This window comes from Podarcis vaucheri, assembly GCF_965113315.1.
Source record: "Podarcis vaucheri genome assembly, chromosome: 1".
NCBI lineage: Eukaryota > Metazoa > Chordata > Lepidosauria > Squamata > Lacertidae > Podarcis > Podarcis vaucheri.
Window position 1 is genome coordinate 77,497,326 of NC_138759.1, and position 108,458 is coordinate 77,605,783.

A 108,458-nucleotide genomic window follows, 5' to 3' on the forward strand; every position below is an offset into this window, starting at 1 on the left:
TTACAGAATTGTCGGACTCCAACTCCCATCAGCCCCAGCCCCAACGGCCAATGGGCAGGAACGACGGGAACTGCAGTCCGCCACCATCCACATGGGGCACCCCTGGCGCGTGGGAACAGCAGCCGCAACGTGGGAAAATCAAGACTCGGGTCGATAAGAAAGCGCAGTATCGCATGAGCCTCGCAGATTCCCAGCGGCCGCCGCCGCAGCTTCAGCCTTCCTGCTCTTTTTTAACCCTCCTCCCTCTCTCTCTTTCCGCACCCAGAAGAAACTCTCCCTTCTCCGTTCCCGTTCAGAGGTTCTGTTCCCTCGGAGTTTGCGCCGGGACTCCATTTCCCATCGTCCCTCGGGAAGGCGGTCGCTTCCGGGTTGCTGTGCCGGGCGCGCGTGTGGCGGGGGAGAGAGGGGCGGGGAGAAAATGTTGGAGGAAAGGCAGTGTGTTTACTTCCGGCCACCCTAAGCGCGAGAGCGAAGGAGAGGGAGAGAGCGCTTGTGTGTCTCTCGCCCGCCGAGGCTGGTTGGCTGAGGGGACCCGGCGGGCGCTGCCTTGGGGGCGGGAACCCAGCGGAGCCGCCCGGAGCAGCAGCCGGAGGAAGACGAGGCGGCGGCGGCGGCGAAGAAAGAAGAAGAAGAAGAAGTAGCAGCCGAAGTAGCAGCCGCCGCCTCCTCCTCCGCCTGAGGGAGGAGAGAACGGGGCGCCAGGCGGGAGAAGGTCCGGTGCGGGACAGGCGCCACCCATGAGCCGCCTCAGAGGCCGGAGCGGGCGGTGAGGAGAGGAGCTCAGGGGACGCAGCCGGAGCCGCCTGCTTGCTCGCCCGGCCCAGCACCGCGGCGGCGCAAGGCAGCAGGCGGCGTCATGGACTGGCTCATGGGGTGAGTAGCCTTGGCTGGGCGAAGCGGGGGGGGGGGAGCTGGGCTGGGCTGAGTTGGGGTTTTGTGCTTCGTTCCAGCTTCCTCGTGGGGTAAGAAGGTCAGAAGGAAAGGTGTTTCCGGGCTTGCTGGCGGCTGCTCCCACCTCCTTTCCTCTCCCCCCCCCCCCAGGCCGCGGGGGTCGGTTTTGGCACGGCGCTGGCAGGGTCAGGTGTAAATTGTTCCTGAGTTGTAGTCAAGATTGGATTAACTTGGATTAAATTAGCGCCCAGCATACTTTAATCCCAGCCGCCACCTTTCTACTGATTCTCAGTCGGGGCAAGGTAAAGAATGGGAGAAGATGAATTTCATGCTGCCTGCCCGAACATGCATAATGTGTGTGTGCGCGCGAGCGCGCACGTGTTATGCACACATGCAGATTTGGACAGTGCATCCTTATGCATGGAGTGGAGGTTACAATCTTTGATTTGCCTTCTAGAATCAGGGTGGTAGTTACTCCAGGTAAGCAAGTCCTGATATTTTTTTATTTTTTTTAAAAAAGATGCAATCTGTCGGCGTATTTTGGAACTACTTTACTGTCCTATGCAGTTGTGTAAGAACCAGAGACTATAATGCAGGGGGTGTCCTGGATTTCGGGGGTGGGGGGAGGGCAGCAGATCAGGCTTGAATAAGATGCAGTTGCTATAGAAACCTTAACCCTGACACAGCACCAGGATGTCAAGGAGGAATTTCCAGTGGTGGGAGACTTGGCATGGGGCACAAAAGGGAGTGGTGTGTGAGTGAAATGCAAAGTGCTCACTTTGATGGAAGTAGTACATTGGCCTCATGTGGGTATGTGGTGGTCAGTGTATTGAGGTTCTGCTGAGTGACAGAGATGCTGGATCACATGTCCGTAAATGGCATTTTCTAATTGCAAAATATGGAGCATCACAACAGCTGGCTTGGGATCCTGTGCTGTTGGAAAGCAAGGAATACAAAATGGTTGGTAATACCTGGTTGGGATTGAAGTGCTTTGTAATGGTGGGGGCTTGACAAGGGAGTTTCCAAAAAATCATAACTTGTTCAGGCGGAGGGGCAGAGAGGTAATGTGCAATAATGTTAGGAGTGTGATTTAAAAAAGAAATAAAAAAAATGGGCTGATGCTTTTATACTTGTCAGCTGTCCAGGACATGAATATTGCTTAATTGGGTTAAGAGAGAGGAGAAATGCAGCATACATATATTACTGTAACCCATCAATTTAGTAATAATTTGGATTCAGGAACAGCAAGTTGCAGCACATTTCTGTCAACTTAGACTTCTGTTTTTGCAATATCACTTCAGGTCACACCTTAAAACTTTTCCAACAGTTTGTTTGCTAGAATGTAAAAGAGGAGACCTTGGCGGAGGTTAAAACCAAATCATTGCCACGCCAGGGGGCTTGGAGAGCTTGGGATTAATAGTACTAATTACCCAGAGAGACAGAAGGTAGAAAGCTATTTGCTGTTGGTTTTAGGGTTGAAAATCTCAGGCAGCTGAGGGATGCTAGCTATGATTAAATGCAAACGCTTGAATACTGACTGCACAACTATTCTTGACTTGGGTGAACTATGAATAACGGTGATGCGAAATTCATTGGTGAGTAAGATGTGTTCCATAAATGTGCACTCAAGTTATTTATCTTTATGTAACAATTTGATCTTATGCCAAAGGATAATAGTTTGATAGGATATCATAGAGTTTTAGTAGAGGGATCACAAGCCTTGTGCAATTTTAGATGTAGGTGGGGAAGGTGTCTTATGCTTATGGTGACTGAAATCAAATCAGTTTTGGGTAATATTTCTAATAAGAGTTTCCGGCTGTGTATGCTGCTCCTCGAGAATATTTGCTGGGACATCTGGAGCAAGCATTGACTTTATGTGTATTATCAGATTAGGCGAGCTGGCTGATAAATTGTATTATGCTTGCATGTATGCCCATCAGTAGAGATGGGTAACATAATGATGGTTAGTTATTTAAAACCTCAGAGGTTTTTCAGAGTTAGGTCAGTTACTCCTTTGATGTTTGTGTTTATAAATCATAATGTATAGAAGTTAGAATTGGACCATGTAGTTGCAAGTAACACTTAAGGTAATTTAATGCTAATTGTTTGTGCTGACCCTTTTCTGAACTGAATCATATATAGATGAATAGAATTGTTTACTTTAGTGTGGCTGGGATTCTTACAGCATTATGCAAATCAAACTTAAATTGCTATACGTGCTTGCTGCTATTACCTGCAACTTTTGGAACACTGTTCACAGTAATGGTGCCTGCTTTGTTTTATCTCAGTTACTATAGGCTTTCTACTTGTGTAGTCTGGTTTTGAAGCGGGAAGCCTTCAAAAGTTAATGTGTGCACTTCTAGAACAAAACACATAGTATTTTACTACTGTAGCAAAGTTCTGATAATGGACAACAGACTTGCAACTAAAACTTAAAAAACAAAAGCCTAGTTTGCATGTCAAGATAAATTATTATTAATGGCTTACTACAATCATAGAAATTGGACCCTTTTGACGATTCTCCCTAGTGTGAGCAAAAAACTACAATGTCTGACTTAGTGTTCTATCTGAACTGCGGATCATAGTTTGTTTCGGTCCACACCATGATTAGTAAGCCAAGAACAAACCTTGGCTTCACATCATGGTATGTTTGTCCCAAAACAAAACTGCTGTAAGGGAAACACTACTATGATATTGGGGTCTCCAAAACTGATGATCAGGGGAATGTTTTGTTGTGAATAATCTTTGTGTTTCACAAGGCTGTAGGTCCTGAATTGCTGGAATATAACAAACCACCATCCTTGATTCAAACATAATGCTAAACCACTGTGGTTTGTTGCTTGCAGCAACAAATTAACATAGCCACAGCCACCCCTCTAAAGCTTTATGCTACCTTTTAAAAGAGGGATTTCTGTGAAATAAACTGATTTCTTAACTTTGTGTTTTCCCTTCAATACTATTGTGCATTAATTTTCTTTAGGCTATAGTCCTTTACCTAATTACCCCTGAATAAAACCTGTTGGAGTAATTCATAGAGTCACAGAATTGTAGAGTTGGAAGGGACCCAAGGGTCATCTAGTCCAACCCCCTGCAATGCAGGAATCTCCGGTAAAGCATCCGTGACAGATGGCCACCCACCTCTGCTTAAAAACCTCCAAGGAAGGAGAGTCCACAACCTCTCGAGTGAGTAATTGGGACTCACTTTTGAGTAGACATATACAGTGGTACCTTGGTTTTCCAGCGTCTCGGAAGCCGAACGTTCCGGTTTTCGAGCACTGAAAACCCAGAAGTACGGTAATTGCTTTTTATACTTCTGTTTTGAGCAACATTGACAATTGTCCTTATTCTAGGCTTTCACAGTTTCAAGTTCATTTGCTCTTTTGAGCCATTATTCAAAATCTCTGGTTACCTGAGTGGAAGCATGGTGCAGATGTAATGTTTGCTGATCTCTTAGGCATAGTTAAGAGATTGGAAGCATGCACAGACTCCGAGTGCCTTCTGTGTTTAACATGATGCGTGGCATAGCATCCTATTTGTACCATGGTTAGGTTTAACCAGGGTTTGATTCTCGTTTATAAGCTTTGGTTAAAGCTAACTGTGATGGGTGTTTACCCTCATTGTGGTAATGCTCCTACAATATATTTTTATTGTTTTATTGTCATGAGTTTCTGTGGGTTTGGGGGGGGGCTGTACACAACTTTGAAATGCAAATAATTAAGCAGTATGGAAACAAATATTAGGAAACACAACATTCACACCAAACCTAAGGGCAGTAATCAAGATGACTTTGTACTACCCAGAAACATTGTGCTTCTCTTTCGTGTTCTTGTATGATTTGCTGAAATTTTGAGGGAAGAACTATGTGAAACAAACTGCCATAACTGGATCATCAAATTTCTATGACCTTTCTTTACATTAGTTAAATATTGTGTATCCTGCTGCTGAACACTGCCATATTCATGTCAAGGTCAATGACTTACAGGTGTGTGCAAATCTAGTTAGTCTGCACAGGTGTTGCACAGCAAAGGGGAATATGTTAAGCAATATATTGCAACTTTTAAGAATGGGAGATTACAATTTTCCTGTTATATGTAGACATACAACACACCACTTTGAATGGAGTTCAGAGTTGCATTAGGATTTTGTGCACTTAAATTTGGTATGAATATGTTGAGCTTTGTTTCCTTTTGGAAGAGGATTGATTGCTATGAAAGTTTGTTCTGTTAGTTTTAAGTGCCAACAAATAGTATCCGTGGTTTTTTTTAGTTACATAAATTTCATAACTTTTTATGAAGGAACAAAACTGTTAATACATTTGTACAGTGGTGCCCCGCAAGACGAATTCCTTGCAAGATGAAAAACCTGCTAGACGAAAGGGTTTTGCGGTTTTTGAGCTGCTTCGCAAGACGAATTTCCCTATGGGCTTGCTTCGCAAGACGGAAACGTCTTGCAAGTTTGTTTCCTTTTTCTTAACACCGTTAATACAGTTGCGACTTGACTTCGAGGAGCAACTCATAGAACGCGGTGTGGTAGCCTTTTTTGAGGTTTTTGAAGACTTTGGTGATTTTTGAAGCTTTTCCAAAACTTTTCCGACACTGTGCTTCGCAAGACGAAAAATTCGCTAGACGAAAAAACTCGCGGAACGAATTAATTTCGTTTTGCGAGGCACCACTGTAGTTCTGAAGTGACAAGACAGTGACCATTTCATCATGGGAGCTGATATAATGTTATGTGAAAATTAAAAATATTTATTGAAGAGCACCTTATTTTAGGAGACATTTTAACATCACCTGTCAAGTATTTTCTAGCCAGTTAATCTTCTCACCTTTGGAACTTTTAAAGACTTGTACATTCTGAAGGAAGACAAAAACATGGGGCAGGGAGCTTGTGCCGTAGACTCCAGTAATGATGACCAGTTGGTGTGACAGAACCCTGTTCTATATTTTTGTACCATATGCTAGTTTTTAGAAATACTAAAATTGTAAACTGTCCGGAGTGCCATGGCAGAAAAACAACATATAAATGCCAACAGTAACCTTCTATTATTCTGTGTGCAGTTTTCAGAGCAGCTACCTCTTTATTCAGTAGAAACTTCAAGCTGGTCAGTATTATAACCATCTTGAATTCACTATCATATGGAACTGAATAGTTAAAGAACTGAGAGATACTGTTTTAAGAAACTCAAGTCATCCTTTGTCTGTGCTTGTGTGCTGCATACATCAAAGTTTATATTCTTCATACATTTTGCACATTTCTGGCACCTTCTATGTAGAGTGTCAAGAATTGTTCTTCTTTCCTGTTGGACACAACATTATGATGGCTGACTGGGAACAGTTATGAACACAGGTATGAAGTTTACGGCATGTAATGCCTTTAGAGAGAATTTAATGAAAATGATTTATAGGTGGTATGTGACACCAGTCAAGCTTGCAAAAATTTACCATCTGCCCGATAATAAATGTTGGAAATGTAAAGAGACTGAAGGTACATTCTTTCACCTTTGGTGGATGTGCCCAAGGATTAAGACATTCTGGGAGATGATCTATAATGAAATGAAAAAGGTATTTAAATATACCTTCCTGAAGAAACCAGAGGCCTTTCTCCTGGGCATGGTCGGCCAATTGGTGACAAAGAAGGATAGAACTTTTTTTATGTATGCTACAACAGCAGCAAGAATACTTATCGCAAAGTATTGGAAGACACAAGATTTACCCACCCGGGAAGAATGGCAGATGAAGTTGATGGACTACATGGAACTGGCGGAAATGACTGGCAGAATCCGAGATCAGGGAGAAGAGTCGGTGGAAGAAGATTGGAAAAAAATTAAAGATTATTTACAGAAACACTGTAAAATTAATGAATGTTAGAAGGATGCTGGAATGAAGTTATATGGCCTTAGCAGAAATGTTATAAAGAATTAAGTAAAATAGACTGTTAATGGGCCAAAGGGGGGAAAAATAAGGTTAGATTGTGATAAGATAAATTATAGGACAAAAATTGAGAAAGATGGAAAGGATTTGCTGAAATAGCGAACTGAACTAGAATACAAAAAAGGGAGGTGTGAGGAGGTCGTCGAAACAAGTAAATGAAAGATAGATGAAAGATATGGAAATATTGGATGTGTTTTTAATTGTTTCTGTTTTTGTTTTTGTTTTGTTAAGATAAGCAGTGTTTTTTTGTTTGTTTTTTATGTATTGTATTGTACTGTTTTGCTTTGTTTAACTCTTTTTTCTTTTTGTAATTTTTAAACTCTTAATAAATATTACTTTTTAAAAAAAGAATTGTTCTTCCTTCCTTCCTTCCTTCCTTCTTTCTTTTATTTCTATACCACTTTTCTACCAAGGCATGCAACACTGTAATTTTTAAAATATCAAAACAAATAAATGAAATAAAATGTACAGTTGAGGTGTAGGGTTGGAGCAGTTCCTGATGTTGTCTTTGCCTGTCTTCCTTGCTCTCTTCTTCCTGCCCACAGGACAGAACATGTAATTTGAAAAAGTAAACATTGTGCCACAGTTACTAATGGTGTAGCATCAAAAATTGCTTACTCCAGTGGAAATAACTCCTCGTTTAAAGTTAGTTGGAGCCATACTTCCCCAAGCACTGCTCATGGGAGCCACCAGTTTTCTCTGAGTCCTATTTCCTCTTGCAGCCCTCAGAACCCTGTGAAAAGCTGCTGCGGAGAGTTTGAGGCAGGAACTTCCTCCACTGGTTCTCAGTCCTTTTCCCCAACAGAAAGACAGATCTGGATTCATGTTACCCCGAGAAGTGATGGTGACATATAAATATGGTTGTATTAATGAAACTATGGACATCTTGAATGGGAATTTCCAATGTGCATGTAAACTTAGAATTATGATGCTAACATGAAGCATTTAACTTGTTTAGGTCCTCTTGTGGTAGATGAAATCTAAACATTTTAGAACTGCATTAATAGATTGGATCATGGCCCATTCGGGCTAACGGAGGTAGAATTTAGCTGTCATGACTGGTAGACAACTTCATGAAGAAGTCCTCTATCAGCGGCTAATTCCTTTTAGAGCTATCTTAACCAGTACCCTTCAGCATATATTGTGGCAGCAAATTCTTTAATTCCTTAATTATGCATTGTGTGACAAAGCTCTTCATTTCGTTTGGCCTGAATTTAATGCTAATCAGTAGATTAATTTGTAGTTTGTCAGTAAGCCCTAGAATGTCATCTCTTGTCACCTCTAATTCTTGAGATGTCTTGCCTGAAAAAAGTAATTTAAGCATGATATCTAATATCTTCCGCTGAAGATAGATGCAGAGAAGCAGAAGGATATTGCCCTGCCCTTCTTTAGTACTTTCACACCTTGGCTATCTAACAGTCACCTCCCAGGCTAGTTTCCTGCTTCTGTTGTTACTTACATAAATGTTGGTCTTAATGTTTTTAATATCCTTATTGTCAGGACACCTTTTGTCAGTTTGTGCTCCACTTCACTTGGACAGGACTTTAGAGGAAACCTCCTTGGCTTTTATGGCTTCCTTGTCTCTGCTTCTTAGCTATACTGGCATACCTTTGGACTTGGTCTCATCTAGGCAGCTCTGTAACTAATGTTTCTAAGATGTTTATCTAGACATTTTTGTCACAACCTCTAAACATTGCTCCCCCATTGTATTGATTGCATGCATGTAAAAGACATTTTTAAGGACCATCATGGGAGGTAATATGTAAACCTGTTTTGAGTTTCACTCCTTTAATCAGATTTCACATAACCTCTGTTCCTACTACAGACTATTATTAGGGAGTCTAGAACTCCCTGATGTTTATTAAAAGTGCTGCAGCTGCTTGGGTCAATATAATTATTTGTTAACTAGCTGTCTTCTTTGTTGACTAAGCCTCCTTCTGCAAGGAGGCTTGAGAACTCTTGGGTTTTTTCATTGGAAAAGTACTTCTAGTAAAGTTTCAACTGTTTTTTGTCTCAGTCTGGTTTATGTCACTCACAGTAAACTATAGTTTGAAGTAAACTACTGTGTTTTTGCCTGCTTTGTTACCTAGCTTGGCAGAAGGAAGACCAACCCATGGAGTGGATGGCTTAGCATTCATTATATGTGATTCAGTGTGCATGGTTTTTTCTCTCTCCAACCATGAGTGGAAGCCAAAGTGTTTTTCGTAGCCTACTACTCAACACTTGTTTCATAGAAGCAAACCATATGTAACACCAAGCCAGTTTCTCCATGGCTTCTCCCAGCTTGGCAGTGGAGCGAGGGAAGCAGGTGAGATTGAGCAGAGTGCACCAGCACATTGCTTGTTCATGGTAAACCTTAGTTTACTTCAGATTATAGACAAGACCAGTGTGTGTATTAGTTTGTGTGCACTATTTGTGTGTTTACCATTATAAATGTTTTATATTTCGTTTATGGTATAAGGGTCTACTATGTTGCACACTTCTAGAACTAGTTTTGGTATCATGTATAAGTGAGAACCGTGAAGGAGTTAAGAAGGTTGGCAGCTACCCAAAACAGTTAAACAAATTAATGTTAAAAAAATAGGCACCTTGTCTGAACATAGTCTGAGACAGGAAATGAATTAGACCTTAAACATTTATTAAAATTCTCTGTGGCTTTGTTGAGACAACTTACAAAATTTGGGGATTTTCTCAAGAGCAGCTAACAGATCAGATACAATCTTATGATATAATCTCATCACTATTTCTTGCAGGTAGACTTTCTCCAAACCTCTGTTTGAAGTGGATTCGAATCCAAGTTGGTTACTACACATAGAAACATAAAATTGTAGAGTTGGAGGGGGACCCCAAGGGTTATCTAGTCCAATCTCCTGAAATGCAGGAATCTCAACACACTGTCTCCCATCCAATTTGAAACTGTACTGGACCCTGCTTAGCTATGCAAATGTTCTGACAGTTTTATTGCTACAGTGCAACTAGATAGTTGCTATGGATGGATATTGAGTTTAAAAAAACTTTTCCCTTCTTTTTGTAAAGCCTTGTTGGTGTCACTTTGATTTACACAGCTGCAGTGTATACACTTGCTTGCAATTCTCATTTAGGCAGGTGTTACTCTTTTGTATTCCCACTGCTTTTTTTTTTTTTACCTTTGTGAACTTCTTTTCCTCTACAGAAAACCACTGAAGTTATCAGGCCTATGTTTTTCACCCATGAAAAGCTGCATATATTGAAATGTATTGACTATCATATGCAATAAATGATATAGTGCTTTCAATAATTTTTTGTGACTTCTTCAAAGATACTTAAGGGTATAGAAAATAATAATTGGGAAGTTTGACAATTTTGCGATTCACCTAGCAGCAGCATTCAAAATTTGTCAGGTGGATTTTGCACCTGGCTATTGGCCACTTGTGACCAAGTGAAAATACCCAGGCACCAGGATGGTGCTTGGTGTCTCCACCCTCTGGAAGTACATGTCTGGGGATCCTTGGATCTTGACTGTTTTCACACACTAGCAACACATCCTGTAGAATTTTATACATTATATTTTATTTGCACAATCAGAATGAATTCCAGGAACCAAAAGCTGTCTGGCCCAAAAAATGGCACCTAGACATTCCGTTTTGGTGACTGTAACCCTGGTTTAAGGAGCCATCTGGCATATGCATAGATAGATAGATAGATCTCAGAGTTTCTAATACGCCCTAGTAGGTATTGCATTTCATTGTTGTAACAGAAGAAATAAGTGGATGATCTCCCATTACAAAAAATTAACTCAGTAAGAGAGAGTTTTGGCATCTTATGTTCCTTAGGACGCTGTGAAGTTTATTCATAGCAGGGGTGCTCTAAATATGTTTGCATCAATCAGAGCAGTGATGGGAATTTGTGGTCCTCCAGATGTTGCTGGATTACAGCTCCCATAATCCTTGACCATGGGCTATGCTAACTGGGGATGATGTGAGTTGGAGTCCATTGACACCTGGAGAGCTGTTGTTCCCCACCACTGTCCTAATGGAGAGTAATATAAACAAAAAATCAGTTTGAAGATTAGCATCCTGTAGCATGCTGTTAGTAAAGAAAAATTAAGGCCACGTTAAAGTATTATCCTTATAATGATAGTGTGCTAGTTGCATCATTTCACTTTTAATGTTTGTGTATTTGTAGGTAGAGGGTTGTTGTTTCTTTTTCTTTTAATAGGACAGCACACAGGAGAATCTCCAGGAAAGAATGAAAACAAATGCAGTGGCTTGACAGTATATGTATGACATAGGTACTGATTTGCTTGGTTTGGATGAGATATTCAAGGAGTTCTGTATTTTTCCTTCATATAGCAAACAGGGTTCACAGGAGGGCATTGCTTTAGCTTTGGCTGCTGACCAGAAAGTTTTCAGATGCCTTGGACTGTAAGCTGAACAAAGACAATAACTAAACAGACGTTGATTTCATTTTTCTTAAAAAATTAAACCTTTAACTCTTGGATGCCAAGAGAATTCAGGTCATAGTTGTGATAAAAATTCTTGTTGTGGTTGTGTGGTATGTTTGCTGGACTGTCTCATGGCCTCTGGAGAATGTGGGCAATGTGCCCTGGCATAAAGAACAATTGAAAGAACTGAAAGCTGGCCTGGGTTTTCTCTCTCGCAGGAACACATAACATTGGTTTTCTTGATTAACTTGGTGCATGGACTTGTTAGACCACACGTTCATGCTAGTGCTGATAATATTACTCAGTGCACAAACTTCATCTTCTTATTTGGAGAGACTCCTCCCCCCCCCAATATATGCTATGTAATTCCTCCTTTGTTATCTTTCTACTTGTCGGAGGGAGAGTTCCCTTCAGTTTCTTGTTTTACTCAGTAACAGTTTTATGGGTTTCAGTTAGTGTGAGATTTGTCTGCTGAATTGAGCCACCTTCCTTTTGTAATACTTTGTCTGTAAGTTGTCTTAGTTTTGTTGCTGTACCTGCTGTCTTTGTACAGCAAACTCAGAAGTTACAGCCTAGAAATACGGAAGTGTGTCTTCAGTGGCAAGAGCACATAGTAAGTTAATAGGCCCTTGGCTAGTAAAAGAATGGCCTGGCTATTTCTGTTAATCAGATTAACGCACACATACACATGTTACATTTTAATCCTCCTATGTTTTTTAGATCAGTTTGAATAATTTATGCTTCTTCCAAGGCACTTTTTGATGATGAGTGTGCTCTGTGACCTTCAGCTCTGAAGTACGTACTTGTATTATTTGAACTAAAAGTGTTAATTTCTCATATGTGTGTTTGTCACAGAGCAGGCATTTAATGCTGTTAGATGGGGCTTTGTGGCACCACCACTGGCTGGGCAGTAGTTTGTTAATGCTAATGGTTATACTTCTCTCTGAGCATCCAGAGCAACAGAATATTGTAGGGCTTACATAAAATGCAATGTGAACAAAAAATAGTCCTTTATACCTAATACAAACCAGGAACTGCTGTAGAAGAAAATATGTGTTTTGTCTAATTTCCTCGCCTTGTGCATGGATGAGGGGAGGAAGATGAAAGGAGAACATCTTCCTGAGGCTCACCATGACTTGCTGCTACTCATGCACTTAATAACAAGCTATGGTTTGTCGTTGCATCTGGATCATTGTCACTCAGGAATGCATGGATGCAGCTATCAGTCTGTGAGGGGGTTGATTTTGTTTTATAATGCAAGTGCTGTAGCTTTGTGGATAGACTTAAGTGTGGGGTTGTTAATTTTTGCTGTGTGCACACATCTTTGTGTGCATATCATTTCTTTTCAAACAAAATCTGTAGGAAATAACTTCTATCTTTATACTCTCTTTCATTTGGAGAACAGCTACACTATCTCCTTTCCCTTTTTGTAGTGTATTTGCATTTTTATAACTTGTAGACTTGTTGCCGGTACTTTATTTTTTTCCAGTTTCTGTAGTTTCTGCAAGGAAGACATGTGCGTGCAAAGCACCTCATATTCACATCCTGTTTTCAGGCACTGCACTTTTCTGATGTTTCTATTAAGAATGTGGCTTCAAGGGATGGATATACAATGCAGTTCTCATTGGAAAAGATTACAAAAGTTCTCCTCACCCACCACTGTTCAGTTGTTGTTGTTTTGTTAAAACACATCTCCTGCATAGCACTTGATTCATCTAGTTGTGGTGTTGAAATCCCATGTTTTAGTAGTTATTCTTTATTTGACTGTCTAACCAGTTTAAGATTCTCACTATGAAAAAATTCAACCACAGAGAAACAGCAATTGCACAGTGAAGGAAGTGGTCTTGGAGAGGAAACTAAACTTGTTTCTGTGTAGTGTTCTGTCTTTAGTCTTCTGGTTAAAGAGATGTGCAGATGTATAATACTGGAAAGTAAGAAGTAGCACCGAAGTTCATTTTATTGAAAGTTGACCCTATCTGCACATTTAAAATAAATGTGTAACTGTCTGGCTGCATTCTAAATAGAAAGAATTTGCATTAGAACTCACTTAATTTTCCGCTGCAGCTTTAGGGGCTTTGTCAAGTTTGTCAGTTCAGGGCTACCGTAAATATAATCAGCAATTGTATAAGCTAGAAATGTTAAGATCCTTATATTTACTGATATTTTTCTAAATATGTGTATCTCTTCATAAATATGTTTAAGGCCACAGAACTAGGTAGCAATCTAGAATGCTTAGTGAATCCTCTTCAAGACAAATGCAGCTGGTTGTGCTCGCTGTTCTGATGTGAGGTATCAATTGGTATGGGTTATAAAGACTCATTTATCAAGATTATCTAACTACCAGTTGCCCAATTTTGCAGTGCACAAGTTGCAGTTATGCAGGCTTCTGAACACAAGCAATGTGAAATCATTGCATCAATTTGAATAATGCACATTCTTCTAAAATAGTATATTTGTAAGTGGGACAGATTCTACAGGGTAAACTAACTTCTTCAGTTCCTTTTGACACATCTGGAAGATACCATGTTGGGTACTCCTGCTTTAGAATTTAGCTTTGTTACAATAAAACCCTGTGTTCCCAATCTCCTGTGTGACAATTTCTGGTCTAAGGTTGCAGCTTCCTATGTATAGACCAATAACTGAAAGAGTACTCCAGTTTATGGTGAAGAAGAACCTGCAAATAGAATTCATAGAATCACAGAATTGTAGAGTTGGAAGGAACCCTGAGGGTCAACTGGTCCAACCTCCTGCAGTGCAGGTATCTCAACTTAAGCATCCATTGGGCATCAAGAAAGCAGTTGTCCCTCTGCATAGTGGAGGGACTAAATTGTGCTCTTCTGATTCTCAGCCTACCTTATATCATCAGAAAAAGGCAGACCTTTCCATAAACTCAACCAAATCCTGATTCAGGGTTAGGCATTTAACCCATCAACAAAATATTGTCAAATAATCACTCCTTTCTTTGCAATCAGATGTAACTTTGATAGGTGCAAAAAAGAAAGAAAGGAAATTACTGCTTACAGGGGCATTTGTGGCTGATGATATTTAGCTGTTTTTAAACAAATGCCCCAGTACATAGTATTTGACCAGTGCTCTGCCCTTGAGTAAGCTTTAATAATATTTCTTTTGCAGTATCCTCCATATTCCTTTTGATGCAGTGGGAGAACATGGTAGGTCTCTTTCCCCAGCAAATATATTGATGTTTAAAGGTAAAGGTAAAGGTACCCCTGCCCGAGCGGGCCAGTCTTGACAGACTCTGGGGTTTGTGCGCCCATCTCACATCTATTGGCCGGGGGCCAGCGCTGTCCGGAGACACTTCCGGGTCACATGGCCAGCGTGACAAAGCTGCATCTGGTGAGCCAGCGCAGCACACGGAACGCCGTTTACCTTCCCGCTGGTGAGCGGTACCTATTTATCTACTTGCACCCGGGGGTGCTTTCGAACTGCTAGGTTGGCAGGCGCTGGGACTGAGCAGCGGGAGCGCACCCCGCCGCGGGGATTCGAACTGCCGACCTTTCGATCGGCAAGCCCTAGGCGCTGAGGCTTTAACCCACAGCGCCACCCGCGTCCCTAAACATATTGATGTTTAGTTGGTAATAATTATGAAAAAGCAAATAATCTGAACTCCCTAACCTTGAAAAGGTAACTTTAAAAGGTTTTATATCCCCTTAAATGAAATGAGAACTATGACTGCGGAGAAAACAGAGAACTTCTATTTATGGTAGGTGTTTGTCCTACAAAATATTACTGTATGTTGGTGCATTGGGTTGCAAGGGTGAGAGGCTTGTCCATCTCTGAAGCCTTGGAACTATCTATAAAAGTGCAGTGCTGATGGAAGGAGGCTTTTTTTAGCTCACTAAAATGATTAGGATTTTTGGACAGAAGCAAACACTTGCATGGCATTAAAATATCTTTTGAGCTAAAAATAAATGATACTATTTTTAAAAAGTAAGTGCATCAGTTCTGGATTCTGCATCAGCTATCTGACTAAGTATACTCTGAGTAGACCCACTGAATTTAATATGTATGACTAACTTTAAGTCTTTTTGGCTTAAGAGGGTCTATTTTAAGTATGACTTAGTTGGATACCAGCCTATGCTTTTGGTCCTTGGTAAATATTCCAGTAGATGCCAGATTAGAGCTAAGCAAATATATTGAAGTCTGACTAAGGAGTACGGCTGATAAAATATCAATCCATGGCTATCATTTGGATATGTTCAGTGAAATCCTGTTAAATGACCTGATTATGAAATAATGATAGTTTGTCGGAGCTCTGCTCTTGTGCACCAGGTGGTACGAGTATAATGGTCAAGTGATCTTAGAGAGGTAAGTTATGATGTGTAATTTAGCATCCACATAACCTTCTTGTGGTCTTGTATGAGCTAAATTGGTTTTTAGGATTAGCACACATTTTTGTGTATGTTCAACCAAACCCCTTTTAGCTCCCAGCACCACTGCTTATCTTGTGTACATCCTGTTGCTGTACACAAGAATGTTGGCTGAGATACTAAAGATTCATATGAGATCTGTTAGGAAGAAGGATGATTGGAGCCGGTGGCTGCCTCCAGGGCCTGCCCAGCTACTCATGCCACTGGTTTGAGGAAAGGAACTGAGGGAATGGCTTCCAGCTGCTGCTTGTCACTTCATTGAGATCTCCTGTATTCACTTCCATCTCTCTGTCTACCAGAACCAGGGCTGTGCTGGTGTGTGTGTTTACAGTCACCAATAGTTTTCTAACAGCCGGCAACTACTTTGAGGCATAGCTTGTGGTAAGAAACCTGATCCCCCCCCCCCGTTCATTTCTCAGGAATTGAAATGTAGGGATCATAGACCAGATCTACACACAGAGGATGTAATCAACTGCATCCATGCACATGCAGAATAGTCTCATACTCACTCACTATCCTCCTGTCCACCTACTATGTGCCTCTTTGGAGTAGATTTTGCAGGTTGTACAGGGGCAGGGAACATGCACTTGTGTAGCATTTGATTTTACCCAGGAGCAGTTCCTGTGAATAGCCTGGTTTGCGGAGCGTGAGTATTCTAGCCTCATCTTGGAGCACTTCTACTTGCCTGCCACTTCTAACATCTTTTCGCTCCTCTTTTCCTCTGTCCCCAGGCTAACAGGCAGTGCATCAGTACACTTGTTACAGCTCTTAAGTGTACTGTGTCAGTTTCACAGCTCTCTGGTGTAATGTGAAAGGCAGTGGGATAGGTTTATCAGAAGCAGCTGTTTTTATTTTGTAGATTGTTGCATGGGTGGAGTGGCAAGGGATGGGGCTAGTAGCTTTTGCAGGAGATTAAGATGTAATTGCAGGTTTGGCTTTGAAAAACACCCTGCTAAAGAACAAAACCTGTGTGTAAAAGAAATAGAGCATCAATACTTTTTAATAAGCCTTTCGCTTATGGATCTTTGTAGCGGCACCGCTCTAAGCTGTAGGCCTCAGAATAAGTTTACTACATTCTCAATTTTGCCTTAAGTAATCCTTTTTCAATTGTGAATTGAACAAGGGCGTGGCTAGGCTGTTGCTGAAATGGCTTGTACCGACCTTCAAAGGATGCTTGAGATGGGTCAAGGTGTTTTGAGGCAGGGAATAGCCAATGAATTCACCCTCTCTATATAATTGGTATGTATTATACCCTGAAAGTGCTAATCAAAGAACATACAGCTCATTAGTGATAGGAAAGGAGGAGTCTGTACAATATGAATTCTAGACCTTTATGGAAAGGATAAGAATATACTGCTTTGTGTAGATATTTTCTTCATCTCTCAAAACACTTCTTAGAAATCTTAATGGTTCTGAAAGGTAGTGTAGTGTCGGTATAATTTTCCCCACAGTACAGATTGGGAGGGTATTGTGGCTGACCTAAGAAAATCTAGTTTGAAAATGTAAACCACTTGGTACTTTTCATTAGGCTTTTTTATCCATTCTAATTCTAGGTGTGAAATTCTAGAGAAGCTGTGCATTTATTATTTATAAGTTCCTTCAGTAGAACTTACTATGTACATAAAGTTTCCAGGTGATCTCCTGTCTAGGTGTTGACAAGACCCAGACATGCCTGCCTTCATTAAGGTTCAACACCAAGTACCTCCTGACCATAACTTGTTGGGGGAAAAGATCTTCAAAATGAATACAAAATTGTTTTAGGAATTTACTCCTATTTATTTCTTCTGTGTTTGGGGAATGCATGGCCAAACCTGATCCTTGGCATTCTGTTGAAACTGAAAGGAGTTTAGAAAATGTATCCCACAAATTATAGCATTGTTTGCGTTCTGTGATGTCCTTGTGAAATGCCTAAATTATATTTTCTGTGCTGATAAGATCCAAGATCAGTTATTCTAGTAGCAAATGGTGGACTTATAACAGCCCAATTTCTCATTAGTTCAAAATCATTTGTGAAATGTCTTGTGCTATCACAGAGACTTTGTGTTACATCTAATCCTAGTGCCACTTGCAGAGAAGCTAGTACAGATGATTTCTGAGCAGAAATAAGTGCATAGAGGAACACTGGAGTGTCTGCCTTGCACTAAAGAAACAGCAACTACAGGCAAAGTGGCCATAGCTGCCAGATCAGCTGCTGAGAGGGTGTAATCCTCTTCCATAAACACAGTCAGCTAGCTTGTTTCATGTTGCCTGAAACTGAGGCTGATCCCTGCAGCCCTGTTTAGAAACTTGATTTTTCTTGCCCTGCCCCCCCCAACCCACTTTCCATCCCATCATCATTGGGAACATTTTACAATGGTAATGAGCTTGGCAAGCACAAGGCCTCTGCCTGCTGCCAGGATAAAAGACAAATAAGAAAAACAACAGCGGCTCCCTCCTTTCTCTCTCCACCCTTTGCTGTGGGGTGGCTGGTACCACTGTGCCCATGCTGTAAGGAGGATAGAATGTCCTGCCCGCGGTTTCACGCAGATGGCCTGGAATCTGTCCACACTGGGCAAGAAAAGAGGGAATGCCACTCACTGGCCACCCTGTTGTTTGTGATTAAACAGAGGGAAGACAATGCATCTAATTTCTCTGTTGCTCATTTAAAAACATACTGGCATGTATTGTAGATTCTGTGGAAGCTGACCAGGGATGATCCAGGAAATTCTAGACCTCTAAAATTAGTTTTTTGTCCCATATGGTTGGCATCCGTATGTCTTGGGACAGATGGATTTGGAAGAGTGTGCCAAATAAACCAGTGGAAAGCACCTAAGAGTAGAGTTATTATAAACATATAGGAAAAACAAGCAGAAGTACTGGCCTAGCTTGCCACCATCAATCATTCATAATTTTTTGAGATGTCAGTAAAGATTGAGAGATCTGGCTATATTAAAATCCACTTCCAAAGGATATTGTACTTATTCCTTGTGATGAATACATTTTGGGCTTTCTTGTTTATTAAAGAAATAGCTAAGGACAGAGCTTCATCATATGATGAGGATAGAGGAATTTCTTCCATTAGAGTATCAACCTGCAAAGGCCCTGGGGACTATGTTTTTTATTTTAACTGGAGAGGCAAAGCCTCTATTGTTCCTGCTCAGGACATCTAAAGACACTTAGGGAAGTTGAATCACTGTTGGCTGAAAGTCTTTGTGTTTTTAAATGTAAACAACAGCTGTGATATGCGATTGGTAAACAGAAGAATAAGATGTGTTGGCATTTTAGATTTATTGCTACTGGATGATTGTCATAATATCTTTGGGGAGGTTGAGGTAGATGGTTCAGAGTTTAGGGTAGATGGTGCTCAGAAGTTATTGATAGCTATTCAATGATGATGATGGTGACTATTCTGTTTAATGCTGCTTTCAGACTGAACTTCAGTGACAGTGGGGGTGTGAGGGGAGAAACCTTGCAGGCACAAGGGAATGCCTCTAGAGGTGTGTGTATATGTGCCTGGATCTGCTGCGCTGGCAATCCTTGGATTGAAACAAATCCTATTTTTGTGTGTGGTCTGGTGAACTTGAAATTCCTGGGTTCACATAGCTGAGACACTAACTTAATGGCCTTAGTTAGAGGTAGGTTGCAGTGTTGGTCTGTCGTAGTCGAAACAAAACAAAAAAGTAAAAAATTTCCTCCCAGTAGCACCTTAGAGACCAACTAAGTTTGTTATTGGTATGAGTTTTCGTGTGCATGCGCACGATGTATCTGAAGAAGTGTGCATGCACATGAAAGCTCATACCAATAACAAACTTAGTTGGTCTCTAAGGTGCTACTGGGAGGAATTTTTTATTTTATTTTGATGGCCTTAGACACGCTGTTCGCTCAGCCTCAATTTTCTATCTAAAATAGGAATAATAACCTATTTGAAGGACACGTTGTGAAGATGAACAAAGGCTTGTAAAGCACAAAGTGCTATGATGGGGTGTAGTAAACTTCAGAATTACTAGGTTTTAGAGAAATGCAAGTGGCAAATGCTACTTCAAAGAGCTCTTATTGCTTTGAGCTCCCCCCCCCCCAATGCTGTGGAAGTGCTACAGGGAAAAAACTTCAGTGACTCCTGATGCTAGTTGTAATTACTCAGTGTACACTGTTGTCATGGTCTGATGTAATTAAGTTAGATGAAGGGATGATTTTGGCCTTTTGCTGTTGATGTCCATTTAAGATTCATATAATAGTTTTTAGTCAAATTACCAGTCCCTTTTCTGAAGGCAATCATTTCCTCATTTATAGGGATAGATCTCATTTAACATTACTGTAACTTTTAAGTGTACACGTACGTTTTTGTTTCTATCATTGGCTTAATTTGGCAACAGCAAAGCAGGGCTTTGGCAGTCAGGAGTGCCCATATTGGTCTGTGCGTTTCTTCCTTTCCTCCCTGATTTTTAACATTAGTTTACTGTGACATCTGAATTGGCACACAGTGGCATTGCTTTGCCTCCAAGTGATACTTCACAAAACCAATTCAAATCATGGTTCAGTGGAAAGATGCTTCCAGTGTTGATTTTCTCTTGTAGCAAACTCGATGGACAGGAGGGTGATGAAACAAAGTCACCCACCGAAAAAGTGGAGGCCTTTGCATGCTTGGAGGGTGAAGCTGACTCCAGAGGACCAATTTCTGCCTGTCCATTTGATGAAGATATAAAAAGTTTAAGGGTGATATTTCTTCCCTTAACTTTAGCAAAGGATTAAAAAAAAACCTTGGTGGGTAGAGCATGAGACTCTTATTCACAGCATCATTCACAGGGTTGGAGCCACATGTTGGGCAAAAGATTTCTGCATTTCATGGGGTTGGACTAGATGACCTTTGAGGTACCCTCCAACTCTACAATTCTATTACTTTATCAGGCACAGCAGGGAGGAGGAATATAACTGCATACCTCACCGTGCTGCTCAGGTTAGGCACTTGCTGATCAGATTCTTTTGCAACCAGCCCTGTAACCACCGTACTCTTTACTCAGGCTTGGAATGAGTAACTTACAGTATGGAGGGAATACCTCTTCCTCCACTGAGTAGCCCCCAATGTCCTCTCACTTTTATGTCTGAGTGCAGCTGACTTATTTTTTGCATGACTTGCAGCTGACTTTTGTTGCTTGACTGTAGTTGCTGACTAGCTGCTGCCCTTTTATTTTCTGTTGTGTTTACTTGTTCCAAAACTCCCATTTAGAATAACTGCCAAATAGAAAGACATTTCTGCAAAAATGATTGCCTATGAATTAGTCACTTTAACAGGGCTGTGTAGGTCTTTTCTACCATACCACACCCCATACGTCTTTTTTAAAAACCTGCCTGAACAAGCTGGAAAGGTAAATGAGCCATAGCTGTGTTTTGTTTTCCTTTGGTAAATCATTGTCCTGGCTAATGAGTGTTGTCACCATTTTAAAACTACTTTTTTCATTGAAAGCAATTACTGGTGTGTTGATTAGATGTTTGATAGGCCCAATTTAATAGAACTTTGTATTTGTCTTCATGAAATTGAGATTCTCAGTCTAAACTAGTACAGCGGTACCTCAGGTTAAGAATTTAATTCGTTCTGGAGGTCTGTTCTTAACCTGAAACTGTTCTTAACCTGAGGTACCACTTTAGCTAATGGGGCCTCCTGCTGCCGCTGCGCCGCCAGAGCACGATTTCTGTTCTCATCCTGAAGCAAAGTTCTTAACCCAAGGTACTGTTTCTGGGTTAGCGGAGTCTGTAACCTGAAGCGTATGTAACCCGAGGTACCACTGTATTCGGTTCTTCTTGTAAACCAGACACGTGCAACATAACAGCAAGCCAGATGTGGGGCTTACTTGCAGCCTATTTGTAGCCCCCTAGGATTCTTCCAAAATCCAATCAACAGTGGACGCAACAGTTGTGTGTTGCTCATCCTCTCTTTGGTTCCAAGAAGGGAGGTGGAGTTCATAATAGTTTGTCCAGTTTATTGCAGCTGGCCGTGGTGTATAACAGGGGAGAAGGACCTTTTTTGGCTCATGAACTTCAGTGTCATGGGCAACATTCCAGGGGTCACATGCCAGTGGTGGGCATAGCTAGAGGTAAAAGTGGGTGGAGCAGTAGATGTGACTCTTGCCTTTGTTTAGTAAGCTGCATTCCAGCCAGGCAAAAGCACCCAAGAAGGGCATGGAGTGGGGTCTGTGGAGAGTCTCAAGGGCTTAATACAGAGGCCCGGAGAGACACATTTGGCTTCCAGGCTTGAGGTTCCCCTGCTGAATTGCCTGTCTAATGCTGTAACTCTGAATGAATTGCTGGGAAAGTGAAATGAGCACTTGGTGGGTACCCTTGTACTGAACAGAAATGAGGGTGAAGAAGTATTGAAGAAAGAAAAATGGGGCTAATTGTGAGATGAGGAGCAGAGAGATTCCTGGTACAGGGTATATATGTGTGTTGGGGAAACGGGATTTCAGTCCTGTGCCTCCAAAGACTCACCTGATCTATCCCTGGTATGCTCCTCTCTATATCTGTTGGAGCACCTATAGAGGGACAGGGGAGATTTCTGCCATGAATAGATCTTTGGCAAATTGTCTCATTTAACTACAGACATCCCTCTCCACCACTGAAGAGGATGGCTCTACAGTTCTATGTTGCTCAGTGTTCCGAAAAATAAGGGATTAACTCAGGTTGCTTGTACTTCCTCATTTGTAATAAGTATTTTCTACATCCCTTAACTGAGTATGAATGTTAGGTGAAAAGAGACATGGGTTTGACTTTTGCGAGTGGTAACTTGTGGAAAAATGGAATTGTGTAAGAGTATAAGGAGCAAAAAAATCAGAAGGACGTAGGAGTGCTCTTTTTGAATGCATTTGCTGCAGAGCTCCCTATCTATAGTTTGGGGGTGGTTATGCTGTCATTCTTCATAGAGTGGTTTGTAAGGATTACTGAAATAATGGTACAGTGGTACCTCACAAGACGAATGCCTCGCGAGACGGAAAACTCGCAAAACGAAAGGGTTTTTTTGTTTTTTGAGCTGCTTCACAAGATGATTTTCCCTATGGGCTTGCTTCGCAAGACGGAAACGTCTTGCAAGTTTGTTTCCTTTTTCTTAACACCGTTAATACAGTTGCGACTTGACTTCGAGGAGCAACTCATAGCACGCGGTGTGGTAGCCTTTTTTGAGGTTTTTGAAGACTTTGGTGAGTCTTCAAAAACGAATTAATTTCGTTCAAGAACGAATTAATTTCGTCTTGCGAGGCACCACTGTATATGGAACTCTGAGTATACAACCCCACGTTATGTAAAACATACTACAGACTATTCACATACTAATACTTGTATTTTATTACTTGTACTAATACTTGTATTTTATTGAAGATATATAAATAAAGTATATAAATAAAGTGAAGGAAAGAAAAAAGAAAAATTAAACAAACTATAATACAATATGATATATGGGTATATAAATACTACCCACATACTAAGCCACTACTAGAAGTGCACTTTATGTTGGGGGCTTCTCTGGATTTGAGAATTTTGTGATGTATTCTTTGAAAAGTCTCCTCATTTTGTTGCATTAGCAGAGCACTTTGTATCCAAAATATGTTATTTTTCTCGAGATATTGGTGTTATCCTATTCAAGAGGGGAGGGTTAAAAAAAACACCTGTCTTATCTTGTCTCAGAAAGCAGATTGTAAAGCTTTAGACAACTTTCCTCAGAACTAACCATAGAACAAGAGCACACTTCTTTTTAAAAAAGCAACCAAATGCTAGGATGAGCAATGATTTTAGATGTCGTTTGTTAAACTCAGACTCCCCTGCTCCCTTCTGAAGTTATGAAAGGTTTCCTTGACTTTATTTTGACCTGGGCCAACTCAAGTTGCAGGCTGCAGATCTCCTTGCAACTCAGCTCTTTAAGCACCAGAGTTTCTTGCATTTGTAACTAGAGATGCAAGGCCCTAATTTATATTCCATGTGTGTTACTTTAGAGTTTATGGAACGTCAGATTCCAAGCAGCTACAGTTGCTCAGGTACGGAAATGAGAGCTGACAAGAGATGTGGACAGACATAAGAATGTGTTGAATGGGATATCTTCCAATCCCCATTTGAAATTAGTTGTTGATAAACTAAGCTTGAACTAAGGCAGGGACATGAGAACTCAGCTATGTGATACGAAGTGTCGTTCTTCTATTATCAGTATTTGTGTACTCAGTGCTACGAGAGATGTGAACTTTGAAATTAAACAACCTGTGCTCCAGCAGTTATTCACATTACATTTCTTAAGTTTTCTTAGCATCATAGGGTCCAGTCCCTCCCCTTAAACAATATCTGGGCAGAAGTAGTTGCATTGCAGCTGTTTCAACTTTTCCACTTGCATTTCTTGTTCCTCATATCATTTGTACAGTTGCTATTTGCATGGGATGAAGAGGCATATAGTTTGTTTCTTAGAAAATGATATTAGCAGCATCACTGGCATGTGCTCTAAATCTGAAGTTGAGGACTATGGCTTCTTTTGTGTGGATTTGCAAACATGGTGTGTGTGTGTGCTAGTAGCTTCTTAACTTAGTAATGCACTTTCTGCCAGCTAGACAGGGAATCTTTATCAGTGCAGGCTCCTCCTTTCTTCAGAACGCTGAAACCAAATTAACAGCATTAACTGACTTTATTTCATACAAAATCTGTAACTTGTATTTTGCCATGTATTATGCATTATAACTTTTCCAAGGGTAAAACACACAAACCATCAGCTGTAGAGTGCTTTTCAATTCTCTTCCTCCCACTTGGTGTTCTAGTGAATCTGCCTTGCAGCCTTTTGATTACACCTACTTGGTAGTGCTCTCCAAGTGCACATTTACACACTGTCCAAGCATAATGCTACAGTATGAGTACAATACTTCAGAAATCATATATATGCCCCATGGTATATATGCCCTGGGAAACCAACCCATAAGTGATACTTGCATGTTTCTTTTTATGAAGTGATTTGCTTAGGTTCTCTCCCTGCCCCGCCCCATTTTTACTGTAATGGTGGATTGTGGTGATCGTGGAGAGGTGGATCAGTTCTGGACTTCTGCCACAAAGCATTTGTCCTGGGGAAAACATGGACTTAGAGCTAACACCTTGGCATTTCTGCCATCATGGGAGGGAGAAAGCCGCTGCCTCCACCTTGATAAATTGCTTTCTCCATTCTCATTAACTCATTTCCGTCAGGATAGAAGCTAGTCAACTGGTCAGCTCCAGTATGTTTGATTTTTAACAATACTGTGCTTCATTTTAGAAACAGTAGGAGGTGCTGGCTTTGAAACTTGTCCAAAGTCACACGTTTTGAACATTACATAACTTACTCCTAATGGCAGATGTGAAAAAATTTGATGTAGCTACTCACTAGTAAAAGGCACTTGGGTATACTCAGGGATGCCCTCTCATTATTTTATACACCTTTGTAATGTTTAAAAATGGCTTAATATGAACTATGTCAGGGCCCAAGTCTATCAGAAAGTCTTCTTTAGCAGTATTTATTCTAAATTTGTATTTGGTGGTTTGTGGTTACACTGGAGAGAATATGTTGCATATGCCCTCTTTTCTTTATAATTCCAGACAATCTATGCAAAATCAACCACATCTTTATGCTCTCTATCTATTAATCTAGATGAGGGCAGCCCAACTTTTCATAGCAAGTACGCCGCAATAGTACTTTGACCTGGAAACCACAGGCTGCACACCATCTTGTTGTGCGGGGAAGTGAGCCCAGCATTTGATGCCCAACCCAGCCTTCCCAAAGCCAGGTAAGCAAGGCACCAGGTTTTGGGAATGAGGTGTGAGGCAGGGTTCGAGAGCCCTCCTACCTCCTTCTCAAAGCTGGGAAAGTGCTAACTAGGCTTTGGGAAGGATGTGGGAGGACTCTAGGACCATTAGTATTTCAAAATTAAGGTATTAGGTTGACATGGTTTATGCCATTCTATGGTGTGTGAATCTTGTGACCCTGGATGGTTATCGAGTCAGCCAAGTAACACATGAAAGTAATGCTAGATGTGTAGACGTAGCTACTTGTATGCTGTGTATTGTGTGTTAGGGAGGGGCAATCCTCATAGGTGGGCACATGTGCAACTGTATGGAAGTGAGAGCTGGGATTGCTTTGTATGACTGTGGCTGATCTAAAATTTAAACTCTGATCCCCAACCCCATATCCGTAACCATCCATTGAAGCATGTTTCCTCTTGGCTTTGTGTCTTGTTGAAAACACCACAGTTTAAAGCGCTGTTGGGTTGCTGAGATGTAGTATGCTTTTTTGCAGGCTGTAGCAGAGCAGGGTAGACATTTTGAGCTATTTTAGGCTAATTCTTTTGGCTCTAGATCACAGAAGTTTGCTTTAAACAGAAGTTGTTGTTCTTCAACCAGGCATCAAACTACGTTTGCAGATAAGGACTCTGTGAACTGTAAACTGGTAATTTACTAAAAATATCTGTTCTGTGGACCAAAGTAAGGCATACTATGATCTTGTAAAAGTAATCATGTTACATATGTAATCATGTGGGGCTTTTGTTTTACCAAACACAGCATCTAAAATTTAATTTCCACCTGTCAAGAAACCCCTGCATTTTGCATTTTGCTTAATGGTGGAAAGTGACATGGGTAACTGCTAGCTTTACAGTCACAGATAGGAAATCAGCCATTGCTATGTTTCTTATTTCCAGTGAGTGTTAATGCAGCCTGATGCTTGCATAGCACCTGAAAGGCCTTATTTGAATACCTGCTGTTTCTACCCTTACTCCAACTTAAGACTACAAAATGCTGATAGAGATAGCTTTACCATCAGCCAAATATTTTGTTCCTCTTCCATAGCTCCCTTTTGCTTTGATAGCCATCTAGGCTGATAAAGAATTCTTGGGAACTTGAAAGTTTGTGCACTATTTTCTAATATTTTGGTTGGTCCACTAAAAGTATTGTCCTATAAAATGGACTTTGGAGTTTTTCTTATGGGTCAGCACAGCTATCTTTACTTTTCATGCTAAATGAAATATTCAGATTGCTTGTTGAGCTTGCAAATAATTCGGGTATTTTTCTCCTATATGAGCAGCTGCTGATTTATTCATCCAACTGACACTTGCATCATTTAGTTCTGTCATCACTTTCAATAAGCTTCATGTTCTAACATACTCCTGTTCTTCACTGCCAATTTGTGATTCACTTTTCTTCAATTGCCACTTAACTTGCAGAACTCTCTCTGCAACTTTTCCACCCCATAACCATCTAGTGTCCCCATTGTCTCTGCTTTGACTTCACTAGTGAACCAGTAGATTTGTGTGTTTAGCCTGGATGGAAACCAGGATAAACCATGTACAGGAACCTTGCGACTTACATGCATTTAGCTTGTATGCATTCAGTTTTAAGTGCTTGGCAAAAATAAACAAACAAGTAAATAAATAGGGGGTTGGCAGCCAAGGGAAAAAAGACTTCAGCAACCCCACCCATCATTGAACCCAATGTGTTTTAACGATACACAATTTTTGACTTTACGTGCTGTCCTCAGAAGGTAACCCCCTTGTAAGTTGAGAATCACCTGTACTAAAGATGATAAATTCTGAAACAACAATATTTCCTCGCTAAAGGTGCTGAAAACAAAGGTGGTATGTGAAACACTTGCAAGAGCAAAATCATTCAATTGGTAACACTAAGAAGGTGCTTTTTGCCTTTCTTAAAATACCCCTCAAAATAAAAACAAAACTGATGCCCTCTCAGATACTTTTCATATAATCATAGAATGGTAGAGTTGGAAGGGACCCTGAGGGTCATCTAGTCCAACCCCCTGCAATACAGGAATCCAAGCATGTCATAAATGACAGTTGGCCATCCAGCCTCTGCTTAAAAATCTCCAAGGAAGGAGAGTCTACCACCTTTCAAGGGAGTTTGTTTCACTGTTAAACAGTTCTTACTTTCAGAAGGTTTTCCCATATGTTTAGTTGGAATCTCCTGTCTTGTAACTTGAAGCCATTGTTTTGGGTCCTACTCTCTCCAGAGCAGGTGAAAACAAGCTTGTGCCATCTTTCATGTGACAGCCCTTTAGATATTTTAAGATGGCTATCATATCTCCTCTCAGTCTCCTCTCTTCCAGGCTAAACACACCCAGTTTCCTCAACCATTCCTCATAAGGCTTGGTTTCCAGACCATCATCTTGGTCGCCCTCTTCTGCACACATCCCAGCTTGTCAATATCTTTCTTAGATTGTGGTACCCAGAACTAGGCAGAGTACTCCAGAGAAGAAACATTTTGAAAGCCAGATCCCTCTCCCCAGGGGGCAAGGGAGGGGCCACCTTAGCTTGTTGATGAGCAGCTCATCAGGCTATTCAGCCTTTCCTCTCTTTGCCTCAGGCAGAATGAGTATTTGTTTTGTAGAAGTAGCAGCCCTCGCATAAAAAGGGCATGTTCCTCAACCACTCTATTATAATGACTCAGCAGGGCACACTGTCTCTTTCCCCCTTTGAGACACTCTGATGCTTAAGTGCTATGGGTATAAAGCCACCTTCTATCTGCCTTTATTATGCAGAATGGCTGAGGTTTGCAATTTTATTTAAAACCTCATTTCATTGTCAAACTACAAAAATAGCAATTGGAAGTGATGACACATCTTTTTGGGGCCACAACAGATCAGTAGGGAACTGAAGCTTAAACCAAACAAGAAGCTATTAGTATCTCATCTACTTTTGTAATGGCTCTTTTCTTTAATAATTTGTTACAGATTAGTGCTGATGGAAGTTAGTATTGATTACATTTCAGCTACCCACCTACATTTTTCTCAATCACATATTGGTGCAATAGAAAGATGAGTGTAATAGTCCCCATGTTTATTTCGAGGTAGAAAGGCAAAAGTAGGCAGTGTTGGAACTTTCAGTTTGTTTTGCTTAGCAAAAGCTTAGGTGCAATTCCTATTTGTAAATACGTCATACCAGTATTCACATTTCTCATTTCCTGTCCATTATAATTACTGTTTTCCATGACTTAACTGTACCTGCTTTTAACATGTAGAAAATATTTTTCATAAAAGTGTATTATATCTCATTAAAATTTAATGTATTGTTTCTATCCGACCTCATCTGAATGTCAGTATTGCAATCCAGCACTTCTCATTTCTGCTTGATTTTCACCTGACTCTTCCCTCCATCCCACTGCCCAGCTTGTTAAGTGTTGCATGCATTTTTTTTTCTTGAAAGAGAAAAGAGCAGAGAGTAATAGTTACAATGCATCAGAAACCCTAGCACTGTAAGGTCTTATCGGCTGTTTGAAAGTACAGTGGTACCTCTGGATACGAGCGGGATCCATTCTGGATCCCTGTTTGCATCCTGAAGCGAATGCAACCCGTGTCTGCGCGGGTCGCAATTTGCCGCTTCAGCGCATGCACATGATGTCATTTTGACCGTGTGCGCATGTGCGAATGGTGACACCCAGAAGTAACGTGTTCCGTTACTTCCGGGTTGCCGCGGAGCGCAACCCAAAAACACTCAACCTGAAGCATATTTAACCCGAGGTATGACTGTATGAAGCTATTTCCCTTGCTATTCCCATTTAGGTTTCTTGGGTGTGTGAGAAATTTACAGTGGTTGAGGTGAGGAGTCCTATCCCATGCTACATTGAGAAGTAAATATGTATGTTGAATTCCCCAGGGCAAGAGTATATGTTTAAATTGGGGATATATTGTTGGAACTTAGAAAATTTGTTCTCCTGTTGATGTAAATAGCAACCCAGCCACACACTGCACAGTCCCTTATGCAAACTGCTGGAGTGAGAGATGCTGCTTCTGAATCCTGCTAAAGCAGTGGTGTCCAAACTTTTTTCAAAGAGGGCCAGATTTGATGAAGTGGGGGGTCAACCAAAGGGCTGACCAAAGTTGTTGACCTTTTCCCCTTTTTTAGGATTTTACCCCAGGAAATAAGCTGCCACAGGGGCCGGATTAAACCAACTGGCGGGCCGGATTAGGCCCCCCGAAATGGACTTTGGACATGCCTGTGCGAAAGGCACTGCATGGATTTAGTGGTTCCAGGACATTCTGAATGAAATTGTTTACCTCCAGTTCAGTCTGACTTTAGGCTTGGTTTTGGAATGTAAATTACTTTGGTAATTGATTTGTAGCAGATAATGTACAGGGGATGGAACTGCTGTGAATTATTATTTTTAAAAGTAGCAGCCTAAATGTATTTGCATTCATTGTGCTTACTCATGGCATTACCAACTCATCAATCCCTAATTTGTTACAGGGTTTCTTTCATGTACGATAGAGTAGACCAAGATAAACCAGTAATGTATAGCAGTTCTTTATGAGAAACCTTAAAGCTGACCCAGAAAGAGAAAGTGTATCTTCTTTGGTACTTTGTCTCTATAACTTGCCTGCCTGGACAGAAATTTTATACACACATCATTGCATTAAAAGGTGGACCTGTACATTGTCTCTTGTTCCTCTAAGCTAGCGAGGAGGCATTGGAGGGTGGAATTCACCTTTTTTGCTTTGGTGAATGTTCTGTCATTCTGAACATTGCAGCTTGGCAGGCAGCATGATCTCCCCTGGCAATAGAGGGGAGGAAGTCCCATGGCGCAAGCAGATGCCCTCGCGCTGACCAACTTCATTAGGTGAATCCTACCCAGACTATTTTGTAGTAGGCAGGAAAATATTAGGTAAGCAGTGATTCCAATGTCTGCGGACAAACGCTGGCTCCCTCGGCCTGTAGAGCGAGATGAGCACCGCAGCCCCAGAGTCATCTGCGACTGGACCTAATGGTCGGGGTTCCTTTACCTTACCCAGAGTTTCTTGTAGTAGGCAGGAAAATATTAGGTAAGCAGTGATTCCAATGTTAATGTTGTTGGATTCTTTTCTTTACAAAAACCCAAACAGGAGATGCTAAATGCTGTAAACTGCCAGAATGAGCCTTGTTCTGTAAGCTTTTCTGCACTAAATGTACGCTGTGAAGGAGTTGAATCCTGTACCTCTTGGAATTAGGTCTTTTGGAATAGCTTAGTCTGCTTCTCTTAAGCAGCTAACCTGCTGATGACTCAGTCAGCAGAGCGATGCAGGCATACTGCACCCTTTGTAGCTAGCCATTTATTCATGCTTCCTTGTGGATTTGCTCAGTGTTAGGAGACTTGGATGTGTTCGGATACTCTTTCAGGAGTGAAGTCTGCCTGTAACTATACAAACATGCCGAAGTGTGTTGGCCTGGCTCTCATTGTGTCTGAAAATTGGCCTGCTAAATGCTTCCAGCTTGAGAATTCTGAATTTAGGAGCAAAATTCAGTTTCCAAGCTTCTCGAGACAACAAAAACAGCACTTCTAAAGTGACATGTTCCTCTGTGTTTTCGATATCTCATGTGCTTTTACCTTCATTATGGACCGTTTGAGTTTGCCTTCAGGCGTGCCCCTTGTTTAGGGATCAACTAAATTATTAGACCATTTGTTCGCATATATTTCATTTTTAATGGCATACAGAAATCCACAGGTTCCTTGTTTGATTATCTTTTACTCATCACAGATGACCAGGAGAATGTCTATTTGCAATCCTGTTTTAATGTCCTTTTTTGTTGAAGAGGAATACAGTGGTACCCCGCAAGACGAATGCCTCGCTAAATGAAAAACCCGCAAGACGAAAGGGTTTTCCGATTTTTGGAGGCTTCGCAAGACGAATTTCCCTATGGGCTTGCTTCGCAAGACGAAAGCCCATAGGGAAATCTCCTGGGACAGCGGGGAAACGCAGCGCACCTTCTCCTCTGTTCCCAGACCTGTCCTGAAGGCTTGTGGTGGGAGGTCCGGGAACAGAGGAGAAGGCGCGCAGCCTTCCCGGGGCTTGCGGTGGGAGGAGGGTTTTTCCTCCCCACCGCCAACATTCAGAACAGAGCGCCCCTCGCGCGGGGCAGACATTCGCAGCTTGGGGAGCCCTGCAGGACTTCCCCGCAGGGCTCTCCAAGCTGCGGATAGGCGCAGCAGGCTGCTATCCGCAGCTTGGAGAGCCCTGCGGGGAAGTCCTGCAGGGCTCCCCAAGCTGCAGATGTCTGCCCCGCGCGAGGGGTGCTCTGCTAAAGAGCGCCCCTCGTGCGGGGCAGCAGGCTGCTATCCGCAGCTTGGAGAGCCCTGCGGGGAAGTCCTTCTTCCCCCGCCAGCCTTCAGAAAAGGTCTGGGGACAGACTGTCCCCGGACCTGGTCTGAAGGCGGTTTCCCTAGGAACGCATTAATTGATTTTCAATGCATTCCTATGGGAAACCGTGCTTTGCAAGACGAAAAACTCGCAAGAAGAAAAAACTTGCGGAACGAATTAATTTCGTCTTGCGAGGCACCACTGTATTCAAGAGCTATTCTTCCTTGATGCTCTAAAATGAAACACTAAAGATACAGTTTATAAAACAGAAGATTGAATCTTTAGCTACTCCAGTTACTTGGTTTGAAACTTTTGTATCCAAAATACTGTATTTTTCGCTCTATAACACGTACCCGACCATAACATGCACGTAGTTTTTAGAGGAGGAAAATCCGTAGGCATTCCACCCATAGGCATTTCCTCCATAACACGCACAGACATTTCCCCTTACTTTCTAGGAGGAAAAAAGTGAGTGTTATGGTGCAAAAAATACAGTAGTTATTTTACACCTTTTTTCTTGTAAGCTAAAAACGAAATAACAGTGACATACAGTGGTACCTCGGGTTACAGACGCTTGAGGTTACAGGTTTTCGGCTTGCGCACCACGCTGAACTCGGAAGCACTAGAACAGGTTACTTCCGGGTTTTGGTGCATGCACAGAAGCACTGAATCACAACCCGGGTGTGTGCAGACATGGCGCCTGCGGGTTGCAAATGCTGCGGGTTGCGAACGTGCCTCCCGCACGGATCACATTTGCAACCCGAGGTCCCACTGTATTTGGGAAACCTGGTACAATACTAATCATCCACAAACACTTGCCTGCAGTATATGGATATACACATTAAGAATATGTAGGGACTGAAGTTGGAATATCCTTTGTTAAGTATTGAACTGAAATGCCTACATAGTGCAAGGAAGGGTGGGAACAGTTGTCACAAATAACATTGGCCATGACCTCTGCTTGTTTTGTTGCTCACTACTTCCAGCTGGGAAATTCTTGGTGGTATTGGATCCCTTTACTTGGAAATCCAAATGTTAATTATTTTGCAGACACAGCCTACACTACTTGTCTGATTTACTGAAGCTTGAAAAGAGTACTTTTCAAAATGTTCCTATCGTAATCTCTACTCTGTAATATGATACACTCTTTTTTGGGGGGGGGTGTCTAATACTACTTAAAAACTTTGCTTCCATCTGTTTGTGTTACTCCCCCTTCTCAAGTTCCCATTTCACAACACTTGGTTTATTCTCCTAGTAATGAATTAGCACTTGCTGTTATGTTCTCTTGTCTCATTTTTATTTTCTCTCATTATGGGAATTGACCACTCTAAAATCTAATCTGTTTAGGAGAAATATTGCCCGGAATTAGTATATTCATATTTTGAAAACTCTGACACTGTGATTTGTTACATTGGTATTTTACTTTTGTATTAAACTGCCTAAATAATAGGAGGAAATGTGCTTTTCATCTGAAATTTTAATGAAACTTGTTGTTTCACATCTTAAACTTAGGGAGCCAGCTATCTCTGAAATTTGGTAGGCTTCATCTTCTCAGAAGAGGTGACCATGCCTGCAGATTGCATCCAATTCTGGCAGAAAAATCAAACAGACCTTTCGTTTGACTTTTCCTTTCCTAAACTTCTCATTTGTTTTTTAAAAAAATCAAAATGCTGTCAATTTGGGAGGTTTAAAACACTGTAGAGGTTTTCCTGTACCAATAAATTTCATTCACTTTGGCCAAAGGAGAACAATAATAGCCATTTTAGATACCCCATTATAGTGAATGGGGAGAACAGAGCTTTGTTGTATAGAGTGTGAGTCAGACAGAACCCAGAGCACAGATCAAAGTAGAGAGAGCACAACGTGAATCAAGCAGATGAGAATTTTTAAAAATATGCAGGTACAATATGAATCCCTGCATACCTCTAACATATAATAGTGGATTTGCATTCTGCCTGAAAAAGTTGGTCCTAAATATTAAATAGCTTTGATTTGCCTTCCAGTGCATGTTCCCTTCTGTGCAAATTATCAATTTGCTTTTGGTGACAAATGTCTACCGGGCATCTGGTCAGTGCAGTGGAACATTTGCCCTTAGTTAGTATCCTGGTACTATTTAAAATGATAAAATTCCAACATTTTTAATAGCTACATAAATGAATTGGTATCCTGTATTCTTTCATTAAGGTTCCAATAATGAACCCCATCAAGGCGAATAATTATCTAAATAAAATAGGGCAAAATGGGAACAAATGAATTTTATAATAAAATTAAAATCTCTGTTAATTGGTATCTAACTTATTTGCCTTCTTTATGCTTAGGACAGCAGCACCCACTATTTTTAGAGACAGGAAACAATAAAACTAGCACATTTACAATATAGGATGCTTTTGAGCTTTATCTGTGTCCAAGTAAAAAAATGAATTGGAATGTATCAATTTTCTGTTTATCTCTCAAAAGGGAGGCCTGCAGTTATAACATGCCTGCAGAAACAATTTTTATAATTAGTTCTGTGGCACCTTAAGACCATTTTTTGTGCCATGTGAGCCTTTGTTTTGTAGACTACAGCATGAAACCACTTTACTCAGTAAGGTAAAATGTTAGCAAAATGCAAGAGGTGCAATACTTAATAAAATCAGAATGATGAGTCTGTACCCAGATTTTAAAGTATAGTTGAACTCTAGCAAAAAGAAGTTATTCTTGGCGCTCTCTCTCTCTCTCTCTCTCTCTCTGTGTGTGTGTGTGTGTGTGTGTGTGTGTGTCAGTCCTCTGGATCCTAAGATACTTGTAAAATCCAATGAGACCAAGGCACTATTTGAAGATCTATGTTAAGACAAGATATGTAGTAGAGGAGTCTGGCTTTCATATTTCTTTTATAAAAGCAATTTCCCCAGTTGTAATTGCAGATGTCTCCCACAAGATGGGGCACGCTCCCTGTTTTAAAGAAAGGTTATTTAATCCTTTCTCAATTGAATAACACTACTGAAAAGGGGGAAAGATTAAAACCTAGCATAGCCAGTAAAACAATTTGAACCAAAATGCTTCCTTTTAAGTCACAGAAGTGTTTGAATTCCTAATGTTAGGAAGACAAAGCAATGAACGCGTTGCCTCTTTGCTTTTTGTATTGAATAATATTGATAGCATGGTAAGTAATGTTCTTCATAACTTTGTTTCCTGTTGAAGTGAGGCAGTGAATTTTCATAAATGGTGCTTAACACATGCCTGAAATGTTTTGATATTCTCCATTTGTTCGCATATGTTTCCAAATGAGTATGAAGGTGTTAGCTTATGTGTGGCAAGTGGTGATCCATGACCATTAATAACTGAAAGCACTGATCTTTGGAATATTTTAAGGTGGGGTGACTAGAATTGAACACAGTACTCCAAATGTGCTCACACCATGGATTTATAGAACAGCATTATGATATAGGCAATCTTATTTTCAGTTCCTTTCTTTATGAATTTGCCATTTTCACAGCTGCCAAATGGTGGGTTGACATCTTTGAGCTATCTACTATGATCCCAAGGTCTCACTCCTGGTCCGTCACCTCCAGTTCAGGCCCCATGAGTGTGTGTGTGAATTTAGGATTTTTTGCCCCAACATGCATCACTTTACACTTGCTTTCATAGAATTGCATTCGCCATTTTACTGCACATTCACTCAGTTTGGAGATCTCATTTTGGAGCTCTTCACAATCTCTTTGTTTTAACAACCCTGAACAATTTAGTTTCATCAACAAGCTTGACTTTAGTTTCATGAACTGCTCACTCCTAACTCTAGATCATTTAAGAATAAGTAAAAAGCACAGGTCTTAATATTGATCCTTGGGAGACTCTACTCTCTACTTCTCTCCATTTGGAGAACTGTCCATTCCTACTCTTTGTTTCCTGCAGCTTAACCAATTCCTGAGCCACAAGAGGACCTCTCCTCTTATTCCTTGACTGCTAAGCTTACTTGGGAATCTTTGGTGAAGTACTTTGTCAAAAGCTTTTTGAAAGTTCAACTATACTATGTCAACCAGATCATCTCTATCTATATGCTTATTGACACTCTCAAAGAATTCTTATAGGTTTGTGAGACATGGCTTTCCCTTGCAGAAGTCATGCTGACTCTGCTTCACTGGGGCTTGTTCTTCTGTGTGGTTGGTTATTTTATTTTAAACAATACTTTACACAAATTTTCCAGGGGGAGATATTAAACTAACTGGCCTGTATTTTCCAGGAACCCACCCTCCTCCCCGGATTCCTTCTTAAAAATTGAGGGTCCATTGCCAATTTTCCAGTTCGCAGGTATGGAGACTGATCCGATGAACAAGATACATATTTTTGATAGAAGACAAATGAGAAGCAATTTCTCATTTGAGTTCCTTGCGGACCCTTGGGTGGATGTCACCTGGAGCCAGCAATTTGTTGCTTTTTTGTTTTATCTATTAGGCCTAGAAGTTCATCTCTCATCACCACTGTCTGTCTTAGTTTTTCAGACCCTTCTCCTACAAAAGTTAGTTCAGGCACTGGTATCTGCCATTGTAAAAACAGATGCAAAGAATCTCCATAATCTCTTTAACTTCCTCTACAACTCCTTTTCCTCCCTTGTCTTTCAAGGATCCAGCTGCCTCCCTGAAGGGTTTTCTGCTACTAATATATTTAAATAGGGCTGCCATTTCTGAAAGATGGTGCTCAACAACTTTGGGGTTTGTCTATGGCAACCCTATATTTAAAGAACTCCTTGTTGTTCGTCTTAATGTTTTCAGCAATGTGTTCTTCAAAGTCATTTAAAGCACTTTCTGTCTGCTTGCACTTTTTTTTGTCAGAGTTTGCGTTCCTTTTTGTTCTCTTCATTTGGACAAGCCTTCAGTTTTTTGAAGGAAGACTTCTTGCCTCTAATAGCTTATTTGACTTTCAAGTACCTTTTGGCCAGTGCCCCCCAAATTCTTACACCACTTTCCTTTTATTTTTATGCCTCATGACTTGATGGGGATCAAAATCAATATAATAAATCTTCACCTCAGTAGTGTTGGAAATTCCCTGCTCACTGTTTCACTGGAATGGAATCCTTGTATCTGTTCTTCCTGTAATGACTGACTGGTGAAAGAGCAAGACAGGTATGAGCATGTATTAACTTCACCTGGGGGTCTTGAGAAGAGCTTTTTCAAAATTGGGAAGTAGTAATGTTTCCAGGGCAAAGTTTCAGAGGTGTGAGATATCGGAGCCATAATTCTTTACATACTTCATTTACCTGGGTCAGTTTAGTGGCATCACTCAGTTTCTTAAAGAATACCTCTAGTAATAGTTACTTGGGTATAATTGTGAACTCATATTTCTTTTGACCACATATTAATAATAGTGCCACCAATCTTTTTTTAAAAGAATGTTAAGAATTTCATGTTTTGTAAATACGTTAACAGAAAAACAAGCATAAGGCACAGGGCTGCAACAGCTATTGATAACTTTGCCATACTATGATATAAATGATATAAAGGATCAGTATGGTTAAGTTGACAAGTAAAATGTTGAGGATCAAATGAGGAGTAGAAGGATTATGGCTTTGTTTCTTCAGCCCAAGGTGAGAATAGAGCAAGTTACTTGTCCAGATGTCCATGGCTTCTGAAGAGGTGGATGTATTTGATGGTTTTTAGCAAAGTCTAAGAATCCCACCACAAATCCCAGCCACAGATGAGCCTGGTTTTGCCTTTCCCTTTAGGAATCTGACATGCAATGTAAGTTTTTTCCTGAAGAGCAGAGTTGCAAGCATTGTTCCACCAGTTTGTAATACTGAAATCAGGAATGGTCTTCCAGCATTGAGTTGTAGATAGTCTTGTTGCAAGAATCAGGAAGGTAAGCAGTTAATATCCTCATTTATTCCTTCAAGTTTGGAGAGAACTGAATACTGTCTTTAATATTCTTTTGGTAGGACTTGAAAACAAAAAGAAGGGTGTGAGATAATTCTATGGTTCTGCTTAACCTCCCTTATAAGCATTGTGGTTGCTGGCATGACCTTGACGTTTACTAGTCAGTGTCTGCCAGACTGAATTTCAGATGTCAATGCCATCTTTTGAGCTCTTCAGTGCCTCAGATTAGTGGCTACAGAATTTTCTTTCCTTTTGTTCATTATCAAATCCTTAAGGCGGGGATGGGGATGCTGTAGCCCTCCAGAAGTTGTGGGACTCTACAACACTCCTAATTCTTGAACATTGGCTATGCTGCCTGGGGTTCAAAGATCTAACATCATCTGGAGGCCCGCAAGTTCTCCATCCATGCCTTTAAGTTTACCTGAGTGGTTCATGCAGTGTCACCTATGAGTTCACTGGAAGTTTGTCTAGGCTTAGGTTGCCCCTATAAAAACCCCTTAAAAGCATTTTTTAAAATCATGTTAAAGTTAGTACATTATTGTTGTTTAGAGGGATAGAAATGCATTGGTGGAGGGAGGCAGCGAGCGGGAGGCACATTTGGGGTATATTTGTGGAGAGCTGCGTTGCTCAGACCCATACATCAAAGTCTGGCAAATACAGCAAGTATGTCAGAGCAGTCTAAATGATAGAGGACAGTTAAAGAGCACAGTTGTTTGGAAGAGACTGTTTTCTTCGTTGGCAGAAGATAGTTGCTTGCTTTGAATAAGTTTTGGTATGCAGTATTAAAATAGAAACTTTAATACAGAAGCCCACTCACTTCCTGAGGGTAACCATTTGTAAGCTGCTAACTGCAGCCTAGCTCTCATATGAGAAGGGATTCAACTTCAAGCAGGAACAACATAATAAGTAGTTAGAGCAAATGAGGAAGCAAAAGCTAAGTCCCATTTCCTGCAGAACTCATTGGCAGTGGAGAGGACAATTTTGTGTCTATAACATTTGAGCATTATACAAGCTGAATAAGTTCCTTCCTGTGTATTTCTTAAATAGTATACTCTTCTCTGAGTGTTTATATATGTTTTTCTGGCCAAACACACACCTTTCTGACAATAACTTTATTTTTTTTATTTCTTTATCTGTTGCTGGTATGAGTTTTTAGTAGAGGTCTTGCTTTACTAAACCCTCTTTAGTTTTTCACCATTTGGATGATTCTGTACAATTTCATCAGTTTCTTCAAGTTTTTCCTTGAGTTTACTACTATTACTTACTAGGTTTCTAAATTTATCTTACCGCTCATTGTTGAACATTATTGGCATACTTCTGCCTGAATTACTGGTCTAAGGCAGCCTCCTTCACGCTACAACTGCCACCATCCCTGGCCATTTGCCTTGCTGAATGAGGTTGATGGGAGTTGTCATCTAAAATATCTGGAGGGCACCATGGGTTCTAGTTTGAAGTGCATGCGTTCCCAATTCCAAATTGCAGGTAAACCCTGGGTATGGGAAATGTAGTATGACCCTAAAAGTATAGAAACTGCCATTTATTCTGATCTTAGCAAGTTTAGTAGGTGACTTATCACATTTAGCCCGTTTATTACAAAATGGTTTCTTATCATGTATCAAATGCACAATAGTGTTTCAATCATAGCATTAGGTAAATAACCTGATGGCAGTGAAGAAACGTTCATCATATACACCCCTGAATCCTGCATGCATCATTCACTCAATCCCATAGAAGACACTTGTTTGTTTTTGGAGCTACATAGGTAGTACAACAGTTGCTTTGCAAGTACATGCTCAGCTGAAGGCACGGGCAGGTTACTATCTGGACAATACTGCTTAGAGATTTTTGAAATATTGAGCAATATATAAATGCTTTCAAATAAATAAAATAATACTGCACTAGATAAAAGTGGGTAAGTGTCTCTGAATAGGACTGCCTTAACTTAACTACCATCTATGAGTCCTGTGGTTATCGGAAGCCCTTGAAGTTTGGCATGCCAGACTTTCCCCCACAACGTTCATGTGGTTTACATGCTGCTGTGGTGTGGGGAATATGTGATATAGCGTGCTATGAGTGCTTGGTGTCTGTGTGCTGGGATTTCAACTTTTGTAGCAAGGTTTACCCTTTGTCACCAAACTCTGAAGGAACAGAACTCTATCTTGACCATCTAGCAGTAGCTGGGTATTACTAAATAGCACTGTCTAGAGTCTGTCAAAAGAAGTATCATTACACTGCTTTTCCAGACTACTTTACTTCCTTCTGTATTGGGTCACCTTCCAGCTGTGTGCCTAGGTTTTTGACCCTGAGATTGGGAAATCATGCAAAGCAAGTTGTTGGCAAAAAAAAAAGTATCAGAGGCATGGATCAATTCAGATACCTGTTTGACATGTGATTGATGGATCAGACAACACAGTTGGAAAGACTGAATACTTGAAAAGCATGAGTATCTGATGTCTGCTCATACTTTGAAGGCATGGTTCTGATCTCTCTAGGCAGTTGCAGACATTTTTAGCTGTGCATAAAATATCTTTGCATTTATTATTGTTTGCTGTGCAGCTAATAAATGCTGCTTCTTGATATGTCTGAAAAAGAATGAAAGTTCATTCACTAGAATTTGTCCAGATAAAGAAGTGATAATAGACAGAAACTCATGTTGCTGCATTTTAGCATAGTTTAATAATTCTTGACATCCTGAAGGAAGTATCCAGTATTGATTGATTGAGAGAAGAGTACATTGGATAGATAGTTGTAGACTAATATTTCCATCTTTTATACTAAACCTGGGACAGCTCTCTATATAGATTACTTACGGGACCCACAGTACAATCCTATGAATTTCTTCTTCTGCTATACTTTTCCTTGAGATATTCTCTATGTAAGAAAAGAAAGGACTGGTGCCGTTGGTTAGTTCATAACTAATCAGACCCAAGCAGTTTTATAGCTGAAATCACGTTAGACAGTTGCATGGTGAAAATTAACTCTCTTTTTTGCAGGTGATTGCCCTAGGAAGCATGGCTATAAATACAAAAGCATAGCTTTTTGAATGTGCTAAAATTTTATGTGAACAGTTTTCAAAACCTTCACTTAAAAAATGTAAACAATACAAGGGAGCATGTGCTAGTCATTACTTAAAACGTTTACAACAACCCTTGTAAAAAAAAATAATTTCTAAAGAAAGCTTTTTATTTATTTGACTATAACATCTAAACTACATTGTATACTTTACTGATTTCCACCACCCTCTCGGCCCCAAATCATTTCTATTCAGATACTTTTGGCCATTGAAAAAAACACTTGAGAAGTTTATACAGATTCAAAACTACCTGTCATGCTCCTTAAATCTTGCTTATTAAATAAGCAAAGCACGTTAAATCATATGGGCATTGGAAAGTTTCCCATAAAGTATAGTTCTGCTTAGCAGACAATTTAAATTTTGACAACAGACTAACTATTCTTATAGCCAATCTATGATTTCTAGCTTGATTACATTTTTAGAAAGGCAGTCTAGAAATGTTAGAAATAAAGAAGTAAGCAGGCTAGTATTTATTTAAACTTGCATTTCCCTCTCCAAACACATTCAAAATGTCCCGCAAGCATATAAATCAGTCTTGTGAGAGCAGAAAGGCATTTCTGCTCATAGAAAGCAGCTGTTCTGAATTCTCCCAATTTCCCTGTCACACTGTAGCCCCCATGTTGTCCCAGAGAGTCTGAGAGATGTCTTTTGAGGGGTCTGCAGCTGTAGTTGGTGATCTAGGACAGTGTTTTTCAACCACTGTTCCGCGGCACACTAGTGTGCCGTGAGATGTTGCCTGGTGTGCCGTGGGAAAAATTGAAAAATTCGAAAGATTTTTTTTTTAAAAAAAAGTCAAATTTTCGCCCACTAGGCGGGCGCCAGACTGTGTCCACCCTATTTTCCATCCGTCCTGGGTGGGGATCAGATCGGATGGGATTGGATGAGAGCGGACAGGCGGTCCGCTCTCATCCGATTCCCCATAGAGAGCAGCGGGGCTCTGACATCTCCCTCTCCGCACACAGTGGTGGTGTGCCTCATGATTTTTTTTATGAAACAAGTGTGCCTTTGCCCAAAAAAGGTTGAAAAACACTGATTTAGGAAAGCCCTGTTGTGCTAGAAGGGTCGCACTCACCAACCCATGGATACAACACAGTAACACATCAAAGCTTTAAAAAATCCCAAGAGAGCCAGGAGTAGCAAACATCACATTCTGAAAGTATGTAGCCTTCTATTAAGGAACATAAGAGCCCTGCTGGATCAGACCAAAAGCCCGTTTAGTCTAGCATCCTATTCCAAAAGTGGCCAACAAGATGCCTATTAGAAACCACCACTTGGGTCATAAGTGCAGTATCACTCTCCCCATTCATATTGTCCAAGTTCTTTACTCACAGGCATGCCACCTCCAATACTTGAGGTGGTATAGAGCAATCATGACTAGAAGCCATTGATAGAAAACCTTATCAGATAATTCATCAATGTCTGTGTATTCATTTAAAACTATTTGATTCATAGTTTTGTAACTCTCATTTGAGCTGCTTCAAGAATTGTTTGTGAAGTAAAATAGACATTTTATAAAATGTCAAAATAGATAGAAGGGGTCAAGATTTTGTCATGCTCATTGCCTTGAGCAGTGTTCTAATGGTCATCTATAGCAGAGGTCAGCAAACTTTTTCAGCAGGGGGCCGGTCCACTGTCCCTCAGACCTTGTGGGGGGCTGGATTATATTTTGAAATATATATATATAAAATGAACGAATTCCTATACTCCACAAATAACCCAGAGATGCATTTTAAATAAAAGGACACATTCTACTCATGTAAATACACGCTGATTCCTGGACCGTCCACAGGCCAGATTTAGAAGGTGGTTGGGCCAGATCTGGCCCCCGGGCCTTAGTTTGCCTACCCATGATCTATAGCCATTGTTAAAGCTAAGACACTCCTCTTTGCTGCAAGAATTAGCAGTTGACCTGCATTAGAAGTGGATTAGCTGCTTGAATAACCTGCTTTTCTTGACACTGGATACTCTTTTCTCCCTGTCTGCCTGATGGCACTTCAGAGTATGAACGGCAACACCTGCCTTTAAGGATATTATAGTGGAGAGTGACATGATAAAACTAATTAAGGTTCGCTGACTTGGGCATCATCTCTCAGTTCATTGATAGCGGTATAAGATAATTTACTTTTTCCACTGTTCAAACAAAAATGTGCTGCTTTAAGTTGTATAGTGATGAAGGAAAAATGGGAAAGGCACCAGAAGAGAACACCGGCCTTCAATATTCTCCTGTTTGGGCTGCAGAGGTGGCAGCAATATTGAGAGATGCAACCTGAGAGGTTACCCATTCTGCTGTGGGTTGGTCAATGCAAGATATTCCTTTTGTTGATATATGTCTGAAGAGAGAGGGACTGTATTGGCATAAAACATAATATCTTCTGTGATGTGCATGGAATACTAATATGCAGACTTTACTTCTCAATCCAACCTTTAAACTTCTCTGAAATGGCTGAATAAAATGTATAAAATTGCTTTCTGATTGATAATGATGAGGGCACAAGATGCTTTTGACTAAAGAACTGACTTTTGTCCTTAAGTTTTGGGAAAGTGTTCATATTAAAGCATCATGGATTCTTGGTGCCTATCACAGTGGAATATTTACATTTTTGTGTTATCAGATGGTGATATTCTATTGTCCGTCCTTGAGTGGACCAAATTTCTACTTGTGCAGTGGGGTATGCTCTTCTTCTCCTTCCCCCCATTGCCCCATGTACCTCCAATTTCTGATCGAGAGAATCTTGGGGGGTGGGGGGTGGAGAGAAATTATTTGGAATAGATTTGTATGTGGGGGAACTGTAGGGTAAGAATGGAATAGATTTGTATGTGTGGGAACTGTAGGGTAAAAATGGGCAGACTGCTACTTCTATTCACAGAATGTTGATTGTCATCCGGTATTGGCTAGAATACTCCCTATAAATATTAGTCGTTGTTAATATGTACACCCTGTTTCCCCACCCCCACCCCAAAAGAAGACCCAACGCTGTTAACAGCATAAGCAAGTGAAGAATGTCTCTTAATAAAGGAAATTGAAAGAAATGTTAAACATATCTACAGTGCAGTGAAGCATTTTCTGTATGACACTTTCCCAGTCACATTGTGAGCAGCAGTGTAGGAAAAAGTAAATACAGGGAAACACTCTATTTAAGGCCTTGGATCCCTTAACTGAAGTCTGCCATCTGGATGGAGGACGGATGGTTTGTTCCTGGAACATATAGAAAGAAATTCCAAGGGCTAAAAATAAACTGCACTGGAGACAGGAAGCATTTGAGGCATGGAAGGGATGATGAGAGCTGCATAGCCTTGTTCTTGTTGCAGCAAGAATGAGAATAAATATTTTCTAATCTCCCAGTATCTCAATGCATTCTTGCTATAGGATGCCTTAGAGACTAAAACTGAGTCCACATGGAAAACTCTCATATTGTTGTCGCTCCAAATAAGGGGCTATAGTGAATGTAATAAGTTTACAAAATGGATTAACACTATCATCCTGATAACATCCACATGGCCAACTGCTTTCAGATGTTTGGTCCCACCAAACATATCCCCTCCCCCCATGGTATAGGATTGGAAATGTTATTCAGTGCTTAGAAAGAGGATGAAACTGTACAAAGGGACTGCAATCCTATGTACATTTAGCCAAGTCAATACATTTAAAAGTAAGGTCCATTGAATTCAGTGGGATTTGCTTCTGAGTATGAAGAATACTGGAATTTTGTGAATCACTTGCAATCTCTAGATTTTAGATGCAGTATTTATACTTTGCTTTTTATTAAAATACTCAAAGTGGCTTACAGTGATAAACAACAAAAACGCAGCATGAAGCACTACAATTACATATTCAATTTAATGATATCAAGAAGAACAGTAATATATTCCAGCTGCTTCTCTTGCTGTTCTGGAGCTCTGGTTGTTATCACCGCAAAAAATTGTTTTCCCTTTGGCAGCCCCCTGCCAAAGGGCAATCACCTTTTAGGTTCCATAGCTGTGTATATTTGTGGATCCCTTTGGGCTTCTCTGGACACCAATGATATATAATGCCCTATTTTATTTTAATTATGTCTAAAATGGATGATTGGGGACGACAACTTTGTAAGGCTTTTCAGCTGGGGCTGCCTTCCTGTTGGTAAACAGGGGCATGGCTTTACAAGCTCATTATCAAGATATGTGTGAAGGGATACTTGTTCAAAGTGTAAATTATCTTTCTGTGGGTCTGTCTGAGGACTGCAAGCAGGTAGGAACCCAGAGAATTCCTATCAGAAGCAGTAAGTATAGGGAAATAAGAAGCCTTAAGATGGGATGAAAGGAGAACTCATTTAATTTTCATGTGTATGTAAATTATTTTCAGAAACTTTTAAATGTGTTAAGAGTTTTCAGTGTAATTTTCTGATATTAAGACAGATGGGCTTTAATCTTGAGAAGACTGCAACAGAAGAAAATAGGCTGCTACTTGATTCTGTGGAGAGACTAGGGATTTGGATCACATGTAATTCAGAAAATGTAACATCTATGAAAAATATATTCATGGGGTGTAAAGGAAGACTAGATATAATGGAAAAATTCCAGCATTAAAATGACAGTACTTCTAAAATATACTGGGCGAGATGTAACTAGAGTAGCAAAAAACCCACAAACCCTTTGGTCCATCAGATGCATTCATTTCAGTGGGCTTACTCAAAGTAAAACTTAGGTGAATACCACCTTTTGGAACAACTGTAAAAAAGGGAAATAGCATTTCCATGTATTAAAAAAATTGACAAGTCAATACATTTAAAAATGTGGGACTACCTTCATTATGTACCTGCCTAGAAGGTGTGTATTGAATGCTAGCGTTCCTCTCTACCTTCTGGCATTTTGCTTTCAAACCTCTTCCCACCTAGACATAATGCAGCAGTGTGAAACGTCTCACCTGTGGGCCCAATTAGTCTCACCAGGCCTCACCATTTGACTGATGAGACCATTTTGACCAAGTTATACCTACATGCCCCTTCATGGATCACTGCCTTGCCGTGGCGAAGGGGCTTGAAGAACTCAGGGAAGCTATGAACTACGCCGAGCAGGGCACACAAGATGAACAGGTCATAGTGGAGAGTTTTGACCAAACGTGATCCACCTGGAGTAGGAATCGGCAAGCCACTCCAGTATCCCTGCCAAGAAAACTCCATGGACAAAGACAACAGGCATATAAAAGTTATGACACTGGAAGATGAGCCCCTCAGGTCGGAAGGTGTCCAACATGCTACTGGGGAAGAGCGGAGGACAAGTACAAGTAGATCCAGAGCTGATGAAGCGGCTGGGCCAAAGCCGAAAGGACGCTCAGTTGTGGATATGCATGGAAGCGAAAGGAAAGTCCAATGCTGTAAAGAAAAATATTGCATAGGAACCTGGAATGTAAGAACCATGAACCTGGGTAAGTTGGATGTGGTCAAAAATGAGATGGCAAGAATAAATATTGACATCCTGGGCATCAGTGAGCTAAAATGGACGGGAATGGGCGAATTCAGTTCGGATGACTACCATATCTACTACTGTGGGCAAGAAACCCGTAAGAGAAATGGAGTGGCCCTCATAGTCAACAAAAGAGTGGCGAAAGCTGTACTGGGATGCAGTCTCAAAAATGATAGAATGATCTCGATACGAATCCAAGGCAGACCTTTTAACATCACAGTAATCCAAGTTTATGCACCAACTACTGGTGCTGAAGAAACTGAAATTGACCAGTTCTATGAAGACTTACAAAACCTTATCGAAGTGACACCAAAGAAGGATGTTCTGCTCATTATAGGGGATTGGAATGCTAAAGTAGGGAATCAAGAGATAAAAGGAACAACTGGCAAGTTTGGCCTTGGAGATCAAAACGAAGCAGGGCAAAGGCTAATAGAGTTCTGTCAAGAGAACAAGCTGGTCATCACAAACACGCTTTTCCAACAACACAAGAGACGACTCTACACATGGACATCCCCAGATGGGCAACATCAAAATCAGATTGATTATATTCTCTGCAGCCAAAGATGGAGAAGCTCTATACAGTCAGCAAAAACAAGACCTGGAGCTGACTGTGGCTCAGATCATCAGCTCCTTATAGCAAAATTCAAGCTTAAACTGAAGAAAGTAGGAAAAACCACTGGACAGGTAAGATACAATCTAAACCAAATCCCTTATGAATACACAGTGGAAGTGAGGAACAGGTTTAAGGATTTAGATTTGCTGGACAGAGTGCCTGAAGAACTATGGATGGAGGCTCGCAACATTATACAGGAGGCAGCAACTAAAACCATCCCAATGAAAAAGAAATGCAAGAAAGCAAAGTGGCTGTCCAACGAGGCCTTACAAATAGCGGAGGAGAGAAGGCAAGCAAAATGCGAGGGAGATAGTGAAAGATACAGGAAATTGAATGCAGATTTCCAAAGAACAGCAAGGAGAGACAAGAAGGCCTTCTTAAACGAGCAATGCAAAGAAATAGAGGAAAGCAACAGAATGGGAAGAACCAGAGATCTGTTCAAGAAAATTGGAAATATGAAAGGAACATTTCGTACAAAGATTACCATAATAAAGGACAAAAGTGGTAAAGATCTAACTGAAGCAGAAGACATCAAGAAGAGGTGGCAAGAATACACAGAGGAATTATACCAGAAAGATATGGATGTCTCATACACCCCAGGTAGTGTGGTTGCTGACCTTGAGCCAGACATCCTGGAGAGTGAAGTCAAATGGGCCTTAGAAAGCACTGCAAATAACAAGGCCAGTGGAAGTGATGGTATTCCAGCTGAACTGTTTAAAATTTTAAAAGATGATGCTGTTAAGGTGCTACACTCAATATGCCAGCAAGTTTGGAAAACTCAGCAGTGGCCAGAGGATTGGAGAAGATCAGTCTACATTCCAATCCCAAAGAAAGGCAGTGCCAAAGAATGCTCCAACTACCGCACAATTTCACTCATTTCACATGCTAGCAAGGTTATGCTTAAAATTCTACAAGGAAGGCTCAAGCAGTATGTGGACCGAGAACTCCCAGAAGTGCAAGCTGGATTTAGAAGAGGCAGAGGAACCAGAGACCAAATTGCAAACATGCGCTGGATTATGGAGAAAGCCAGAGAGTTCCAGAAAGACATCTACTTCTGCTTCATTGACTATGCAAAAGCCTTTGACTGTGTTGACCACAGCAAACTATGGCAAGTTCTTAAAGAAATGGGAGTGCCTGATCACCTCATCTGTCTCCTGCGAAATCTCTATGTGGGACAAGAAGCTACAGTTAGAACTGGATATGGAACAACTGATTGGTTCCAAATTGGGAAAGGAGTACGGCAAGGCTGTATATTGTCTCCCTGCTTATTTAACTTATATGCAGAATTCATCATGCGAAAGGCTGGGCTGGATGAATCCCAAGCCGGAATTAAGATTGCCGGAAGAAATATCAACAACCTCAGATATGCAGATGACACAACCTTGATGGCAGAAAGTGAAGAGGAATTAAAGAACCTTTTAATGAGGGTGAAAGAGGAGAGCGCAAAATATGGTCTGAAGCTCAACATCAAAAAAACGAAGATCATGGCCACTGGGCCCATCACCTCCTGGCAAATAGATGGGGAAGAAATGGAGGCAGTGAGAGATTTTACTTTCTTGGGCTCCATGATCAGTGCAGATGGTGACAGCAGTCACGAAATTAAAAGACGCCTGCTCCTTGGGAGAAAGGCGATGGCAAACCTAGACAACATCTTAAAAAGCAGAGACATCACCTTGCCAACAAAGGTCCGTATAGTAAAAGCCATGGTTTTCCCAGTAGTGATGTATGGAAGTGAGAGCTGGACCATAAAGAAGGCTGATCGCCGAAGAATTGATGCTTTTGAATTATGGTGCTGGAGGAGACTCTTGAGAGTCCCATGGACTGCAAGAAGATCAAACCTCTCCATCCTGAAGGAAATCAGCCCTGAGTGCTCACTGGAAGGACAGATCGTGAAGCTGAGGCTCCAATACTTTGGCCACCTCATGAGAAGAGAGGACTCCCTGGAAAAGACCCTGATGTTGGGAAAGATGGAGGGCACAAGGAGAAGGGGACGACAGAGAATGAGATGGTTGGATGGTGTTCTTGAAGCTACTAGCATGAGTTTGATCAAACTGCGGGAGGCAGTGGAGGACAGAAGTGCCTGGCGTGCTCTGGTCCATGGGGTCACGAAGAGTCGGACACGACTAAACGACTAAACAACAACAACAACATACCTACATGACCTAAACTTATGTTATGAATGATGTCAGGTGTGGGAAGGGGGGGAAGATGTGATTGGCCTGAAATAGTGTTTGCAGGCATTAACAATCAGCTGATCTTTAGGGCAGCCCAGTATCAAGTACATTACATGGAGAGAATGAGAGAATGAATGATTTCTCTAGGAAGGGGTGCCGTTGGCATGTTAAAAGTAGTTGGCAAAACGCACTCCTGGTCAAACTACATCTTATTGTATGTAACTTCTGTGCATGCAGTAAAAGCCAGCTGCAGAGCTAAACAGGGCATTAATTGGGGAGGTTGCCCCACCATGGGTCATTTTCCTATTTGGCATTGTCCCCATGAGAGTAAAAATACATAAGATAACCCCTTGTGGTATGTCTTTTCATGGGAAAATTATGCACAGCTGCTCTGCCCTGAATCAAGCAGGGCAATTTCTATAAGGTTTTGCTGTTGAAATTATTATTAGTAGTAGTGTAGTAATAGTAGTGGTAATAGTATTTATTTATATCCCATCTTTTTCCCAGTATGGGACTCAAGGAGACTTACTAGAACAAGCTAAAAACATGGAAACGTATGTCATTAATGTAATTAAACACTAACAGAATTAAAAGACTATAAAATGATCCATTAAAAACACAGACAATAACAATAGACACATCACATTTTCCTCAGTTCCAAAATTCCTCTTGGAATAGAAAGGTCTTCAGCTGCTGGCAGAAGGACAGCAAGGCTGGAGCTAGTCTAATGTCCTAACTCTGGGATCACCCACCGAGAAGGCCCTCTCCACCAAGGCTGCCTGTGATGGTGGTGGGACTGAGAGAAGGGCCTCGCTGAAGATCTCAGAGCCCAGGCAGCAGGTTCATATACGGGAAAAATGGTCTCTCACATAAAAATCCACCCCTGATTTGCCCAAACAATTTTTAGTTGCTATTATTAGACAATTTGGAGACAGAAAACCCTTTTTGATCTACTTCAAATCATTTGGAACTTCCAGTAAATACTAATAAACTTTCTGCCCATTCTTGGCGCTCTTTTCTGCTCACTCTTTGGTCTGCACGTAGGGTACAAGCCCTCTGTGCAGTGTGGAGGACTGAACTGTTCTACTTCTCCTGCTTCAGGCGATTGAGCTAGAATAGCAAAGCAGTTTTGGTTATCGTGTGTGTGTGTGTGTGTTTGTGTGTTTGTGTTTGTGCCTGTCCCAGAGGGCTATTCAGATCAGGTGTGGTGTAAGTGTCCATCCAAGTATTTTTCTGGAGGGTTTGCTACTCTTTTTGGTCACTGCAAATATCAGCTAAAGCAAATCTCATTGCTTTTTCTTCCTGAACTCACGTCTCTTGCTCTCCCTCCACAGCTTTCCTCCTCCTAGATTGTGTCACTGGCTATATTTTGCAGCAAAGCCTTTTATACCAGCTTGGGAGGACTTGGGTGGAGCAAATTGGCAAGCTGAACAGTCGCTTCCTGTATCTGGGCAAATGTTGTGCCTCAATTACCTGATTGTTCCTTCTCTGCGGCAGGAGGGGGGGAAATACTCCAGTAAACTGCAAGCTTTCCTCCTCCTCCCCCTTTATGTGCAATTTATGTAACTTTATGAACTTGGATCTCTTAGGAATAGTGGCTTCATGTATTTGGATATTTAAGAACTTGGCCACTGTCCAGCATGCAGTTAAGCATGCTTATCTCGACTCTTAATTGTGGCTTTTGTTGACGGCTGCATCTAACAAATCTCTAAAATTGAAAAGTGTGTGTGTGGGGGGGAGGATTTTTTACTCTGTGTGTTGTGGTAAAGAAGGACATTTTGTGTATCTCAGTTTATATATTTATGTTTTTATTAAAGTAGTTTCACACTTGTAGGTAGTTTTGTTCTATGTTTGAGAAGTAAGTTTGCAGACAGAACCAAGACTGTGTTGTATCAAACATTTTAAATTTATTTTAAGACAATTTTAGACATTACTTACTTAAAATAGTGTACTGAGTAATTGAACCTCAAGGGGGAAGTGAGACATTTAGCTTGGGGGCGGGGGACGGGGGGAGAAGTAAGTTTTAACATGTAGAAGCTGTACCACCCATGTATGTGGGCCCCCTCCCCCCATGCTAATGGTTCTTAATGCCTGAAAACAGAAGTGACGTAGTATAATTTCCTTCATGTAAATCCCACCATTGGAGTTGTATCAGGAGCATAAAGCTCCTGCTAGTGCAGAAATCCCAGAGTCGTGACCAGATGCTACTTTGACCTCTGGGATTGAGTCATGCAAGACTTGATCTCCTGGTCCACTCCTTATTCTCCTCCTGCCCGCACACAAATGGACAGGGAAAGCAGTGCAGGAGCCCAGAGCTTTTTCCCAGCCTCATTCTGGTGTGAAGCAGCATCTGAACAGCCCTTATTTTTTATGGTTTAAGTTAAATACAATTATAATATAATCTAATTTGGTTTATAATTCAGTTATAAGGTTTGGTCTGGTTTGGATAGCTACGTGTCTTTGGATCGCATTCTCTTTGCACTCCAAAAGCTTTTATCAATTGCATTCTGTGCATTGTGTGCCCCCAAGGCTTCTGTTGGTTTTCATGGGCATTTTGTTGGTAGAGTTCATGGGTAGCAGTTTTTCATTTATAAGCTTTCCTTTCTTCTAAGACCTTTGTCTCCAGGGTCCTTCAAGTATGGCTCCCAAGGCTCATTTTGATCTTTGTTTTAATTCGGTTGCGCTTCTAGTGGCTCTAACACATGGTTTATCAGGTGTGAGAATCTTGTCCTAGCACACTTTGGGAACTCTGAGTTCAGCCTTGTCTTGGAGCACTACCATATCCATGAATTCTTTTAAATAATCAGTTGCAGTGGTGCTGACATTTTGTCCAAATATGCAGTTTTGTTTGGCCAAATATGTCCTACCTACTCCATCATGAAACTTCCTACCTAAGATTTGTTGTTTTTGTGTTTGCATATGGTAAAAGCTGCTTATGTTTTAGCTGCCTGATTTAGGGCTGATAACTGGCTTGGTTCACACGTGAAAAGAAATGCCACCAACCTCTTGTTTCCTATTCTGCTATTCAGTGGTGCATCTAATTTTGTACTATATACCGTATTTTTCCATGTATAACAGGCCTCCGTGTATAAGAAGGCCCCTATTTTTCGGGTCTCCAAATTAAGAAAATGAAGGGAGATTGCTCAGAGTTGTTGAGCTTTTATAAGGCGGGATCGCCAGTCGGATCTGCGCTGACACTTGCGCAAAAGCCACCTATCGTCTGTCCCCTCACCAGCAGAAGCCACCAATCACCAACCAAATTGCCGCAGCAACAGCCAATCAACATCAGCCTTTGCCGCAGTCACCAGTAACACACCCAATAGCCGCTGATAATCTCCGCCTCACAGCAGCAACCAATCCCACGTCCCCTCTACGCACTATCCGTGTATCAGACACCCCACAATTTTTAACATGGTTTTAAAAATATAAAATCCTTGTCTGATACACAAAAAAGTACAGTACTTTCCTTAAATGGCTCATACCTGCCTGCTGATTCCAGTTAATTTTTCTTCTCTCTGGTTCTTATGTAATACATTAATTTGACCATAATGCTAAAATCCCGCATTAATGCTATTTAGAGTCAATTTCATTACATGCCTGAAATGCTACCCTATGTTATTGATGTATATACATAAAATCCTAGGTTTAAACCTGTGAAGATACAAATCCCTCAGGTATTCAGAGCAGATAATAATGAACTGATAGGATGTTCACACAGGCTGTTGATAACCTTACATCTGACTCATCTGAGTTGCTTAACAGTCTGGGCACATAAGATGCCTTTCCTTTAATCTTTGTTTTGATTCTCCTAAATCTTGAATAGCTTGAAAGCTTGTTTTTCTTACTTCAAAAGCAAGCTAGTCCAATTAATTTCCTCTTGTACTCTTAGAGGTCCATAGTATATGATTTGGAATTTCCATGCAGAATGGGATTCATGTTGTGATTGTGATGAAATCTGCATATCGATTGTGTGAAGATCTTGCATCTTTCCCTGTCGCTTGCATATTTTGTCCATGTGCTAGGGAACCAACTGCAGCTTCCTAATGTGCATATACAAACTCAGAACCACAATTTACCATTTGTGTACATGTTCACATTATATTCCTCCTTGGAAGTGCTCTCCATGTAGTGTGAAGCAGTCCTTGTTCTATGGAACCACTGCAGGTGCTGCAGTTCGAGTCTCATTTTAAAAATGCTTAGAACATTACATAACAGTTATAGTTCTGTGCTATAGAAATTGTGTGGGTCCACAGCATATTGCTAAACAGTCAGGGAGCGGCAGGCTGTACAGGAAGAGAAGCTAAGCAGCCTAATCAGAGACAGTGTGATCTAGTCATTTATGCAGGGCAGCCTGCCCGGGACTGGACTATTGGAAGCATTTCTTCCTCACTGCCCCCACCCCACCCTTCCATGTGCAAGACTCTAGAGCAGCCTGCTTTTTGTGTTAAATGTAGCTGTCCCACCTACTCTCCTGCTCGGTTGTCTGCGGCTTGATCTCTTTTTTGTGATATTAAATAATCTGGACACCAGCTACTTTGATTTGTTTCTCATTTGCCTTGTTCTGCTGAGGCAGTCATAAATACTTGAGCAATAAGTCAAGCAGGCTTGAGAGGAAGAGGGAATATCTGAAGCTGCTTTCAGACTAATTAGAAGAGGGCAAAACATAGCAAACTTGATTCATCTTTATCATTAACCTTTGAAACTTAGAGAGGACTTAACATTTTTTTATCTCTTCCTTTTGCTTTGCTTCAGCTGCCAAATTCTGCTCCTTTTTGGAAAAGGTTTTGAGGGTTTTGCTTGTAAAGAGGTGGAGTATTTTACATCCTCAGGCTCTTGTTTTGCCTGAACCGATTTCCTTTATATTTCCTGCTAATTGGCGGTTTCTGATTGTTCCCAACTGATGACTGTGTGAAACAGGAAAGACGTTCCCTGACCAGCAAAAGACTTTCTGACAAACAGGTGCTTCAGTTCTCATTAAACTAGGACAAGCAGATTCCATTCTGGATTTTTTCCTCAAATTTTTGTCTGCAAGCATGAGACTCAAGAGGAATGGGTCCTATACATTGAATAGGTAAGGAATGATACCCACTTTCATTTGTTTCATACTTTCCACCCCCCACCCCTCAAATGGTATGGAAAGGTATAATTTGTTTGTGAAGTTAAGACAGTTGTTTTCCAAAGTTTCTCTATTTCTATTGCTGGTATGATCACATATTTGCTTACTGTATTTATTTACTGACTTTTAGTGGGAACTGAAGCAAGACCAAAGCATGAGTATTCTTGTTTGTTTGTTTTTTTTGGCAAACCTATTTCCCATTTTTCCATGTCCTCACAATACCTCATTTGGTAGATCACTCTTGTTCCTGATTTACAGAAGGAAACTTAGACAAGGAGAAAGTGTTTTGCCCAAGGTCAAACTGTGAGTTCATGACTTATGCAGGATGAGCTAGGTCTTTCAGGAGTAAGTGCCAGCCTTCCCACTGGGCCACATGGATTCCTAAATGTGAAGGAATGGAAAGGTGCCTTGGTAGTTGAAAGGAGCCCAACTCTTAATACAATTCTTAAAGTTTCTGCACATGATCTTTTTCTTTAAAAAAACCATGTTTGCTTTTTCCTTAACTCCTAGAAAATTGATGCAGTGGAAAGTGCTTTCTGGTGCAAGAAGATGCTAGAGTTTAACCTGAAATCTTGGATTTCATTTTGGAGTTTTAAATACAACATAAAGTTCATGGGAAAACCATCCCACTTTACACTTAGTTTTGTAGCTCAGTTTTACCTTGAATATATCAATTAGTTACAGCTATATTTAATAATGCTTAGGTCTGGAATATATGAACATGTTAGACAACAGCTTGCTTTTAAATATTTTGAATAAGATTACCATATGTTGCGGAATCCTATGTTTTGTAGCAGCTTGCTATGATAACTTTATACATAGATTTGACAGCTTGTTTAATGCCATAAATTGTGAACATTGCTATTGTTTTGTAGATATCGGAAACATTGTAGTAATTCCTTTTTAAAGAGAAGACTCTTAAAGTGAGGCAAAGTGCAGAAACAGCTTCCAAGGTTTGTTAGTCTCTTGAATCCTAAATACACTTTTGCTGTAAGATCTATTGACTACAATTAATCTAACTTTTTAGTGTGTCTTTGGATTTTCTGCTAAATCTTTTCTTCAGTTAGTGTTCTTCCTAATTCATCCTGTGGTGAAATAACTAGATAGGATTTTTTTTGAACCAGTGTGCATAATGTTTCAGAAGCTCCTGACAACCAGGTGGTTTTCAGACACTACAGAAGCTGCACAAGGGGGCTTGGCAGATGCTGTAAATTGGCAGCACCTGTCAGGCCCTGCCTCTATGTGCCCCACATTCGAAGTTTTATGAGGCATCAGGTGAAGGGCAGAAAGTGTGGCTATTCCAAAATGTGCTTGTGGGCCAAATGAGGAAGCCTAGCAGACAAGTGTGACCTGTGAGCTGGATTCTAGGCACCCCAGCCTACCCTCTAGCACTCAGGTAGCAGTATTATGGAGGGAAAATCACAGGCATTCACTTGAACAATAGCAGCTTTAAAAGCTCACTGAGAAAGAAAAGTATTCAACTGCTGGTGAAACAAAGTAAAGATAAGATTCAGTACTTGATGCAGGAGGTCCACATATAGGCTGCTACCATAGTAATGCACAGTGGGGGCTTCTCTAATGGCCAGACCTTAGAAGGCAGTGAAATGCACAAGAGAGTTTCTTAAGTTGAACTTTGAGGCCACAAAGAGTGACATGTGCTGCTGCTGCTGGACCGATCACTCGTAGCCAAGTAAGATTGTCTTCCATGAACACGATCTTAACTTTCCGACTGCTGGGTGGTGACCTGACTGGGCGCGGCAATCCAGTCAGGGAAAAAGGGAGGCAGACTGTGTTTAGGGCACCTTTTCTAGCCCTTCCCCCTTTTCGGGGTGAGCAGAGTGCATCCTAAATAGGACTGCTCAGTTGTGGATACAGCTGCCGAGATACTAAACTGCCTCATTCCTTGAGTCAGGACGACTGAATCTGTATCCACCACCTCTGTGCCGGTTCATGACTAGGGGCTTCCAGATTTCACGATCCTGCCACCGTTACCATTTGCCAATCGCCATGGGATTTTTGGGGGGTTGGGTTTTGGATGGGTTTTTGGAAGATGCCTGTGTGTTTTATGTTTGTTTTATGTGTGTAGATCACTGCATGCTGACCAACACACAGTAAGTCTCTATTCCGATGGCATAAGTGTCACACAACCACTAAATTCTTATCTGCTGCAACCTTCATCCACTTTCACAGCTGTTGTAAAATGCCAGCATCTTCCACCTGTTCTGCTGTTGAGGACTTCTTGAGTCATTCTTTGTCTAGCTCCTCCCCCTTGGCCTTACCACCTTGGGCAGGCTTCCTCAGCCTTGGCCCTCCAGATGTTTTTGGCCTACAACTCCTATGATCCCTAGCTACCAGGAGTAGTGGTCAGGGATGATGGGAATTGTAGTCTCAAAACATCTGGAGGGCCGAGGTTGAGGAAGCCTGGCCTTGGGAGCATGAGATTCCTGATGGCTTTGCTCACAAGGATCATAGGAACATGCAAGCCCACTCACTACGACCAAGTAGCAAGTGAGGATATGTGCAAGCTTCACGCCAGGCAACTGACATAATCATCATCACCACTAATAATACATTTATTACCTGCTTTTTACTAGCATGTCCTGGGGTGGGTTGCAACAATTTAAAATTCAGCAATAAAAAAAAGATTGAACAAATTACAGTCACAAGAATAGGGTGGGTGTGAAAACACACATCTCAGTTGTCAAAGACCAGAGTAGAGAGGTACATTTTCAGCATTCAACAAAAACTGTATAGCACCTCCCCTTTCCAGGGCCATCTTTTGAACTTCTGAGGCTGGCAGAACTATCAGGAGGTCCCCGTCTGCTGATCTTAAGACCCAATTGGGTCTGCAGGAAAGTAGCCAGTCTTCCAGCTATTTGGGGCCTAAGTTGTTTAGGGCTTTATATACTAGTGTGAGCACCTTAAATGGAGCTAGAAACATCACCTATTTTGTGATTGGTGTGTACTTTGCCTTCCTAAATTGCATCCTTTCTTTGAATAGATAGCTGGTTGCTCCCCTGGATCATTTTCCTTCTGGGGTGATGGTCTCCTTTTCCTGAGACCCTCCTTTTTCTGTGACAGCAGAGCAATTGCCATGCTGGGAGTGATTTTTTTGATATCTTAGTGCTCAGGTGCTATTTTGCTTGTTCAGCATTGCTGGTTTTTCCAGTGCCTGAGCACTATTAGTTCTAACAAAAATGCTTGGTTTCTAAATTAAGCAGTGCATGTAGGGGAGAGAATCTATCTAATTAAATCCATTCATAATTTGTTTGTCTCATCACAGGTGGCCTCATAACATTATGTAATGGAAACAATGCCAAAGAAAAAAGCTTTTCTTGTTCAGCCAAACCTTTAACTTGTCAGCAGAAAAGTAGTTTGCCCTTGCAAAACTTGCCCTTTAATATCATTGGTTTGTAATTGCTTTTGTATTTGTCTTCTCCTCCCGAACAGCTTCATAGATGTAGGGAAGAAATTAAAAGCCAAAAGGATAGGGCAGATACAGAGCCTATCTGAAACACTGAACATTGTTCCAGGTGAACCACCAGGGAGAGTACCTGCCAAATGTGTCTTCTCTTTTAGGAAGCAATATGAGAGAAGCAGCATGGGAGCATTATGGCAAGATTGTGTGGACTGCCTTTGCAATACCAGAATCCATTCCCTTTCCTCATTTACTCTTGTTTGCAGTTCTGTGTTTTTGTGACATCTGTTTCAGCATATGTTGCATGTGACTTCATCCTACTAGAATGATTGAGTCCTGACAGGTTGCTTGCTTGCCAAAGAGATTTGAGCATCTCCCCTCCACTCTGTCTTGGGGAAAGTTCACAGTTGTTCTTTTAGTTCTTTGATCTGGATCCTCAAACCAAGATAAAGGTGATGTGTTCAGTACATTATCTGTTTTGTGCAACTTCCCTTATAGTGCGGAAATATGAACAATCACCTGCAACACTTTAGGGTATGTGGTATTTCCTTGTTTGTAGTCATCGGCCACATGTGATAAGAAGCTAACCTTTAAATCACTGTAATGACCAGTCCATCAGGTTGGTGAAGACAGTAAACGAAGTAGCAGTTGTTGATGTTAAATCAGTTGTTGATGCCTACTGTGAATGTCAGAAACCTTGGGCTATTTGCACCATGCATGTTCTTCATGTTTTAACTTGTGACATCTTTACCTTCAGCTGTTTGTATTGAGAATTTGTAACCAGTTTCCAATGCAAGTGCTACTCACAAGTTGACAATAAAATAGCAATAAACCTTCAATAAAAACATGCAACTGCAGTAAAAGTGAATTGAAACAGCATCAAATCCAACAGCAGTTAAATAGAGTATATTTAGGCAGCAGCTTAGGACCTTTCTGATAAGGAACTTCAAAGTTGATCTGGTAGGATAACAACTACAGAGCTTTGCTTTGAGTTGAGAAGATTTCAAGATATGAGGTTGTAGTAGAATGCATATACACATACCCAAAAATAGGTTTTATTCATCTTATTTAGGGTTATTTCAAAACATAAGAATTTTTCGCGCTTTCTTCTCCCATGGTTGGAGAAGAGGTAACATCCAGTGGAGTTGCTGGTGACTGAGTAGCCTTTAGTTGCCTTGGCACTTACGGTTTCTGGGTAGGATAGGTCCATCATTTCACCTCTTTAACTGGGATATCAAACATTTTTGCAGTTCCCTCCCAAACCACTGTGTATTCAATTAAGAATTCAGATGTGTTACACAGAATCTCAGTAATGCCTGCATAACATAACTACTCTTTAAAGCTGCAACAACTAAGACAGAGAGTTTCCTTCAGGAAATACTTCAAGAATGAAATAAAAAAAATTGTTCATTTTATCTCATTCTACTTGCCCTTATTTAACACCATGCAAACCAGACACTTGCAAATAGTTTTAGTGCAGATGTCACAAATCGTTGCGTAAGAGGTTTTTTTTTAAAAAAATGTTTTTCTCAGAGTGGTATCAGGCTCCACTTGCATCCCATTGCACCTAGAGAACGACTTGATCCAGAGCTAGAAACTCCCAGGTGAGAAGTCATAGGCATTTCTTGGAATTAGAAAGTTCTCATGTTCTCATTTCAGACAGGTGGGGGGGGGAGAGAGGAAAGATTTTCACAATAATTGGGTTCCATGAGAATAGATTCTTAGCGGAAATGGGAGTTTAGGGCTTGAGGAAAGAAGCCTTCAGGCGCTGCAAGTAACCCACAAATGTTACTAGCTTGGCTGCTCACTCAGACCCTAGGCTGTTAGCTGTCTAAAAGGAAAAAAAAGTTTGAAATGCTTTCCTTGCTATTTGCCTAGAGGAGATTTACTAGTCATACATTAGCACATAAGTATCTGTTCACAGGCTTTCTTCTCATGCTTTTACATCTTCAAGGTTGAAGCATGAATTGCTGTACTCCCTGTCCTTGGTATCATTGTGCTCTCCAGCTTGGCTTCTCATTTGCAACTGTTCTTAAGTGTTTGTTTACACTGCAGATATTTCTATACCATGAAGGTCATTATCACAGTAATTTGCTTACTGTTATACTTAGGCACTTTTCTTGGTAAGTTTTTAAAAACATTTCTCCATTCTGAGTTCTTGCTGCTGTACCCTGTGTGTCTGGCATATAGCTTTGCAGCATTTGCTCATGTACCTGTTTTGTATGTGTTTGTATGAAGCCTATTTACTAAGGCATATTAAATTATGACAATGCATATTAAAAGGAATAACTACCTACTTTATATTGTAAGCCACCCTCTGATCCTTGGATGAAGGGCGGCATAGAAAATACATACATACATACATACATACATACATACTACTTTAGAGAAGAGTTTGGATTTGATATCCCGCTTTATCACTACCCAAAGGAGTCTCAAAGCAGCTAACATTCTCCTTTCCCTTCCTCCCCCACAACAAACACTCTGTGAGGTGAGTGGAGCTGAGAGACTTCAGAGAAGTGTGACTGGCCCAAGGTCACCCAGCAGCTGCATGTGGAGGAGCGGGGAATCGAACCCGGTTCACCAGATTACGAGTCTATCGCTCTTAACCACTACACCAAGCAGGCTCTACTTTAGAGCCTGTCTACTATGTATTCTGATCATGACAGCAGTTGTTTGCATGCTCGGTTCAATACTCATGGCAAAGAATTTCGCTGGAACATCATACCAAGTAGTTATGGAGCCCAATGTTGGACAGTGAATTCTTGGTACACCAGGAGATAGTTCTTGGTCATTCACTTCGAGGTAGCTGGTATGCCACAAGTGATTAAGTACATGTAAATGCTGACAAGCAGACATATAAAAACATAGATAGGCTAATAGATTATGTAAACTTATTTATAGTGAGCTTTTACCTTCTCCATCATGAGTTGTTGATTAGCATCATTCTGCGTACACCATATTATTATTGTGCCACATAATGCACATTTTTCAAAACTAGCAATACATGCTGAACTTTGCTGTGAACAAATGGGGACCTGCAAGAAATTGGGGAGACAGTGCCCCCTATTCCCAGCCAAAAGAATCCATCCAGCAGGAAGCCATGGCCAACGGTACCAAAGGTCACCAAGAGATCAAGGAGAACCAACAGGGTCACCACCTCCTATCTCTCTCCTGCCAGGGTGACCAGAGCCGTAGTAAAGTAAAGGTAAAGGTACCCCTGACCGTTAGGTCCAGTTGCGGACGACTCTGGGGTTGCGCACTTATCTCGCTCTGTAGGGTGAAGGAGCTGGCGTTTGTCCACAGACAGCTTCTGAGTCATGTGGCCAGCATGACTAAGCCACTCCTGGCGAACCAGAGCAGCGCATGGAAACGCTGTTTACCTCCCCGCCGGAGTGGTACCTATTTATCTACTTGCACTTTGATGTGATTTCGAACTGCTAGGTTGGCAGGAGCTGGGACCGAGCAACGGGAGCTCACCCCGTTGCGGGGATTCGAACTGCCAACCTTCTGATCAGCAAGCCCTAGGCTCTGTGATTTTGACCACAGCGCCACCTTGCATCCCTTAGAGCCATAGTAGGTTCATATTTAATTGATACACCAGTACCGCTGCATTGTCAGCAGTAGGAAAAAATAGATGGAAGCGAACAGAGATAAGGCCAAGGAAGGTTTGAGGTGGGAAGATCTGTCAATTCCAGTTCTAGCAAAGAAGCCGGTGATGCCTCCTTAGTGCTGCCAGGGGTTGGTGGTAGCAGTGTGTGCGTGGTGTGTAGCCTACCAGTCATTTGATAGGAGAGAGAGCTACATTTCATGGACAGTTTTCTAAACATGCCAATATTTGAAAAGTAGAATCCAAACTTAAAGAGATGAATGAACCATGGTCCCTTTAATTTTGCCTATCTTTATTAACATCCTTTAGATATGCTTCCCGGTATTTTTGTTCAGAAGGCTTCTGGTCATTGGGTACTGTCCTTGAAGTAAATGTGTATGCGCCTGTTTGTGATACATAAGCACCTCAAGACTTTCCCTCATGGCACATTCATTTCATTCACGTTTTCTTACCAAGTTTCTTATCGCCTCCTGGAAAAGCATGCTGTACAGTCAATAACAATACATCATCACTGATCTAACAGCAAGGAATGTTTTGTGGTGGTAGCTCACTTCATTGTATTTATGGTCTTCAAGAGGGGTTAATTAAGTTTTTATTTTTTTACCTTTTCCTTAAGTCTGATAAGTGTTAAGATTTTAGTGAATTATTTTCACACTCTCACAAACAAGTTCCGTGTGTGTGTGTGTGTGTGAGAGAGAGAGAGAGAGAGAGAGAAGGTCTGTGTACTTACTGTAAACCTCAGAGACTGTGATGCATAGCAATTCAGAATTCATTTGTCTTGTGATGTTTGTTTGTCTTGTGGGTTCTGAACATTCTGTGTCAGCTTCCCTGGATTTTCAACATATGAACCATTTCTACCTCCAGCTATGTGGAGTTCAGTTATAAACCAATACCTTTTCCTTTGAATTAAGGAGATCTCCATTATTAACACCCCTAAATCATGAAGTATGGGTGCTTTTGTGGTGCGACATGCAGCTGAAATTGCAACGAATGCATTTTTTGATTCCTTACGTTCTATTCAATAGAATAGAATAGACTATTGAGTAAAATGCTCCCAACCCTTTCAGATAGAACTGATCCTGTTCTGCTAACTAGACAATCCTATGCATGTCTACTCAGAACTAAGTCTCATTGATTTCAATGAACCTTACCTCTAGGCAAAAAGGTTAAAGATTAAAGATCCGCTGTACTCTTAGCTATTGGTGTGCAAACTGCAAAATAATCCATATTACCAGGAAACATTTATATTCTCAATTCACTCTCCTCAAACTATAGCATTCTGTTTATAAGGTATCTGCATTTGAAAGCTTTTATTGGCTTCTTTAAAATGTGGGAAAGGGTTAAGAAAGTGAATGGTGCTCTTTCATATTGTTTCAGCATGACTCCAATAACTGCCAAGTTAAAAGGCAATCCCGTTTATTGCGCTCCTGATTTAAAACTAGTCAGACTAGCTCTTTTAATGCAAATTTTGAACTTGCTAGTGAAAGCAAATACACCAAATCTGAAATCCATAGCAGTAAACCTCTTTAACATTACATCATGTGCTGGCTATTTATAATAGCAATGTGCTCCAAACAATGATCTTGTTGTCACCTCTGTTATGTCTGAGGGCACTAGCTGATGACCAGCCGCCCACAAATAATGAGTAGCCTTTTGTTCTTGGGCTTTCACTTTTTTCAGATGGAAATAGTACTATGGAGGAAGCCAATTTTATTTCTTTATTATGGAAATCCACCTTCCTACTACACATACTGGATGTCAAGACTACTTACCGGTCATTGCAGCTGATGTAACAATTTCCATTACAAATAACTGCTGCAGTGTATTGTGGTTTCAACATATATGCAGAAGTGCTGAGTGTAGAATAGCACTGTGTCCATGAGTATGTAGGATCATTTTGATCTGGTAAGCTAACATTTATTATTTATTTATTTTGATGGTTTAAATGGAAGTGAAAACATCTGAATTGTGAACACTTGAGAATGGAGGGAGACGCATGTGAGTCCAAACTGTGGTTCATTCTTGTAATGCTAAACTATTGTCTGAACCATCTGCTGAAGTGGAACTCTAACACACAGTTTTCTGTGATTTATGTGCATGTTTAGTTAATACAAATTTAAAAGTGGTTGTTGGTTATTAGAATTGTGCACAAGTAGGAAAGCAGATTCCCATGAAGTGTTGGTTAGCACATGCCAAAAGCAGAAAAAAAACATGCAATGCATTGTCTTTCTATACTCTGCAAACATCTGGAGTTGGCATCTGTGCATAGACAATTCTATTCTGCCACTTCTCTGACTTGGGCAATGATCAGTTTGTGATACTGCTGTGCTTTAACAAATGTAGCCACTACTCCCAACAGACACTTAATCAAATCATGATAAATGATATTGGCTTAAATTAGCTGTGTTGTAATCTTAATTTGGTGTGGTAATTTTCATGACCCTGGCATATTTGAAAAGAATGTCAATTGTGTTTTCTTGCGAAGGGAAAAAAAATCATATTGAGAAATATATTAGTTTCCATTATTCTGGACTTCTCTGTCTAGGGATATAGTGCACACTGGCAATTGTAATAAAGGAATTGTTCTCCTACATTCTCAAGCACTTTGGCCTCTTTTCTGAAAGATGAAACCATTTTTGCAAATATTTAGCTGGGGGTAGGCTAATAATTAGCTGGTTTGATTAGTTTTAGGTATGACTGCAGTTTAATGCTTATCAAATGCAAAATTTGGATTTGGGTTGTCCACAGCTGTTCTCTCTCTCTCTCTCTCTCTCTCCTCCCTGCCCCCCCCAGCTATCTTGGGGACAGAGGCAAGTACTTGGTAATATCAAAGTATATTAGCACTTGAATCTTCTTGAAAACTGAATATGTGTAGTTGAATTGAGAGGGGAGTGCTGAAAATATATCTACACCACTCATATAAACTGGCTTAACCGTCATCTTCCCTGGGAAGTATTGGAACCATAGCTCATGAAGAGAGAGGAGTATGCTATAGATAGATAGATAGATAGATAGATAGATAGATAGATAGATAGATAGATAGATTGCAGCAACCCCTTGTTCTCTCTGGTTTTCAGGTGTGCATTCTAAGGGTTATGTATCCAAAATAGCACCCCCCACATATAATAGATAAATTTAAAAATCTAGTACAAAAATGGGACCCCAAAGTGAGGAATGAACACCATCAATAGCTACAAATGTTCTATTATTACTGTTACTTAATAAATTATCATTTATTAAATTTGTATACTGTAAATTTGCCCTGTTGGTAGATCGGGGGTGGGCAGAAACAGTTTAGTGGGTGAGGAATGGAATGGGGTTTTGTGACAGGGCATAGTTGATTGGAACACTGAACAAAAGTGATGCACACTGCAGCATTTTGTTGCAGGTTCCGCTGTGTTTCATGTCACAGTATTATTTCAGGTTATTTGGTTTGCAAAATAGTATCTGCTAGATGGGCACACTTTTCCCAGAACCCTTTGGAACAATACAGTGGTACTTCGGGTTACAGACGCTTCAGGTTACAGACTCGGCTAACCCAGAAATAGTACCTCGGGTTAAGAACTTTGCTTCAGAATGAGAACAGAAATCACGCGGCAGTGGGAGGCCCCATTAGCTAAAGTGGTGCTTCAGGTTAAGAACAGTTTCAGGTTAAGAGTGGACCTCCAGAATGAATTAAGTTCTTAACCCGAGGTACCACTGTACTTACCTGATAGTGTACCTGCTGCTACCTCAAAACAAGTAGCAGTGGCTTTAAAAAGTGATGAAGTAATTCTCCCCCCCCCCCAAAAAAAAAAATGTCCCCAATTTCATCCAAAGAATCTCTGTTGAGAACTTCTGGCTCATCCAGAAACCACAGAAACTATAAACCTCTTCTGGTATAAATGTAAATGCAATATCTGGTTGATTGGCTTCAGTTTTCAGCTAGTTCAGTTAGGCTCCGGAGAAATAGATCACTGTTATTGTGAACTGCTAAATTCCACTTGGTTGTCTTAGAAACATATTGAAGCCAGCTCAGAGCAATGCAGTGAACTAGGAAAATTTTGTTACGTTGTTAGGTTCAAATAATTGTGTTCAAATACTTTAGCTTTTTCTTTTAAGAACTCCTTTTCTTTTTCTTTTTTCCCCACTTCTGAGATGATTATCCTGAGGCTAAAATGAGGAAGAACAAAAATGTGGCCAAATGCAATTTGTGGGTTTTAGACTATAATCTAGGCTCAGATATTAGTTTAGATTGATGGTAGGAAATGGAGCAGTGTTAGGAAACAAAAATGCTCAGTCTGAGAAGTTTGTAAGAGAAATTGTCTTAACTCGAGGTACCACTGTATAACCTTGCACATTACTTTTATTAAAAGTATACTATGATTAAGGCTCCCCCCTCATAACTCTGGTTCCTTACTTTCCACCCTTATCATGATTTCCATTACATCTGAATTATGAAACTATAGTCTAATCTCGATCTACAATCTAGGATCTGAAACCAGGATAGACCAAGATGAAACTACAGTTCCTCTTGATATAAAGGGATACCTTGATTTAACAAACCCTGAAATTTTTCACCTATAGCATATGTGTGATAGGAGGAGGGCGTGTAAGGACACAAGTTTGATCATAACGTAATAAATGATGAATTGCCTGAACTGGGCCATAGAGGCACACGTGGAAGGAGTTTATAGATACATGTGCAAAGCTAGTTTAGCAACTGAGCAAGTAAATCCACCTGTAAATGTTCAACAGATTTGAAATGGTGACAGATAGCATGTAATATGACAGTGCACTGCAAAGATAGATTCACGAGTAGCTCTTAAATGATCTTCTGATCTGAAACATGCAATTCATACACATGGTAGTGAGCAAGCTGCTAACACAGTTCTGCATGTCTTGGCTAAAATAGTCAAATGCAAGTAGAAAAATGTAAACTATGGTAGTTAAAGCAGCGGTTGGATGGCCATCTCTCTTGGATGCTTTAGCTGAGATTCCTGCATTGCAGGGGGCTGGACTAGATGACCCTTGGGGTGCCTTCCAACTCTAAGATTCTAAAGTTACACGAAATACAGGGATGGTTTAGAAGGATTTAGAAGTTATTGAAGCTCTGAGTATGACTTCATCATACAGTGATATGGCAGCCAGGACTAATATGATTCCAAAGTGTATCAAAGAAGCAGGAATATTAAAATGCAACTAAATACAATTAAAATGCAGACAGTATTTGAGCTTCCTGCCTTGGTGCACATTCTTCTTGACTGATGGAAAGGTATTTGATAGAATTCAAAGAAGGATTTTAACCAAGTCAAAGAAAATAGGAGAAGGAAAGTGGTCTGAAATCTGTCAGTAGTTGGAAGTGAATCTTGAACAACACCTATCCATAAGAAAACAGATTCTTAAATGTGATATCAATGAAATGTTGGATTAGCTCTTGGCGTCTAGATTTACTGCCTGTTGAAGCTCTTCAAGTCTGGTTTAAGTCATGACTTAAACCAATTTCAATAAAAATAAATTCCATTAGAAATAATACTGTCTCTGATTCATGTTTAAAGTAAAGGAAAATTTATTCAACCTTCTTCTAGACTGCAACTACAATAGATAACCAGTTACTATCTCTTGTATTTTTGAGTAGCAAAACATGCAAGAGCCATGGTTTTCATTTATTGGTAGCTTCCTGCTTATTATCCATTGTTACAAGTTTATTATTCCAACATTGTATTTTACCTGTGGAACATCATAATTTATATTAACCAATCTTGCTCTATGTACTGATCTGTATGAATGAAACAGTCTTAAGGATTTCATGTGTGTGAGAGAGATATTCAGAAAGCATACATTATTCTTAAAACAAAGTTTTAACACTTAGTATTTTTCATATTTGAAAATAATTTTGTTGAGCTGCTAAATGGGACTGAAAAATCCCCAGCATGTCAGGCATGAGAACTTCGCTCTGAAACTGCAAGCCTGAGCACTTCCTTATCAACTGTTCTGTACAACTAACCTTTCTGGCATGCATTAGTGGTAAGTAGGTCATTGACTGAGGTTCTTAAGCCTTTCCTGTAGCTTTCTCCTTGCTTTGCAGACATGCTGGCACAAGAATCCCGTCTAAACAGGTTTTACCTTAGGAATATGAAGCTACCCTTCCCAACTTTGTATACAACAATGCAAATAGGATAAAAGAGTCATGTAAGATTTATCCACTTGTATGCAGGAACACATATACTACTCCTGAGGTGTCTACTTTTGTTGTTGGCATCTGTCTTGGGAGACAGTGGAGGAATATGCCTTTGGGGGTGAACACAAACCGTTGGAAGAATTACAGATCCTGCTATGGCTATAGAGACTGATACCATGCCTGTTCCCATCTTCTGTCAGAAGCACTTGTGGAGGAAAAGGAGAACATTCACACACTTGTTATTAAAATTTGTAAACCGCCCTATACCCACAGGTCTGAGGGTGGTTCATAGGAAAAAATAATGATATATGTGTATATGAGGGGAGATACCAGATGCCATTGTTCATTTGATCTAGTAGTACAACAGCAAATATTGTAAGCCTTTCACAGAGCGTAACATCCAGTTATATAAACCATAAAAAATGTAATATATCCTCCCCCTTGATGCAAGTTAGATATATGACTCTCAGTCATTTTCTGTGTCAGTTTTGTGTTGTTGTTTTTTGACACATTACTGTGAAAATAGAAATTGTGCTGTGAAGAGGAAGGGTTATGCTGTGTGAAATGAGCAACTGATACTGAGTTAATTGAACTTTGGAGAACCCTCTTAAAACGGGATCTAAGATTAGGGCTCCAGGAGCAAAGTTCAGTGCTTTCCTTTTAGATGGGTTGCATTGCTTGGCAATGCATTTCAACTTCAAGGATTGAGGTGTGTGAGCACACACACACACACACACACGTATGTCCTGACATTAACATTGCATAAATAGCAAATGTGCTAAATGGTGGCTAAAATATGCACCCTACAGCTTTTTGATGAGGAGTAGTCAGTAATACTCCTCTTCCACCAGTGTTACTAATTCTCATTATTGAGAGCTGGTGTAGTAGTTAGAGCGTTGGACCAAGGTGGGAGTGGGAGACCCAAGGTTCAAATCACCACTCAGCTGTGAAGCTGACCGAGTGACCTTGGACCAGTCGCTGGCTCTCAACCTAACCTACCTCACAGGGTTGTTGTGGGGATTAAAGGAGGAGAGGGGGAACCATGTACACCACCTTGAGCAGTAAGAAGCAAATACAATAATAATACAAGTCCTTTAAGTATCTTTATATACTAGCAAAGAATAAGTATTGTGCACCAGTAGTAATCAATCAAAATAATTATCTCCTTCCCCAAGCGCTTAGCTATGGCTAAAGGCGTATGAAGAAATTATGCTTGAGTGGGCAGAGCCTGAAAAGAAATTGCATCATAAGTAACAAGCCACCCAGGAACTGCTGTCTGCATTGCCTCAGTGCTTTGCAAGACGTGCACTTGAATTGTGGGAGGAATCTGTTATACTAATGAAGAACTAGATTAACTTGTCTGCTGTTTTTGAGAATATGCTTATTTGAAAGTTTGATATTCTGGGCTGCTGCTTGCTGCTGTTATCCCATCTGCTTTCGTTACTAAGTAGCCTTTCTTACTACTAGAAGTGGATGATACAAGAATTTCTACTGTTTCTTTTGGGCTCAGAATTACTGTGGTTTCAATATGTGTTTAGTTGTGTCAACACTTCTGTTCAAGAACAGAATTTCAAAGTGATATTGTGATATGGTGAGCACCTACTAAAGCAAATTTAATGCCCCCCCATCACCTAACAGGTGTTGGAGTCCTCCCATGACACCTGGAGTGTGCTCCCTGCCCCCAGCATTCCAGCACCTGCTCTGCGTGCAGAAGGAGACCTCCAGGTCCTCCATTAGGAAAAGCTGACATAGGGATTGGAAAATGAGCTGAATGCCTTCACACTTTTTTAAAATGGATATTTTGGGGGGCCTAAAGTACCAGTTTCAGACAGGAAAGGGAGGCACAACTCTCCTGAATTATGAGTCAGAATCCATCAGGCAGGGGAGTGAATGCATTTTTTAAAAAGCCAAATATGGTAGCTGTGACAGACAATGGTCTTCAACACCTTCAGGCATTTGTTGTTCAGTATACTTCAGTCTTTGGATAGGACAGACAACTTTCTCAGTACTGTAATTTTGTGTAAGTTTTTTTCCCCTTTTTACTTGCTGCAAGCTTGAAGCCTGTAGCACCTTTTCAGTGAAAGCCCTGAGTAGAAGCTTAAGTAAGAATAGTATTTCAGCAGTTTCAGAAGTCTAAAATATTTAGCAGGCATGTTTGGTTGGGCAGTAGTACAACAAGCACGATGAAGTGAAAAAAGAAAAGGGCAATTAGCAGTATCAAGACATTCATTATGTTAGGCAGGGACAACACACTGTATGAATAGGTTGCAAGTTAAATTAAATTGACTTTGCAATTTAACCCTGCAAACTTTTGTTTGTCTCAAATGCTGCACTGTATTCTTAGTCAGAAAAATGAACTCGATTCACTTTAATTTTGAGGCAGAATTGCTTTTTCGAACATTTTTCTCCAGGCCTCCTGATACTAATATTCTCTGTGGTGCTCACTGAATACTTGGTTAACAAACGGTTGCTCAATTAGCTATTTATTTGCCTCTTTCTGTGGTCATAAAAATAAAGTGGTTTTGTAAACTCTCAAAGTGTTGTTGCTTATTAATATTTCCTTGCTGTTGAATAGGTCGTCATTGTTGAAATTAAACAAAGCCCCTGCTGTATTTGGTATAGCAATGCATCTAAACTGTCTGGAAAGTTTTTCATCATGTTGCACTTGATATTATGTCTCTGTGTAAATGGCTAAGCAAAGGGATTTCCAACATGCATGGATTTCTGACAGCACTCCTACTGTTGACACAAAATGGGGATGCCCATGCTTACAGTGCATCACTCTCAACTTTAACACGGGGTTTCCTTCCTTTACTTAGCCACAGGATAGTAAAGGATTTAGGAACAACTGTAGAGCTTAATACCCTGAAGGAGCAAATGGGTAAGCTTAAGATGTGTGTGTGGGAAATAAAGTGGCAGAACCTGAACAAGCAGGTTGTGAAAACAACACTATCATATTAACCTTCCAGTTAACAGCCTTGCATATTTCAGGCAGATTTTGCCATTATCTCAAGATAAAATATTACTTCAGTTATGCTCTCACACTTGCACTGTGAACCAAATGATACACCACTTAAATGGTGTAGGTACTTTTTTTAGTGGTGATTTTCTTAACATCTAAATGGGCCAATGCGCTCTAATGATTTTTTGAACGCTTCCATGTTACAATGTGCCTATATAAAAGTAGGTGAATTATTGCTTAAAATTACACTTCACGTTTCTTTCTTTTATGGAGTTGGAATGTTGCAACTGACTACAGTAAATTTAAAACAATAGTAGCATACTTCCCAAAATTTAAAGCGAAAAAACACCTACCCAGAATGGAAGGAAAAATGGGGAGAAAGGTGATGGTACACAATAGGATTCTTTCAAGGTGTGTAAATTGAGTTTTAGGTTTAAGCTTGTGGATTTTGCTATCTTCCTGCTTTGATGTGAAGAGTGTTTGTTATTGCTACGGCCTTGAAAATGCACCTACTTGGTAAGTGCGTTGAAGTCGAGATTGCAGATTCAATATATGAAATCTCTGTTTATGGAAGTAACACCCCTAATTGTACTGGGAGTAGATGAGCCCCCTTGAAGTGGAAAATGAGTCACATAATCTGTCTCCTTGGCTTCATATGAAAGGGAAGATACAGACTATTTTCTTCATCCTATTTGCTCAAAGAGTAGCAGAAGGTAGGGCTGGACGATACCTGCTTTCTTACATCAAAATACAACACCAGCTAAGCAGCACAAAATGGTGATATATTAAAATGTTGGAAAGGATGTGGGAAGGAAGAAGGCAGTTGTCTGCCATGCAGGCAGTTGACCGTGCATAGCTTCTGCCTCTCCCAAAGCTGCCGCCTCCTCCAGCACCTTCCAGCCCGTGCTAAGGCAGCTGAGGCAGGACTGTGAATGCTCCGTTCAGGCACCTGCCTCAGCCGGTGCCACCTTATAATGGGTGGGGCGGCAGGGCGAATGGGTTACCTCTTTTTCCTGGGATGAAGAGGCAGCCCATCCCCCCTCTGCAAGCCAAATTAAGGGGCGGGGCTTGATCAGAGGAGAAGTGGGTGGTTTAAGGAAGCCTGCTGGAGTGGAGGCTTTGTTAAACTGCTCTGCTGAGGCATGGTCAGCTGCACACCCGTCAGCAGAGCAGTTTAAAGAAGCCACCTGCCCGCATGGTACCTCTGAGGTATGAGGGCCAGAGCATGCTGGCGGCTTCACCCGTTGTTTATTGCAGGTGAAGCAGCCCATCGCTCTCTGGCCCTCATACCAGTCCTGCCTATTAGAAGGTACCATAAGGAACCACCCATATGGAAAAGGAACCTATCTGAGCACTTTAACATGACCTATCTTTATTCAGTTTGCCCCTGGGGCAAACTAGATTTATGCTGCATATAATTGGAGACCCCTGCTTCCTTCAACATTGACTGCTTCTCTAGACCAGAATTCCCAGCTCCATTACTATTCCCTTGTTTGTTTCTTTTTTAAATACTGTCCTGGGATGGGGGAGTGGGGTTGTCCAATGCTTCTGTGTTGCATATAAGAGTTGGAAGATGCTTCATTTGGAAATACTACTCCAGCCAGTTGCTCCTGTCTGGGAAGAACATCTATTATTATTTCAGTTTCCGGAACTAGTTGTACCTTTACTCCATTACTCCTCTCCTGATATGCTGGAAACTGAGAGATCTAGTGGAAACTAACTTCTCACTTGACCTAGACCCTGCTGTAGAGGCACACGTCCAGTATTGGTTCGAGCAGCAAAACGCTTACATGCTGGTATGAATGCACCCTTGGTATTTGAGGATGGCATGTGTTTATGCTGATGTCTGCAAACTGCTACCTCCCCCCACCTTGCTTATGCTGATTACTTAAATCAAGTGTTTATAGGGTGCTACTGCTGACCATCATTAGTGGTTAAGGAGGAGTGAATTCCATGCTGGGCTGAACATGTACTAAGTCTTTAACAAAAGTCTTACAGTTCTGGAAACTTGGCAGGTACCATCTGGGAAAGGTACCATATCTTCAGGATTAATATAATCAGTATGAGCAATGGACATGATTCTGAAAATGCAAGCGAATTCTGAGTTAAATTGGATTTATTTCAGCTTCAACACTAACTTTAATATGAGAGTAGGCTTTTCCTTCATGAATTATGATTCCATACTGGGCACTTGGGGTGTGTGTGTGTGTGTGTGTGTGTGTGAGTGAGAGAGAGAGAGAGAGAGAGAGAGAGGGATTCATGATTAGTACTTGCTGTGAATATTGCATCAAAACTGTAGCATACTTCGATGTATTAGTTATCGCTCTCATAATTTGACTAGCTAGATGTACATATAATTTTATATTGAGTTCATGCCTTATCTGGTGGCATGTATGTGTTATGAGATATTGGACATGGTCTGCTAGGTTCAGTACTTCACAGATCACAGAAATTGAAGTGTAAACGGGCTCCCTCCTCTCTTCTGTTCATGCAGTATCTCTGTAACAGGGTGCTTGAAAAAAGCTTGCTTATCCCTCACACTACTTCTCTTGTCCTGTTGCACAGCCGGCGCCAGTCTGAAAAGGCCAATTCAAATGCTTCCTTATTGGCACAGGCTCCTCAGGCTTGGCTTTTACTTGGAGTTTGTAAAAAGGAGCAGCTGTTTGTCTTTTCCAGCCTAGGTTTTTTTCCGGTTTCCTTTGCTGCTCTTTCATTGGCTGAGGGAAGGAGGGAGGAAGGGTTAGAGTGAAGTAAGCTGTGTAAACTCTGTGAATGTGGTTGGACTAGTTTTTTTGAGGAGGCAAGGAGAGAGAACTAGTAAAGCGTTGCGAGTCTGTACTGGCAGTTTCCAATTTCCCCCCTTTTCCCCTCACTTTCTCTCTCTCTTGTCTTTCTCCAACATGGTTGGGGATCATTGTAACCTCAGCGGCGAAAGACCAGTACTTGCCCAAACTCCCAAAACTGGATTAAGCTGCAAAATGGTTCTTCAGGCAGTGGGCAAAGTATTAAGGTAATAACTTATTTTAAACAATCTTCTTGATGTGATGGGGGAGAGAAGAAGCATATGTCGCATTCTCATTCTGTAGCTTGTTCGGCTATTAATTCACTTTGAGTGCAGACAGATCCTTATAGACATCAGTGGCAAAACTACAATTGATTTTAAATGAGGCAAGATTGCAGGTGATCATGTGAAGCAGAACAGTGTATTTAGAGCTAGGGTGTTAATAAATTTAGGTTGGATTTTAGTAAAGACAACAATAGTTTAAGTGGCTTGGTCTTGCCCCAATTTTTCTGACTTCTGCCATCACTATTTTAGAATTCAGAATCAAAAGAGCAAAATGTTTGGAACTTCTTATTCTCTATGCACATCTGTGCTTGAACACCTTTGTTCAAATGTTATTGGGCTTCAACTAAGAAATGTAAACTTCATGTATGCATATTGATGGTGGGGTTTTCTGGTAGAATTACTTAAGTAAGGCTGCAGTTCTGTGCACGCTTAACTGTGGAGTAAGTCTCATTGAACACAATGGGCATCTTCATTTTAAAGTGAAAATGCATATGATTGGGTTACAAGTCATTTTGGTAAATAATTTGTTTTATTTTTATTTTTTGTTCATTAATGTGTTCAGTCATAAGGTTTAATCAGGCTCTTGGTCCAGAGTTTTGTAATAAGAATTTTGGTGAGACGAGGAGGTGTGTACTTTTCCATTGTAACTTCCAGAAATGTTACCACAGAAATAAAAATACCTTTCAGCAGAAGTAGTTCTTAAATCAAATATGAACATTTATTTAAGTTTGAATGTATGGTTAAATAAAGTGGTTAGAGATCAGTATCCGCTGAATGAGTTTATTATTTTATCACAACTTGGTTTTGGTGAAGGTTTTGGGGCAGTTTGTCAACCAGAATATTATCCCCCACTTCCTTTCTTGGATTGTGCTGTCCACAAAAAAGTCATGGACATGTATTTATCTGTGTCCATGGGGTAAATTATATATTTGAAATGCATTTTCTTGTAAGTTACATTTTTCAGTTATTTGTAATGATAACACTGGTATTGACATGAAAGTGACGAACCCAGACTGCGTAAGTGGGGTACTTGGCTCATTAAGAAAACTCTGAACTAGCCGATTAGCAATGGCAACATAGGTTGTGAGTACAACACTAATGATATGGTATGTGAGTATGATCACCTCACTGCAAGTTAAATATAATTACTACATTTTGAGGTGGAGTTGTGGCTTGCCTGACAGCGTTGGCTGCCATCTTTTGCTGAATCAAACTGCAATTAACAAAGATGGAAAAGGTGATGTCATAAAGCAGTATTTTTATCATTAGTGACTACTGGACTCTTCTAAGTGGGGAGTGAGTGTGTGTGCGTATGCATGCTACAGGTAGACTTACATAATTGAGCAAGCCACTTTCGGCATTTCATTTTACAGGTTTCGTCTTGCCCCCCTCCCCCAATGAATAATCCAAAGTTGAACTTGTTTGGGGCACTTGGTACTTACTCTCTGGTGCATAAGGATATGATAAACTTGGGAAATGGCAAGCTCTGGGTGTGTGTTGTGCAGGAGGACAAGAAAAAGGTGGTGTTTGTGTGCTGGGTTTCTGTAGAAGCACAGAAAAACCTTAATCCAACTTCCTAAGAATACCACCTGTCATTAAGGAATGACAAGAACTAACCAGACTTCCCAGCCTTATGTTTGTGAAGTTACGTGTGAAAACATGTGGATGGTGTCTGATGAAATCTCAGAAGGCAGTGAGAGTTTCTGAGTCACAGGCAGGGCTTCAATGCCATGTATAGACTGTTGCTTCTCTTCATGTTAGGGATGAGGATAACAAATTTTGCAGAGCAAGAGATCTTCCTATTTGCTTAATTGGCAAAATTTATTCCAAGTCACAGAAACCAGTATTTCTTGTCACAGAATTTGGGCTAACTTGGTGCAGAATTGTGTTCTTTGCTTGTGTTTCTCTTTATCGGAAATTATGGACCTGAGCAAGAGTTCTTATGAAACTCAAGAGAAGTTGAGGGGAATTTCCTTAGTTCCTTTGACTTTTCAAACAAGCATGGGAACCCATTTTTTATCTCATTTAAAATGAGTTACTCTTTATGTATTCAGATACTCACCTATGGTGCCAACAAAGAAAGGAAATAACCAATTAAATCTTTCCACATCTCTTTGCAGTACCCTGTTCTGCATGTAATTATTATCAGTCAGCAGGATTGACTAATATAAGAGTTTAATAGCTCTGTTAGAGCAAATAGGCTATGACTGAAAATGGTGAATAGAAATGGGACATGAAGGAACAAGGCAACATTGGCTGCTCAGGAAAGGTAAATAAATGATAGTTTTAGATTGTATAATGGGTTTGTGTGTGGCAGGTGACAGAGGGTTGTGCCAAGAAGGATGAAAACAAATTTAATTCACTGAATAGTCTTTTTTAAAAATTGGCAAGTTGGCTGTGATAATTTCAAAGTGTCCTTTCAATTTGCCAGGCTTTAGTCAGCTAGTTCACTTTAAGGACTGTGGAACCTAAACTCAGCAGAACAGTAGCCCATTCATCATGCCATAACTGGAAAGAACTGCTTTTGCTATAATGTTTGCTGAGAGAATTAGGGAGCAGGCACACCTGGCTTTCCCATAGGAATGCTGCCACGTTTCTCAGGAAGCCTATGCAGTCTTTGCTTTCTTACAAAGGTAGCACCACCTTTTACAATTATCCACCTCTTTGGTTGGTTTTGCCTCTTTGCTGTTACCGCTCCCTGACTACCACTTAGTTGGGGAAAAGGTCATCAGGGGGTGTGCATGTGTGTGTAAAAACTAAAATGTTGCTTTACTTGAATTGCTACAGTACATCAGGTAGCAGTAAGTTTTGTTGATAATATATCGTCTCCTCATCCAACAGTTTAGGTAGGAAGCATGTGCACATGTGCACGGTTTCATAGGATATCTAGTGTGGAGGGTCAATCTGGTGAAGCTTCTTCCTGATTGTTAAAAATCCATTTCCAAGATCTACTGCTGTTGCATTTCCTTTTGCTGAAAGTTCATTATTCTGGAGAGAATTTTATGTGAAGTCTGTTTCATGGGCACACTTTGTGAACTGGATCATATCCACCAAGCCCATGATCCTTTTATGTTTGAGTTAGTTTGCTTGTAAAACAAAAGCAAACAGTATTGGGACTGCTCACTTTCTAGTCATGGTTCCTCCTTATATTCTTTAATTGTATTGCAACTTCTAGCAAAAGCATGAAAGTGCATTTGTGCAATTTGATTTAAATTTATACAGTGTTGATTTGGCTGAATCCTAGGCCCCAATACTCCAAATTCTGCCCTTATATCATGCAAATTGCCGTCTCAGTGACTTACTCAGTTGTGCATGTAGATATGGCCTAGAATTTAACTTCATAGGAATGGTAGAAAAGTTAAATAAGGATTCTGAGTCACTACTATCAGATTAGTAGCCATGGGTAAGGAACTGGAAGCTATGTAGATCCCTGAATCCCAGCTCTGACTAGTAGAATCCCTGTTGATCCTGACCATGCACACATTTCTTCCAAGTGTATTTGCAACACCATGATAATGACATTTTTTCCTCTAAAGGATACACATTTTGCTTCCTTGAATTGTGTATTCCATAAATTGTTAGGTTGAATATAACAGTGCAACTAATGCAACTAATTTTAGTTAGGTGCTAGAGAGAAATTAAATGTTTTTATAAGAAGTTCAGCTTCTTTTTATAAACAAGTCAGTTGTGTAATACTACACATACTAGCTCTGAGCAATGTTTTGTTTGCAGACTAGACCACTTTTATCTCTAATGGACCAAGTTCAAATTTTATAAGCTTCGGCAAAATAGCTTCTTAATCACAGTATGAACTACTCTGTAGACATTGCTAGAAAACAGATAAACTTGGAACTTGTTTAAGCAGAATTTAAGATGGGTTGGAGACTACTGGGCAAAAGGCAATTTGGGAGCTCTCTGAACTATTTTTGTCTTGCTCTGTTCTTTTCTCCAACTTTCCATTTGACTAAAATAGTGTAGCAGGGAAAACTTTTGACGGAGAGCAAATTATTGTCTGCAGCTTGAGTTGAGTGTCTTTTAAATGCTTCAAACTGAAACCTGATTGTGTCTTATTCAAAATATATCAAGTAGCATTTGTCTCATTAGGTCTTGGCAAAAGGTTGGCAGAAAGGCAACATTTATTCTGGCAGAAATGTTTAAGCATCGACCTGATTGGTCGATGATAAAGTGCATGTGTATACAGTGGTGCCTCGCAAGACGAAAAGAATCCGTTCTGTGAGTCTCTTCGTCTAGCGGTTTTTTCGTCTTGCAAAGCAAGCCCATTGACGGATTAGCGGATTAGCGCTATTAGCGGCTTTTAGCGGCTTATCGGATAAGCGGATAAGCGGCTTAGAAAAAGGGGGGGAGGGAAAAAACCCTGCAGGAACTCGCAAGACATTTTCATCTTGCGAAGCGAGCCCATAGGAGATTTGTTTTGCGAAGCACCTCCAAAACGGAAAACTCTTTCGTCTAGCGAGTTTTCCGTCTTGTGAGGCATTCGTCTTGCGGGGCACCACTGTATTCTGTGCTTAAAATAAAAACTGTGCTCCAGAGTAACTGTTGAGATACCAGGGTTCAAATCCCCAGTCAGCTATGGAGCTCATTGTGATTACCTTGGGCCAGTCACCATCTCTTAGCCTAACCTAATTTACAGGATCACTGTGAGGATAAAATGGAGAGAACCACCATGTACGCAACCTTCAACTGCTTGGAGGAAAGGTGACATATGAATGTAATAACAACTAAATAAATAACACTACATAAGAACACCTGGATCTATGTAGGTACTTTGCATAATTCTGCTTCTAGTGCTCATGATGGAAAAAGTGTAAGGGCTGTGTGGTACACTTGAGTACAACTCCACGAACTTGGGAAATCCTGGCCCAAACGTTTTAATGGTGATAAAAGTGAGTGTGTGAATGTTTCTCAAAGATGCTCTGTCACTTCTTTAAGAATGGACAAAGACTCTAAAACTTCTGTTTTTAAATTAAGAATTTAGTCAATTTTTTGAGTTATACTGATGTGTAAAGGAGAACCAATATGGTACTTAGGATTGTCACCTAAGGAAGAAGTTTTCTGATTGATACATCATTTTATCTAAGGTGTAATGTTCAATTGTCGGTTATATTGAAAGGGAATATTTCTAATCCTGTTAAAGATGCAGGCTGAAGCTTAGTTTTGAATTTAACAATAGAAGCCCATGTTCCTTGTTAACTATTGATTAAAAAGAAAACTAGTGTAAAGTTATTTTCACAAAGCTGGTTTTAAATTGTTGAGAGAACCTTTGGCATTGGCAGAAAATTTTTGTCCAAACCTTTTTTTGGGAAACATCAGATCCTATTAATGCTTTAAGCATAACATGTTTTAATAAGCATAACATGTTTAAAATTTTAAACAATTATATCTTTAAAATTATGCCAAACTACTTGTATATAGTGACATATATAGCAGAACTGGTAGGCGTATTCTTTAATTACAGTACACATGGAAGGATTTCTTAAATGTATGAGCAGAGAGGTGTGGGATCTGTCACCCTTGTTCCTAGTTCTTATAGTCTGGCCAGCACTGGGTACATAGGAAAATGCCAGCATACTTGTGCATACATGGAAATCATTTACCAAGTGTAGAAATGCTTGCTGTTTACGATGTTGTTGAATCAGTTGAAAAGGAATGTTGAAATTCCACTTGGAGAAGTTAGTTTGCAGCATGCTGAAAGAGGGGGGAAAGTGAACTTTTAGATCTTGCTATATTATCAAAATAGTTGGAGTGAGGCTCTCTTTCTTGCACAGTAATTTCTAAAATCTTCTCTGGCTTGTCCAGAAACAAAATAGGTTTAATTTGACCTTGTGCTTATGAGTGAGGCAGAGAGGTATACTGCAGTTACCATTCAACACTGAGTTGGATTTAATGGAGCAACATTGTCCTGCCAGCCAACTCACCAGTTAAAACTTAGAACCAGATAGAATTGATGGTGTTTTGAATGCCAGTCCCAACAAGCTGATGTTCAGCTTCAAGTGTAGATGTTATTGTTTGCTCCAGTAATGGACTGAATTTTGACATACTGTTAGCAAGGCATTATGTGCTGAAAATTGTACACACAAAGTAGTTAAGAGGTTAAAAGGTATTATAATCTCTAATTTGAAAGAGTACAAAAAGGGCATCAGGTAGGACAGGACCCTTTTATTTTCAGTGAGGGCGAGACACATTGAAGTGAGCAAATGTGGAAAATACCTGGTTTCTTCTCCACTCCCTCAAAACAGAAACCAAATCTCTTCATCTCAGAGCACTTTAATGCATATATGGCTTTTCTGGCAGGACAAGGCAAGTCTGAACTAAAGACAGACCTTTTGCTGTTCCTTCCCCCCAGGGAACTTAAAACAGAAATAAGACTGATTGAACTCAGCTGACGTGTTGTGCCGTGTTGAAAAATATTTATCCTTCAGAAAAGCGCTCAGCTTTGCGGAATGACTGTTCTGTGAATTCACTCACTGATGGTGGTGGGTGAACGTGGTCATCTTTGCATTCCAGCATAGCACTATTTTTGCTTGCTTAGTTTATTTTAGAATACTTATATTTTGCTTTATAGCCTAGAGAGGCACTATTAGTGGATTTAAGAAGACCCTCACAATAGATGTCACATTCAAGTCTGGCACCAGGAATATTAATAACATGGTGTTCCTGTGGTGCCAAGATGATTCAGGTGGCATTTCCTGCCCTCTTCTTTGGTGTTGTCCCTCACTCTCCACCTACTAGGGAACAACTCCCCTTGGAGTGAAGCCAAGCAGCTGGGGCTCACTTAGCCCATTATGGAGGAAAGTCCCCTAGTGACATTTTCTAAAGTTCATCCTCATGGAAGCATTTCTGTAGATTGATGAACTGTGAGAGTGTTTTCAAACGGTGAGCATGTACTTGCTTCATTCATATCCTTTTGTACTCTCCTATCTGTGCTTCCCACTCTGTCAAATTGCTATGAATTGCTGATTGCAGCTGTTGTGCCCTTCCTCACAATGCACCTTCCTTTGACTAATGAAATAGTCCATGCCAATTGCACTTTTATATAGGGGACCTTCTCCAGCCTGGTGCCCTCCAGGTGTTTTGAACTTCAGCTCCAACAACCTAAAAAGCCACCATAGTCCAGTGGTTGGGAATGATAGGAACTGTAGTTCAAAACACCTGGAGGGCACTTGGCTGGGCGAAGTGACCAGGTGAAAGATTCCATGGCATAGTATTTCTTCTAAACCTTCATTCCTGGAATGTTATGGCGTATCTGGAGATGACTTGTAGCCTTGAACACTCTGAAAGTAGTTTTCCATTGTAGATAGATTCACACGTCACATTGGCTCCCCCCTCCCCCGTTCATCAGCGACTGTTGTGTAACCCAGCTCCATTCTTCACTCAGCGGGGGGGGGGGAGAGATGATATTAATGGTTCCTTAAATGGGGCCTATTTCTTGTTATGGGCATCTTAGGACTATTATAGTTTTCCTCCCCCAACCCCACCCCTCACATTTTTTTACCACCCAGCACAGTATTTTGTGACATTTTTGTTGGCCTAACAAAGGTATTGCCAAATATGGATTTGGGTTGAAAAGCAGGCATTAAACCGACCTTGAAGTGAAGATAAGCAAGCAGAGTGGCCCCCTAAAGACCTACTTTTGGCCCAGTGCTATTAATGTTTCATAAGTGATCTGAGCTGAGTCAAGTTTCTTGATAATGCCAAATTATTTAGAGCCCTTAAAAATTCATATGGCTGCAAAGAACTCCAAAACAGTTTCTCCAGACTGGCTGAATAGGCAAAAAAAAAAATGGCAAATGCGGTTCAATGGGCAAAGTAATGTGCATTGGGGCAAAAAATCCTAACCACACATCTACTAACAGGGTTGGAAAGAATATTGAAAATCTGGCATAAAAACAGATATGGGCAGCAAAGGAATTAAGGTGATGGTGCACTTTCCCTGTATCGGGGTGGGGAACTTGTGGCCCTGCAGATCTTGCAGGACCCCCACCACCTCTGCCCATTAGCCATGCTGGAGCTTTGCTCATTTGTGAAATGTGTTCTACCCACTTTTCATTATACAATAAGACTACCTTTGGGGGCCTAACCCCAGATGGCTTGCATATCATAAAAGCATAATACAATTCAAAGCAAAATTAATGGCTTAAATGATGGCAGCACAAAAATATTTATAAGCATAGGTCAGTTGATCCAGCTATTTAAAACCCCCACTAAGTCACAAAACATGTATCTAAGCTTATAAAAGGCAACCAGGCAGTGTAGCTACCGTGCTTTCCGCTCTATAAGATGCACAAGACCATAAGATGCACATAGTTTTTGGAGGAGGAAAATAAGAAGAAAAAAAATACTCTGAATCCCAGAAGCCAGAACAGCAAGAGGGACCTGGCTTCTGGGATAGCCTCTTGCTGTTCTGGCTTATGGGATAGCCGCGCGCAGCCTCTCCTGGGCAGCGGGAGGAAGGCTCCCCCAAGAGCTGCACACACGCTCCACGCGGCTCTTTAAAGGGAGCGCTGAGCAGAGCCTCCCGCCTGCATTCCCTCCATAAGATGCACACACTTCCCCCTTACTTTTTAGGAGGGGGAAAGTGTGTCTTATAGAGCGAAAAATACGGTATATTGAGCTTCACATGTTTAAGGACAGTTGTTAGGAAGACACAGTCTCTGTGTTCCGCTTGTGGATTTATTGAAAGCATCTTGTTTGCTGCTGTTTGAAAAATGTGTCAATTTAGATTGGCTTTTTAAAAATGAAACTATGTAACTCCTTACTGTGTAACATGTTCCTCTTAAGCATTTTTTTGAAGACAGTTTGGAAAAGCCCTGTCCATTCCTTACATAGCTGCAAACCTTTGCATAAGTGATCTACAGGGCAAAAAGCGCTCTTGTAATGGTCTCCTTCTAATCACTTGATGAAGAGTAGAGATGAATCCACACAATCATATGCTCAAGATATAATGACAGTTATCGAACTATAACATAATTGTATAAGAGGCTTAAGGCATTATTGGCATCAGAGAGACAGGGTAACAAACTGTATGTGGAAATGTCTGTATGTGTACGAATGTGAACATTTTCAGCCATGAATAAATCTGAACCTCCATGATGGGATTTTTTGTAACAGCAACATGTTCCTCATTTCTGTATCATCATAAATGTGTACCTTTTAGCCAGCATGTGGGCTATATACTTGATGAGAGGAGGTAATGTGATCTCAACGATGAAATAGATTGCTGAGGTGAGAATAGTACCTCCATAGCTTAAATCAAATAGTTCTACCATACTAGTAACTTCATAATGCTGCAGTTAATATTTATCTGATCACAGTAGTACAATAAATAAAACTTGTCTAGGGATGTGAAGGCCTGGGAATATTCAGGAAAACTCCAAATTTGTTGGAGACTGATTAAATTTCATTGAGCCTTCCCCACCCCCCTTAATACTGACCTTTTAAGAGGAAGGACTAGGACACGTAGAAAGTCTAGTACAACACATTTTGTCATGGGAATATATTGGGCACAATAATTATACTTCTAACAAGCCCAACTTTGTCTTCATACCTCAAAGTTAAGTACATTTATTTGCACAGTGAATGCTGAATTTAGAAGGCAGAATTATGCAATAAGGTTATGGCACTTGTCATCCTTGATATGCTTGCCATGCTTGGGCACTGGCTGTGTTCAGCCCAGCAGCATCTGGAGCCAAGGCAGAGATTGCCTTTTAAGGGAAAGATCTGCTATGAGAATATGAAAGAAAAACTTTTCCCGGGCATGCAAGGAACTTCCTTCCTTTCTTCTCTTAAATAAACTATTAGCAACTTTTTAAAAAGGACAAAATAGGGGTGGTAAATAGCTGTTGTTGCAGCCAACTATGTTTTTAAGAAAAAACTTTTGGCAGTCAAAAGAAGGCAATGCAATTCTCCTTTGCCCACAGCCAGCATATGACTGCAAAAGATAAGATGTAAAATGGGGTTCTGGGGTCAGGCAGCTTGGCAAGGGAAGCATTGTTCACAAGGGGCTTCTCTTTTGCAACCAACTGACCACAACAATAGAAGAATAGTTTTTCCCATACTTTTACCTTGCAGCTAGACCCTCTACAGTGTGCTCATTCCTCCCAGATAGAAAAGCTTGCAATAAAAAAAAACTTAAAAGGTGCTTTCATAAGGGAAACACTTATTCTTATTCTTGTTAATATTTTTTCCTGCCAAAATATTGAAGATGAAATCCCAATATATACATTCTGGTGCTTGGAATTTAATGTGTGATGGGAAATTTGGATTTTTGAGAAAACGGCTTTTTTAAAAAATGACAAAGATTTATAACAATAAGTTTTGCTAATACATAAGCAGTGTTTGTGGAAGACTATTTATGTCTGTCTCTCATGGGGTTTGGGTCATGTTCTCCTATTCGTGTTCCCCTCTAGCATTGTACTGTCCTTTCTGGTTTTTGATTCCCACCTGTTAAAATACCTGGGCTCGAATTGAAGCATTCGAGTTGGATACACACACAGAGAAAAGTCAACTATGAATGTATCATTTTACCTTGAGTATTAAACTTGAATTTTCTTGACACATTATTTGAATAATCTTGTGCCCTCTCACTACTGAGGAGGGGGGAGATATTCCAGTAAGTTATACTCAGGTAGACTTAAGTGTCTGCCAAAATATTGACCTTCTGCCTCATTAAAGTTGTTTATATTTGAAGTATAAACCAATTCATACTGCTTAGAGCAATATGATGCTTTCCCTTTAATATGTAAACATTTTAAAAGCAATTTAGTTTGGCTAAAAATGAGTTACATTTAATGGGATTTGCCATCCTGAATTTGCATGAACAAGTTTGGGTTTAACATAGACACAAGACAGGGAAGGCATACAAGCCCCTTGCTCACAGCTCCCTGTGCTCCTTATTTTAGACATTCACATGTTTAGTACAAAGCACTGGGTTCTCTGTGTGTTATATACAATGCACTTAGAAAGTATGTATAAACCTTCACGTTAATCATGCAAAGGTCTAATAAGCGCTGCAGGTAGGGCTTATCTGTCTCTTTGCCCCCACCCCTTCTCCCTGTTTTGTGCCCATACATATGCAGGCAAACATCTGGGTTGAGCTCACATCCTGAGCTAAGGAGCTTGCAACCCCATCTGACCTGGCCAATCAATTACAGTGATCTTATGAAACATGTAAGCCCTGTGTTGAGAAAAGTGCTAAATAGAGAAGCCTAGAAAAAGGACAGAGTAAGTTGTTGATTGAGAAGCAGTAATGGTGGGAAAGCGGGACGCGGGTGGCGCTGTGGGAAAAACCTCAGCGCCTAGGACTTGCTGATCGTCAGGTCGGCAGTTCGAATCCCCGCGGCGGGGTGCGCTCCCGTTGCTCGGTCCCAGCGCCTGCCAACCTAGCAGTTCGAAAGCACCCCCGGGTGCTTTGTAGATAAATAGGGACCGCTTACTAGCAGAAAGGTAAACAGCGTTTCCATGTGCTGCGCTGGCTCGCCAGATGCAGCTTGTCATGCTGGCCAAGTGACCCAGAAGTGTCTGCAGACAGCGCTGGCTCCCGGCCTATAGAGTGAGATGAGCGCACAACCCTAGAGTCTGTTAAGACTGGCCCATATGGGCAGGGGTACCTCTACCTTTACCTTTAATGGTGGGAAAGAGCTGTAGGAAATTACACATGTATTCTAGGAATTGACTGCACTGTGTAGATTATTAGTAGAAGGGACAAGAGGTTAGGTTGGCTGGGAAGGCGGAGAACCTGTTGACTCTGGAACAAGAGAGACATGGAGCTGAGGTTTATGTCTTGAATTTTCAGCACCGTATAAAACAACTAGCTAAATCTGAAGCTGTGGCTCTCTGATTAACAGCTTATTCAACTTTACAAAAGTAACTAATATTTTGTTAAATTGTTGGCAGTGCTTGCTGACTAATTTACGTTGAACATGCTTCCTACACATGGGGGGGGGGGGATTGCATACCTGAAGTTACATGCTCTCTCATTCTCCCTCTTTTGTTCTTTACTTCTGCAACCATTCCACTTCTGAGACCCCACAGGCATTATTGATCTACTGCTTTGTTTTAGCCATGCATTTTGCTGGGTAGGGTTTACACTGTGTACTGCTACCACAGATTTATCTCTGGTCTCAGGTGTGTAGGAGGAGATAACTTGCTTTCAGGCTTTTGAAAGATGCAATCTAGATTGTCTACTCTTCTGTGTTGCGCTTTACCTTTCTGTTTTTCACATCCTACATTGGAAGTGGAGGATTGACTACCCCATTCACAAGCATCCCACAAAATGATATATCCCATAACAGGAACTCTTAGCATTGCCTTAGATAGGCATGGATACTACTAGCTTAACGTGGTTATTAAAATGCTACATGCTTTAGAGATGCTTGTAGAACTGTGTAGGTTGCATCCAGTGCCTGAATAATGGATTTGGACATGCCAAGTGCTATATAAAGGGTCATACTCCCTCTATCCTTCTCTCTTTAATTGCTATAGTCTCCTTGTCTATGGAACAGACATTTCTTCCACCATCTATGTCCCAAAACAGTAGCAGACAAAATAGGCCCTACCATGGGCTATTACTATCCTTAGTAAGAAGAGCTTCAATTCAAGTACAGATCTCAAGTTATTCTTACTTGATACATCAGTGGCTTTTGATACCAATGACTGTGGTATCTTCCTGCATCAGCTCTGTGAGATGAGTATTGGGAACATTGTTTTGTAGTGGTTCCAGTTTCATCTTCAGTGTCTGTTTCAAAGAATAGCATTGAATGATTGTTTCCGCAGTTGTGCTGTAGCATGCCACATCATAGGGTACCACTGTGTCCCTGATGTGATTTAACGTCTACATGAAGCCATTGGGAGCTGTTATTGGAAGGTAAGGAGCAACATGTCAACAGTGTGCTCTTCCGGGTTGGCGCGATCTGGAAATGGCGGATTCCCTCCGAGCTCCGGAGGGAATCGGCTCAGCGGTGGATGGGTCTTTGCCGTGCCGGCGACACGGGGACCCTTAAAAACCGCAGGCGCGGAAGCCTGCGGACTGAAGACTCGGCGGGTGCCTTAAGCGCCCCCCCTGATTCGCGAAGAGCCTTTTTAAAGGCTATGGAGGGGATACGGGGGACGGCGCGGCACTGAGAGTCGATCGCTACCGCCGCTGAGCGAAGCCGCGAGCCATAACTGGAGAGCGCTGACTTCCTTCCTTGAAATTTGGACTGAAAAAAAAAGAACCCGTGAGTAATTTGGAACTGAACTTTAAAAATCTTATCTTCTGAATTTGAGACGACCGGGGGGTGTGCTAAAAGGAAGTCCCCACCCCCCCCCTTGCAGACAATCCAGAGCAACGATATAAGAGCTAAGCTGGAGTGCCTACCCTGTAAAGGGTGAGTTTCAAAAAGACAGTAACTTCCAAGATTTGGAAAGGCAAATTTGAGCAGGAGAGTGGAGTGTTGGAAGAGACTTTGTTTTGTTGTAAACAACCCTCCCTCCCGGGCCCGGGAGCGACCTGCTTTGGAGCCTGTATAGAGGAGCAGAATTTGACAGCTGTCAAAGCTGTCAAATGGACTGTTAACAGTGGAAAATTTGCTATTTAAGATCTCTCCGGATTAAAAGGAGTTACAATTGAATCAAAATTGTTGGAAACAAAGAAACAATAACAGGACAGAGGACTGTTGGAGAAAAGAACATTAAGTAACCAGATTCCCTCTAGGGGGAATTCTGTGGAATTACAATGGCTGTGGGTGGAAAGATACTGAGAGAAATCGAAAGGATGTTTTCACTGGTGGGAACCTTACAGGAGCAGACTACAGCTATAAGTAAACAACTGATGACCTTGAATTCTGAAACAAGTAGTTCTGCTGAATGTAATGAGGACTTAAGTGAGAAAGAACCCACAGCTGAATTCGAAATAATAAACAAAGAAGAGGAGAAGACAAAACAAGAAAGAGAACAAGTTAAGTGGGAAAATACTAACCAGAAGCCGACATTTGGAGAACACAAGCAAGGAGACTATTGGATTAAATCCATTTTAAGCCTACGAAAGATACAGAAGACGAAAGTGGAGGCCCCGGGAGTTTATGGAATTCAGGAATTTGAAATAAAGAAGTACAATTGGGGCCTCCACATAGACTTTGATTTTGATTATCATCAAGACTCAGGCCTTGTGGAAATTTTTCAACAGTTGTTTCTAAATATGGGAAGAGACTATGGACTGATTGGATTGATTGTGAAGGAACTCTTTCGAGACTCGATGACCGACAAAAAAGACTACCAACAAAACCGGCGGAGAGGGACTGAAAGAGATTTGAGAGCCTCGGACGTGCGGAACCCAGGCTAAAAACTGTTATTTTGGACATATCTTGGGAAAGGACGCAAACCGGGGATGGGAGGGAGGGAAGCATTTAAATTCAAACAACACTCAAGACCAGGGGGTTTAGTTAATAAGAAAATTATTCAAGAAAAAATGAGAAATCGAAGGAAGAGAATTGGGGTCCAACTTAGGGAAAATTGATTTTTGCTTTTCTTTATAAAAGGATTAATATTAAGATGGAAAAGGAAATGCCAATTTGCTGACATAAATTTGGGAATAGGGATGCAAGGGAGGGGGTGGGGGAAGTCAAGGACTAGGGTTAGAAAATAAGATTTTCGGAAATTATATATGTTTGTTGTCTTTTATGTTTGTTTTGGTGTTCTGTATTTTGTTTTTGTCTATATAAAATGTGAAAACCCAATAAAAATATTTAAAAAAAAAAACATGTCAACAGTGTGCTGATGATGGTGAGGTTGTTCCTGGGCTCAGTGGTGGGCTGGATGAGGACCAATAAACTGGCAATACAGAGGTGTTGTGGCTGGATCCAGAGTCTAGATAACTGCTCAATTGCCTGAAGGAGCAGGTTAATAGTCTGGGGTTTCTCTTGTGGCAAGAGGCTCAGCTGCAGCTGTTTTTTATCTGTTTTTATATTTCTAATTGTTTTTATATATGCAAATTGTTTTAACTGCTTTTATATATCTTGTATATGTTATGGTAAATCACTTTCAAATGCCTGGTGATGGTAACAATTGATTTTTTGTTTAGGGCCTAGGAAACGAAAGCAGACAGGTAAGCTCTTGGTTGGGTCAAGAGCAAGCAAGAGCAGTGACACTGTTCACTTAGCTCTGAATAGCCCATAGCTGTTGCCTGTGACTTAGGAGAGGAGTCACTTTGAGTGCCGGAATAGTCTGTATTGACTTGTTCTAGTTAAGTTCAACAGGCTCACTGGAACAGTTTCTGAGGAAACATTTCTTCTTTGTTTCAAAGGCACCAGATTTGAATATGTAAACATACATATTTTGTTGCATTTTTGCACTGAACAACTTTGCTTGATAAGGAACATGATGTGCCCCTGAAGCTGACACAAGCTTTAACCAGCTGGCAAGTCTGAGAGGACCCAATTCTTCAGCCTGTTTGGAGCATGCATGCATGCACACCCGCCACATAGTGTCTTGTACGGCACTGGGGTTTGTCTGTAGTTGTGTATTTCTCAATAGGAATTGCACACCATGGGCCAAAACCTAGTTAGCTTGGAAATGTGGTTAATTCTACTCTTAACAAAACCCAACACTTCTTGTTCAATGTTTTTCATATGGGAAGCTTGTTTGGGGCCTCAAGGTGTGAGATCACTAAATTACCTGCATCACAAAGAACTTGTAAAACTAGAAACATTTATCATGTTACTTTGCACTGTTGTCTGCTTCCCATTTGATTTATTATGCTGAGAGATGAGAGGAACTGAAATTAAAATGTTGAACTTAAATTTTCTTTTGGAGTGGATTCCTTTTGGAGCGGATTCCTTTAAAAAGAAAGTTCTATTCACAGTAAAGCATGGAGCATCAAGGAATTCAAATGAAGTTTGGGCCTACAAGATGTGATTAAATATTGGCTCACTGCTTGCATAATTGTGCATTGGCTGACATTGAAGCCAGCTTTTCTCCTTGGGAGGCTATTGGGGTTGACTGTATTGGGAAAAAATACGTTATGCTAGTAGGAATACTTCATTCTGATGTCCTGAATAGATACGCTTTCTCTCTTCTGCTGTGTCAGTGTTTTCTGTGATGCTAACTGTATATAGTGTAATTCTTCTCCAAAAACTTTACCCAAAAATATTTTCCCCATTTTAGTCTTATGGAGTAAGAGGAAGGGTAGCCAATTATGTGAGAATTTTATATAGTTGGGAGATTATTTCCTTTCTCAGTGGGTTGATCAAATTGAGTAGTTGCTTAAAACTATTTAAGCTATGTCCCTATATATTTGGCTGATTTAGAAAATGTTTAATCTGGTGTTATCTCCCAATATAAAAATTGTTTCTTGAGCTATAAGGGGCTTTGATTAGTGTAGAAGTATCTGAGTTTATATAATCCCACTTAGCAAATGAGCCTGATTTGGCTGCTGTGTGAAGGAAGACTTTTGAGTTATTGGAACTAAAGGGGAATCAAAAGGTAAATGTTTCAGTTTCAGTTTCTTCCATCGGGTCAAATCTGATTTTAGAAAGGGGTTAATATTGTCTTCTGCTGTTTCGTCCATTTTCTGATAAGGGAGTGAACACATAAAGTATACGTTGTTAGTATAGGCAGTTTGCTTTGAGGAACATTGTTAATGTGTAATTTGGTTTAAAATGTTTCTGATCCTCAGGGCTGGCAAAATGAAAAGAAAGGGAGAGTCAACATGAGGTGCTGGACATGGAACTGCCATTTGACATTCTCAGATGTGTTTCCAGGGAAATAGCTTGAGCTGCAGTTTGATATTTGCATGCATTCCAAAGGGTGACAAATCCAAAGTTTAAAAAAAAGCAAGAGGCAGTTTGGAGGTATGACATGTCAAACAGGGGTAATTCATTATGCTTTGTATGCAGCTGCAACTCTCTGAGATAAAGAAGATCTCAGAGGAGAATAAAGGACATCTGGCAGTCCTAGATGTGATAATAAATGGGAACAGAACCTATAACTGTTCATTGTCACTTATTTGGACTTTAACAAGGTTGTGATTTATGTGACTAGGCTTGTGAAACTCTTTTTAACCTCAGATAGGTCAATGTCTTTGTTATATATATATCCATGGAATCCTTGGCTAATGGTAGAAATTTTGTGTGCATGTGTAGTGTATATATAGGGAACAAGTTACTTTTAAAAATAAAAACATTTCAATAACTTTCAGCTGTAGTGATGCTTAGAGCAAATCTTTCTAATTTATTTTTATTTATAGCTGTAGTGTTCATAACAGTTGTTGTCGTCCATTTTGGGTGCTGTGTCTAGTTGTTGATAAATTGATTATAATTCCAGAAATATTTATCTGGGAATTATCTTTTGGTAATTGATGTTTTCTTAGGTTCAGCATTTTGATTTCTGTACAACACGCTGGGGTGCATATGAATTTAAATGGCTCAGTTTATATATCTTAAGTATTCCCAAGCCCTTTTATTGCTTGAATAGGGCAGCTTCTCACCTGATCCTTTGTCTTTGGACATATGAAGGGAACATGTGTAGAAAATAGGAGGGCTTTCATTTCTCATGCATGGAAATGGATACCCAATCCTTCCTTGGCTGTTTCAGTGCAGTATAAAATAAAGTGCATAGTGCATTATAAATTTTAAAGATCTATTTAGACATGCATAAGTGTTTCACAGTATCTGTGTTTCTTTGTCCTTTGATTCCTGAGTGTTAGTACAAAATGCCAAATAATAATTTTCTCTTTCTGAAACTTCACAAGTTGTGTTCCGAAGCTGGCTGACAGAGCTTAAATTCAGAAACTTGATTATGTTTGCCAATATTCAACTAAGTAGTGGTGGAGGGGGTAGCCTGGTGATGAGGTATTTTGGGAGAAAGAATTCAGGTTTTGAGAATGAATTATAACTGTTTAATTGTATTAAAATGTGAATTTTCAAATTCATTTTTTAAAGTCATGGAAAAAATGTAGAAATGGGATAGAATGGACACAGATTGTAAAAAGGATTGACCATCCTTCATCAGAACTGAGACTTGCTGGGATATCACTATCTATCAGGATCAGTAGCAAGGAGAGTAACAAGCCTTGAAACTAGCCACTTGCCTGCAGGCAAGTAACAGTTTGGTCCAGGCAAATAGATTGCCAAACCCAGAGTTCAGTGGTGAGTTTGCAGTTGAGCTTTCATTGCAATAGCATTTTGTGGGCTGCTGAGTACAAAAACGTTATCACTTAGGCTGATAGAAAGCAGTTTGCACATTACAGTACATTACAGTAATTGTGGTTTATATTATTCCAACTAGAGAGAGATTTCTTTCTCCCAGCTGAATATAAAGCGGTATGTGTGTGTAAAAGGTTGGCTGGAAGCAGCAAAAACTTGAGCAAGCATAACATTTCACACAATGACCTCAGTACACACTCCATTTGTCTGGCATTCTTCTCTGCCCTTCTCTCCCCCTTTTACTCTGTAGGGTGATTTGTGCCTGTGACATTTGCATCAACTGTGGTTTGGGTTTTTAAGTAACCTTTGCTTGACGAGCCGCCTGAAGAATTGGTTTGCAGTCGTGTTTTCACTGGCTAACATAGCTGAGGTTTATTTCCTCAGAGACTGCAAGGAGATGTGATTTGACTTTCAGCAACAAAGGGAAAAAAGCTTTTCATTTATCACTGACATTTGACCATCATGAAGTTGGCTTTTTCATTTGTTTCTTTATGTCCAAGCTTGTGTATATCTAGTAGAGGCATTTCAGATTAGCCAGGAACTGGTTGAAGGAATAACTTGATATAAAGGCATGTATAGCCATGACAGTGTGACTTGTGAATAATCTTATTGAGGGATACCTTGTTTCTCCTGCCCAACACATTAGAAGTGTGTATGTATGTTATCAAGATTCAAAAGAATGGAAAAGTAGCTGTTGCTGGCATCCATCTGTCTCGCCTTCTTGACCATTGGACCCTCTATTGGTCTCATCTACTCAATCCATTGGGATGTGTCCTTGCATGCAGGGGACATCCCTAATTCACTGAGGGTTAGAGACCCATCAGCTACCCTCACCTGGCCAGTCGAATCTATTTTCTGGGGTGTGACCATTGTCACATACTGACAGCTTCTAGGACCCACAGGTGAGAGCTTAATGCAGGATGGAGACCAAAGGTGGACAAACTACCTCAGGAGAAGCACAACATGTCCCCCTCCAGAAGTACTACCCAAAATTAAAAATGTTGGGTGACAGATAAAATCGGATCACAGGCCTGCACCATGAACTATCTTTTCTGCCCTTAAGGAAGCTCTTCCACCAATGGTCTGAAAGTCTTGAATTGAGTGAATAGGATTAGCACGCTCTGTATTTCCTTGCAGGGTACTCCAGTGGCATATAGCGTGGAAAGAGGTGTTTGTGGAGAATGAAGGGGTCAGTAGCCTATCCAGAAGCCAAAAAGCAGGTAAAGTAAGCAGGCAAGAGGGTAGATATGCAAGGATACAAAGAAGGGTTTTAAAATAAAAACAAGGAGAAATAAAACTATATTAAGTTCTTTCCCCTCTGTGCACAAATTACTACCAGTGAGCTGATTTCTATCTGTGAACCATCACACAGCACTGGATCAATAGGACTTCCAGTTTCTCGTCTCCCTTCTGCAACTGCTCTCACACCTCTGCTTCAAATGTTGCCCCAATTCCCTAGGGCAGATATTGGGGACACACAAGGAAAGAAAAAGGCCCTTTGCACAAGTAGATGCCCACTCACACTACACTGAATGGACCTCCCAAGGATGGTTGCGCTTATCAAATGGGCTCAGCATAATTTCTCCATCTCTTCTTTGGCATGGCAGCAGTTTTCCAGCCTAAATAAATGCATGAAAGGTAAAAGGAAGTATTAAACAATTTTTTTCAGGTGGTGGTGGTGGTATCACACATTCCACTTTGAGGAGCAACTAGCATCATTTTCATGTAACCTCTTCTAAGGCTATTGTGCTCAGGATTCTTGTGCTTCTCCTTGGTAGTCAAAGGTTTTGAACTGCCTCTCCTAAATGCTGCCTCTGCTCCAAACCTTGTTATTTTCTACACACACACAACTTTGTCTAGAGAAGAACAGAAGGCATGCTGTACAGAACCTGGCCAGCTTGTTCACAGCATTCAGGGGGTTACTAGTGTAGATTTTCCTTTGGAATGAGGCAGGCTCATCATGTTGTGCTTTCTTGGCTACCTTGAGGCAAAGTGCATAGTTTGAACTGGATTTATGCTGTTTACTGTTAAGATAAACTGGTTCCATGATTGGAGCTTGGCATTCCTGGAGGAGGAAGAGGTCAAGTGGAATGTTTACAGTTGGACCACTTTGAGAAATAAAGATTTAAACAGTGTTTTCCACGGGTGCAAGACTCTTCTCTCTTTATGCTCCTTTGGACTGAGCAATATTTGGTGTTTTGAGGCATGACTCAGCTTGAATGAGGCCCAGAGGCAGAGAAGCCAGGCTGGGCATGGTCTCTAAATCAGGGCTAGATGGAAGAACACCTAGGAAACTTGTATAGACCCCCTTTAAGCTCCCTGAAGGAAAGTTGGACTATAAATGTAATAAATCAAGGCCATGAAGTTTAGTAGGCAGAAGCATGCTTCATTGGATGCAAATAATGCAAAATACTGTAAAAATGTTCAGTAGAATAAAATGAGTATCTGGAGTAACATATGCTTTAGCTTCAACTTCTCTCCCCTTCTGTGTTAACCTTACGGGGGGGGGAGAATATGAGTGTGTGTGTGAATAAACAAAATGTTTTTTGTGTAGACTATAGAAAGAATAAACATACCAAGATTGCAGTGCGCGTGTTTATGTCCAAAGGACCCACCCTGACTTTACCTTTATTGTTTTTTTTCACAACAGCTTATAACTCCTAAACCCCCAACATTTCTCATCCTACCTTTTCCCATAAGAGCTCAGAATGCTTCCTTTGTGATTCATTGGATTCATGTACGGTTTTAAATATTTTAAGCAGCAATCTTTTAAAGTGGACACCTCTGGTACAGAAGGCAGCATTAATTGATCACCTGGTAGAGGGAGGCTTACATCAGCTTGGGCATGAACCCAGTTTTCATTATTTTTACCAGGAAAAGGGCAGGGGTGCAATAGCATTTTCAGGCCGTGAACAACTAGCGTGGAGCTGTATGCCTTTTCCTTTGGTTACCACTGGCCTTGTTCTTGCAGGGATTCTAACAGCAGGTTTCCTTTGTTAATAAAGGAAATTGGATTATGCAGTATGAAAGAGAAAGTTATTACAAAAGATGGGAGATGAGTTTATATAACCTACACCTCAGTTTGTAATTCAAGGCATTGTTTCCTTTTCCTTTTCCTTTTCCTTTTGCAGGAAATCCAAGGGAAAACCAAATGGTAAAAAGCCAGCACCAGAAGAAAAGAAACTCTACCTAGAGCCGGAATACACGAAGTCAAGGATTACTGACTTTGAATTCAAAGAGTTAGTCATGCTACCACGGGAAATAGACCTTAATGAGTGGTTAGCTAGCAACAGTAAGTATCATGATATTTATAGTAACTGAATATTCCTGCTAGATAGTTTTCATGCTAGTAGGATTTCTAATATTATTTTTTTTAAGGAATGTTTAGAGGATGTTGCATTTGGATACCAACTCTTCCACTTTTCAAAACAAATAAGTTCAGCAAGGTGAAAAGTTTCTCCTTTCACTTTGACATTTGCACGAGACATTCAGTTTGCTATGGAATACGTTTCTAAAAGCTGATGATTATACCCCTATTGTAACTGGAAATCAGCATCCTAAATGCTGAATACAAGCCTGGATGACTTAAGAAAAAATCTGGTCAATGTTAGAAGACACAAAGTGCTAGGGCATTTTAAGCCCCTGCTTTAGATGGTGCCATCTGTGTTCCTTCACGAATGGAAACATCAGTGGCCTCCTTTGAACCATTCAGGCTGCTTTTGGTCTGCATGGCCCTCTAGGCATATATTGAAAAGTGCTAATGAGACCTGTTTGCTCCAGTTGTTGTGCTGCCTGTGAATAATTTAAGTAGTGCTTCTGATTAGAGCTCTCCACTGCCATTTTTGAAATGCATACAAAGAAATAACAAAAAAGGCCTTGGGGAAAATAATGGATTTTGATACACTTATTTTATTTTCATTTGTATTCTCTATGCAGCTTAGGGTTAAAGTTCTCCCCCACCTATTTTACCCTTGCAAATAGCCCTGTGATGTAGGTTAGGCTGAGAGTGTGTGACTGGTCCAAAGACAGCCAATGATCTTCATTGCAGGGCATCATGGGGCCGGGGGCAGCAGGATGGCAGGGGAGCTGGTGAGCAGCAGAACAACTGTCTGTCCCTCAAAATGCCAGCTAATCAAGTTTTGGAGCTGTTCCCCCCAGAAAGCTCAACAACATTGGGTGATCTCCTAAAAAAAACCTCTGTTCCAGGTGACGGAAAGGGTTGCTATGCCACAGATTGCACGCTTCAAGCGAGGGAAAATTTAGTGATTGTTGTCGGGCTAATTGTGAAAATGTTCAAGTGAACCACCAAATCCAGTGTAATTATGCAGCTCTTTTCTTTCTGCAACCAAAAGTTCTAATGAGTAATGGAAACACCTTGGTGTCTTTTTCTCTTTCAGCAACAACCTTTTTCCACCATATCAATTTACAATATAGTACAATCTCTGAATTTTGTACGGGAGATACATGTCAGACCATGGCAGTGTGCAATACGTAAGTGATGTCTTCATTTGTGGTATGGTGATGGCTTAGACTATTCTGCTCCAGTGTGAGGGATGGCGAGAAGTGGAAAGCTTTCAGACTTGACTGCAAAAATGCGTAGTGCATGCTAAAAGGATGACCAAAGGGATTGGATGCAAGGAAGAAGAGAAAAGTCCAAATTTGAATCAAATATTAGCTGTCAGTGTTACTATTATTGAAATAACAATTTTAGAAGAAATAACAGAATGATTTGCTGCATCTGGCATGTGTTTTGTTTTGGGCCCTTACCCACCACCCTGTAAAATAATCCACACTTGCAGTTTTCTTCCTGACCTACAGTTCTATGGTTCTGGAACTGAGTTCTGCTTTATTCAAAGCTCTGCCCCCCCCCAAAAAAACGCAACGTGGAAGTACAAAAGGCCACTTTTGAGCTGCTAGCCTGGGGGGACTTTCTTAACCTCAGGAATGATGGCTGGGCACCCAGCCATTCTGCAGACAACCTTCAAGTAGTGTAGCTGCCAAAGCTCTGAAGTGTTGTGAACATGATTTGGCAGTTTCTCAGGGACCAGGAAAAAAAATGCTCTGCTCCTAGTGTTTTATCTTTGAGGTTGACCATATCTTTCTAAAAGTAGTGAACTGCTGAGAGTGAAAAGAAGCATTGTTTCTCTATCATAATCTTGGAAAAAGAAAACATCGTTCAATCATATGCATGTAAAACATAAAGCAAATAGTTTTTATTATGTTTTTATTGAAACAAGAATGTAATTCCATTCAAATGTAAGAAAAAATTGAGAAACTTTAATAGTGGTATTCCACTATTTCCACCCGTGCTTCTTATCTGCCATTGATCTGGCCAACATGCACTTTCACGCCTCTATGATCCAAATTCAGTGTCACACTATGGTGAATGTTGCATCGGTGCAAGCGTTGCAGCTTGTCAGATGGAATGACCCCCCCTCCCACTGTGCGCTCTTCTGGGGGATTCTGTCAACCTCCCCATGGCCAGTTTTGTGGGGTGCCAGGAAAATCTATCCAGGACCCTGCTACCAAAATTATTTAACTTCTCATAGCTCTGAGCATGTGACATCACCACACTGACTTCTTGCAGAACCAACACTCCTCTTTTGCCCTTACATTGAAAGCCCCCCATGACCTCTGCCTGAATTACCTCTTTTGTATCCTAGTCCCTGCTCCTTCAGCTCCACCCTGTATGCTCAGAACTGCCTCCCAGAACACCTGCATGAGGACACCTGTCTTGCTTCCTAAAATTTTTCTACAACAGTGAACACTTTATTTGAATGTGCATTATTGGGTAGCCAAAACAGCACTATCCATGCAGAAGTCATTGGCAGACTTGGGAAAGCTCCAAAGTTTGCAGAAGAACAGTATTTAGGCTGGAGAGAGGGGGGACCCTAAGAGTATAAAAGACCACCAAAAACTGCCCAGTGAAGACTGAGCATGTTTAGTGGCCACATGGTGCTGGCTGATTGTTGTCCAGGGGGGAGGAATGGAGAGGAGTGGAATGGAGTAACTTAGAAGAGGGCCTGACTGAACAGAAGTGCTTCACATTTGCTTATAGAGCCCAGTTGTCCCTTGTTAAAACCCACCTTTTCTGTGATGCCTTTAGCACACCTCCTAGTTCCTATATTGTACTGCAACCAAGCACAAACACAGATTACTGAAACAATTGCATATTGTCTCCACTTTGTGTTTCACTTGTGTTTCGGATCGTAAGCCCCTTACGTTCTATAAAGAACTATGCACACTGATGGGGCTATATAAATCAATAAATAAAATGTTCACAAGATGATTGCCCAGTAAAATGGCAGTCTTTATGCGCTATGAAATAGCATTTTCCTTTAATGTTCCACACATGGACTAAAAAACGTCTAGTAAAACAAAAATATGTACAATTATTTGGTGGTTTTGAAATGTGACTTCAGTCTCAGTCCCATAGGAAAGTGGTGTGTCACATTTCAAAACTGATAATAATAAGCAAGGTGAGGCTATTCAATCCCTTTTTGTCCTGTGTCTGGTAGTTTAAAATCTACAGTGCCAGAGCATGGAAGCATTTCTAGTTCTCATTGCTGGGGGTAGCAATGTCAGGTTAGTTAATACAAGAATTGGCTGGATCCCTAAATCCAAAGCATGGGGCTAAACATACTCTCCAGCAAGAGATAGCCCCCAGCAGAGTATTAAAATTACAGAAACATGCAGAACTGTGAAGCATGGGAACAATAGGCGGTTAGACCTTTTTAATATCTCATTTAGTTTGCTTATAGCACCCCCCCTGTTTCTAACCCTTTTACAGTGTACAGATCACACCGTTTAGTAAGCTTAAATGTTTTACTTACAAACTCAAAAGGTCAGATTCATGCATTATTCCATGCAGCAGAAAGAATACCACAAATAGAAAATGCTTGGGTTACAAAATATTTCAGAGCATGCAGTCTGGGCTTGAAGCAGGCAAGCCCAGACTTGTTGCCTGGTCGGCTTCACGTGGTGGAAGAGAATGAAGAAAGAAGCTTTACTTCCTTCTTTACTAGAGGAGAGGGAGCATGGTGTAATTGAGTCCAGGAATACTGTTCTCTTGTCTTAACCCCTTTATGCTATGCATTAACTAGCTCTAAGCTTTCTAGTTACCGTATTTTTTGCCCTATAGGACGCACCGGCCCATAGGACGCACCTAGTTTTCAGGGGGGGGAATCAAGGAAAAAAATATGATTTCCTCCCCCGCAGCTCTGGGAGCAGTGGACAGGCTGCACACAGCCTGTGTGCTACTCCAAGACCTTCTTCCTGCTTTTGCGGGAGGTGGCGGAATTCCCCCACCTCCTGCAAAAGCCCGCAGGAGGGAGAAGGGACGGACTCGGCCAGTCAGTCCCTTCTCCCTCCTTGGGGAAAAGCCCCCAAGAGCTGCTCCCACCTCCTAGAAAAGCCAGCAGAAGCCGCAGAGCCCCTTTAAAGAGCGTGCGGCTTTTGCCTGCTTTTGCGGGAGGTGGGGGAATTCCCCCATCTCCCGCAAAAGCCCACAGGAGGGTTGGAGAGTAGCGGGAAGGCGTCACGCACCTTCCCGCTGGCCCCCATCCTCTGGGGCTGGCGATGGGGGAAGCGCTGCTTTCCCCACCGCCAGCCTCAAACCTGGGTTGGAGAGTAGCGGGAAGGCGTCGCGCACCTTCCCGCTGGCCCCCATCCTCTGGGGCTGGCGATGGGGGAAGCGCTGCTTTCCCCCACCGCCAGCCTCAAAGAGAGACTCTCCTGGCTTCAGCGGAAGCAACGCGAAGCTTCCGGAGCGCAGGCTTCGGAGGCTTCGCGTTGCTATCGCTGAACCAAGGAGCCTGCATTCACCCCATAAGACGCACACACATTTCCCCTTCATTTTTGGAGGGGGAAAAGTGCGTCTTATAGGGCGAAAAATATGGTATATTCACCTGCACTTTCCCACACTCATAGGCAGTAAGCTATTCACCTTATTTACTCTATGTATACCTAACCTTCTTTCAAAAGCATTTATGCTACTGGCCATTGCATCATGTAGGAACTAGTACTGGAAAACTACTAAAGTTCTGGTAAAGTGAAGTTGCAGCTGTTTGGGGATAACAGGAAATAGGCAGCATCTGGGTGCAATTCTGTTAAGTTGTTGTTATCAAACTAAACAGAGTGACTGTTTTTCCTGTGCTGTGGAGCAGTTTGCAAACTAGCTCTGCTTCATTTTGAAATTACTACTCTGTATTTCCCCTTGCAGGGACGCGGGTGGCGCTGTGGGCTAAAGCCTCAGCGCCTAGGGCTTGCCGATCGAAAGGTCGGCGGTTCGAATCCCCGCGGCGGGGTGCGCTCCCGCTGCTCGGTCCCAGCGCCTGCCAACCTAGCAGTTCGAAAGCACCCCCGGGGGCAAGTAGATAAATAGGTACCGCTTACCAGCGGGAAGGTAAACGGCGTTCCGTGTGCGGCTCTGGCTCGCCAGAGCAGCGTTGTCACGCTGGCCACGTGACCCGGAAGTGTCTCCGGACAGCGCTGGCCCCCGGCCAATAAATGTGAGATGGGCGCACAAACCCCAGAGTCTGTCAAGACTGGCCCGTTTGGGCAGGGGTACCTTTACCTTTACCTTTATTTCCCCTTGCATAACCTCTTCCTTGTCTTTTTTCCCATTTTTAATTGTGTTAGGGGTAGGGGCGAGGTAGTTGCCTTGGTAGTTGCTTCTGCATAAGAAAAATATATGGGATCTGAGGGCATGTTTGCATTTGTTTGCTCCAGTATCCCTCCTGCTCAGTTTCGGCAGTCTTTCCACATGTCATTCACTTTTTCTTCTGCAAGGAAGTCAGTGCAGCTACAGCAGTAGCTGTGCTTCTATCTTGGTTTTGGTTCCACTCATTGCCTGCCCTTTGTCACATCCTTTTCAAGCTTCATGGATGAGTGACAATATGGCTGATCAATGTAGGTAATGTGATGACTTGATCGCTGCTGGTCATTCAGCTGTTGCATGGGAAATGCCTGGCCCTATAACTGGGGGTATATTTGTACGTGGCTGCTCCTTATAGGATTCACCTCTGTTTGTGACTGTATTACCCACCCTATCTCTGGAAATGAGGGCACACTTAACTCTGTAGGCTCAGCGCTGCAATACATATTCTCGGTTGTCAAACCCCTTTTGGGAATAACTGGAATTTTGGGTCGTTAGCGCACGTGAACAGCCACGAATGAAGCTTTAGTTTTTAAGTTCTTCTATTTCCCTGTGGCTAAAATGGACATGCCTCCTGCATTTTGCCCAAAGCAGGACTTTCCTGTTATACTGCCTGGACCAAAAGGCAGTTGTGGCTCTCTTTGCCCTCTTGAACTTTAAGACAGTTTTTGTCTAGAATTCAATCTCTCCACTGTGTGACTGTTGCAAAGGCATGCTGTGTAAAGACAAACAAGTTTAAGCTTGGACTTTGCAGATCAAGTGAGTACAGTGAAGTCCTTATGTATTTGCTTCTGAAGACTGCTGTGTTCAAAGTAATGTTCATGCTGTAAAACACTGCATTTTTGGCTCTATAAGACGCACCCAACCATAAGACGCGCCTAGGTTTATAGGAGGAGAACAAGGGAAAAAAACCTCTCCCTCTCTGCTCAGCGCCTCTCCAGAAAAGCGGGAGGAGAAACGGAAGGAGCTTCGCTGAAGGGGCACTGCGCAGCTCTCCCTCTGTGCACAGCGCCCCTTCAGCGAAGCGGCAGGAGAAGCGGAGCCCCTTCCATTTCTCCTTCCGCTTCGTTGAAGGGGCGCTGCGCAAAGAGGGAAAGCTGTGCAGCGCCTCTCCAGCAAAGCCAAGCCAGGAGAGCAAGAGGGATCGGTGCGCAGCGATCCCTCTTGCTCTCCTGGCTTCAGCAAAAGCTGCTTAGCCTGCATTTGCTTCATAAGATGCACACACAGTTCCCCTTACTTTTTAGGAGGGGGAAAGTGTGTCTTATAGAGCGAAAAATACGGTAAGCATTTGACCAGCAAAGTATTCAGTTCTGCTTTGCTCTAGACAACTCCTTTTTCAGATGCAGGCATCATTAGCATTTGTCAGTTTTTTAAAATACAGGTATCAGTCCAGTTTGTTCTGCTGAAATTGGTTTCCCATTCTCAAGCAGAGATGGAGGTGGGTGACTAGAGAGAGAGTTCAGCAAGACCCAGGGGAATCATGCCACAGACCAGACCAGCCAGAAGAGAAAGGCCCACTGTTGCTTCTCTAGAAAGTGAGCTGCCCCTGGGAAAGGATTGTGCTCTCGATACTCTGGGAAGTACAGCTTTCTCTCTTTAAAATGTGACTGCTGAGATCAGGAACCTCTCCTAGAGGTTAGCAGACTGAGGCTCAAGCGCACCAGGATTTGACAGCTATGGAAAGGGATAGGCCTAGCCAGAAATGGCACCTGCTGACCTGTTACAACAGAGAGCTATTTTGCCCTTTATATTCATGCCCAGTGTACATGAGCTGTGTTCTCAAAGCACTCTTCTGTTGCTTTTGTAGCTACTTCAATTCAATTCTGTTTTCTTGAGGTTGACCTAAAAATGACATGGGACTGACTTTCCTCTTAGTTCAGTACTTCTGACCCTGTTAGGCCAGGTTGGCATCAGTGGTGGGGTCACATATGCTCAATCTGTCTTGGCTTAATGAGAAAATATACTTTGCAGTGAGGCGATAGTGTGACTATTGAAACTGTCATCTTTAAGACTTTCTTGAAAGTTACTCGACTGGGGAATGATAGATAGCAAGCTGCTCTGCGGGCAAGGATGCGATGGTTATGCAAGAAGCACATATTCTTGAAGTTGGGAAGGAAACCTTGCCCTTTTGAAAAACACAGCCCAGTCTTGTTTTATGGCTTCCTCAATGACTCACTGGTGCTGGCAGTCCTTGCTCTCCCAAGCAGCCTGAATTTGGAGACATTCTTCATTTAGGTTGAAGGACAGGATTTTAAAAATATTTCCCAGTAAGAATAAAATTATTCTTTTTTCTTTTATATTGTTTGGCCTTGTAATCAACAATTGCAAATCTGTTGCCTGAAGAACCAATATAAAATTATATTTTTGTTTAAACCCTTAACACCTAGTTCCTGCCTGACCCTCTTGATTCCCTCCTCCTTCCTGCACTCAGCTGATGAGGCTGTGCTTGCAGTGCTACACATTCTGTATGTAGTTACCAGCAGCAGGGTCTTCAGTGTGGTTGCACCAGCATAATGGAAGATGGTCTCCATGGCAGTTAGACAGGCTCCTATTATAATGTGTTTTAGATGCCTCTTGAAAATCATTCTTTTTCCTCAGGTCTCCCAGCTGAATTGATTTGTTTGCTGAATTGTTTTAGTTTGATGCCAGTTTGATCTACAATGAAGGAATTTTACTGTTTTGTTTTTTAAAATAATTGCTATGATTTTCATCTTACGTATTGTCCCACTCACTGTTTATAAACGTCCCAGTATAGAATAAAGTCTTTAAAAAGGATAACATGACAATGAATACTGATAGCTGATGCTGCTTCAGTATAAAAACGTTTAGAAGGTTCCCCATTGCTATATGTAAAACGCATTTGGTGGTTGTAACAGTCAGCATCTGAGTGTCTAAATCCAAGGATTATTTAGATGATGGTTAAAGGCTGGAGTAAATTTAAAACTCAAAACACTTACTGCTGGTGGTAATAAGAATCCTGCAGCTCTGCTCCTTAAATCTCTAAAAGAGATTAAAAACCCACTTGTAGAACTAAAATCAGGAGTGTATTCTTCCAGTATAATCTAGTGAAACATACAGTAGTACCTCGGGATGCAAACGGGATCTGTTCTGGAGCCCCGTTCGCATCCTGAAGCGAACGCAACCCACGTCTGCGCAGGTCGCGTTTTACCGCTTCCGCGCATGAGTGTGACGTCATTTTGACCGTCTGAGTGCGCGGTGAAACCTGGAAGCAACGCGCTCCGTTACTTCCGGGTCGCCACTGAGCGCAACCCGAAAATACTTAACTTGAAGCACATTTTTCCTGAGGTATGACTGTAGATGGCAGGTTTGAGTGGTAGCTTGAAGGAAGCTTAGTCATATGCATAGCTGCAGACAACCAAGAGAGGTAAAAGCCTACTTTATGCACAATAAGATATATAGCAGGGAAAGCAGGATTGATATAGACAGAATTATTTCTATGGTAACCGTGTGTAATTTACTATTCTTACTTCACTATGCATTACTGTAGTTATAACTGCTGCTTACAACTGCTGTTATCTATTTGTTTTTAAATGCAAACAGCAGCCTCTCATCTACTTTTGTGCTCCAAATGAAAATCACTTCTTTGAAACAGCCATTTCCTTTGGGAGGATTTCTTCTCAATGCGAATAGCTGTTCCAAAGTGCAACTTTGATCGGGCCGTTGCAGCTTCATAGCTCAGGCCGAATGCCCATCTAGTCCAGTAATGTGTTCTCACAGTGGCCAACCAGATACCAATAGAAGCCTGGAAGTGGAGCTCAACCTGTGAATCCCAGCATCTGCTGCCCAGTGGCATACTACTTCCAACAGTGGAGGTAGAACAGCCATTTTGGTTTGTAGACTTATCCTCCGTGCATTTGTCTAATACTTTCTTAAAGCCACCCAAATTGGTAGACACCACTACATCTTTTGCGAGCAAATTCTGTAGTTTATGAGCTATATGAAGGGGCACTTTCTTTTGACTTTCCTGAATCTTCCAACATTCAGCATCGAGAGCTAGTCTATCAGGAACTCCACATAGGAGAAAAGTGTTCAGTTTCCCTTGCTTGCTTCAATCACAGTAATTAGCCTCTCCCCAAGTGACTGCTGTTTGCATTTTTTAAAAAAAGTGGGCACATAATGCAAGAATGCATTGTAACATCAGTCTGGTTTGAAGCTGTGTAATAACTGTTAAAAGTATGTTGTTAAGTTTGTCTTGCTATAGTGCCCTCTCCTGACAGCTGATTTTATTAACACTCTAAACTTTGCATTATGTATAGTCTTTCTACACACACTAATATTCTGTTGCAAATCAGTCTGAAAGCTTGAAATTCTGTATTCACTTGTCATACTTTGTCACGAGATCACTGGCATACTTTTGGCCTACATTTCATTAGCGCATGGACCTACTGACTTGGATGGAAGATGTTATTTTGATGACAGCTCAATTGACTTAGGCTGTGGCAAAGAATGAATTGCCAGTTGAGTAGTCCTCAAAATAAGAGAGAACTGATCAACTTCAAGAATGGTCAGCAGGCAGGATGAATTTGTGCTAATGTTGGGAGAAGCAAGAGCTGCGTATTTTGCAAGAGCAATACCATTCTGTATCAGTTGGTCTCCGTAAAAATTCTAAATAACATTATCTGCTTGGTCCAACAGCAAACCTGCAAACCTGGTGTTCTTAATATGCCAGAATCACAAATTGTTACATTGAACAATAATAAAAAAATTTATGTTCTGTTATATTTTGTTTATTTTGTTGAGGATGCAAAAGGAAAGGCAGTATTAAAATGCTGACCTGAGAGTCTGTTAGTTTAAGCATCTGGTGTTACATCACCAATTAAACACCAGCTCTTGGGTTCAGTAAGCAAAAATACAGGACCTCATGTGAAATTTCTAGCTCTCCAGGGAGGACAATTTATGACTCTGCTTGCTTTGGTCTACATGGAATTAAACTTCTAGGACAGATAATAATACATTGCTGTTAATTCTCTCCACAGACAATACTACTGGTATGATGAGCGGGGAAAGAAAATCAAGTGTACTGCTCCTCAATATGTTGACTTCGTCATGAGTTCAGTGCAGAAGCTAGTAACAGATGAGGATGTCTTTCCTACAAAATATGGTATGTTGCTTCACAGGAAAGATTTTATTCATTTAATTCACAAAAATTATACACCTAGTGATTAAAAAACCCCTCAGAGCGGTTTACAAAGAGAAAAAGACCCAGTCAGATTTTTATGGCTTTGAAAAAACAAGCATTGCTTACGTATAATTACTGATTGTAGAAGTGATAAATAATATGTGAAACTGTATATTAAATGCAGCTTCTTCAAACTACTTTAATCAGTGAATAATCAAATGAAACCAGCTTCTAAACATATGCCATATCTCTGCTATTCCTTTCTATACACATAATTGTTTTTTTCTGGGCCAGTAGCTGGATGACATGGGAACACTTTTCTGGCTAAATGTGAGGATGGTTTGGGATCTGAAATATTAGCCTCTCCCAAAGACAGTGATTCACCTAAACAGCCCTGTTGCAAGGACATATGCTTGTAGAACCAATTGAGGGTTGAAAGAATCCCAAGAAAAAAATATGTTGGGTGGGGGTTCATTGCTTCTGGCATGTTAAAATGCCTGCGAAGAGCTTGATGTTGAATTTCACCAAAAAGCCTTTCAAGCTTCCTGCCTAGTGGGCAGAGGCCTAATTCCAGTGCAGGGAGTTAAGCAAATGTTGCCTTACTACTAGAGTGCTTTGAAGCACCACTGAACATTATAATGGTTCTTTTTCTCTCTCCTGGCAGGCAAGGAATTCCCCAACTCTTTTGAGTCTCTAGTGAAGAAGATCTGCAAGTACCTGTTTCATGTGCTAGCCCACATCTACTCCTCACACTTCAAGGAAACGTTGGCACTGGAGCTGCATGGACATTTGAACACACTCTACATACACTTCATCCTATTCATCAGGGAGTTCAACCTGGTGGACCCTAAAGAAACCACCATCATGGACGACCTCACGGAGGTCCTCTGTAGCACCAGTGGGAGTGGCAACGGCAGTGGTGGCAGCGGCAGCAGCAGCAGCGGCGCAGGAGCACAGAACCATGTGAAGGAGAGATGAGTCTCAGCAGGAACAAAACTAATGCTAACATTTTTTTAAAAAAACAAAACACTCTATATTCTTTGTGTGTATGTATATGTGCATATTGTGTATATATATACAGACATACACAGCCATGACAGTTTAAGCAATTATGCTGCCACCACAGGACATGTAGACGTATGGAGCTTTCGTTTAAATGCATCATCCTTGGCGAGAAGTTGCACCAGTTCTATTTTTATTTTTTTCCTTCTCCTCCTTTCTTTTTCTCCCCTATCAGATGGATGATGAGTGCTGTTTTTAGAGAAGAACCACATTTTTTTTTTTTTTTTTGAGTTGGGCTACCGCTTTGTCTTCTTTTGTTCTGCCCACATCCTCTCTCCCTTGGTGGAATGGGGGTGGGGGAGTCCTTTAATGCAAGCCCCTTCTGTCTGTCTCTCTCTCTAGGATGGTGGTACTGCCATTTTATAAATGTTATAAGAAGTGACTTTTACTTGTAAAGTGGCTTAAGATGCAGATATTTTGTTTTGGGGGTGGGGGAGGGCTTGAGATTTGTCTTGTTTCTCCTTAAAACGGCCCATTTCCTTTCCCTCCCCTTAGGCTTTTTGCATCTAGCCCTTTGCTGGCTTGTACCGGGAAGAGTTTTGCCTCAACTAGAGTAGCAATAAGACTCCCACTAATGGATGTGGCTCACCAGTCTACCTGGTGTCATCAGCATGGGAATCTCGAAAGAGCATCTACAAACCTGTTTTGCTTATTGCTTCTAGTTCCTCTGCCCAACTGCCCCCCCACCCCCGGCTTCTCCTTCCCAGACACAAACATCAGAATTAAAACAGTGGGGAATTGAGCCTAAATGCAGTGGTTGAGCAGGGGAAGCCTGGGGCAGATGGAAAGGGGCATACAGTGTATCACCACCTGTGCTAGAGAGATGGCTGTTGGCATATAATTATATTGTTGGCTTATTTTAGTTCATCTGTCCAATAATAATAAAAAAAACTTCTATCAGGTATAAGTGTTCTATATGCAATGTCACATCATTAGCCTATTTGCTTCAGGGGTTGAAATATTATCTGTTTACAGTGTGGGAAGTTGTTAGCCAAGGTGTGTGTACTTTGCATTTTCCAGACAAAGTTATTTTGTGTAAGTATTTGGCATTTACTATTATTTATTTCTTTATAAACTATCAGGGAGGGTGTATGGCATTAAGCACAACACTATTAAAAACAAGATACCGGTAATTATTAAAATGACTGGCTAACCAGGAAATCAATTAAACAGCTACAAGGCCTACTGGTGCAATAGCTCTGGAAATCTCTGCTGCAAGAATGCATAGCATGGGAGTGGCAACATTAATGTAAGGCCTCTGTAAGAAGCAACAGCCTTCCCCCAGATGACCCCAGTGATTGAGCTGGAATACAAGAGCCTCAGGTGGTATTTATCAGGCCAAGTACAGCCTATCTTGTGCTTTTGGACCAAAGGGGGCAGCCCCCACACAGTGCAGACAAAACTGGTACAAGGCACTCTTAGCCACAAAGGTCACTGGCTGTGAGAATTGTAGGACATACTGAGCTGCATTCAAGAAGTCAACATGCTTCCTCTAAGAACATACTTTGAATAGTTAAAAATTTTTAAATAGAATTTTCTGGGAGTGGACAAGATTGACCAACAAATTATATAGTAGGATGACTCTTCAGGGACCCAGGCTTCTCTTTGTAGCTGTTTTGCCATTTTTGACAGTTCTGTTACATCGCAAGCCTTCTAAATTAACAACTTTAGAAGAGTGATCTTACTTTGAGGAAAAGGAGACGTTTATACTCTTTCCCATCTGGTACATGAGGTTGTTTTGCCATACTTCATATTTCATGGTAATACACATTTAAAACATTTATCTGCCTTTCCTTAAAATGCTAAAAAAAGAAATGACTAAGAGCAAGCAGAATACAAAAAGGAGCCATTAATAAGGTATTTTTCTCAACACAGTTAATGGGAAGAGTGCAAACTTAGTACCATCAATGGGTCAAAAAGCCTCTTTAGCCACATGACAGAAGACCATTAAGAAGAACCTCCCTCAAGAAGACACACTTGGAAGCAGACACTGCATATAATAGAAAATGGTGCAAAATAGTGTAATGTAACTTAACTGATAGACATACTGTATGAATACTGTATGGGGAGGGGCAGTGGCGTAGCGTGGGTTGTCAGCACCCGGGGCAAGGCAAGTAATTTGCGCCCCCTAACCCATGGATTTGCGCCCCCTAACCCGTGGATTTGTGCCCCCTAACCCCCAGGTGTTGTGCCCGGTGCGGCCGGCCCCCCCTGC

The 108,458-nt window shown here is 41.0% G+C and overlaps 1 protein-coding gene across 3 annotated transcripts; it reads left to right on the forward strand.

Moving 5' to 3' along the window:
* The first annotated feature begins 443 nt into the window (after positions 1-443).
* MOB2 (MOB kinase activator 2) lies at positions 444-107,150 on the forward strand. Of its 3 annotated transcripts, none has more exons than XM_082195187.1 (5): positions 444-873; positions 94,517-94,677; positions 95,783-95,876; positions 105,039-105,163; positions 105,846-107,150. In XM_082195187.1, exons 1-5 carry the CDS (start codon positions 857-859, stop codon positions 106,157-106,159), a joined length of 711 nt encoding a protein of 236 aa, XP_082051313.1. In that variant the 5' UTR covers positions 444-856; the 3' UTR covers positions 106,160-107,150. The 3 variants fall into 3 exon arrangements, with proteins under 3 accessions (XP_082051313.1, XP_082051312.1, XP_082051311.1); XM_082195186.1 differs by lacking the exon at positions 444-873 and adding an exon at positions 53,772-53,926; XM_082195185.1 differs by lacking the exon at positions 444-873 and adding an exon at positions 72,902-73,131.
* Positions 107,151-108,458: the final 1,308 nt, after the last annotated feature.

What these genes read in the sequence shown, in the direction of transcription:
- MOB2 (XM_082195185.1), top strand. Translation starts at nt 73,022, where the DNA reads ATGGTTGGGGATCATTGTAACCTCAGCGGCGAAAGACCAGTACTTGCC. An exon ending in TGAGTGGTTAGCTAGCAACA is followed by an intron (nt 94,678 to 95,782) that starts GTAAGTATCATG and finishes TTTCTCTTTCAG; the next exon opens with CAACAACCTTTTTCCACCAT. An exon ending in TGTCTTTCCTACAAAATATG is followed by an intron (nt 105,164 to 105,845) that starts GTATGTTGCTTC and finishes CTCTCCTGGCAG; the next exon opens with GCAAGGAATTCCCCAACTCT.